At 39.8% G+C, this 114,881-nt stretch overlaps 1 protein-coding gene across 3 annotated transcripts; it reads right to left on the bottom strand.

The window, feature by feature from the left end:
• Positions 1–10,088: 10,088 nt before the first annotated feature.
• Positions 10,089–111,174, bottom strand: lyn (LYN proto-oncogene, Src family tyrosine kinase). 3 transcript variants are annotated; one of them, XM_052023974.1, is made up of 14 exons: positions 111,029–111,174; positions 107,214–107,336; positions 69,334–69,458; positions 62,521–62,575; positions 62,333–62,432; positions 54,890–54,988; positions 54,692–54,795; positions 54,425–54,574; positions 50,518–50,670; positions 35,265–35,445; positions 34,150–34,228; positions 22,931–23,084; positions 20,892–21,023; positions 10,089–12,376 (listed from the first exon to the last, which is right to left on the bottom strand). In XM_052023974.1, the coding sequence occupies exons 3-14, from the start codon at positions 69,451–69,453 to the stop codon at positions 12,174–12,176; spliced, it is 1,530 nt and encodes a 509-aa protein (XP_051879934.1). In that variant the 5' UTR covers positions 69,454–69,458; positions 107,214–107,336; positions 111,029–111,174; the 3' UTR covers positions 10,089–12,173. The 3 variants fall into 3 exon arrangements, with proteins under 3 accessions (XP_051879934.1, XP_051879933.1, XP_051879935.1); XM_052023973.1 differs by lacking the exons at positions 107,214–107,336; positions 111,029–111,174 and adding an exon at positions 87,138–87,333; XM_052023975.1 differs by lacking the exons at positions 107,214–107,336; positions 111,029–111,174 and adding an exon at positions 87,138–87,333 and having other exon boundaries at positions 69,394–69,458.
• Between the last annotated feature and the right edge of the window lie 3,707 nt (positions 111,175–114,881).

Genomic DNA, 114,881 nt, shown 5'->3' with positions numbered 1-114,881 from the left:
CCCCAATCGAGATAAAAGGGACCCTTTCCATATTCTGAACAGCAGCATGATTCCCCTGTAATCAGCTGAGAGAACCTTCACATCCTGCTACTCAAAACCACCTGCATAGATAATTAGCACATTTGTGAATGAACCTCCAATTTATTTACTGAATTGGCTCACTCCAACTGTTTTCAGTGGTGGGCGGCTTATCTGATGTATCTTGTGAGGATCTGAAATTTATTCGTGCTTTGTGTTTCGAGTGGGGACTTTGCACCTGGGGAAGACTGCTCAAGTTGCTTTGTGCTGAGCTCTTTTCTACTGGGGGGGGGGGGGGAGGGCTAGCAGATTTCCTGCACCCAGCTACACCCTACCCCACCTTGCCTTATGACATTCAGGATCTATTTCACTTAATCTAGTTTTCTCCCCATTTCCCCTGCAGCCTTTCTCTCCTCCATGGCTGCCATAGTGGTGTGTTTCTTGTGTTTGACTGACATGGAGGAATGTGCCTTTTTAAGGGCTGACTTCCTTCTCTGGTAGATCTGTAGCAAATTGCTGAGCCTGGTTCCACTGGGATCTGCACAGGTCCCAATTTAATGCATGACTCTAGGTGGGAAGCATCACTTTTAGCATGTCCAATTACATAATTTATTGCAAGGGACCTGAGTGAACATTAGCACACGTCCAGCACATCAAAAAAGGGTAAAACTTCTAGGTGAGAGTTTTAAAGCTCAGAGGTTACATGGAACCTTTTAAACTGCTACCTGGTCTACAATTGGAGAATGGTGCCCAAGTCTGGTGTCCTCCCACGAGGAGGGACATAAGGGTCATAGAAGAGGTACAGACAAGCTTTACTGGTATAATTCCAAGAGTGAGGTTATTTCGGTAGACTAGATAATTTGGGATTCTTTTCCTTGGAAGAGAGAAGGTTGAGAGGAGACTTGACAGAGATCTGAAAAAGCTTGTAAGATTTTGTGTGTGTGTGTTGGAGGGACGGGGTGAGGGACTTTTTCCATCAGCAGAGGAGCCCAGGACCTGAGGAAAGAGATTTAAAATGATTGGCGAAGGATCCAGCGGCAATGTGAGCACATGAATTTTATGCACTGAATTTGATTTGGAATGCAGTTCCTGAGGGTGTGGTGGATGCAGGTTCAGATGTAGCTTCCAATGGAGAATTTGGGGAGGGGGGGGGGAATATTCAAGCTCTTTTTTTTCATAGCTGTGGGGCAACATACTGGGCTAATGGCACTGATTGGATTGCTGTTTAAATCTTCCACTCTCTCGAAGGGGCAAATGGCTGCATCTCCCGGTAACAATTCAATGAAATGGAGATTTTCTACTGGCTTATTAGAAGGTTGGAGTAGGTCAGGGGGAAGATATTTCAAGGAAGAGTGGGTGGTGGACTGGGAGAAAATCAAAGGGGGCCAAGACTGGAAGGAAGACTGGAGGGGTTAGTTGGAGATGATGGGAAGATCATTGGTAGCGGTGAGGTTCTGGGGAGCAGGTGCAGAGTAGATTGATCATGCGAGTTGCACAGATGATGGGATGTAGGGTGGTATGGAGAAAGATCAGAGGGGCAGTGGAGGACATCAGATGGAAGAGGATTTGGATCTCATGGATTATGGCAGGACGGGTGGGGGCATCACTTCCCCTTTTTTATAAATGGAGTAACAATTATGTCTGGTTTCAGTTAGTTATCCAGACTGATACTCTTGAGGAATAGGAACATATCTTGTGAAGCAGGTAGACTGTTATGTGGCCCACTTGTTGACAGGGTTGTTACTTCTGCAGAATTCCTAAAACACTACTTAAGCAGCAGATGTGTCCAGTTTAGATCCAGGAAGCTGTATTGTTGTGTCAGAACTAGGTGTTTATTATGGATGGTGATTTCATTGGTGCTTTCCTCCAAGCTGCTGCATCACTCTGTTCTGAGGTCTTGTACACATCCACATAGGTTTCCAATATACCAAGTAGAGACCTGGGAGATTTTTCAAATCTCTGCAGATGGGGAGGTGCAGATTAAAATTCATGCAGATAACCTCTTGAATGTAGCTTCTTCATGCTAAGTGTCTGGGGGAGCAATAGTGGGCAGCACTGAATTGGTGAGGTTGTTGGGGTTTAATTACAGGATTTAACTGGAGGTGCACGCATTTGGTATGAATGTTTGGAGCCCAGAACTTGGAGCATGGTTGAGAAGACCAGTTTCCATTAGCAGAGGTGAAGAGCATTCCACTTTGTTCTGGCTTGTTCTTGTGGCTGTTCAGCAGGCTCGAGGCCCAATAATGTGGGCCTTTGATGTAAAGCAGTAGCAGGCCTTAACCCTTCAACAATTAAGGTCCATGACATTCTTAAATCAAGTAAAGCGGCATAAATGATGTTGGTCATGCATTGTACATTGATTAACATTGCTGCACAAGTCTGGGAGACATTGTGAGTATGCATCGTGTACAGAGGGAACGGCATATGAATTCATGGGAGCATGTTATGCATCACAAAGTACCCAGTTTAGTGATCGGGTTTCCAATGAAATTCATTCTTTTTTTTTAACCAAATAGCACAAAAAAAGTCTCTTTGTCATGCCACAGAATTTCTTGGCCATGCTGTTACCTCTGGCCATAATTTCAAGCTGGAGACTGTCCCCCATCAGAGGGCAGCAGTCTTTGTTGTATTCTTTTCATGAGAAGAATGGTTTGCATTTTTGAGGAGGTTTTATCATATGTCACTAGGGGGTGCACTTTTCACAGTTATCATAAAATACATGTAAAAATATTGGACAAGATGCCATTAGGTTTAATGTGGGTATTACAATTTGCTTTCAATTTTGTTTTTCTGTTTTGACAATTTAATAGCTGAATTTTATATTTCCTCCTGATGTCTGGCCTGGAAGAACAAGCAGGTTATAACTGGGGTAAAGATTTGACATTGGAACTTGACAAGTTATTGTTTTGATCTGATGATTTAATGTCTGTCTAATTGTGTTTTTTGCCAAAAGCAGCATCAAATACTCAATTTTACAATACTAAGTTATTACATAAAAATTTTCCTAACTTTTGTTGCCATGGAAAAGGTCTTCTATATTGTATTTTGCGAGTATCATCAAATCTGTGTGTGATTTGTTGGATCTAAGAGTTGCATTCTACTTGCAAAGTGTGAGATTACAGAATGAAAACATTGGTGTAGAGGTGGTGATCCTTTGTCTTTTACTTCCACTGCTGTATTTTGCTGTAAAATCCTAAAATTCAGAGGATGAAGTTATCCTGTCATCATTGGAGGTTATCTATATTTATCCCAGTTCTTTGCTGTTTGCAATTTCATATTCTTTATTACTGAAAATGAATGTCTAGAACATAGAACAGTATAGTGCAGGAACAGGCCCTTCAGTCCACCATGTCTGCACTGACCATGATGCCAATCTAAACTAATCCCAACTGCCCGGGCATGGTCTGTATCCCTCTATTCCCTGCTGGTTCATGTGCCTGTCTAAATGTCTCTTTAAAAATTGCTGTTGTTACGTACCAGCAACAAAAGAAACACACCAAGTCACATATAAGTGTTAAAACTATTTTATTAATAACTACTTATGATAATAAGAAAAATAAAAGTAAAAATGTTAGAATGTTAGAAGTAAAAATGTTAGATCTTAATAATTAACCCCAGAAACTAAACTCTGTGTGGCAAATTCCCAAACTCCAAGTCCAAAGTTCAGTAAGCCATAAGGTGAAACGTGAGCAAAGGCTTTTACAAAATCACTGTTGACTGAAGACAAGATGTAGAGAGAAAATAGAGAGTAATTACGAAATCCAAATGTTCCACGATGGAACCCATATGACACCTCAGTGTCTACTCAGCAGTGACTACTCCACTGCTTTGTTCCGAAGTATCTGCCACCCCGAAAAGCATTCGAATCATGGCTGTCCACACAAATACCTGTCTCCCACTACAGGTTAACGACAAAGTGGACTCTACTGGATTATTCCAAAAATCCATACGTGGATTGTAGTGACAGACACAGTTCTTGTTTTTCATCCATTGATACAGACACTAGCAGGAAGCTCTCTCTCTCTCTCTCTCTCTCTCTCTCTCTCTCTCTCTCTCTCTCTCTATATCTCTATCTCTATCTCTATCTCTATCTCTCTCTACCTCTCTCTCTCTCTACCTCTCTCTCTCTCTCTCTACCTCTCTCTCTCTCTCTCTACCTCTCTCTCTCTCTCTCTACCTCTCTCTCTCTCTCTCTACCTCTCTCTCTCTCTCTCTACCTCTCTCTCTCTCTCTCTACCTCTCTCTCTCTCTCTCTACCTCTCTCTCTCTCTCTCTACCTCTCTCTCTCTCTCTACCTCTCTCTCTCTCTCTACCTCTCTCTCTCTCTCTACCTCTCTCTCTCTCTCTACCTCTCTCTCTCTCTCTACCTCTCTCTCTCTCTCTACCTCTCTCTCTCTCTCTCTCTACCTCTCTCTCTCTCTACCTCTCTCTCTCTCTACCTCTCTCTCTCTCTCTCTACCTCTCTCTCTCTCTCTCTACCTCTCTCTCTCTCTCTCTACCTCTCTCTCTCTCTCTCTACCTCTCTCTCTCTCTCTCTCTCTACCTCTACCTCTCTCTCTACCTCTCTCTCTCTCTCTCTACCTCTCTCTCTCTCTCTCTACCTCTCTCTCTCTCTCTCTACCTCTCTCTCTCTCTCTCTACCTCTCTCTCTCTCTCTCTACCTCTCTCTCTCTCTCTCTACCTCTCTCTCTCTCTCTCTACCTCTCTCTCTCTCTCTCTACCTCTCTCTCTCTCTCTACCTCTCTCTCTCTCTCTACCTCTCTCTCTCTCTACCTCTCTCTCTCTCTACCTCTCTCTCTCTCTACCTCTCTCTCTCTCTACCTCTCTCTCTCTCTACCTCTCTCTCTACCTCTCTCTCTCTCTACCTCTCTCTCTCTCTACCTCTCTCTCTCTATCTCCCCCTCTGTTTCAAACAAAAACCTGTGTTTCCTTTTTAAACCCCCCTCTCACATTTAAACTTTTTGCCCTTCCCGCCATGGGAAAAGACTCTATCTACCCTCCCTATGCCTTTCATAATTTTATACACTTTTATCAGTCTCTTCTTCAGCCTCTGACTCTCCAGGGAAAACAACCCAAGTATGTCCAACCTCTTCTCATAGCTAATATACTCCAATCAAGGCAATGTCCTGGTAAACCTCTTCAGCACCCTCTCCAAAGACTCTACACTTTTCTTGCAATGTAATACTTCAAATGTGTTTTATACAGCTGCAACTTGACTTCTATACTCAATGACCCAATTGTTGAAGGCAAGCATACTGAATGCCTTCTTTAAAACCCCATTCATTTGACTGTTCAAAAGGTGTTAACACTTAGAGGAATTATTTTTAAAAATTTGGTTGCAAACAAATTGCACAGCATAGCAATTGTTGGAGGAAGTTGTGGTATGTCCTGGTTTGTTAGGTCTTAATCGTCATCTCTTCAAGTTTAACTTTTCTGCTGAAATAGCTGTGGTTAAGTTTAGCAGTGGCTTTTTTTCCCTCTGGATGGGATTGGTAGGAAGGCAGCATCAACCAATCAGCCTTCACTGCAAGAATATTCGATCCTGGCAGGAATGGGTTCAGTGCGATTTCTGTTTTTAACTTTGACTGATGCAACTGCCCCATCAGTACTGTAGTAATATTTCCCTTAAATTGTGCTGAAAATGCCACATATTCACACCCAAAGTAAATTGTAATTGCAACAACGGGTTTATGGAATTTGAGTTGGAGGTGCCGGGTGAGCAGGGTCAAGGCCTTTCTCAAGTAGATATCCCGGATCCAGTCTCAAAGACTCCCATGTAAATCTCCATGCTCGCAGCAAGCACTTGCTGTGCTCTAGTCTGCTTTTCCCAGGATTGGATAGTCCAGTGCCACAAAGCCAGGTCCACCTGAATGGCTGAGGCCCTGGTCAGTGCACAGTCTTTCGACTACAGATAGCAATCTCAATTCATGGAAAGGCTTTGGCAACCAGATGTGCCAAGCTCCCAGGCTGAACTGAATGTCGAAGCTTAAACATTTGTGAATGCCTTTGATTCATTTTTAATATTTTGACTGTCATGTTATTAAAGATTAAAAAATAAAGTGAAATTATCTAGACACAAAAAAACACATAACTTAAGAATTTACTTTTTTACAATTCCAAAAATTGCAAGTTACTCTTTCTCTTCCCCCCACCCCCAACCTTTCCCCCCACCACCACAGCTGTTCAGTTCCATTGAAATGAATGCAGTTATTGAATTGGCACCAGATCTAACCTGATGTAGGTTCAGCAGGCAGAATTCCACAGCATAATCACTGGCAAATGGCAGGATGTTGCTATCCTGCCACTGGATTCCATGAAGAATCCACCAGAGAGCAGTTGCAACAGCAATGGTGAACACCTCTCAGGATGTTTTAGGATTTCTGCACGCTTGCCTGTTTGGGCAGGACTCCCAAACATTTGGTTGTGTTGGGAAATGCTGGTATTTCTCAGTGAAATTCAGACCATTATTTCTTCTTCACAAATCATTTGTGGTTAAGCACATTACTTGGTGAAATTGTTTCAGCTAACTTTGTTCTGGGTTGAAATGTTGTAATGCATGGGTGGCAGAGCAAATTCTGGTTGTTCCATGTTGCTAACAGGGGAGAATGAAATTTGCATGCAAGTCAAATTTATTAGCAGGCTCTCACGTAATAGAGAGGAAAAATATAGAAGGCTTCAGTAGAGTATTAAAAGGCATCTTATCTCATTGGCAACCTTTACCTACATTGATTAGATACAGAAAATAAGGCACTGTATATTAGAATGAATGGAAATGGACTTAAAGGTGTAGACTGTAGACAAATAGGAAAGCAAGTGCTGGGTTTATTTAACAGCTGAATTCGTAACATGGTGAAACTTTGTTGTGGAATAATAGCTACTTTTAAAAGAATGGTTGCACATCCGAGCCTTTTGTTCTTTGTTCCACTCTAAGTATCTGTTAGATACCACTTTAAAGTTACTTTTGAAATCAGCTTCTGCTACCTTTTTTTAAAGGCAGAGTTCAGATCCCCAAATCCCTCAGTGAAAAATGGTTTCTCCAGCTACCCTGTTGCCAATGGTGATTTTGAGACTATGGCCTTTAACTATTGTCCCACTCAATAAGAAGTGTTTTTTTTCCCCTCTCTCTACCTCAACCCATCATCTTGAAAACTCTATATTAACTCATCCCTTCATTTTCCCTGCTCAAAGCAAAACTCTGTAGTTTTCCAGTCACTCATAACTGCCACTAATGCTTGATAACTGCACAATAATATAAGACTTGTACTCATCCTGGTGCCTTTGCTTCTGAAATGCTTTTCTTTGTCCTACATTACAGAACCATCCCTTGCAAAACAAAGAGAAACAAAGGACTGCAGATGCTGGAATCTAAATGAAAAACACAATGATGCTGGAGGAACTCAGCAGGCCAGGCAGCATCTGTGGAGAAAAGCAGGCGGTCAATGTTTCGGAAAGGGGGAAGCTCAATATATAGGGAGGAAAAGCAGGGCTTTTAGTATGGGATTTCCCTTTTCCTATCTTCAGTCCCGAAGAAGGGTCCTGACCTGAAACCTTGACTGCCTGCTTTTCTCCACAGATGCTGCCTGGCCTGCTGAGTTCCTCCAGCATAATGGTATTTTTCACCTTGCAAAAGAAAAGTAGCTGTGCTTCTTTGAAACAGATGGGATTAGTCCAGATCTGGCACTTTGCTTTCTGTGGGCCTGTGGAAAATATTTCTCGACACTAAACTGGAGTAGCCATATCCACGATGTGCCTACAAAAGCAGGTCAGAGGCAAGGAATCCTGCAGTGAGTAACTAATTCCCAACTCCTGAAAGATGATCAACCATCTACAAGGCTCAAGTCAGGAGTGTGATGGAAGGCTCCCCACTTGCCTGGATGAGTGCAGCTTCAAGAAGCTTAATATCGTACAGGACATAGCAGCCTGCTTCGTAGGCACCCCATCCACAATCACTCAGTCACTCCACACTCTGCCACCGAGGCATAGTAGCAGCAGTTTGTACTAGCTACAGGATGCACTGCAGCAACTCACCAAGACTTCTTACACAGTACCTTCCAAACCCATGACCTCTACAAGGTAGAAAGACAAGGGTGGCAAAAACCTGGGAACATCACCAACTGCAAGTTGCTCTCGAAACAATATGCCAGCCTGAGATGGAAATATGGTGCTACTCCTTCACCGTCACTGGGTCAAAGTCATGAAACCCCCCCCCCCCTTCCTAACAGCATTGTGGATATACCCATACTTCAAGGTCTGCAGCAGTTCAAGAAGGCAACTTGCATGCTGGCTCAACCTGTGAAGCCCACGTTCCTTGAATGAATTAAAGAAAAACTTGACCCACCACACCCAGAGTAGGTACAGTTAATGTTGGTGCTTGGGGCCAATCACCCAGATTTCTTTTCTGTAACATTTAAAACATTGCATACTGTGATGTGGAGTGCTTCTTGTAACCATCTGATATTAGATCAGTTACAAGCTATTTGTGGCCTCAAAAGTCTGGTGAAACAGTTGACAGACCTAAGAGGGAAGAGCTAAGTAATGCAACTGCAAATGGTGTGACATGTGGTGTCGCAGTCTTTCTTTAGATTCTCTGCAAAACAAAGCCTGACCACTTCAGACTACAGCTGCAAGAACATGACTAGTACTTATGGGGGGGGGGGGGCATGCAACGTGACACGACATAACATCTCTCAAAACCCACCAGTCCATTCATTGCGCAGAATTTTAAGTTGGAGGAATTCCTGCTCGCACTGAGATACACCAGCAGTAAAACTAACAATTGGCACAAGAGAGCCCAGGCGTAGGATGGGAGTGGGGGAGCAGGACCAGAAAGGAGGGAACCCAAAGTGTACGTCAGGCATTAAGGAGTCTGAAATAGTGTGGGGCCTGTGAACATTACTCATTCTTCTTGTCTTTATTTTCTGTAAACCTCCTTGTGCCTAGCAAGCCTTGCATGATGCCAGATTTCATTATGACCATGGCATGCCAAAGTGGTGGGAAACGTTAGGTAGGTAAGAACCTTACTGAAGGACCAACTTGGTGTTAAGTTCTTTCAGTCATCTACTTTCTGCAAAATACTTACAGGCTCAGGGACCCTACTTTGGAGATCGGATTTTCTCTTTGAGAATAAGGCTTTCTCACTAAAATTTTACTTAGCTCAAAAATCAAGAAGTTTATAAGTCTGTTAACAATCATTTCGAAACATAGAAAAATGGAGCAGAAGGCCCTTTATGCTTGTTCCACCCACTCTATAACGGCATGGTTGATCCGCTATCTTACTATCATATTCTCATTTTCTTTCTATGCTCCTGATTTTGTTTGTTTGCATTTAGAAATGTATCCATATCTCCGAAAAGTATTCTGTGGCTTTGTCTCTACAACACTCTAGGGTACCAAATTTCACACATTCACAATCCACTATGTGAAGAATTTTTTTCTTTGTCTTGTCTGAGACTGTGACCATACTTCTAAAAACACCCCAGTCAGGTGAAACATCCAGTCTGCCTACTCCTGTAAGGGTGTTGTAAATTTCAGTTAGATCCCTCGCGTTCAAAGCTCTTGTGATTACAAACCTAGTTGACTTAATTTATTTCCAAAGCTAGGTTATGGATTTATAATTCTTTAAACCTGTGTTTTCTGCAGCTGGAATTTAAAAAGATATTTGTAAATGAATAAAAAAGGACTAGTTTTGAATGATAGTGATGTGACTTTGCTTACTAATGCATAATGTCAATCTTGCACACAACATACTTTGCAGGCTACTTTAGCACATTGGTCACTTATGCCTGAGGCTTGAACATTGTAATAAGTGGTTATTGATTGATTCTGCAAGCAGGTGCATGTTCTCAATAGGCAGACTAATTTAAGTTCCGTCTCATTCAGCAAGACACCTCGTTGAGATTCACTTCTGGAACAAACAATTAAAAATATTATATTTAGGCATCATTATTCATCCTCTATGGGCAAGTGGAAACTTGTCCTACTTTGTTTATAAGACTTTCCAAATATATAACATTTTTGTGATAACAAAAGTTCTATTTTGTCAGGAAATTATATTTAAAATACTTGGGCAGATGCCTTTATTCTAGTCATTGTCCATGTTACATATTTATAATTTACTGTTTTTTGCACAAACAGTTTAGGACAAACGGGGAAAAAAAAACAAAGCAACTATTGCACATTTACAATACAAGATACATGAGTTAACAATTTCATTAAAAGTCTTTTACTATACAAGATACATGTAAATGGTATTTCATTTCACCTGGAGAGGAAGAGGGAACATTTTCTCTTTCTTTATATAAAAGCAGTAGCACCTTGCACTAAATTTTCCTCTGGAAATTCACTGAATTGAAAAATATACAACATTTGTTTCACAATTCATCTAATTTCACAGATATCTTTATTATGGAATATTGAACAAACTATTGGAGTGATTTTTCACTAACATTTTACAATATACTGTAAAGGATCTGAATAGATTTGTTTCTGAAATGTAGAGCTAGATTTTAAATTCCAAGAAATTATTTTTTGGAAGTTTATATATTCTGACGTTGACGAGAATGGTTAGTAGCAGAGGCAGATGGATCTAGTGAATAATACAAAATTTTAAAAAATGTGATGCATTGGCATTTAATCCTTTGTACTATAGTCAGTGTGATTTCTTTTTCCCCAAAAGTGTGTCAGGGTGTGGATTTGTTGCTATCATTGTACAAGTGTACTTTGTTCATCACACAATTAAAAACTTACATGTAGTAACCTTTCTTAAACTATTCCTTTCAATGGGTTGCATGTGGAAAAATTAGCATTTTCCTTCCAGTAAAAGCAATGATATCTCTTGACTTGTTTAAAAACAAGATCTTTTTAAACAAAGGCATGACTCAGTGCATTAATAGTTGATCACATGAAAAAATCCTCATATTTCCCTCACACTTCCTGCATGCTTATTTAGTCAATATTTGTCAGAAATTGAGACACTGATTTGAGGGTTAAATGAAAGGCTTTGATGAATATTACAGAACAGTTTGTGTAATTAAAAACAGTTTTTGATTTATTTGGATAACCAAATTATAAATGAATAGAATTACAGAAAATAACTCCTGAAGTATACCTGAATCTTCTGGGATAGTCAAAATGAATTTGAATCAAACAGCATTGTCCCTGCTTTTAATTGATTAATTCTAGATATGGTGTTAATATGATTACTATAAAACTTTACTCTATCATACCAATTTTTATTATAATATATTAATTTCCTAAATTGGAAAGGCACCCCAATTCTACACATTTATGAGCAATTTGTGTCCCAACCGAAGTTGTTGGTATAAGCTGTAGCAACTATTGTGAATGATGTACTAGCAAGCTTCCAGTGGCAGTTAAAAGTAGTCATGTGCCACATTTGGCTACAGTGCATCACTCACCTAATTAAGTCCAATTATGAGGCATAACTGCAGGGCTTCACTGTATCTGTGAAGTACCAAGAGGGCATCATAAGAGGGCAGTGTAGTGATTAGGATCACAGATCAATGATCATTCCCCTGGAGTTCACCATACACCCTATCAAACATCCAGACATCTTGCACTAGAAAATTATTTGCTACTGACATTATTCTAATAAATGAACTACAGAACACGTTGATGCAACTTCTGCTTCCATCCAGTGTTCTACCAAGCAATCAGCCTTCATACCACCGCAGAGCGTCATTGCACAGAAGGGACTGTGCAAGTGGGTGAAGTCTTGTTTCCTTGGTGCTGCCAAATGATCTAGTTGTTTATGGAGGAAAGAAAAGCTATATACATAGTGCTATTTTCAACTTCAGGATATTCCTAAACGTTAAATGAATTACTTTTTAAAGATAGTCACTGTCGCAGTAATTGCAGGAGTGAATTGTGCAGGAATGAACTTGTGCACAGCAAGTGCCCATCAAAGCAATTTGTTAATAACCAGGCTGTTGGATTTAGAGACGAGGGACAGAGGATAACTTTTCTGCTGTTCTCCAAAATAATGCCAGTGATCCTTTAAATTACCACAAGTGGCTTCCTCACATGGAATTGTGATATAGAGATTTGATGGCCATCAAATTAGAAGACTGCCTTCCACAGGTTAAGGTTGTACTAATCATTGAACCTGTTGACTTGATTTTGCATTTCAATTTCTTCTATGGTTGTTGCTGGTACTGCCCCTCTGTGGCTGTGTAAAAGTCTTCAAGCAGTCCTTTCAGGTATTCAAATGTTGGGCGATCTTCAGCACTGCTTTTCCAACAATCCTTCATGACATCATAAAGCTCTTGCGGACATTCTTCAGGACGCGGCATACGATAACCACGCCCAATAGCATTTACAACTTCTGTGTTGGACATGCCTAGGAGAGAGAAAAATAATTTTTCTTAGACAATGTCAGACTTAAATGAAAGACTACAATTAAAATAATTAAAACCATCAATAATCTTGGGTGTGCTCCCTTTTAATATTATGGCACAAAAGAAGACTAACATCCATGCAAGTGTCCAAATCAAAAACCTCACCCAGAAGTCACAGGAAAGTTGTATTGATGAATGGTTCAAATGTCACCCATGTAATAGGACTTCTGAAGTTGGGCATGTTGTTCAGAGAAAGCAGAGGGAACTTTACTTTCCAAGTATGACAGATCCAGGCTTGGATAGTTCACAAATAAAAATGTATAATATTGGCTGGATGTTTCACCTCCACCAACTTAAAAAAAACATACAATAATCTGCAACTATATATGCAATTTCAGCCAGTATCTTTACCCCAGGGTTGAAATGTTTAATACCAGAGGGCATGCATTTAAGGTGAGAGGGGGAAAGTTCAAATGAGGTGTGCGAGGAAAGTTTTTTTTTGCACGGAGAGTTTTGGGTGCCTGGAATACGCTGCCTGTGGTGGTGATGGAGGCAAATACGATAGGCGCGTTCAAGAAGCTCTTAGATTGGTACATGAATGTGAGGGAAATTGTAGGATATGGACATTGTGTAGGCAGAAGGGATTAGTTTAGTTGGTCGTTTTATTACTAATGTAATTGGTTCAGCACAACATTGTGGGCCGAAGGGCTTGTTCTTGTGCTGTACTGTTCTATGTTCCATGTTCTATGTTCTAATATGTACTCACTCCATTTTATGTTGCTGGATTTTAAAAAATAAGGCTTAAATGTAACTGCTCTTGCCTGGTGGAAACCAGGCAGTAGGACACGTCTGGGGACACACCACATCCTTGCCTGCATCAGTTTTAAATTTTAGTTGTTCAGAAGATTACTCTAAGCCAGTGACGTTATCTTTGAATGAGCACACTGGTTACATTTTCAAGGGTAGGGCAAGAAATGGAAAAGAACAGCAGTGATGTCTTCTCCACCTGGCAAACCTGCCGGGATCAAAAAAGGTGCGTCTCACAGTCCTCTGAGCCCCAAGTCCTGACTTAATCCTCTCGCACTCCAACCTTCCCTTAACTAGGACTTCCCTGTCAGGGCATATGCCTTATGAAAGTGATGAGGCTCAGTTGTTTAAAATAGGGTAAGCTGTACACCCAGAATCAGACATGTATTGAATTCAGTTTTTATTCTGAGAGCTGGCATGGACTCAAAGAGCTGAATGACCTCCTTCTATACCATAAGGAAGCACGAAAATAAAACATGATGTCCCTCATGCCCGTGGGGGAACCAGCAAATCCAAAACTATAGCAAGCTGCACAGTATGTATATTGAAGTCCTTACATATATGAGTAGTGGGCTAGAGAGTGTGGAATACATGTCATGTGATAATGGCTCAGAAGAGCAGCTGATGGAGGAGAATAAGGGCAACACAATAAAAACATCCCTTTGGTCTCTTCACTTCTTCCTTTCTCTACAGCTTAAAAATACCCTTGCTTTTCTCACTTTTCAAGTTCTAATGAAGAGTCATTGACCAAAAAGTTAACACTGATTCTCTCTCTGCCTGATCTGCATTTCCAGGAGTCTTCTGCTCTCATTTTAAATGAAAATAAAGCTTATTATCTGAGAAGCAAAAAACACCAGGTAATTTACAGAAAGAACGATCTCACTTAACAAACTAGGCAAAATTAGTAACAATCAAAACAAAATATAGATATGTAGAAATAATAAAGTTAATATCAAATATTACAGTAGAGTACTGTGATATGTTCCACAGGATGATGTGCATTATAAGTTAAAATTTAAAAAAACCTATTACTAACAATAGGAACTGGATAACTTTGAAATAATATAATTTTTGACGGAAGGAAGTAAATGGTGGAAATTTACTGAGGTGGAGTCTGTCAATATAAACTTTGTTCAGAATGTAAAGAGATTACTGCAGAAAAAGTTCCACAAAACCTTTAGAAGATCAGAACAAAACCTATGAAAATTATATTAAAAACATATTGTTATAAATAAATAATTGATTGTTGACTGCTTGATTATGTCAAATTTAGTTTTGTCCTAAATTTTGCTCTGCAGTAGGAAGGAGGACTAAAGGAAATGGTGACCTTGGATGACAGGGCCTTTTTGACCAATTTCTATTAGTTTGGTGGTTGCTGTGTGTAGGTAACTATTGTACTGTGATGCCATATGCTGACAATGTAGGCTCTCAAGTACTCCTGGTACCTACTTTGAGGTTCTTAGGTACTTCTGATGCCTGCTATGAATGCTGCATTTTATATTTGAGCAATGAAAAATGAAAAATGAAATATCTGTAAAAGCACTCTAAAGAATTTCATTTCCAGGAAGATGAAAAAATGCTGAATTCACCCAGATTCTGTTGAAGTTTTACTAAAGTAAATCATAGCACTAATACCAAGAACAGAAGGGTAAAACAGGCTGTTGGTAATCTCGGGGAAATTGATGGAGCTTTAGTTCGTTAAGGGTCGACTTTTCGTTAAATGGAAAATAACCCATGGCAATTCTGAAAATTGCTTTAATTAGTTGGCATGGAACCAGATACAATACTTCACACAAGAGAATGCAATCCCAAAACAATAAAATATAAATTTGGTATTAATCCACGGGAAGAATTGCAGCAAATCATAGGAGAAAAGAGAAAACGAGATTGGAGGTCAAGCATAAAATGTTGCACTTCTTTTTCAGTTGGAAGCTTGTTCAGTTTAGCAAGTCACCCCAGTTGTCAGGCTTAATGAAATAAAGGAACCTGTAACTTTGAGGCATTTCTCAATTCCAAACTTTACTGTTAGTTCCTCTTTCCAAATTTAAATAAAACTGGTTAAGAAAGAAGCTGACTCAAATGACCTAAAGAAATTTTGAAAGATATTCAGTTTTCCCATAGTTTTTACTTCTCACAACAAAGGAGGGGGCCATTCAGCCCTTAAGAGTCTATTCTTGTTCTTGGGATATCCCCAGGAGTCCCATTCCCCCACCTATTTCCATGGTAATCTCACATCCATGAATTCCCCTGATTCTCTGACACTCATCTACACTAGGGCTAAATTACAGGGGTCAATTAATTGACCAGCATGTCTTTGTGATAATGGCAGAAAATTGGATCACTCAGGAAAAACCCGAACAGTCACAGGGAGAATACATAAACTCCACACAGACAGCATCCAAGGTTAGGACTGAAGCTGGAACTGTGAAACAAGTTGTCTGTGACAAAGTCACACATTTTAAGAATTAAAAAACATCACTTGGTCAGAGAAAGAAACAACTAACATGGTAGCAACATGTTGGTTCATTCGGATCAACTGTCTGAGATCAAGAACTTTAATCAACATGATTCAAATTCTCTGCTCTTGGGGGCGATGGAGGACAGATCATTAGTTAAGGGGGAGATAGGTAAATATTTGTAAGTTTGAGGAATTGAGGGTTATGACGAACTTTGAGGTCAGGATTGATCAGCCATGATCATAATGAATGGCGGGGCAGGTTTGAGGGACCTGCAGCCTACTCTTGCTCCTATTTTTTGTGTTCTTGTATATGATGTAGGTAGGAAAGAAGCCATGCTGTTTGGCTCCCGTATCTCAGTTCAAATCTCTCCCCCAGCTGCTCAACGCAAGCTGAACCCAATGTTTTCCAAACCTGTACCGAAACCAAAATTTCATATCCAAACCATTGATAAAATAGTCTCATCTAAACTTTCTAACTCATTACTATCCCAACTGCCGTCCCCAGATCTGCCTGTCTGTTCTTCCTTTGCTGAACCAAGTTTCACCTTACAGATACCACAACACGTCAAACTTCTGTTATCTAGATCACACTTTTTTTTCCTCCCAAATATCACTGACCTCCATTGGAACAATCTCCTCCAATGCATCACACCCACAATCCAGCTCCTCATTAAATGAGTGTCTCTGGACTTTCTCCTTGCTCTGCAGTTCCTCCAGCCACTGTGCCTTCCTCCTTCCAAATTTCAGATGCTTTTACGTAATCTGCTTTATCTTCAGAGGTTGAGCATTCTTGGTCAAATTATGGAACATTCTCCCCATAACCTATGATCTTTTTCTTTTCCTTCAAAATTTGCTAAGAACCTACATTTTTGGCCATGCTTTTGGTTATCCCTGCTTACTCTATCGTCATCTCTATGGAGTGCTTTGAGATTTGTTTAATCAGATTAAGGTTGTGACTTAAATGAAAGTTGTTGTTCTACTTTTAAGTGCAATAGCACATTATTATGTAAAGGAGATAATGGTAATAAAACATACAAAGTCTTTAACTTAGTAACATGACAGAATCATGAGACATCAGATCTCTTGATAAAATTGATTTTGGTATTTTGGATGTGTCCTCTATTCCTGAATAGAAATACTTACATTTATAACCAGCTAATTGAATCAAGTCCAAAACTGATAATTGGTTACCATTACATTATTCAATAGATTGACATATTTAACAGCACGCACACAAGAATAATGTCCCAGAGGCACCTCTGGTATCCTTCATACAGCTTGGAAAAAGGCCCTTTAGCCCACTGAGTCTGTGCTGACAACCAAACATCTATTTACATTAATGCTATTTTTTTAAATTCTCCCCACATTCTCTTCCACTCTACCACTCATTTACACACCAATTTACAGTGGCTAACTAACCAACCATGTTTTTGGAACGTGGAAGGAAACTGAAGCACCCAGAGGAAACCTATGTGGTCACAGGGAGAAACAGTAAACTCCACACAGACATAACCTAAGGTCAAGATTGAACCCAATCACTGGTGCTGTAAGGCAGCAGTTCTATGAGCTATGAGACTGTGCTACCATAAGTATGCAAGGTATATTTTATTCAAAGTAATTATCTTATAGGAGGAACTATTAATTTCAGAAGAGTTTTGATTATATAGTAAGGATGTTAAAATCAGGCCTTCCTCTCTGTAGAGCAATGTACTGAAGTCTCCAATGCTGAGAAATCCCAGAATGACTGTATGGTAAGGAGTGAGGAAATGCTGGTTTGGTCTGATATTGGAGCCATGAATTTGAGAAACCCTGCTATAGATTGAAACATTTCGCACTCATTGCAGCTAAATTTGGCCCCAACTTGTTTGTACAATGTTGGTGGTAATGCTAGACTCCCTTAGCAGCGTGTGTGTCATGAGTTGAGGTTATACTGGGTAATGACATTGTACATTATTTTAAAGAAAAAGACACAAGTAAACTCCTTCAGAAACAAATAATTTTCTCAATAAGGTGTGACAGAGGTTTTTTTTAATAATACAGTACAAACCTAACAATATGCATGTTCCTGAAAATATACTTCAAAAATCAGTCACAAAGTAATCTGGGGTAGCAGTTAAATTAGCTGCTATAAGAGAAACAAAAATAGAGCATTCTGGAAGGGCTCAGCAGGTCAGACAGCTTCAATGGGGAGAGAAGCAGAGCTGAGGTTTTAGATCAAGGGCTCTTCATCAGAACTGGAAAAGTGAGGAAACAAACATGCTTTAAGTTGAGAGAGGGATAGCATGGAGAGGACCAAGAGAAAGTCTGTGATTGGGCTCGGATCAAAGTTGTCAAGGTAGTAATTACTTTGAAAAACATCAGTTTGAAGAAGATGAGAAAAGTAAATTGAAACATTAAGTTTCGCCACATCTGTGGAGAGAAAGAGAAAAAAATTGCTGTAATAGGCCTAGACTGAAGATGAGATGCTGTTCTACAAGCTTACATAGGGTATTGGTGGAAAAATGTAGTAAGTCAAAGACGGAAAAGTCAGAGTGGGACTGGGGTGGAGAATTAAAATGACAGATGACTCGAACCTCAGGATTACCCTTCTGGACTGATCAAAGGTATGAATATGTGTATGAGAAGCCCATCCAAATGCAGGGCATTTTCTGAAACATACCATATCAAAGTGGATTATGCTCATAACATTTTGTTATGGTGATTATATTTGGGTTCTTGAAAACATTGTTTAACTTCTTTGCTTTGTGCACTTTTCTTTTTCTATGGACCTCTCCAGGACTGTGCGTTACGGGCTGTTCATCAAAAAGTATGAAATACAAAAAGACATCGTGTTGACATTGAACAAGACCTTAACTGCCACAGAAGTATTATGCTGTTTTGGATGTTCCAAACAGGTCAGATGTAAAAGCAGTGATAAGGGATGCAGAGTATTTTCATCAAAACATTAAGAGGGTAAAATGTTACAATTACAAAGTGCAAACTGTGAATGCCCTGCTTATTGCCCTAAACATTCACATTAAAGCAGATTCTGCTCTAACTCCATCTACCAGTTTGCAGATGATACCACCGTTGTAGGCCATCTCTCAAACGGCGATGAGTCAGAGTACAGGAAGGAGATAGTGGAATGGTGTCATGACAACAACCTTTCCCTCAATGTCAACAAAACAAAAGAGCTGGTCATTGACTTCAGGAAAGGGGGCGGTGTACATGCACCTGTCTACATCAATGGTGCTGAGGTTGAGAGGGTTGACAGCTTCAAGTTCCTGGGAGTGAACATCACCAACAGCCTGTCCTGGTCAAATCACATAGAAGCCACGGCCAAGAAAGCTCACCAGTGCCTCTACTTCCTCAGGAGGCTAAAGAAATTTCATTTGTCCCCTTTGACTCTCACCAACTTTTACCGATGCACCACAGAAAGCATCCTATCTGGATGTATCACAGCTTGGTACAGCAACTGCTCTGCCCAGGACTACAAGAAACTGCAGAGAGTTGTGGGCACAGCCCAGTGCATCATGGACACCAGCCTCCCCTCCATGGACTCTGTCTTTACCTCTCTTTGCCTTGGTGAAGCAGCCAGCATAATCAAAGACCCCACCCACCCGGGTCATTCCCTCTTCTCTCCTCTTCCATCACGTAGAAGATACAGGAGCCTGAAGGTACATACCACCAGACTTAAAGACAGCTTCTACCCCACTGTGATAAGACTATTAAACAGTTCCCTAATACAATGAGATGGACTATAACTTCACGATCGACCTTGTGACCTTGCACCTTATTGCACTGCACCTTCTCTGTAGCTGTGACACTTTACTCTGTACTGTTACCATTTTTACCTGTACTACTGCAATGCACTCTGTGCTAACTCAATGTAACTGCACTGTGTAATTAATTGACCTGTATGATTGGTTTGTAAGACAAGCTTTTCACTGTACCTTGGTACAAGTGACAATAATAAACCAATACCAAATATTCGTTGCTGCTGGTTGAATCAATAGAGGTCTTCAAGATTAGGAAGGGTTACAGTAAATAGTGAGACATCATCCCAACAGATCATCATGAAGAAAAAAAATTCAGAGCAGAAGTAGGCCACTGAGACCATCAAATCTGCTCCAGCTTGCAGTCAAAGGCTGAGGCATAGAGTAGAATAGTTGGGACATAGTGTTGCAGCTGTACAAAACATTGGTTAGACCATTGTTGGAGTATTGTGTACAGTTCTGGTCGTTACACTACAGGGAGAATGTGGTAGCAATAGAGAGAGTGCAGATAGACTCACCAGGATCTTGCCTGGAATGGAAGGCTGTGGTTATAAGGGAATATTGGATAGGCTGGAATTATTTTCACTGAAATGTAGGAGGCTGAGTGTGACCTTATGATGGTTTACAAACTTATGAGGGGCATAGATATAGCAGATAGGCAGTCTTTTTCCCAGGGTAAGGGAGTCTAGAACTAGAGAACTAGAGGACTAGAGTTAAGAATAACTAGCTTTTATAGATGCGTTCTATTTTGTATTGCATTAATAACGTTGCTTTGAACTCTCTTGGAAATTCCAAACACAACTTCTAACACTCATAGCTCAAAGGTCTTCTTCCAGTTGAAAGATTGCCAACCACATAATAATTGACTGACAAACTGAACAAATCATTTTTGTTGAAAAGTAGCTTCTGTTCAGGTTTAGCAAACACAACGAAAATGGCAATGGTTGTGTCAATGGAAGGTTTGCAATGGATTTTGACTTTGCTAATTCATTTTTGATAAAATCTCCTTATGTCTTATGATGGATTAAAGGCTCTTCTACAGAATTAATATATCAGAACTGATACACTTTTGTATGCTCTAATATACTGCCGAGTAATCTCAGATTTGATTCTGTCTGTGCAGAGTTATCTGGGGTACCATAATTCAACTCAGTACCAAGGATCAAGAGCAAGGGCACAATTTGTGAAATTGCTAATGGAAAATCTTTGTTGGAAATTTTCATACGTGAATATTGCACTTGAACAGCTTAAAACAGAGCTATGGTGTTCTTTAGTCACAAGACTGTTTAAGATTTGCATAAGGGCACTACGTTGATGTACTGTGGAACTGTCAGATTGAATCTGGAATCTAAATGAGAAGAGAAAGTTGAAGGCAAAGAAGTTTTTCAAGGAAAAATTTTGAAACTGGATCTAGTCTGACTCCAGAAAATTATCATCTGGTGTCCAGCAATATTTATATCAGGGTAGTCAACAACTGCTTAGGGTAGATATTCTTACCTGGGTACGGAATTTTTCCATAAGTGACTATTTCATACAGGAGTATTCCAAATGACCATACATCTGATTTAATTGTAAAAGATCCATAGCTTATAGCTTCAGGTGCAGTCCACTTAATTGGAAATTTAGCCCCTAAAACACAACACATAACACTTTTATTATGTTGCAAGCACCTGTTCACCACCTGAAGCTCAACTTCTGCAAGAAATAGAATACTAAAGTATGATGTGGTATATTCACAGTCAGCAGTCAAGAAGGATATAAAGTGCATTCAAATTAATTTCCAACAAATGAGTATTTTGATAACAGAATACCTTTTCTTTCCAAGTATCCTCTTCAGGAATATTTTCTCAGCTATAATTAGAGTTATCTCAGGCTATTTTTCATTATTAAATCTTGGGCTCTGGGTATTGCTGACAAGGCCAATAGTTATTGGGCAACTACCTTTCTTGAAAATGTGGTGAACAATCTCCTTGAGCTGCTGCAGTCTCCATGAAGATCTTCAAGGGAGTGATGTTCAGGAACTTGACCCAGCAATGGGAAGAGAACATGTGGCATGCAGGAGGATTTAGTGGTGTTGATCTCATTTTACTCTTAATCTGTTTGCAGTTATGGGTTTGAGACGTGCTACTGATGAAGCCATTGAATTTCTGCAGTGCATCTTGTAGATGGTGACACTGGAGATGGTGCACCTCTGGTGGAGGAAATGAATGGTCAGATGGTTGATGGGTACCTATATCATCAAATGCTTTCTCCTAAATGATGTCAACTTCATGTATTAATCCTTTGCCTTCTTCTCAACAAGCAGAGCATATTTCAACATGCTCCAAGCTTGTATGTTGTGAATGGTGGAAAAAAATTTAGGGAAGTGGAGATCAGCTATTAACTTCAGACTACTCAGCTTCTGACTTGCTCTGGCAATCATAGTATGTGTATGGCTGGTCCAATTCATTTTGTAGTTCATAATAAAACTAGAACCTTATTTGATCATGGTCTTTCTGATAATTGGCCTTGCTAACTAAAGTTTTATTTTTTCACACAATTGATGATAAGATTGGTTTAGAACTGTATTTGTAGACATTTTTAAATATTCTAACCTCCTATTCTAAGTTATTAGACACTTTCATTTGCCCATAAACCACTTAAAGTAACATACTGTTTAATTTGTGTTTAACTTAATTAGCAAAGATTTCCTATCACTGGTGGTTAATTTTTCAAAATGTGATTGAGAATTGTTGGTGAAATGCTTAAAGCAGAGCTTTGTAATTATAGTCAATGCACGTAGATCCTGAGTATTCACTTGAAATGAATAAAGAAAATAAGTTACAGACTTATCAGTCATCACTCTGCACTGATATACTTCACTACTTCCTTAACTACTCATGGGCTACTGGAATGCATGGAATGACTCAAACTGAAAAATTTTCATGGACCAATAGACGTGATATGAAACAAATAGTAACAATTCTTCTGCCAATTAAAATAAGCCAACATCATCACAAGATGTTGTTTGAACAGATAAACAGTATTTCATTCCAAGGTTAAAAATTACGGTAGCAATTATTATTGCTGCAGATTGCTGGCTTTCATGATAAATAACAGACACAATTATAAACCCGAAGCTTACTTAAAGATTACATTTAAAATATTCAACTCATAAGAGTCAGGAAAGCAATGATTAGAGGAAAATTAAAGCAGCTCAGGCATTACAGATAAACAAAGATATCCATCCACTTTGCCCTTAAGATCCATAGAGCTGGCAAAAGTGAAAGCAGATCTTTAAGCTCTGAAACATGACCTTTTACACAATTTCTAACAAAATTAGAGGATGTGAACATTCAAGAAGAATTACCCTTAAATTCCCAAGACCCTACTGGAAAAATGTCAGATATTTTTCCATTTATAATTTAGTAGATAAATAATTTAGTTATGGTATTTGTCATTAACCACTTTAATTACATTATATCGTTGACAGTTTAGTGGAATTAAACATTCACAAAATTGCTATCAGTTTTGTAGCTCAGAATGTTGAAATGTACCTTCTTTGGCCGTATACTCATTATCTTCAATTATTCGTGCAAGGCCAAAATCAGCAATTTTGCACATCAGGTTGTCAGACACCAGAACATTAGCTGCTCTAAGATCTCGATGGATGTAATTTTTCCTTTCAATGTATGCCATTCCCTCTGCAATCTACAACAGAGCAAAGCATATTTTAGGAGTTGGATTGTTCAGGCAGCAGTTTCTACAAAATTCAGATAATGGCATGTAAAATATTAAACAACGCATCAGCAGACTGAAAAATAACATGGTCCTCTATGTAAATCTCACAGGAGGAACCAATTGAGCAAGAGGCAATAGATTGTAATGATGATAACTAATGGCAAATTGAGGATTAGATAACATTTCAGTGTGCTTCATGTGTTATGTTAATCCACACCCTGTTTTAAGATACACAATGAGTGAGGCAAGGAAACAGAAAACAGGAACTTCAAAATTGCATTGTACAAGAAAGAGCATTGAAAAAATGTTGTCAATGATCAAAGTTGCATCTAAAGAATGAGGAAGGTTGAGCCCATAGAAGGTAACCAGTATCCTTTTCTGTCCTATAAGCCTCAACAAATTATGCCAAAGCAGTTAAATCCAAGCGAAGCTTCTGATGTACAGGAATGATTCTTTTGCATAATTCAGTGACGGAATCAATTATTTGTGGAGATTTTCATTTAATTATGAAAGGGAAACAATTGAAGATCTAAAACAAGAACAGAAAAATGCTGGAAAAGCTCAGCAGGTCAGACAGCATCTGTGGAAAGAGAAATAGTCAATGTTGCAGCTATAGATCATTTACCTCACAGTAATGCAGAAAACAAGTGTACAAAAATTAAAGTTACAAAGTAGGTTGGATAAAGATGATTTTCTGCTTGAAGCACTGCACATTACGTTACCTATTTCAGCTACATGGACCGCCAATTTCATGTTACCACGGTGAGACAATGTGAGAGAGAAGTTGTGAGCTATGCTTAATGACCAGCAACAAATTAGCAAAGGATAGCAGGCAAAGAAACGATGACTTGACAGACATAAACAACAAGGAACAAAATGTTGGTTGAATGATCCCAACTTCACCATTGACTGGATGCCTCACAGAATTTTGAATTCCATTTTAGAACTGGGATCAAAATGCCTCTGTAACATTATTATCTTTGTCTTAGACAATCCCTTGCAATTGATGATGACTTACTTCTACTCTAGTTCTGTGATTCTGAGAAGACTAATGAGACCAATGTGGGACCCATTTGGGGCGAGAGGTACTTGATGGGAAGAGCATGTGGGTAGTTTGGGAAGTGATAAGCTTTTTTCATCACTTACACTGAGTGTGTGTGGTCCTAATAGATAGACTTTAAGTTCTTAATGGCACCCTTAATTCTCCTTCTCCATTTTGAGCAGTCAAGATCCATGGTGTACCCCGAGTTAGTGGATTTTTAAGGAAGCTCTGAAAAGATTCTTGAATCATTTCCTCCTTCTGCTTGCCACAATGGAGCTTGGAATTTAGTTGCTTTGAAATCAGATTGGAAACTTCATTACACTTGAAGGGAAAAATAACTGCCCTAACCATAATCAAAGGCCGGGTTCCAACAAAAGAATCCATGACCTAAAGAACAGATGGTGGATGGAAAGAATATAACACATCCAGCAATTTACTCATAACCACGACATATGCAGTTTCTTCAGTGTGTACAAGGTCACCTGTGGCCAAGACATCCAAGGGACCACCCACTGAGGATCAAGAAGAGAGGGGAACTTATCAAGGACAGAGAGGAAGTTAGGTCCTATTGGGAGGAACACTTCAAAGAGCTCCTCAACTACAACTTAGTCCTTGATGAGAAGGTACTCAACTCCATTCCACAATGAACTCTCTTTTCCAACCTCGCTACCACCCTGACGAACAAGCTGTCAAAAAAGGCCTTATGCCAACTGAAAAGCAAGAAGGCCCAAGGAGCAGATGGTATCCGTGCTTAAATTCTAAAACTTGGCAGAGAGGAACTTCAGTCACAAATCCATTACTTATTTCCCATGTGCAGGAAGAAGAGGACATGCCAGGGAAACTCAGAGACATTGTAACCATGACCATCTACAAGAAAGGAAACAGGTCTGATTGCAGCAAGTACATAGGAGTATGTGATTCTATTTCTCATACTTCTCAACTAAAAAGGTATGGTGTGCTGATGAATATTCTATAGGTAAAAACACTCTCTGACACGTTATCGAGCTACGTACAGTTATAACGATCCTGGATGTGATTTCTGATTTCTGTTGTTAAACATCCCAGCCAGGGGCAGTAGCAGAGTGCTATAAATATGAATGACAAAATCCATCCAGGTTCTTCAAGTCATTATTCAACAGCTCTAAACTTCTATTAGATTTGACTCGATTATAATAATTCCATGAGCTCCCTGAAATGAATAGTTTAATGATCCTATCTCTGCTGCCATAGAGAAAAATTGTTTTTGAATGTGCTGTCTTCCTGTACCTCTGGAATTCTACCCCAGTTTGAATGAACAGTTTCAGGAAAGCAATGAAAAAAATCTAGCAGATGTAACTCTTCGCAGCCCTTTCTGTGAAATTTTTTTTTTATTCATCAGTTTTTGTTTAAAAAAGGAAGAAAATAAATTGCAACATTTAAAAAAAATGTTGCAATAGTGGTTAAGTCAAATGTCGCAATGATTTTGACAAATATTGCTCTATTTCCATTTTTTATTCAAATGGATATTTGGCCACATTCAACTTTAAGACTGCATGTCCCATTTAGATTATCACATCATGGCAGGAACTATGCTTTTTTGTACTGCTTAGTACAATGTCTGGGAAATCATGCCAGTGAAACTGCAAGGTTTTTCTTTAGAAAGAGGATATTACAGTAAATGCACAGTCAAATGGAAACTCATTCAAAATCCCTGCTTCCCAAAGTTCCTTAAGCCTATTGTGCATGTCTCTGGTATTGTAATACAATCACTGTGAGGGTGTGATTAAGGAAGCTCCTGCCAATGAATCTTCCTAAGATATCCAAGGACTTCTTTGCCATGCGATAAAGGGGATTGAGCTGAGCAGATGCAGCCTCTGGAGTCCTGTACCGGCACCAATTTCAGGCGATCCACCCTCCTCCAATGTTGCAGGGTCGGAATTTATCCCTCCCTCTTCTCTGAACACCAGAATGGGGTTGACTGGGGAAAGAGTTGGGAGGGAGTGGGGGCAATGACACAGACTTATCAACTGTAGACTAGCTTATACTTTGTTTTCTTGATCAAATAGCAGGGCGAGGACAGTTGTAGTTATTCGCATGCAGTACGCTTCAGTGATATTTAGATCAGCAAGTAGCCACTGTTTTTTCCAGTTCCTCTTTTGTGCTGATGGAAATTGTGATCACCGTGTTATTTTCTGCTAACTGATGTGTCTGAACAGAAGCAGCAAAATTATTATTAGCGGCAAAATGGCTAGAAATCCTTCCTGATATACCAAAGAATTCCAAAAACACTTCTTAAAAAAAAGTCATTCTGGTCTGGTAATGGGGGCTACGACCACATTCATTACCAACTACAGTTCGAAGGTGACATAAACAAACAAATAAAATTAAAGCAGATCCCCAAAAAAGTTGTTCCCAGTTCAGATGTCCTTACAAAGTCCCCCTCATGAATTTTTGGGGACAGGTAGAGCATCAAGCAACAGCCTAATAATCATGCAAATATCTCAGGGCTTTTTATCACAATGCCTGGGTATATCCCATCCCATTGACAAGATGGACCCAACAGAGGTGGCAACACAATGGTATATAGGCAGAAGGGAGTACTCCAAGGAATCCTCCGCATTAACTCTGGACCTCTTCCAGTTTCATGACATTAGATCATTTACAATGCAGCCCTCTGCCCTCCCTTAACAAACAACTTAGTTCTTCATCAGGTATATTTGGGAGTCGTACACAGTGATTAGGGCACAGATTCTACTGTGAGTGGAGGATTTCAGTTATCCATCATCGAGTGACTGAAATGGCCAGTACTTGAGAGACATAGCTGCTAGACTGGGTCTGAGGAAGGTGATGAGTAACCAACAAGTGGGATAAACCTACATGGCTTCATCCTCACCAATCCATCCATTCATCCCTCTGGGATACCTTCACCAGAAGCACAGAACAGTTTATACAAAGAATCAGCACCACTTACCCCAGGGAATATAGGGAAGGCCAATAAATGCTGGCTTTGCTAGCAACACCAATACCCCATGGAAAAAAAAACATTGCTGCTTGAACTGCTGCAGTTCTGTGTGGTAAGGGTGTTCCCACAGTAAAATTACTGAAAGAACTCTATATATGAATTTTGGGAATTTTACTTCAAATTTTTAATGGAAGTTAGGTTCATCATTCAGATGCTTGTAGCAGCTCTGACTCAAAATCTACTGTGCTGTTTGCTAACATTATGTCTGGAGAACACCTGTAGACATTACCGTTGAATGTGATCTATAAATAATAGAATCTCTTTTTGTGATGTCAACCACCACTATGGGTTTGCATGACTGCTAATTCTTGAGAAATAATAAACTTAACATCAGCAATGGTACAAGCAGCCCAATTGGCTTCAAGTAGAACTCTGATAGACTGGGGAACTTCACACCATTAAATTGGAAGGATTCATGTTGTGAAATAGAAAAGGTAGCATATGAACTCCATGCATCATTCATTCTCTACAGTGGAAGCAAACACCAATAGATAAGTACAAAATAGAATTAGCAATGGCATGACAGTAAGATTAATTAGAATTTTCAGCCACAAAGCCACCTGTTTCTGTAACACTAGGTCTGTGATATTCCAAGAAGCCATATGTCCGACTAAAATGTTGTAATAACATTACATGAACTATCAACATGCACACCACAACCTACTGACATCTGCTTGGTCTAACCCCATTCTATTACTTATTTAATACTTCTTTCTCTCATTCCTTTTGTTTTCCCTAAATATAAATGATAATATTCTCTATACCTCAAATATTAGATTATTCCTCAAACTATGTTGCAGGAAAATAAAATTTCTAATTCACATTTCCCTCCACTTTTTAGATGACTTCCAATCTTTTTCAGCTAGTTACACACTATGTCTTGCACATGAAAGGTAGACTGCATGTGAAACTCCCAGTAAATGGCATACCAGAAGCTTATTAAAGACATCCCTACAAGTCAAGCAAGAAATCCCTGGAGTTGGTCAGCTCCGTTTGGTCATGAAAAGGACAGGCATCTGACCTGATTTAAACAAACGATTGAGTAGGTATCAAGAACTTACTATTGATTTTCTTTTTCACAATATAACTATCAGGAATAGAATATTATTTTCAATTTGTTCACTGCACTGAATCAAGAGGATGATGGAAATCTTTGGCATTTTGTGAATGTTCTAAGGAATCGTAGTTTAATTAATCCACAACAACTTACTATCCTTAATATAGAAAATCATTTTAATACTCCTACTAATATATACTCAGCAAAAAAAAAGATCCAGGAGAGATTTCAAAAAGGAAGAAACATCAGTTAAGGAAAATACTTTGTTTTACAAAGATAAAAAGTCAGAGATTTAGGGACGGAATTCCAGATTGAAAGCATAGTGACAGTGATGGAATTATGGAATGATATAGCACAGAAAACAGGCCCTTCGGCCCAACTTGTCCATGCCGACCAAGGTGCCCACCTAAGCTAGTCCCATCTGCATGCATTTGGCCCATATCTCTCAAAACCTTTCCTATCCATGTACGTATCCAAATGTCTTTTAAACGTTGTTATTGTACCTGCCTCACCTACTTTCTCTAGAAGCTCATTCCATATATGCACCACCCTCAGCATGAACAAATACCCCCTCAGGACCCTTCTAATATTTCCCTACCTCACCTTAAACCTATGTCCCCTAGTTTTTGGTTCCCTTTCCCTGGGAAAATGACTACGTGCATTCACCCTATCTATGCTCCTCATAATTTTATACACCTCTGTAAGGTCACCCCTCAGTCTCATACATTCCAAGGAATAAAGTCTCAGCCAGCCCAACCTTTCCCTATAACCCAGGCCAACAAGTTCTGGCAACATTCTCTTAAACCGAGGGTGAAAAGATGGAAAGGACTGTGGGGAATGGGTTAAAGAAGTCGGTGGATGTGAGGAACAGCAAGGAATTGAAGGGATTTAAGCAACAATAGGAATCTTAAGTTTGACATATTTAGCAGTCAGTACAAGTCAGCATAGATAGGGGTGATGGTTGAGCAAGACCTGAACATTAGGACCCATCTAGCTGAGCAGTAAGCAAGTTTACACAGGATGCAAGGCAATTGGTGATTTGCCAAATAATGATCCCAGTGCTACCAAATGATTACTTCAAAAGCTTAAACCGTGCATCTTATTTGCATCATTTATGAAAATCTAAGTGACTAGATACAATGCCTAAAGTGTAAATTGAGGGGAAGGAAGTCAATTGATTTGAATTCTGTTATGTCCTATGTTGTACCTAGCAGGCTAGAGGGATTTTTGGATCCAGTTATTTTCAATCATAGTTCCCCTCAAGAAGGTGAAATAAAAATAAAGACAGACCCCCAGGCCTGACCAGTCCTCAACTTCGAAATATCAAAAATCAAGGGATAATGAGTGCTTCACATGTTTTGTTATTTAATACATTAACGTAGCAGGGAATGAACCCTACTTATCTGATGGTCCAGCAAATCAACACTAAAGAAATATTTTTATTGGCTGATTTCTGACAAGGTTACCATTTGTTACAAAGAACCTGCTGGGAAGGTGGGAATGGTTGTGGAATCTTGTTACCGCAGAATAACGCCTTCCGCTACTTAAGGTCATAAAACAGCAACTGCCAAACCATTGGAAGGGTATTCCAAATCAATTAATTTCCACTCACAGGATGTTAGTGCCTGTTATCACCATTCCCCTTTCACAAAGGTGCTTCCAGCAATTAGTAGAATTGACCCCAGAATATTGTTATGAAACGGAAAAGGTAGAAACCTCAAGGGAAATCCTCCCTGTTCCTACTGGAATTCTGCTGCCAAAAATCTTCATCTGTACTTTCTGTCACCAGACTTGATTACTCTAATACATTAGCTATTCTATCCCTGTAAACTTCAGGTCATCAAAAGGTCTGCCACTCACGTCCTAACTCATTCTAAGGTCAGTTCAGCCAACATCCAGTGGTCCTATTCTCTGGAATTCCAATTCTAACCTCTCTACTCTCTTAAAAAGCTCTTTTATGACCAAAGTTTTGGGAATATGCTTAAAATTTCACATGGCTTGGTGACATAGCCCGGGACTTAAGTTGTACAGTTCATTCTGTAAGAATTTTGTAGTATTTCAGAGCAAGACTAATTAGATGGCTTTGAAAACCTCACCAATAATAATAAGCTGTAGATATAGATGCAGGGTTTGATCTGCAAGTAAATTTTTGGGCAATGGTTAATGTGCTTTCTTTTCATCCCCTACCAGCTAAGTAACCAAGCATCCTTATTCTCAATATTCAAAATAGTAGATTGAGAATTCATCAGTGTGTTTACAAAAGGTTTTTTGGCTGGTATGTATGCAAGGATCAGTACAACTTTATGTTCTGGGCACACTTTTAAAATTATCTTCAGTTTTATCTCTGTTTAACCTTGGTAGAAATGAAAGCTTCCTGAAAACGAAGTGCAAATAAATGAGGAAACATTGTTTTGATTCCTTTTCTAACTTAACGTCTCCAAACAATAAAAACTGCATCAAAGCAGTGGAGTCTAGATATTTTAAATAACCTAGGTGAGAATTTTAACTGCAGGTGTTCTATCAGTACAGGAAGGAATTGCTTTGAGGTTTCAACCTTTTTCCGTTTTCATAAGAATATTCTGGTATCAATTCTGCCAACTGCTGGAAGCAGACTTGTGAAAAAGAGAGGAGTGACAACAGACACACTACATCCTGTTAGTGAAATTAACTGATTCATATTACTGTTCGACCTTGTCAGATGCTGTACAAGGACGGACTATGGCTGGATAGAAAGACAATGACCCTCCCACATAATAAACAAACCAGGACCTAGAAACAGGCAGTGCAGTAATTTGTCAGATGGAGAATAACTTAAGATTCAATGGCATTACTGTCCCCAAGACCCCCACCACCAATATCCTGGGGTTGGGGGGTTGGTGGTCACCGTTTACCAGAAATTCAGCTGGACTAACCACAGTACAGGAGTGACATCTTCTGACCCCAAGATCTTTCTAACATACTCTCCACTTGCCTGAATGAGTGTCAATGACAATAACCCTCAAGAAACTTGATGCCTAACCAGAACAAAGCAGATCTCCTGAACTGAAACCCAATCAACCATCCTAGACATACATTCCCTCTGGCACCCAGTACACAGTGGCTACAGTGTGCACCATCTACAAAATGCATTTCCTCAGGCTGCTCTGACAATACCTCCCATTCCTGGGACCTCGACCACAAGGAGGACTGGGGCAACAAGTGCATGAGAACACAGTTGCGCAGCTAATAGAGCCACTGCCTCAATAGTGCCAGAGACCCGAGTTCTACCTTGACTTTGGGTGCTGTCTGCATGGAGTTGGCATGTTCCTCCTGTGACCGTATGGGGTTCCTCCAGGTGCCCTGGTTTTCGTCCCACATCACAAAGGACATGCAGGTTGGTAGGTTAATTGGCCATTGTAAGTTGCCCTAGTGTGCAAGTGAGTGGTAAAATTTAGGGCCAATTAATGTAGTATTAGTGTAAACGGATGGTTAATTGTCAGAGTGGACTCGTGGCCAAAGGGTCTATTTCATGCTGTTTCTCTTTGACTCCATGATCACCATCTACAGGTTCCACAAGTTGCACACCATCTCGAATTGGAAATATATCATTGGTCCTTCACAAGATCACAAGACAAAGGAGCAGAAGGTAGGCCATTCGGCCCATCGAGTTTGCTCCATGAGCTAAACTAAAACCATTCTTATCCAGCCCCAATTTCTGGCCTTATCCCCATATCCCTTGCTACCTTGACTAATCAGATACATATCAATCTCCTCCTTAAGCGCCCCCAATGATCAGGCCTCCACAGCTGTATGTGCCAAAGAATTCCATATAATTCACTACCCTCTGGCCTAAAGAAATTTCTCCTCATTTCTGTTTTAAACCGTACCCTCTAACTCTAAGACTGTGCCCTCTAGTCCTGGACTCACTCACCAAGGGAAACAGCTTAGCCAACATCTACTCTGTCCAGTCCTTTCAACATTTCTAAATGTTTCTATGAGGCTTCCTCTCATTCTTCTGTACTCCCAGTGAGTGTAGTCCAAGTGCCAACAATTGCTCATCATTAAGTCTAAATCCTGGAGTTTCCTACCCAACTGTACTATGGGGGGTACCCTCACCAGAAGGACTGCAATGGTCCAAGGAGACAGCTCACCACTACCTGCTCAATGATAATTAGGGATGGGAAATAATTATTGGTCTTTAATCCCAAAAATGAATTAAAAATCCCCAACAAGGAGCAAGGGTATGTAGTTTTAAAAGAAAGTATTGTTGGTGAATGGATGGCATAATGGCACAGTGAGCAGAGCTGTAGTCTCACTGCTAAAGCAATCCCTGGTTCAGTCCTGACCTCTGGCGCTGCGTGTGTGGAGTTTGCATGTTCTCCCTAGGACTGTGCGTGATTCCTCTGAGTGCTCTGGTTTCCTACCCCCATCCCAAAAAAGTCTGCAGTTTAGCAGATTAATAGTCAATGTAAAATTGCACCTGGTGGAGGTGGGTGGTAGAATTAATGGGAATGTGGGGAGAATAGATTACAGGGAAAATTAGTAGGGGAATGGGATTGCTCTGTGAACCAAGCATAGACTCAATGGACTGAATGGCCTTCATCTATATCTATAAGGAAATACGGAACAGAGCCAAGATGGCAGCACACTTTGGCCCTCAGTCTGCATGGCTTTAGCTAGCTTCAGAACCTGTGGATTGAAGGTACAATGCCGACACTATAGATTCTTCTTCTGTCACCTTAACCTTCACTGAGTGATCCTGCTGATAGTTGCCTATTCTGGCGATTGACAATTCTGCCTTTTTGAGGACTGTGCTATGGTGTTAGACAAAAGAAAATGTCTGGCACTTATGAAACCTAGTTGAATACAGGTTAGTGCCATTGACAGAGTAAAGGAAAGTAGCTGGAAAGGAAGACAACTCAGAAGATGCATTACTGCACTCTAGCTACAAAGACTTTTGCTGAACAATTCAGCAGCACATTAGTCCTGATACCTTTGGGGAGGGCTGGAATGTATAGGCGGATGGAGCAGGGTGTAGGGGGAGGTAGGGAAAGAAAACAGTGTGGCAATTTGGGAGCAGGGTACTGTGCTGGGAGAAGGATGGAAGCTCCCAGGAACACAAAGATTCTGCCAAATTTAACAGCAGGACCTCATCCTTTTCAAAATTTTGTTTCTCTGCCAAAGAAACAGGCTGGAGGGCAGGAAAGATGACAGCAGCTAGTATCATTTAGGAGATCATTCAACTGAGATGGAGTGAAAGGAAGATTATATTTTGCAGAGGGAGGTGGGGAAAGAGCTTGGGCGATTTCCATCTGTCTCTCCATAAAGTAGTTACTTACTGTAGCCAGAACTGTCATCTCCATTTAAATGGGTTCATTGAGCTCTGGGAAACTCAGCATATAGCAGTAATTTAAATTAGAAACCCAAATCTACTGGTCAGGATTTAAATATTATAATGAATTAAATTCCTTTGGCATGAAAAGCTACTGGTATGCAAATGCAGTCTGTAGTTGTAGGGGTGACAGACCTGGGCATTAATGATCAACTTTACACATTTAACCATCCATTGACTTTTTCCTGCCTGTTGTTGAGGAAGTTCATATTGATCCCATTATTTTTTGGGGTGAGAGCATGGGTATACGTCATTCTTAAATGCTGGCCTAAGCATCTTGACAAGAAAGAAAGCGAGTATGAGAAAAAGTCTTGCATTCATAATCCATGGGCCATCAAGTGAAATGCTATTTCCAAATAAGCACTTTTTTTGAATAAAAAGCTAAACATCGTCACCTGTTGTAATGAAAGAAAGAAACCAGTTTGATATTGTTTGGACACGTAGGACTTTGGTAAAAAAAAACTGAACACGTTCTATATAAAGGCACGCTGAAAATGCATTCTGTACAAATACAAAGCAAGACATCTAAAATGGGTTACATCTTATTTCCATGTAATTACTGACCTGTGCTGAGAAATCTATCATTTTTGGTAACACAAGTCTTCTCCCTTCATCAGTCTTCAGGAAATCTAGTAAACTACCTGCAATTCAAGAAATGGACTCAATGAACAAAGGTTTAAAAGCAGCAAGTAATTGTTATTTGCAAAACTCTATTCTTTAAATCCGAGCAATTAAAACATTTTAGTTTAATGAATTAAAGAAATTAATTCTGAAATAATAAAATTACATTTAATTTCTCTGGTGTTTGAATGTCATTTGTAAGAATTGCTTAAATAATAGAAATTAAAGAACACCTGGAGATTTTTGCAGTTTAAATGCAAAATGTACACATGGCCGTTATGGAATTACAAGCCATATACTTGCATTCATTTCAATTGCTGTTCTCAGAGTTAGTACTTCTTGGTGCTGAGGTGTCGCCCTCTTCTGACATCCAGGATTGATACTGCCCGATGGTATGAGAACAACATTGCATATTCTACTTGCATAGCTTGAAACTCAATGGTACAAATATTGCATTTTCCAATTTCAGGTAACCCACAGGCCTGGAATTCTGCTCCTGTGCACACACATTCACCTATTCCCTTTGTTCACCTCTCCCATCCCCCCTCCCCCATCTGGTTCCCATCTATCATTTACCAGCCTCTATCAAACTCCACCAACCCCGTCCCCCCCTGCCCTGCCCTTCGTACTTTATATACTGGCACTTTCCCCTTTCCTCTTAGTCCCGATGCAGGGGTTTCAACAAAAATTGTTGACTTCCACCTTTTGCCTCCACAGATGCTGCTCGACTCGCTCCCAGTTGCTTATTATTCATTTAAAAAAAGGGTTGAAGACAAACTGAGTGGAGGAGAGTACATGGATACGAAAGATTTGGAGGGATACGGGCCAAATTCAGACAAATGGGACTAGTTCAGGAAGACACCTTGGTTGGCATGGATGAGTTGGGTTGAAGGGCCCGTTACTGTGCTGTATAACTCTAGTCCAATTCTAAATTCCAACACGATCAGGGGAAGGGTTATTCCACAGTAAGCAGACTTCAAAGTTGGTCAATAGTGACACAAAAGTTTGGCTTACTCAATCATCCCACTATGCTTAGCTCTAGAGTCCAAACTGACCTTTTGCCCATAAATTCAGCGATAATGTAGATCGGATCTCCTTTGGTCACCACTGCATAGAGCCGCACCAGCCGATCGTGTAAGAGCTTTTTCATCAGGTTAGCTTCTTCGAGGAAGGCTTCCACAGACATGGTGCCTGGTTTCAAAGTTTTGACAGCTACCTTTGTAGAATTGTTATAGTAACCTGAAACAAAATGGAACATAAGCTCTAAAGGAAATCCAGCAATAGCAAATTAATCAACATCTTTTATTACAGTGTTACAAGCCAGCTTTTGATTATAAACACAAATTAAAATGTATTTACTTTGCTGCATTGACATCAACATGAAGCCTTCAGGTAAGCTCAGAAGATAATCAGAGCAGATAATTGTGGTCAACGCTAGGAATCAACGGGTATCACAAGCAGGTCGATGGTCTCGTATGAGTGGTCAAAGGCTGTGAATCTACAGTATTTTCATATCCTAGGTCTGATCAAATACGCTACTGGTCTCTGCTATTGCTCAGTTCACACTAACAATCAGGACTCATTCAGATACTCCACTCACCCTCACAAGCAAAGCACGGCCGCAAGAGCCAAAACTCACAGCCTGCACCCACTGCCAACTAGCCAGCAGTATTGTTTCCTTCCCTCTTGAAATCCAAGGCAGCAAACATAATTGAAGACCTCACCCTCCTGATTGTATCCCACTGACCCCTCAGAGCATCAGATGTACCAGCTGGAGATGGCCCCTCATTACTCATCATCACCACCAAACACTTATACTTGTGTCTTTTTCCTTTTAGGAAGCCAAGCAGTGGTGGAATGACAAGGCAGCAGCAATGAAGGAAGAGACACTGCATAATTAGTGGATAACAGAGTAGGGAATGCATGTGGTGATGTTGAACATGAATGGCCAGTGGCTGGGAAATTAGAGGAAGCAGCCTGCACACAGGCTCCTCTTCCTGGGGCTCAGATGGAGATTGAGTGAAATGAGCTGTGGAGGTTAATGAGTAAGCACAGTTAAAAACCAGGTGCATTAGAAGAACTGCCTAGAGATATGTTCAATGAATGAGGGTCAATGAGAAGTCCAGCACCATCTTGCCACAGGGCTTTGAAGAGAGCTTGTGACATCCTTTCTGGGATGGAATTAGTGGCCAACTCCTTTTGCACACTTGTGGTCCCAAGCATGATGCATTCTGATAGCTGATGTTGCAACATCTGTGACAGCAAGTAACAGCTACCATCCAACACTGGTACAAGATCAGCTGGCGGCCATTATGACTATGGATACCAGTGTTCTTGCAGGGTGTCACCAGCTGCCCAGCTACCTGTTTACCAGATTATTAGGGACACACTCCACGTTGGCAAGTGTCTCCATTGAGCACAAATCTATCATCTTTTCTCAGGAAGACACTGTTCATCCGCAAACCACGCCACTCCTCTCGGGCCTATGCTTTTGGTAGTCCACAGGAGGCTGTCCAAGCTATCTGCATCTTCTTCTGCAGGTTAGCACCTCCCATCAGTTTTGCTGTGGCCACCAATGAAATGCGAAAGGACATAGAAGATGGACACCAAAGAAATGCACAAAAGGGATTAGTCAGTTCTATATAGAATATGTCACAGTTTAGATCGAAATTGTTGTTTCACGGTGGCTTTTATCTTTACATTGTGGCCAAGCAGATGCTTGGAAGATTTGTATCCGTTAATGAAACAGGAATTGTAAATGTGGTTACTAGTATTAGATCCTGATGAGTTCTTCATGGACAGTGCAGTCAGAAAGGGATCATTGATTCCTTCCTCTTCCTTGTCCTGCTTGCTGTATGGGAGATTGAGCAGCAGACCACCTAGTCCTGATGACCACATGGCTGAATATTACAAAGCTCCAAGACTAGTGCAGGAAACAGAAGCATTGTTGAAGCATAATAAGGGCTTGCTCTCATATTTTGCATGGATTTCATTGTTCGCTGGCTGTGCATATGCCCATGCCCATGGGTGTACATCAGCGTTTCCAACCACATCATCAGTATTCATCAACCATCCTTTGGTTTGCCACTGTGACTCAAATGCAGCTGTAACAGTGCACTATCACTGAAGAGATGTGAAAGGCAGGCCATGGCCTTATCTCCTTCTGCTAGTACAAATATCACTAGCCTGTTGTGCCTGTGCTCACTGAAATGGCAATACAAGACGACAATCCTTGTGCACATTGCATGTTGATTCAGCATATCAACAACACATAGATTGTGAATCGTTGTTGTTTGCCTTTCTGGAAGACGTGGGGCATTTGTTACTATAATATAAACAAACAAATAATTTAATTTATTTATTAATCTTCTCTTATTTCCTGATTCATTTAGGAGAACGAATTAATGGAAGCACAGGATAATTCAACGATGAACAAAGACTTCTGTTATTCCAGCTTGTCCTAAAAGCTCACTAAAAATGTCAAGGCTAGTGCCGAGGTCTGTTTGTTTAACTTTCTCCATCTCCAAAGACTTCCTCTTAACCCAATTGGCATGACCTAGCTTTGAGCTATCGTTTTCCCCAACTCTGCTCCCCTTATGGTTTTGCCCTTTTGACCTGAAAATAGACAGTAGAAGTGGGGCCAGGTTTTATCTGCTGCACTCATGATAATTCCACAATCTAACAGGAATTTCCCAAAGTAGAAAAAATTAGCAAAGTATTAAATTAAGAAACCACCTTATTAGAACAGACATCAATATTAGGCAAACTGAAGTTCTTTAGGTAAATATGTGTTTTTCACCAGACTGAAATTAGAAATTCAATGAAGTTTTATAAGGGCTTTGACTTGTATTATACAGGTGACACCTGTGTTATGGGGGCTGAGGGGTTTGTGGGGGGGGTGGTGGTGGGTGGTGAGGGCGTGTTCCCAGAAAATAGTTTATAATCACAATTTTCTATAAAAGGGAAGCCACATCATCTACACATGCATTAAGAAACACAAGTTGAAAAGAGAATGTGAATTGATTTATTTACTTTTTTTTCTATGTAAATTCTGCGAGAGTGAAATTTATTCTGTACCTCAAATTTTTGGGTAATGATATGCGAGTTCTGTAAGGGCAAATTTCCATTAGCAGAATGATCATGATGCTGGAGTCGCTTGTACCTGGACTCACTGCATTACATCTTCTTGCTCATTTTAAGATTGTGCCCTTAGCCTGGAAAGCTCACAAATATTCAGGCCTCTGATACTATGGAACAGGTCTGAATGTATTATTCAGTGTCAGTACTCCCAATGTATTATGAGCAGCTGCACAAAGGAAGTAAACTTTTGTATTTATGCAGTAGTTTACAAACACAAGGAGGCATGAAACAATGAAGTTTAAGTAGTCAAAGGTCACATCATTCACGTTTCAGGAACAGACATATAATAAACTCTCAGTACTAATTAAACAGCAAACTTTGGACAAACATTTGCAAATAGTCTTTTTTCCCAGGGAAAGGGAATCAAAAGCTAGAGGGCATAGGTTTAAGGTGAGAGGGGAAAGATTTAAAAGGGACCTGAGGGGCAACTTCTTCACACAGAGGGTGGTGTGGATATGGAACGAGCTACCAGAGGAAGTGGTTGAGGCAAATACAATAACAACATTAAAAAGACATTTGGACAGGTACGTATATGTAGGAAAGGTTTAGAGGGATATGGGTGAAATGCAGACAAATGAGACTAGCTTAGATGGGCATCTAGGTCAGCATGGATGAGTTGGGCTGAAGGGCCTGCTTTCTGTGCTGTATTAATCAAACAAAATGGAGAAAAGGAAATATAGTAGCTTGAGGCTAGAGAATGGGTCCTAGTAAGAGAGGACCTTTGGAAATGGTGAAGTAATTGTGCTTTTCCGTGCAGAGCTGGAAGCAGCAGGAACATGGTGAGTGGGAAGCCTGCCAAGAGAGGAGCAGCTAGTGAAGGGGTGACTGAAGTCTGGGGCCACAATGGGGGCAAACAGTACAAGATTTATTTGCGCTGGAGAGTCAAATGATGAAAAAGGGGTTGGATTCTGAGGGCTTCCACGGTCTTAGGCAATTGCATGCCCTGATTTTACAATGCTCCATATGGCACAGACTCATTCACACGGCTCTTCAGGCAAAGTACACTACAAACAACCAAAGCCCTAATGGCCCCTGTTCTTCCCTCAGGATCTCACAGAGTACAAAGTCTGAGCTTCATTCTGTAAACACAAAATATTTGAACAGTGGGATTTAAGGGGTGGTAGGTTGGGCACAGAGATTGGGAGGAATATGGCATTATTGGTGGGCATTATTTTATCAAATTATTTTAAAAAATATATTCAATTTTTAAAGAGTAAAACATCCCTCTGGGTATTCTTTAGTACTTAATTGCTTGGCACAATAGAGATGGATTTATCGTATTTTATAAAATGCAGTGAGAGTAATGGATCTGTTTTTGCCTAATGAATGCTCACTCCTGCGCAGTTGACATACCAATTGAATGTGACTGTGTTTCTGGGCTGCTTTGTTAAGTTCAGATGTGACTTTTATTTTGAGCAGGCAAACAAACCCGTCACATAAATTATGTAGGTTTATGTTTGTGCTGTAGCAAGAGAGGCATCATCAAAGCACAAGACGCAATGGCCATTAATATAGTAGGGCACTCAGTATCACAACGGATCCAAACATTTTCTTCTTTTAAAAAGCAAAATACCATGGATGGTTTCTATTTATATACTCCCCAATATTGTTTTATGATTGGTCAGACCATCAACAAAAGATTGGTTATCACACCCTTAAAACCTCAATTTCAAGGCTATGAACATAATGTAACGTCAGCTGGTTGATGAAGTTAGCTTCAGTGCCAATAGGCACTGGCCATTCAGCCCCTCGAGTCCTTCTAATTTTATATCAGATCACGCCTTGATTATATGTCGACTTCATTAACCCACCTTTGATCCTTATTCCTTCACATTGTTACTTAGTAAACAGCTATGGACCTCACTCCAGAGAATTTATTTTCTTGTTAAACATTTTCCTCACCAGAGGAAATAGCTTCTCTGTATCTACCTTACTGAAACATTTTAAAGACTGCAATTTGATCACTACTGGGGGGCACAGTGGCACAGCTGCTGCCTCGCAGTGACAGCAACCTCTGGTCCTGCCTGTGTGGAGTTTGCACAATCACACTGTGACCATGTGCGTTTCCCCAGGGTGCTTTGGTTTCCTCTCACATCCCATATGACATGTGGGTTGTTAGGTTAACTGGCCACTTATAAATTGCCCCTAACATAGGGCAAGTGGTAGAATTGAAGGGGGTGTAGGGAGAACTGATAACAGGAAAAATTAGTAGGGGAATGATCCAGCAGAGACTTGATGGGCCAAACAATCTCCTTCTATTTCGTAAGGAAATATGGTGTCTTCAGTTTTGCAAAATACAAGCCAACTTTATGAGATTTATTCTTCTGATATAATCTTTAATGCTGCATTATCAGCTGAGCCAATCTGCACTTTACTTCCTTCAAGGCCAATGCAGCTTTCCTGAGATATGGCACAGAACATTGAATATAGTATTCCAGATGTGGTCTGGCCACTCTACTCAACTAAAGCATCACTTCCTTCCCTTTATATTCTGGCACAGGGAAAAGGAAATACGCCTGTCAGAATCCCAGCTCCTGGTGGCTGAAGTCTTACATAAATTAAAGTTATGCCTTCTTTCAAAGAAAATACTAATTGGTTACTTCTTATATCATATGATGCCGTTAGATTTTGTTGACACCATAGGTTTGGGAGACATTACAACACAGCATTGAAGAATACATGATTTTCAGGTTCATTGGTAGTGTTCATCTTTTCTTCTGCATTGGAGTCTTAAGCTGCCAGGAAGCATGTCATGGGGAGAAGAGGCTGAAGTGAACTATAACATGTAAATGTACTTCGGAGAATCTGGAGTAGTTTTAAATCTGTTGACTTAAAATAATTCAGTTTCTCAGATTCTTTGAACTTGGCTTGCATACACAGAGAGAGGATCTCTCAATTCCTCAGTCAAGTGGAAGCCCAAGGTGGAAAGTGTCCATAAACCTGCAACCATAGCTAATTTATGACACCAGATTGCATTTGATTAATTGACCTAATCAATTTATCACCAACCACTTCCTTGTATACTTTATCATCCACATCTACCTTCAAACCTGTTTTTTTCCCAACATGTCATTAAATAAATTATGGCAGGCACGGTAGTGTAGCGGTTAGTGTAACGCTATTACAGCGCCAGCGACCTGGGTTCAATTCCGGCCACTGTCTGTAAGGAGTTTGTACATTCTCCCTGTGTCGGCATGGGTTTCCTCCGGGTGCTCCAGTTTCCTCCCACATTCCAAAGACATATGGGTTAGGAAGATGTGGGCATGCTATGTTGGCACCAGAAGTGTGGTGACACTTGTGGGCTGCCCCCAGAACATTCTACACAAAAGATGCATTTCACTGTGTGTTTCAATGTACATGTGACTCAAAGATATCCTATCTTATCTTTAATTCCCAAGCTGTTCATATTTGCACTTTCAGATTCCCCAGCTGTATAGCCTTTGGTATTTCCTTCACCGCATCATCAATTTACTCAATTATTTTTGACATATCAACTTTTGATTTTCTCAGCTCCATTAAAACCAGTGTTTACTATCCATGTTGTTCCCCTGCATAAAGCCACTTCCTTGACTGGGACTTTGATCCTCCCTCCTAAACACTCCTCTTTTAGGTTACTGTTAACTTTTATGCCTTAAGTGACTTGGATGCTTTACAAAAACAGAAAATGCTGGAAACACTCAGCAGTTCAGGTATCACCTGTGGAAGGAGAAACAGAGTTAATGTCTCAGGTCAAAGATCTTTCGTCAGAACTGGGAAAGAGAGAAAACAAGTTAATTTTAAGTTAGAGGGAGACGGGGAGACAGAATATGAATAGGAGAACAGGAATATCTTTAATAGGGTTACTGGGTTGGCATAGTGATATGCCATTTATAAAGTCAGGATTTAGATGCTTTTCTATCTTAAAGAAGCTACATAATGCAACTTTTTGGAATTATTTTAAATTTGTTTTTATCATTATTCAATAACCATCTGTCTGTATTGGAGCTTTTAGTTCTATTATTTCCCCCACCACTTTATATTTAATTCTAACTCAAATAAGCACACAAAGCAAATAAGGGCTCATTTGCATCAACTGTTCAAAACTGACTTCAGAGTATGTTTCTGAAATCAAATGAACTTTAGCAGCAAATACATTGTGAAGCTAGCTTAAATACAATTAAGATGAAAACTTATCAACAAATCATCCTTTTAAAGATGCTGTAATTTAAACACTACCAGATAAACTGCAGGAAGAACAAAGTTCAGGAAACTATCTTGTCCTCACTAAGTCATTGTTAGATCACATCCAACCAGAACTATGTTCCTTTAATATGGAGAAGTGTCTTATGGTGTTTCGCAGAAGTACAAACAAAAGTGAATACTGGCCCCGTACAAGCAAACAAGTGCCAAATACAATGAGTCATACCTTGGTGACATGAACCAATTGTATATAATGACACCCATGTTCACTCTAGTTCTGAACCAATTTTATCCAGAGAGGGAGGGCTACCTTACTGACCTATTGGGATGGGCTGAGCTGTGGGCAAGCTTTGAACACCATCCCTGAAAGCTTTGATAGGCGACAAAGCCCACCCTCCAGCTTTGCCAGTGGTCACAGCCATCACGGTTCTTAAAACGTCGCTGAACATCTGCAACATTCATTTAACAATTCTTGTAAGTGATATAAATACTTGCAAGATTTATAAAATGAAGAAAATTGAGGATAAAAACAAAGTTAGACAAAAGTACTAAAAACACTGCTTTTTTCTCCACAGTTCCATACATTCCATTGAAATTTCAATGATCCTGCTCCAGTTCTAACCAAAGGATGCAAAAGCGTATTCCTGCCGGAACAGCCAAGATCTCCCGGTGGCCAACCATTTTAATTCCACTTTCCATTCCCACACTGACATGTCTGTCCATGACTTCCTCTACTGCCAAATTGAGGCTAAATGCAGATTAGAGGAACAACAACTCATATTCTGTTTTGGTAGTCTCCAACATGATGGCATCAACATCGATTTCTCTAACTTCCAGTAACCACTCCCCACATTTCTTCCCCCCCCCCCACCCCTTTTTGGATTTCCTTTATCGTTCAGGCCCCTTTAGTCCTTTTCTTTCCCCTCCCCCACCCTCACGACCTGCCCATCACCCACACCTTCCTCCCTCTGGTTCCCCACCTCCTTCCCTTTATTCCATGGTCTACTGTCCTCTCCTATCAGATTCCTTTGCCTTTTCCACCTAACACATCTGAGATTCTCACGTCATTCCCACTCCCCCACCTACCTACCTTTCCTCACCTTGATTCACCCATCACCCACCAGTTCCCCTTGCCCTTTTATTCTGGCTTCTGCCCTCTTTCTTTCCAATCCTGATAAGGGGTCTCAGCCAAAGACATGACTGTTCATCTCCCTCCATAGATGCTGTCTGACCTGCTGAGTTCCTCCAGCATTTTGTATCTGTTGCCCCCTAAAATGTTGAGAAATCTTGGGAAAAGTGAGCTCTGCTTTTTGGCGGCAGAGCACCTCGACAGATGCATGCCTACTATTGCCAGTTTAGCTGGAAAGCTCTTTAAAATCATGGATGATTAAAATTTGCTTGTTTTATCTCCGGAAAGAATGATGAATTTTGTGCAATTCTTTTATGGGAATGATCACTCATTCAAGCCGAATGTTTTTCATCCCTGCTCAACAATTGCTGAGCAAAAAAAAAATCAGCACAAGCCATGTCTCACTGTCCTTAGTGTTGTATCAGTCATTAATGGAACGGATCCCAGCTGCTGCTCATCGTTCTCACACAGACAAGAGTTCACACTCAAATTAAACTGCAACTGGAAATGCATGAGTGAAATCCTGATTTCAAAAAAAAATTAAATGATATAATGTTCCTTTTAAAAGTCATTAAAAGCATCATTGCCTTGATTGGAATAAAAACAAATGCATCCATTTTGATAGTTGACCACTGGCATTCTGGATATTTAATATATTTTTATTTATTCATTTTTCAGGACCTGGGCATTGCTGATAACATCAGCATTTATTACCTTTTCTTAATTACCCTCGAGAAGGTGACTGTAAGCTGCCTTCTGGAATTGTTGCAGAGGAAGGAGATTCAGAGTTTAGACCCAGTACTGATGACAGAATAGTGATATATTCTGTGTCAGGATGGTGTGTACCCTGGAGTGGAAACCAGTGATGCAGGTGCACCCATGCATTTGCTGCCCTTACCCTTCTTGATGATAGAGGTTGTGGGTTGGGAGTTGCTGTTGGAATAGCCTTGGCAAGGAACTGCAGTACATTTTATAGATGTACACACAGCAGCTATGGTGTTGGTAGTGGAGGGAATGAATGCTTAGGTTAGTAGATGGGGTGACAGTCAAATGTTTTGCTTTGCCCTGGAGGGCGTTGAGCTTAGAGAGCTGTTTTGCATGAATCCATCGCACTTATGACTTGTGCCTTGTAAGTGGTGGGAAAGGTTTAGGATATCAGGTGGGGAGTCACTTGCTACAGGTTAACCAGCCTCCAACTTTCTATTGTAGCCACAGTTTCTATGGTCCAGTTGAATTTCTGTTAATGATGGAGGAAATAGCAATGGTAACCAAGGGCGTTTGATTAGACTCTCATCATAGGTGATGCCTCTATTGCCTGGCACTAACACTCCCTGCAAGTTCTCAGCAAATGAAGCAGTCATTAGTAGACCACTAGTCACAGGCTTCCTATCTGAAAAACATCCCTCAATTTCTAGCCTCTGCCTCATATCACCAATCTAATTTTGGATCCAATTAGCCAGCTTGCCTTGACCTTCTGGACCAGCCTATCTTGCAGGATCTTGTCAAATGCCTTACTTAAGTTCATTTAGATAACATTTACTGGCCTATATTCATCAATCTAATTGGTCACTTCCTCAAAAAACTCAACCATGCAAGCTGGAGAAACTGAAAGACCTTCAGAGAGCTTTTATGAGCAACTGGAAGCCGAGTTTGGACGTGAGACCGAGAATGCAGCCAGACCTCCGAAATTTAGCATCGATTGGTGGTCGGCTGAGTTCAATAAATGGGTTACACAAAGTTATCAAGGTGCAGGTATAAAGGAATTTAAAAACAACATTACTTCCAATATGTGGCTAAGGAATGACTTAACCTGGAAGGGGTACCAGGTTGTGAATGCCATTTTGTTACGATGTGGTCAGTACCCACAAGGTGTACGCGTAGTCGTGGGGTCCTTGATGCAGTGAAAATATGTAGGAGATGTGGCTTCACCAATGAGACCATCGCACACATCTCTGGAAGGTGTTTGGAAGTCAAAGAAATGCGTATTAAACGCCACAATAAGATTGTTGATAAATTAAAGACCAAGGCAGAACAATACCAATGGAACCCCTTTGAGAGAGAAATCCCCCCTTGCAAAGCCAAGCTGACTATCCCAAATCAGTGCCTGCCTTTCTAAATGAACATAAATCCTGTCGCCTCCAATAATTTCCCCACACCTGATGTAAGGTTCACCAACTTGCAGTTACTTGGCTTATCCCTGCTGACCTTCTTAAATAAAAGAACATTAACTATCTTTCAGTCTTCTGGTACCTTAACTATGGCTAACAAAGATGCAAACAAATCTCTATCAGAGCCCCATTAATTTCTTCCCTTGTTTCCCATAGCAGTTTGGGATAGATCTCATCTGGCCCTGGGGATTTATCACTCTTATGTATTCAAAGACATATGAAACATTCATCTTCTTTATACCTACATGTTCCAGACAATCAATGTATCTCGCCCTGAACTCAGTATCATCCATATCCTTCTCCTTGGTGAATACAGACGAGAAGTATTCATTTAGGACCTTACCCACATCATTTAGGACCTCACCCACATCCCCTAGCTCCATATATAGATTACCTTTTTGGCCCCTAAAGGGACCTACTCTTTCCCTGGCTACCCTCTTGCTCCTAATAAACTTACAGAATGACTTAAGATTCTCCTTAATCTTACCTGTGAAGGATATTTTATGACCCCTCTTTGCCCTCCCAATTTCGTTCTTAAGTGTTCTCTCCTATACCCTCCAAATTCCTCAAGGGACTTGCTTGATTATAGTTGCCCATACCATTGGTTCCAACGTCAACATGAGTACCCATCACTACTACCATCCATCTGTATGCCACTATATTGTCACCTATCTGTGGGACAGGACCTGTTTAGAAACTGATGGACAACTCTGGCATATTTCCTGTAAAGGTGTGACTCTGTGAGGATGACTCTATAAAGCTGTTGCTTGACTAGTCTGTGGGATAACTCTACCAATTTAAACACTGCTCTCCACATGCCTGAGAAGAGGGCTCTGCAAGGATGATTTTGCTCTGTCTGAAATGGCATGCTTGGGTCTATATCAAGTGGTCCATCTGGTTTTATTCTCTGTTTGCAGTAATGCTGCAACCAGCTGGCTTGCTTGGCCAACAGTCAACCATTGAGATCTGGAGTCACAAATAAGCTCAACCAGTAAAGAATGGCAGACTTCTGAAAGTCATCAGTGAAACAGAACAGCTTTTATAACAATCCAATAATTTTGTCATCATTTGTACTAACAACGATATTTGTAAAATTCCAGATCATTAACCAACTTTAAATTTTACAGCTGTGATGTTGGAATTTGAACTCTAGATTGCTATGTCCAGACCTCTGGATTACTGGTCCAGTAACTTAACCCTAAGTCAAAGTCTGGTTCTACCAAGATTAATGGTTTGAGGTTCAATGGGAAAGTGAAGTTATGGATCTCCACCATAGCAAGTGTGTCAGTTCTGACAGTGTTTAAAAGTAGATGACCAAATTACCCAGTCCATGGACAATCTACTTAATGATAGACTATAACCACTCCTTTTTTTTCCTCTCTGGAAGAATTAACCAATCACATATCAAACTTACATGTCAGTACATTTCTGTGGTCCAGAAGATAAAGGACCAAAAATTGACACTGCTATCTACCCCAACCACCAACACTCCAGATGACTACTTGCAACAGTTCAGTAACCATGTAGACCAAGTATGTTAATTATGTGGAAAGAAGTCCTCTTTGCTGTTATCGCTAAATCAAACATATACTACAATTTCATTACAAGTATGATATAGATAAAATCTCTTCCCCATCGCTACTCGTCCTCAAACTTCTTTATTGAATAAATACCCACTCCCTTCCCCTGAGAAAAGGTAACAAATTTTGAAGCTATAGTTATTTGTAGATTATGATGCATATTGCCTTACAGCCTAAATTGGGATTTGTCTGGGTTGAAAGTGTTCTCTACTTGACAGAGTCAAAGGAACAGAAAACCAATTTTCCTCGTTGTGTGCAAGTCATGCAAAGAAAATCTATAATACAAAGGAATAGTCAATGGAGGTAGCAAACGGAAATGTACAAAGTCGTTGTGTGCACTACACCAGTTGTAACAACAATCCCAAAAGTAAGACCTTCATCCAGTATGCATGTCAACTTTCCTATGTAAGTTAGAGGAAACATCCTGTCCTTCAGATCACTCTGAACATTGGATTTCTGAACTTCCTGGAATATCAGTTGCTTGACCAATCATAGCATGTAGTGAAATCAACAGTGTCTACTAATACTTAGATGGGATTTCATTCTGACATGAAATCAATGAAGAAAGAGCCAGAATGTGTTGTTTGACCACTAAATATTGAACAATTAAGGCAAGTTATTGGAGAATTAAACTTAAGCCTTCATCCATATTCCATTTGAATGGATTACCTGTGTCCATGGTATTTCATCACCAATTATTACTATTTTAAAAACTTATCAAGCTACACATTTTTTAAAATCTGAAATGAATATAAAATAGAAGACTTCCCCTTTTTAGTGATTTTAATACAAATGCCATATTAACCCATGACCTAATTGTTCTGCATCTGGATAAATGACAGCAGTTTAGTCACTTTATAGTTATCAATGCAGCACTGGTGGTTTGACTGTTGTTCATTCTATATTCAGCAATCAGTACACAGCTTAACTGTGCTTCAAAAAGCTTCTTATAACCAAGAAGGTATACAATATAATTAGTGAAAGAACTGAATTGGGGCATATGTGTTTTAAAAAATGAGCACTTTTAATACATCAACTGAGACACTTTTTCATATCATATAGGATAGTTAATGTATACCTTTGAGGCAGTGACATAAACAGATTATTTCAGACAAACTTTTTTACTACCTCCCTAGTGTGCTAGTAGTAAACTAGGTTTATTCATTTTATTCCCAGTGATTTTACAGCCTATTTGAGCTCAAGATAATATTGTAAGCCATGACCAAATCCAAAAATAACATCTACTGGGCACTTTCATAGGAATTAGATTTCAGTTTATTCTGTCTCCAGATTGTTGACTCTCTTCCAGTCTTTTCAATTTTGTGGTAAGTGATAAGGAGAAATTTAGTTCTCCATATAATTACTGTTCAATAACATTGAACAGTAATTATATTTTCTCTGACTCTTCGCCATCACCGCGCCCCCCCCCACACACCCCCCCACCCCCCCGCAATCCAACATAAAGTGCCATACACAAGATATTCTAGGCACAAACTGAGAACAGTCATGAGGTTAAATATTCACAGTCATTTTCATTGTTTGCTGAAAGATTAGCTGAAACTATAACAAAAGGCCTAAAAACAAATGGGCAGCTTTTTTTTACAACACACAGTCTTGTTTGTCTATATGCTCACTCAGAGACCAAACTCTTTTAATCGTCAATGACTCCTTCATTAAAATGAGTGGAAGGGCAACCCTTCCATGAAGCATTCATTCGAAAAAGGACCTTCACCAACTTGCCTCTGCCACACAGCACCCCATGACAATCTAGATCCTGAAAATCATTTTCTATATCTCAAGTGAAACTCCTCAGTGAAGACAGACACTGAAGACAAAATTCACAACTGACTCCAGTACACCAGCACAGCGCTTGACCAAATGAGGAAAAGAGTTTCAAAACCCAGACCTCAAACTTAAAACCAAGCTCATGGTCTACCAAGGAGTAGTGATCCCCATCCTCTTGCATGCTTCAGAGACATGGTCAGTCTACAGAAGGCAGCCTGAAGCACTGGAGAAGCATCACCAACATTGTCTCTGTTAAATCCTCAAAGTTGGCAGGATAGGCAAACCATCCACTGCCAGGCTAACATCTCTACCACATTCAAACACCAGTGAGTTGAACTTTACACAAATTGTAATCCTGATGCCAGATTCCACCACCAAGCTCTCTACTCCACAATACACCACAGGAAGAGATTCCCAAGAAGATAGAGAAAATGCATTGTTAAAGTATCTTTGGAAACAAGTGTAGCATTCTCACATGGAAATGGCTTGGTCAGTCCAGGATGGTACTAAGCACCTTGAACCTTAGTGATGGGAACATGCAGAGGCTATTGGCAAAGCAGAAGGTGTATGCAACATTCTCACTCACTCCATCAAGATCCTATCACCCCAGCTGTGGCAGAGTCTCTGGATCTTACACTGGATTCTTGATCTACCTCACAACCCACAGAACTGGAGTAGAAACAGTCCATCCTTGACTTTCAGGGAATGTTTGAGCAGCAGCAGCTCTAATTAATGTGGACTACCAGGAATACCTGCAAAATAATACTGGCACTCATCTGATTGTAAAAGATTGAGATAATATAGACATAGGAAGAATCTGTGATCACCTAATCTGAGTAATTTCTCCTACCAGTAATAATTAGAACATAGAATATAGAACAGTACAGAATGGGACAGGCCATTTGGCCCATGATGTATTGCAGATGTTGAAGACAATTTATACTAAATGTCCTATTCCTTTGTGAAATTTTATTAATTTTTATTAGTAAGTGAAATTTTACTACTTAAGTAGGACATTTTGGACAAAGAGTTTATCTAAGTGGGCCCCGCCATAAAACAAAGTAATCAAGATCTGGCAACCACACAATACATCACACCATTTCCACAATGATAGTGCACAAGTCTTCTGACATAACTTCACTGCAGCAAATCAGAACAAGTTTTCCCAAAAACATTCAAGGACCTGGGTTAAGGTACATCTCCTGGCATTTACTACAAAATGTTAAATAGTAGTCTATACTTCATGTTTTATTCTGAAAAACAAAACATTTCCATCTGGATTTTCTTTAGACATTTATGGTATTAACCAAGTAGCTTTCAGTCTACATACCCATCCACACTTCTCCAAACTGTCCAGCTCCAAGCTTCTTAACTAGCTTCACAGATTCTCGTGGAATTTCCCAAGCATCTTTATCCCATGGTTTTTGTGGTTTGGGACTAAGACAGGGTGATCCAAGCTTCCGGCACAGGCCATCAGACTGCTCTGATAAGTAAAACAATTAATGATCCATCAGTTTATTCTGAAGTATTTTCTGCAAGTCATTATATGATGCCCACAACTTTGTAATGAATATAAAACATGCAATTCTTTGGGGGAAAAAAAGACTGTTTATAAGCACACATCTGGCTGCGGTAGATATTTTGGGATTGTTGGTGGGCAACCTCAGCAGGCCATAATTTTTTCTTGAGAAAGAGCAATAGCTAGATTTAAGACTTTATAAAAAAATACATGTCAAGGATGACATTGAAAAACAGTACATAGCCAACTGAATGGACATATTTAATTGTAAAAATGATTCAGACGGGGAATAAGGAAAATATTAAGCACACTAAGGGGCAAGGATCATGGATGTGAAGTACCTTCCATTTCTTAAACTTATAAATTCATAACCTTCTTGTGGATTTGTCATTTAAGCTACCATAAGCAAATCATACAAGGTATCCTCATCACCCCATGTCATGAAAACAAACTGGTAAAAGCAATGCACGTTCCCAGTCTTTAAAGTGCAAAATGAAGCAACAGCGGTAGATTTTTATGTTACTATCCAGACCTAACACTGTAGCTAGGGTTCAGTTATTCACATGGAAAACCACCTGAGTGGAAGTAATTGAATGTAATTTTCTCATCTCTTCATTAAATGCGGTAATATAATAACTGCTGTATTAAGCATTTTTGTTGTTGTAGGAAGATGAATATCATACAAGCCCTGAAGGCACATAGATGCCTGGATTAGAAAAGTAGTCTGTGGAGATCAACTGAGCAAGCAGCCAGAGCAGAATTATACACAGAAGTAACCCAATGTTTCCAAAAGATATCATACTGTTAAGTTCAGACAGTGTTCCTGTTATGCTCAATAAGTGCCATATGGAAAAGCACAGATGGATTAGGGAATGATACTAAAAATCCAATGCACCAAATTTAGATCCAAGACTTTAGTACATCTTGAATTTTTATGGAGTCTGTCCCCTTTTTGGAAACTCTGAAAGAAAATAATATAAACACCAAAGCAATGCTTAAGGTGTGGTCCGATCTAAACATTGCAGCATTCTATTAAGTTTGTTGATAAAAGGAGTATTGTTCTGAACAAATGTGTTAAAAACATTAGATACTTCAGTTGAAAAAAAATGTACCAGTTAATATCTTGGTGACTGCACTGAAAGCAAATATATTTATAAAGCTTTCAAAGTTTTTATTTCCTCAGCAGAGGCATGTGCAGGATATTAACTTTGACCAGTGATGGAGGGGCAATGTTAAGCACACAGTGTCTTTAATATACTATGGATTATTTGGGAGGTGGGAGTGAAGTACACGTCACACATGCCTGCCCCTGCCTCCTCTGCACTTGCCTCCTCCTCTTTGACATTTAAAAATTAAACCCAGAAGAGCATCATGACATGCAGTCCTGCAATTCCTAATTTTTCTGATTTCTTTGTATACATTAGACCATGCAGATGAGGATGGCAGCAGAAGAAGAGGAAAATTACCTTGCAGTATATGCCGAACCTTTGCAATTACAGAGGACATTATCAGAGGCAATATACTAAGCTGGACTGAGAACAGGTTGGAATGAGGTAGATAGACAATAATTACAGTTGGATTTGGACCTGCTTGGTGACAAGACACGAGTGATGGGCTGGGGATATGTTCAGCATACATGTGCTCTTTGAGGATAGACGTTAAACCAAAGTAGATGCATTTGAGCACTCTAGTGCATAGATCTATGAATATTAGACTGATAACTGGAAACATGGGGGATTAGGGTGAACAGGTGGAACAAAGCATACTATTTTGCCCTTTTCTCAGGCTTCACTTTGAATAGCATCTGGTTTGGATCTGCTCTTATTTGGCTGATAAGCTTTAGGAAGGGTAAAAATAATGTCTTTAAGATTAATTCCCAGCCCAAAGCATCTCCTTTCTTGCAACGTTACATCTGATTATAACTTTAGGTAGCCACAGAACTAGGTCTCAGATGGAAGGAAATAGAGTGCGTTTGAATTCAGTTTATTCCTAGTAAATAGAGAGGACTAAAAATCACATTTAAATTGTATAAGGCCAATTCTAATTAGGCACCTGGAAGTGACACTTTCCCAGAAATTAATGCACTGCTGGGAACCAGTGGACTCATGCAATTGGGGTTTTTCCCCCAAGTGGTTTCCAAATGGGACAGAGATCTTTTTCAGAAAGGATTTATTCCAAGACCAGAAAGATATCCTGGCCTTGATTTGACTGCCTTGCCTTGGGGGAGAATGTTGTGGTCATACAGGAATTTCCTGTACATCCCCTCACCAACCCCACCCTTCCCCATGCTGGCCAGGACTTTTAATATGTGCTCAGATTTTCCTGCACAGTATTTCCCTCCGTAAAATGCTATCACAGGGTTTTTCATCTCGATATTCCAGTATCTGCAGTCCTTTGTTTCTCTATTTCCCTCCATAACCTTCAGGAAGCTCAGGACCCCCCACGCAAATAAACACGAACACAGATGTCCAGTTCTTCCTGAGGTATGCTCACCGGTAATTTCCTGTCTGTGTCCCAAAGTTGAACTTGTCATGCAGTCCAGTGGCAAAGTGCTAGCTTGGATTATGTTGGGGAAAACTGTCTGCTGGACGTGTATCAGGTTAGACCTTGTGCAGATTCAGCAACCCCATCCATTTCAATGGAAAAGAATGGCTACTCTAGGAACGATTGTTTCAGATAACCAATTAAAAATGGAAATTAGATGAAAATAAATTATTTAGCTTTTTTTGGTATTTTTATTTTCTTTTATATTCCTTAAAATAATCCATATATTTTTAATAGTGCTATTAATTTTAAAGTTTTATGTTTTAATGTTATTAATACAAAATATTCACCAGTATGAATTTTGTATGACATCTTTGACAGTCTATCAAGCCTGTGAATATGGTTTAGCCAACTGAAACATTTTCTGTGGGTGGGTTTATTCAGGCCCCATGAAGTTACACCATTCAGAGTTGGAAGGCCCTACCAACCATGGTAGAACTGGCTCTGTTCAGGATCTTCTCACTAGAAATCCGCACGAGGCAAATGCAGACAAGACACACAGGAGAGCGCCAGGAAATTCCGGGCTTTTTGTTGTGCCACTCCCAGGAAATCACACGGATTTGGATCCAGCATGGAATTCTGTCCAGGGCTGGATTGTGCTGGTGGTAAGCCAGCAATTCTATAGAGAATGGTTATCCAGTTACAGTGCATGCAAGTCCATACTTTAGACATCCGCATCTGTGCGCTGCAGTGTGGAAGTACAGAATGCACCAAGGACCAATGGCGATGCATCTGATTGCCTTTCATTCAGTAATGCTCAAATTGCCAACCTTCACTGAAATGATAAGTGCTTTTCTCCAAACATTATTATAATTAAATCGGTTTAATTAGTTTACACGTTGATGTGTGACTGCTGGCGAATGGTGAACGTGAGACATTGCTTCCAGCATGATCAAGCCCATTTTGTTAAAAGCATTATAATGCCTTAGTGGAAACTGGATGGACCACAAAGTCTTTCATATGAAGAAGATGTTGTTTTATTAATTAAATTCAAGCCAAAATTAGATTCAGCAAATTAGAATAAGGTTCAGTTCAAAAAGAAAAATATTGGTAAACTAATCAACAAATTTTGGAACTTTATCTACTTAAATTATTTCAAGCCTTAGATTTGTTTTTGATGCATATGTATTAATTAGCATTTCAGATACAAGATACACAATCTGTTAACACTTACTTTGATAATGTTTAATTAGCTCATTCAGGTCAGCAAACATAATTCTAGGGGAAATGTAAAACCCTCCACTGTCCAAACATCGAATCTTGTAGTGTTTCACCACATCACCCATCTGAGGGTCAATATCTCTCATTGACAGCGAGTAGCTACCTAAGCAAACAAGATTAAAGAGTAGTAAGTAATACAAGTAAATCATGTTGTGTTAAAAACATTAAAACCTGCTTCCTCAGTGGAATGTGAAAACTGAGGGCAAAGTTAAGATCATACCTTTTGACGTTTCACTCTCTCTAATGAGGAATGAACCAGGTTTATTTCCAGGTGCTAGTAACTGTCTCTCTGAATCTTTGCGGCTGATATCCTTAAAGAACCACCTCAGAAATAACAAGAGTGCGAACATTTAATTTGCATATAACATTAAGAAAAATGAATTGCATTTTCTTGAAGTTTACAAAAGTAGCAACATACTCTTCAGTTTCCAGTGTGTTGACCGCTGCTACATAATTACTTGGAATAAACCCCTCTTTCCTAGTTACGAGAGACTTGGCTTTCCACCATTCACCATGCCTGGAAGAAAATAATGGATAAGCACAGTGTTAAGTATTAAGACAATGTACTGTCCACAGTCTTTTTGTTTCTGTACCATTTTCTGCACAAATCAATACTGATGGAGATTGACCTCCATCAATAGATAGCATTTTTCCTCAGACGTTGAAATCTAATAGTCATGTTTGGCAGCCTGACGTAAACCCTTGGCCCAACCGTCATTAACTTCACCCTCAAGTCTCGAAATGGTGAAGTAAAAATCACTGACAAGAACAAGCAGATGTCAGGATGTGTTGAACATTTCTCACAGCTGTACAGCCACATACTAGACATTTCAGGTGGTGTTTCTGGTCACTTCAATTATAAATCTACTGGCACAATTAGATAATGACCTCTGGCCAAGTAACATAGCAGGGTCATAGCAACACAAGCAAGTGGAAATCATGGGGGGTGGGGCAGGGGGTGTGTGCAGGGGATGGCATCCTAGCACCAGTGTAGGAAAGTTAGTCTGCTATATCATCATCTCCTTACACAGTGTGGAAGGAAGATCAACTGAAGGACGTGTGACTTTTGGTTAGGATGTTTATTCTAACTATCAGCATCAAGACAATGGTGGTGGTAAGATAGACAGTAACTGAAGAACACATGTGGGTAGGAGTAGGATTGGAGCAAGGGGCAAGGCAAAATCTTAAAGAGATGCCCTTGTAAAAGTAACCATGGCTCCACTCAATTCCTCCTTAGCTGTGCCGATCCAGAACTCGGCCTCACAAAAGCCTGCTTTTGCAATGAGGAACCTGCAACATTCATTTGAGCAAGTGATATTAAAACACGTTTTGTTGTCACCTTGTCAGGACAACTCCACGATTATGCAAACTACACACACACACATAGCAGACTCAGGGTTTTTGATTAAACAGCCCCACAAAAACTGTGCACAAGAATTGCCAACCCCTTGGGTAACTTCTGATAAATATCTATGATGCTGGAGGAACTCAGCAGGCCAGGCATCATCCATGGAGAAAAGCAGGCAGTCAATGTTTTGGGTCAGGACCCTTCTTCAGGACTGAAGATAGGGAAAGAGGAAGCCCAGTATATAGGAGGGCCAGCTGAGTTAAAGCCCTCAGCGTTCTAAGATACAAGATCTTTGCTGAAAACATCTGCAATCTGACAATAAAACTTATGATTGATATATTGCAAATTTTTATGGACTATTAGTAATATTGGCTGATTGTATATGTCTTAATGATATATGTATGTAAATGCATTAAAGTGCACTACATAGTCTGCACAGCCCATCGCGCCCCAACCAATTGACATGAGTTTACAGCTCACGTTCCGAGATCCCACATCTCGGGTTTGATACACCCATGCCCATTGGTGGGGCTCTTGCTAACCTTAACCAGCCACTATCCATCTGGCCTTTATCATTCCCCTTGCATCAGGGTGGGGACCCATTCAACCAGTGGGTGTAACACGTAATACTATGAAAAGTGCACCAATGAATCTTTGTGATTAAATGTTCCCCTCCTATATATTAGGCTACCCCTTTTCCCATCTTCAGTCCTGAAGAAGGGTCCTGACCCGAAACGTTGACCACCTGCTTTTCTCCACAGATGCTGTCTGGCCTGCTGAGTTCCTCCAGCATCATTGTGTTTTTCGTCTGGATTCCAGCATCTGCAGTCCTTTATTTCTCTGATAAATATCTACTTGTTTTCCTATTTTTGATGCAAATTCTAAACTTTTATTCCAAGCTATTGAAGGATTTACAAAGCTAAATACATAACTTTGATTATAATCTCTAAGGTGCATTATTTAATATTTATTTCTATGAATAGGAAAACGTTTCTACTTCCTAAAGGACATGATTCAGCACAGAATTCTTATGGCTGGAAATCAAACCCACATGATATACTAACATCTGTCAAGTCAGCTGGCGTCAGAAGGAAATGCGTTACTAGTCAGGAAATTTCTGACACCTCAGGAAAGATTGCGTGTGTGGGTGTGTGTGCATGTGCGTGTGTATATGTACACATATTCAAATACATAGTAGCACACATATCAAACACTGGAATGGATGTGGAAACAGTGAATGAGAACTAATGAGGCTTTTCCGTTCTAAAGTACCTTTAGCATAATAAAAAGTACAAAAGCACATCAAGTATGGGAGCACATACCAAATGCCACCAGGAGGATTAGGAGAAGTAACAAAATTATGGCCAGAACGATAGCCTGGGTAGAAACTGGCCGAACGAGTTTCATGCCTTCTTAAAATAACTGGCGTCAATCTTTTTTTCTTTTCCAGCTATGCATACAAGCTATGGATTCAAAGCACACTGGGTAGATTTTACGCAAGGTTTCCCCAACACTCCACCCTGCCAATACAATCAATCAGCATTTTTAAGTGTGAGTGGGAAGTTGGAGATCACTGACAAAGCCACTGCATATGTGACACTATTTCTGGTCTGGAACAAAATTAGCCTCATGTTCTAGAGAAAAGGTGCCATTTCCCTTTGTAGTTCCTGCCTTTAAGTTACTCTAATACAGCACAGTCTGAAAAAGCAAAACATCTTTTGTCTGTTCTTTCTGTATGTGGGAGGCAGGGCAAAGCTTTGTTTTTAAAGCAGAATAAACGTATTGGGAACATCATCTCTGTTTTTGATCCAAGCAAATCTGATATGAGTTATTAAACCTGCGTTGGTAAGTGATTTTTTATGGCTCAATGAAGTGGGCTATAGAGAAAGTATGTAACGACAAAACAATGCTCAAATAACTTGAGGTTACCACCTTTCTATTGATTATTTTTATAAAAGTAAATTGTGCAACTACTTTAAACCAAGTGAAACTGTGTAGTACTGAGGTATTCCAGATTCAGCATCTTTTACACTACAACATAAGAACATGAGAAAATAAGTCTAGGATTGGGACCATTCGCCCCCTCAAACCTGTCCTACCATTCAATCTGGTCATGGCTAATTTACCTCAGTCTCATCTCCTCTTCTATGCAAGTTCCCAATAGCCCTCAATTCCCCAATCTTTCAAAAAATTCTCTCTCTCTAATGGTCAAGCCTCCACAATTTTCCTGGGTAAAGAATTCCAGAGATTTATCACCCTGTGAGAAAATGTTCCTCTGCACTTTGAGTTTAAATGACCACCTCCTTATCTTGCAAGGACATTCCCCTTGTTTGAATTTTCCCACTAGTGGAAACATCTAAACACCTAGCCTGCCTTGCCCACTTAGGATCTTGCATACTTCAATGAGATCACCCCTCATTTTCTAAGCAAAGAATACAAATCCAATGTACATGACAGACAGCCAATATAGGCCCAACTGGGTAAGAACAATAGATTTCCTTCTCCAAGGGGTACCAGTGAACCAGATTTGACTGTGATGCCCGTCCTGAAACTAGGTTTTCATTTCAAACTTACTTTGCTACTCACCCATCACTCTCTCTTTTATTAATTCCAAGGAATATAAAACTGATTTCCTTAGCCATTCATGATAGGACGACATTCTTATCTCAGGATTACTTAATTAATTTGTCAGGGTCTGCTCAGTCATGGTACCAGAGGTCAGCACAGTCTTTAAACTTCAATGAGAAACAAACATTTTCCTTGTTCATTATTTGTTCTTTTCCCCAACAGCTTTGTAACCTCACCCCATTTTTGTACAATGGGTCAACTTTCATTTATTCTCTGCTGGCACTTTGGCAAAAAACTTGGACCTCCTTGCAAGTTAATGGGTTTGTGACTTCATTGTAGAAGTACAGTGCAGAGGTCAGATCCAGTGCATTTGACCTCTCACTCCACCCTTGGACTCACTACCGTGATTAGTTAACAGATGAACTTCGTTTCTTCTTAGCTTCACACCAATCGTGACAGTCATGTCATTTCTATCACAATCCCATTCATTTCAATAGGATCCAACCTTCATTAACGGTGCAAATTTAGCTGCTTTTGATCATTTTTGTTTATTTTGTTTTTTTTAAAATTAATTAACATTAGGCATTTTAAAATAATTTTATTGCAAACTTAAGTCTATTTCAACTGAACAGAAGTGTCTGTGGTCAAACAGCTATCAATCCATTCGGGGTAAGGCCCCACTTCTCCTGCCCGAGAGCAACTCCATGTTTTGTGGATTGCCCATGTCAGTGAGGCCATATGGCCACAAAAGATTAGTGAAGCCATTGGAATTGTGCAAGGGCATGTTCAATGCATGGGCAGTGCTGAGCACAATACAGGCTATAAAAGGTAAATTAGACTCCTCTGTACTTTCCAGAATAAATTTAAATAGTCTAGTATATCATCATTTGGACAGCCAACATTGTTGGTGAGATTATACTAAATTAAAATATACATAGGAAAACAGTCTAGTGCAAACAAATTGTGAAAAGCGATTATTTAACCATGAGATACAGTACACAAAAAAATACTGTAATCCATTCCTGAGCAAACAGCATAGATTGTCAGGCAGTTTGTTCAGGCTTCTGTGATATTATTGTTGGTATGAAAGACACACAGAACTGGATTGTTGTTGACTGAAGAAACAAAGGCACCAAGGTGAGCTACATTCTACACAAAACCAAATTTAGAGAGTTGTAAGGGTAATATAGGACTGTCCATCTGCACCAAACAGCAGCAAAACAGAGATATTCTGTGAAAGGAAGTAATGGAATTGGATTTATTCCTGCTTATTTTGAAAGTCTGAACTCTGACATATTCAAGTGAATTAATAAAGAATAATGGACTACGAAATGTGGAAATTCTATTCACAGCATGTTTTTATCTGTACTGGATTTTCAGTGGAATTTATTTCCTTCAATAGTCAGTCATTTAAGCTTTGTTTATTTGATGGCTTAAATGTGAATTCCTTTCAGCCACAAACTGATGGTTAATTGCTTCCCAATGTTGGAAGATAAATTCCACACAGTCCGTAATTTGTTCTCCACTTTAAAAACTGACAAGACCATCATTTAATATCCATACCTCATTACCATCAAGGTAATAGTGGCCCTTCTTAGAACCCTGCATTCCTTATGGTGAAGAAGCTCCCACAATGCTGCTATTGCTCCCATAATAAAGGCAGTGCAAAGCTTGGGAGGTGGATTTAAGGCAGTGACATTTCCCTGTCCGTTTTCCCTTTGTGCTTCTGGGTGCTAGATATTGTATGTCTAGAAAGTGCTGTCAAAGGAACATTGGCTAGTTGCTGCAACACAGACAGAATACAGTGTTGTGAGAGACACAGAATGTTAGGGGTGATGAACTGGGTGTCAATTATCTAGGTTACTTTATTCTGAAGGATGTTGAGCTTCCTTAACCCTGTTGGAGCTGTGTTCATTCACGGATATGACTTGTGCCTTGTAAATGGTAAAAAGGCTTTAGAACATCATAGACTCTGCTGATACACAGCTTCTGACTGGTCTCATAGCCTGCCTAAGTGCTGTTTGATAGTGCTGTCTATGATTCCTTCCATTTTGCTGATAACTAAAATTAAAATGGACGGTAATTAGATAAATTGGATTTGTTCTGTTTCTTGAGATCAGTATAAAGCTAGTTAAGTTTGCATTGTCAGCTAGATGCCAGTGTTGTACCTGTACCAGAACAACTTAACTGGAGGCACAACTAGTTTGGGAGCACCAAAGTTCAGTACTATAATCAGAATATTATCATGCTCATAGTATGTACTGTATACAGTACACTTGGCAGTTTCTTGGTATACTCATTGGAATAGCTAATATTTTTCCAGGGCTCTAGATGTAGACATAGTATTTCCCCTGGCTGAGGCATCTAAAAACTGTCATAAAATAAGAAATAGGCTGTTTAAAATCAGAAATGAGAAGAAATTTCACTTCCCAGAAAGTAGTGAATCTTTGGAATTCTCTAGCCAAGAGGCATATGGAAGTTGTCAGTAAATTCAAGAGATATCAATAGATGTTTAGATATTACAGAAATCAAGGAATATGGATTAGCGAAGGAAAATCTCACCAATTTAAAATAAAACAGCCTTGATCTTATTACATCTCAAAGCAGCCATTTCCTACTAACTGTTCTTTATGCTCTTATAATTAATTGAATTAGCCAAAGCTCGAGGAAGAGAACAACGGATAATTCAACTTGCTGATGTATCTTTAGCCTCGTCTGTTGTGCTCAGTCTACATTGATGGAAGAAAGGTTCACCCAGATCACTCCTCCCATTTAGTGTATAGTTGATGACAACAACCAGTTCTTCAGAATCTTTATCTGATAGATTGTGGAATCTCTTAGCTGTGCATATTTTTTGCTGTTTAGAAATAGAAACCCCCTTGGAATTTTGTTCATTTCAGCCTCTCATTCTTCCAAACACAAGAGATCCGTACACAATATTTCAGATGCAGTCTCACCATGGCTAAATATAATTGAAGCAAGATGTCACCATGCTCTAGCTCTCAGATCCTTTTTAGCATGCATGTAGTCCCAAGATGCAGTTTCACCAGGAAGGCACCTCACTTTAAGGCAGATCTAGCTGCTCTTGGGACGCACTTCTACATTCCTGATTGAAGCACGATTACTGCCTTGGCTTGTTGCCAACAGTGAAGTGAGGGATTTCCTGGATTGATTTAGCAATGAGCTGGTGGTCATAATAGGCCAAATGATCTTCCTTACAAATGAAACACAACTTCAGAACATGTAGAGCAGATTCCATATTATAGTAAAACTCCAATTACCTGGCATCTAATTGTTTAGAAATCCAGCATCTAGCTTACACATAAGTCTGCACTGAGCTGGGATGCAGAATGCAAGTAGAGTCTGCAGTGTTGGGATCAGGAACACTGGGGATCAGGAACATGGGTAGGATTGTGACTGGAGCCAGGGCTGGGGGCCACAATGCTCCTCTATTTCTTGCTCCCTTTAAATTCGCTGAGTTAATTGGAAAATTTATCATACAGCTGTTTAAAAAAAGTGAAATAAATGTGTGTTTGGGCATTAATAAGAGTAACATCCAATAGGTTGGAAAATCTACAAAGTCCCAAGGGTGCTGTATTATTGGAATTTTACTGTAATTGCTCATCACTTTAGATGTGCATGAACATGCAAGGTAGATGAGCTATTGAAACAACACAATTATTAAAATACCTCAAGAACTACTTCACTTTTAACCTTAGTGCCCTTTCCTAGAAAATGACTGCTCTAATCATAGCCAGTAACTACTTATGTTTGGAACTTGGGTAATGAGAGAATAGACTTTGTCTATTCACAATGGCAGATGATGCAGAAAGGGGCAGCATGCAAAACAAGATAACAATTTAACTATAGAGCAACAAAAATAATGCCAACAGCTCTTCATTTTCTTGCTGCAGATGAGTATAAATGGAGGAAGTAAGTACTTACTCTTCAAGCACTTTTAACTTTTCACCTTTTTTGAAATTCAAATCATCTTCATGGCTTCCATCAAATGAGTATAAGGCAATAACAACTTTGCCATCGTTCTCTGTCTCAGACACATAGAAGGTATGGTATTAATTTGATTCCATAAAGAAACAGATATCCACATTGAAATTTTTTAAATATAAATTTACCTTCAAATTTCTGAAACTTCTGCCCAGGTAAAAGATGAGTATCCTTCTTCGAATTCTGGAACAAGATATTTTTATTCAAGAGTGCCAATATTGTAAATGCCAAAATATTTAAAAAGGTGTAAGTTCATTAATTCAAACCACTTCCCCAAATCAGATCATCAACATTGGATTTTGTTCCCCACATTTCAATATACAAAACAATCAAATGATCATTAGCTTCAAAAGATCCAATAATAAGCAAAGTGCTCACAAGCTCTGCTTAGAATAAAGAAGGCATTAAATCTTGTGGCATCACAAGTGGATCACCTGAATAGCTTTATCCCTGTCATATGGAAGTGAATCATCCAAAATGCACAAGAAACAAGAGCATGCTTTTATATATCTTAAGTGTTAATGTATTAATTCCACAGCATAGAAAATACAATTCTGACTGCATTGCTTTTCAGCAAAGAATCTTCCAATTGTTGTATATTACAACCAGGTTGCATGATTATATTAAAATAAACAGAAATGCAGATAATTGAAGGAAAGTGTTTTCCCCTGTCAAAGCATACCTTACTATGGGTCAGTGATCAAGTTTTATGGTTAACACTGATGAACTAGAGCTATAATCATTTCACTGCAATAATACCAAACTCGAAAGGTTACCACTAGAAATCTCTAACGAAATTATACAGCAGTGCTTTGTACATGAATGTTAAATATTTATAAATGCAAGGTAAAGCAAAAGCTAATTAAATATAGGTGAAATTACATGATCAAGAAACAGAAGGACAAATATTCAGAAGATGTCTCATTCCTAAAACAGAAGTACTGAACAGTTGCTATGGGCTTAACCAGCACCTATTCATGTTAATATAGTCTGAAAATTATTCAGGATTGAGATCACCAAAAAACAAGTTTGTTTGGAGCATGCAAGCTTACTGCTCATTTCATGACAATTGGAAACAGAATCAGAATTATCATCACTGACTTACATGACATGAAATGTGTTATTTTGTGGCAACAGTGCAGTGCAAAGACATAAAATTACTATAAATTACAAAAGTAAATAAATGGTGCACAAAAAAAAGGAATAATGAGGTTGTGTTCATGGGTTCATGGACCAGAAATCTGATGGCAGAGGGGAAGAAGCAGTTTCTGAATTGTTGAGTGCAAGTCTTCAGGCTCCTGGACCTCCTACCTGATAATAGTAATGAGAAGAGGGCAGGTCCCAGATCGTGAGGGTCCTTAGTGATGAATGCCACCTTCTTGAGGTAACACCTCTTGAAGATATCCTCGATGGTGGAGAGGGTTGTGCCTGTGATAGAACTGGTTGAATCTATAATCCTCTGCAGCCTCTTGCGATCCTATGCATTGGAAACTCCACACCAGGCTGTGATGTAACCAGTCAGAATGCTCTCCACCGTACATGTATAGAAATTCTTAAGGGTCTGGTGACAATACTAAATCTCCTCAAACTCTGAACAAAGTAGAGCCACTGATGTGCCTTCTTCGTGATTGTGACAATGTGATGTCGACACCAAGGTATTCAAAGCTGCTCACTCTTTCCACCGCTGACCCTTCAAGGAGGACTGGTGTATGTTCTCCTGACTTCCCCATCCTGAAGTCCACAATCAATCCCTTGGTCTCGCTGATGCTGTGTGCAAGGTTTTTGTTGTGACATCACTCAACCAGCCAATCTCACTTCTGTACACCCCCTACATGCTATCCAAGATTCTACCAACAACAGTGGTATCATTGGTGAATTTATAGATGGTGTTTGAGCTTTGTTTAGCCACACAGTCATGAGTGTAGAGAGAGTAGAACAGTGGGCTAAGCATGCATCATTGAGGTGCGCCTGTGTTGATTGTCAGCGGGGAGGAGATGTTACTGATCCGCACCGACTGTGGTCTCTCGATAAGGAAGTCAAGGATCCAGTTGCAGAGGCCTAGGGTTGGAAACTTGGTGATTAGTACTGAAGGGATGATGGTGTTGAACACTGAGCTGTAATCGATAAACAGCAGCCTGATGCATGTTTTGCTGTTGTCTCAGTGCTCCAAAGCAGACTGGAGAGCCAGTGAGATTGCACCTGGTCTAGGTCTATTGCATCGGTAGGCAAATTACAGCTGGTCCATGTCCTTGCTCAGGCAGGTGTTAATTCTAGCCATGACTGACCTTTTGAAGCACTTGATTATGGTAGATGTGAGTACTACAGGGCGATAGTCATTGAGGCAGCTCACCCTGCTCTTCCTGGGCACCAGTATGATTGATGCCCTTTTGAAGCAGATGGGAACCTCCGACTGCAGCAGTGAGAGGTTGAAGATGTCCTTGAACACTCCAGCCAGTTGGTCGGCACAGATTTTCAGTACCCTGCCAGGTACATCGTCAGGGCCTGATGACTTGCGAGGGTTTACCCTCTTGAAGGATCTTCTGACATCGGCATCTGAGACAGATCTCAGGGTCACCAGATGCTGTGGGGATCGCACAGGTGTGGTGTTTTTCTCCCTTTCACAGCGTGTATAAAAGGCATTGAGCTCATCAGGGAGTGAAGCGTCACTGCCATTTATGCGGTTAGATTTCACCTTATAGGAAGTAATGGCAATGCAAACCCTGCCACAGTTGTTGTGCATCCGATTGTATCTCTACCTTCACTCAGAATTGTCTTTTCACCCTCACAGTGGCCTTCTGTAGGCTGTACCTGGACTTCTTGTAGGATTCTGGATCGTCAGTCTTCAACGCCTCAGATCTAGCCCTCAGCAGAATGCGAGTCTCTTGGTTCCTCCAGGGCTTCTGGTTTGGGAAGACTTGGAATGTTCTCAAAGGTACAGTCCCATCCATGCAGCTCTTGATGAAATTGGTGATGGCTGTGGCATATTCATTCAGACCCGTAGATGAATTCCTGATTGATGAATCGGTCCATTCCACCGATTCATAGCAGTCCTGTAAATGCTCCTCCACCTCCCTTGACCATATCTTCGCCACCTTCACCACTGGTGCTGTGGTCCTCAGTCTCTGCCTATATGCCAGGAGTAGGAGTACAGTCAGGTGATCGGACTTGCCAATGTGCAGGTGTGAGATGGCATGGTAACTGTTCTTGATGGTGGTGTAACAGTGATTGAGTGTGTTGCCTCCTCTGGTTCCACAGGTGACATGTTGGTGGTAGTTGGTCAGAGACTTCAAGCTGGCCTGGTTGAAGCCCCCACGATGATTGGGAATGCATCAGGGTGCGCTGTCTCGCGACTGTTGATCATAGGACTCAGCTCTTCCAGTGCCAACTTGGCATCTGCCGGGGGTGGAATATACACCGCTACCAGGATGATGGCGGAGAACTTCCTCGGCAGGTAGAGTGGACGACACTTGACCACCAGATGTTCCAGGTCAGGGGAGCAGGGCTGAGTTAGAACCGCCACATCTGTGCACCAAAATGAGTTAATCATGAAGCAAACGCCGCTGACTCTGTCTTCTCTCAGTGGCTCAGTACTGCACATCAGCTGACCCATTCCTGTACTAATTTACATCAGGGGTCCAAGCCTTAAAGGGCACTGAGCTACAACATTGCTGGAAATACATGTGTTGTCTGCCAAGATAGTTGCCCAGTGACACTGCATGGTAGCATGTCTCCTGCTTTTCTGACCTGGATTTGAACAACTTGATGGATGAGCCAGGAGTACAGGAGGTATGAACTCTGCACCGGGGCAGCCAGGAGAACAGATGAAGAGGTGGCAGGAAGTGGAATGAATAACCCTGTACCTGAGAACTATGCAGGAGGAAATTCCAGGACCCTGGAAGATATGTCATGGATAGTTCTCTGGCAGTGAAAACTGTACCTCACACATACAGTACAACACTCCCACTGCTCAAAGACACTGAGCCTGCAGAGGAAGCCATTTCTCCAACATCCCTTTCACACTCCTCACCATCTGAGCCTTCCAACAACTCACTTAGGGCAAAGGTCACTCCTTGCACACTGTCACAGTAAATGAACTGTGACAATCATTCAATTACAACACTTAGATATTGACTGGGACTTACTGGACAAGGCTGCCTTCAACAGGCGTCTATCCCAGTAAGCAGGAAAGAAGCCCTTCCAGTCACAAAGTTCCACCTGACTGGAGAAAAGAGTCCTCCTCCTTGTTTGTTCTGGGGTCACTTAGGACATAACACCCAAGGATGCCATGGGTTTATATGACATTCACATTTCCACAGGACCTCGAAAATGACTCCTTTCCTCAGCAGTAAATGTATTCCTCGGGTGTGCTGGGTCCTACTTCTAACAGTGCCACGCACTCTTCACTATTATTGAAGTCTCAGGAGATGCCAATATTTCCAGCAACCCATCACTCCTATTCCCCATTGAGGGACACCTTCCCACAGAGCAGGAGGAAGGTGAGGAAAACACTGTGTTCACACACCTGACACCACCAGGCTGATTGCACCACTAAGGCAGAACAGGCTAACTTTTCACCTGGCATTAACAATCTGCAGTTAGGCAATAGAAATGCACAGAGGTTGTGTATCAGTCCTATTCCAGGAGGTTCCAATGAGAATCAAGATAGCAGAACATACGTGGGAAGGCTAGTATGGGTCCACATGGAAATGCTTGTTGTATCATTTGCAAATTGCAAGAGGTGTCAAGAAAAATGAAATATTCCATCTCCAACCCAAATATGCATCTTGAAGTGTTGCAGATCACATTGGCAGGCAGCAATAGCTGATGGAAGGTAAAGTCTACTCTATGATGGTGCTGGTAGAAGCTAGGCAGAATCTTTACACCTCAGAGGAATGCAGGCCAGTTCTCATGGTAAATGTTGTGCAAGCTTGTAGGTTTAACAGTAAACAATGGTTATGGCATTCAATTGCAGGTTGACTCTAATGCAATGGAAACAGGGACTGGAAATCAAACAGTAACCTTCCTTGCATGGGACCTGGGCAATTGAATATCAAAGGCAGGTGGGATTCATTTATTACTTACCTTTCTGGGTATGGAACCAGGAGAGGAGGATCCTCAAAAGAATTGCAATTCAATCAGATTAACCTTGACAGTGCATCCCTTTACCATCTGACACCTGTTCTACCACCTCCCCCTCCCACCTTGGGCAAGGCGGGAGGGAGGGGGTGGGGAGATGGAAGGGCTTAGGCAGGAGTCCATCCTGCCCGATAACAAGATTGTTGATGGTGCAGCAGAAGACAATGATGCATCCAAACACTCTTTGGAATGTACAACAGAAATCCCCCAGAGCTGTGGAGATACCTGAATCACATCTAATGGCCTTTTCAGTGAAGGTCCTGGTGGAGCTTTGGTTGTCATTATAAAGGAGAGTAGATGCAATGACAGAGTCAGGAGCCAAGGAACCTCCATGATCGAGCCCTTTGAGAAACAGCTGCTGATTCTGAATGGAGGCCAAAATTCCTGGAAAATGGCATGCCACTGAGCCTACAGGAAGCCCACAGTCCTTGCAAATCCATGTCCCCACCAACCTGAGGGTTTCTGCTCTAGAAGAATGAGCCAGAGTCCATTTTGCCAAGATAAAGAGCATCAGTGTCCTCCCTAATGCCGTAGTGCAGAGCAAACTGGGATGGGTGGTGTGGAATGAGTTGGAGGGTAGGCTCTTCAGGATGTCAGTGATCTTGTCCTCCATGGGCAGACCAGTCCAGGCACACATACATTGTTCCTCAGAGAGCTGGAGGTAGGAGTATGACTTGGGAAGGACATCCGTGGAAACAAATCTTTCTTCCACACCCCATCCATCATGGTCCACAGACACACTAACCTGCAGCTTCAGCTCATGCAGCACATCCAGTGGAATCACTGCATGTACCCATGGGCAATGAAGTAACTGGACTTCGCTGTGTGACTCTGCGCTCATTCTATTGCATGATCACAAACTTTGCACTTCTCAATAGGATCTCTAGACTTATTTCATCTGATGGGAAGACATCAAGAAGAAGGGAACAAGGTGACATCTAGGCAAACCAGCTCATTTTGGAGGAAAATCAAGCAGCATGTTTCCTGCAGATAGGATAATAGAAATTAGAAATTATTTCCTCCAAAAGGCAATGAAAACTGAGTAAAATTGGTGCTCACAAGGGGCATTGAAGGAAATTAAACTGCAAGTGAAATGAAGATCCAATAAAAAACACATCATAACTTTGACTAGACCAGCAGACATGAGGGGCTGAATGGTGTAGTTCATTTTATCTGCAATTCTTTGATCAAGAGGCAACTACACTGGATCAAAAAGTGGGGAATGGCATGGTAAATGGTGGCAAAGTCCTGGGGCAAAGAGTGCAGCAGGGTCAATCAGAGAGAATGCCCTTTGAGATTAGGCCTTTTTTAAAATATATCGTAGTGAAAGATGCAGCAACAGATTAAAGCTCTTGCATAACATTACAGAGAAGATGGACAGATTAAAAAAAGTACAATTTGTTAATGATCTTGTACTCAAAAGGGGAGATATTGCATGGTTAGATAATTTATAACACTGGGGCCATGTAGAAATGTGCGGGCGCATTATGGATGAGACCAGAGAGGGTGATGGCACAGAAATTAGAGCAAGATGCAACAATGCAGTAGGCATGCTTTGATGAAGGGAATACCTTAATATCTGAATCAACTATTAAATATAGTAATGTTTGTATCATTAAAATGCTAAACAGCACTGATCATTAGCAATGGAAAGTTAATTGGTAAATAAAATAAAATCAACAATAAATTAAAGTCAGCAATTTTAGTTCATAGGTTTATGATTGGGAGAATGGATTTTTAAGTAGGTCAGTCATGCATGTGCCTTGCTTTGTGCAATGAGGCTTTCCCTTCACTTCTCTACTTACTGGCACTTGTGTATTGGATGTTGGATCTCTCACATAAATAGTTGGTTCAGATTTACGTACTCGATTTTTCTTCAATTCTTTTGGTTCTTCAGAGAAGCTCTTTGACTTTACACATCCCATATTTTCTGTAAAACAATACATTGGTGAGGCTCTGCAAAATTAACTGCTGTTCATGCTGCATGTTCCAAATATTCAACAGTGATTCTAACTAGGTAAAACCTTAACATCTATTTATGTTGTCATGAACATTTGGGGGTGACATTTTGGCTCTAATTGAACTATATTGAAAATAACCTAGATTGGTGTGTAAAATTTTCTACTGATATGCTATCATCCAAGATTGATGTGAGCTCACTTTTTGCATTAAGAAAGCTTTTCCAAAAATGTAGATTTACAATGTACACTTATTCAGTTTAGTGTTCATTTCTAAAGCTCATGATACCATATTAGCAAAAATTCTGATCATCAGATATTACATCCCTATTTTCCCAAATTTCAAAGTTGCTGTTGACAATAGAACAATCAAAATACTCTGCAAGTGTCTCAGCAACTGATCATGGTAGTGTAGCAGTTAGCGTGACACTATTACAGCACCAGTTACCCAGGTTCAATTCCAGCTGCTGTATGTAAGGAGTTTGTACATCCTCCCTGTGACTGCATGGGTTTCCTCTGGGTGCTCCAGTTTCCTCCCACATTCCAAAGACATACGGGTTAGGAAGTTGTGGGCATGCATTTTGGCACCGGCAGCGTGGTGACACTTGCGGGCTGCCCCTAGAACATTCTATGCAAAAAGGTGCATTTCACCGTGTTTTGATGTACGTGACTAATAAGGAAATCTTATCTTAGTCAGTCTTCTTACATCTGAGAAATAACTCTCATCTACCCTTTCTCACCCTCTTTACCACTTCCCCAACCTCTAATAGACTATTTTCCAAATGTCATTTTTAATCTTCAATCTTTCCGGTCATTCTGATCCACATTACAATAGTTTCAATGCATATTCCTCAGCAAAATGTATTGTACGAAAGACATTCAAACCAATGAAGACATATTACAAATCTATATTTTGAATTTTTACATAATACAATGAATAAAAATTCAAAAATATGGTTTTAATTACGCAGAGAATAATTGTAAAGATTGGAATACCAAACTCTCTTTAGATTTCTAGCTTAAACAATTTTACTTCAAATGAGATTAGCCTGACTGACATTTATCACAGTTAAAGTAATGATCTATATTAACCTTCTGATTAATTTTAATATCTGTCAGCTCTTCCCACACGTTGACACTTCCTGACGTTGCATTCTAATCTTTGACACTCAGAAAAGTTCTGCTAACTGAAGTTGAATTTTATTCTCACTGATGTTTGAGATTGAATTGTGATCTATCTTATGCTATATCCCCCCAATTCTAACGTAATTTTTTTTTAGACCAGTCAATGTATTCAGGGTGAAGGCAACAACTGGTATGCAAAATGTGGACTGCAGATGCTGTCTGCAGATCTCCATTCAACAGGCTTCTTGCAGATTTGGCTGAAGTGTGACAATGTGCTTCAATGAGCCCTTTGGGGAAGTCTGGAGATTAATAGCGATCTGGTCCAGGCCCATTTACAAGGGAGCCAAGCAAGGAGAAGCAACCAAAACATAGATCGGTTGAGTACTGCAAGTTTGGGGTAGTAATTTTGAGGGTGGAAGAAATGAGTGAAGACATGATGTCAAAGACGATTCTAGGAGTGAGAGAAATAAACCAAAGGGAGAAAAAGGTGGAACTGGATCCTATGGATTCTAGATTGGAGCAGCAACCAAAACACACATAACCAGGCAAAGGAAAAACTGAAGTTATGTCTGGTCACAACCCTTCCCCGCCATTGAGGATGTCTTCAAGAAATGGTACCTCAAGAAGGTGGCATCCATCATTAAGGACCCTCACCATATGGGACATGCCCTCTTCACGTTACTACCTTTGGGGAGGAGGTACAGGAGCCTGAAGACCCACACTCCACATTTCAGGAACAGCTTCGCCCTCTCTGTCATCAGATTTCTAAATGGTCCATGAACACTACCTCATTATTCCTCTTTTGCACTATTTATTTATTTTTTGTAGCTAATAGTAATTTCTATGTCTTGCACTGTACTACTGCCGCAAAACAACTAATTTCATGACATATGTCAGTGATAGGAAAACCTGATTCTGATGGTTGTAGTGAATGAGTGGGCTATGTTGGGTGGGGTGGATTTGGGGGAGAAAGGACCAAATTTGACAGGCACCCCTCCCATGCACTTCTCAAATCTTTGAAATTGTACTTCAATTGACAGCAATACTGATGTCACAGATTACTGAATTTATAACACAGTTTCACATGTGAATGCAGAATTGATGTATTCTTTAAGTAAGAGCTAGGTCTACTCACAGCAGAAGAGATCACTTTATAAAGGAGCTTGGTATTCTAGAAAGGGAATCAGAGCAATGTGATCTGTTGGATTTCAATTATCCAAGGAGAAGGGTGGAGAATCTCCCAAATTTGTTTCCCCACTTGACTGTGCAGAATGTTACATGGCTCCAGGTGGGTGGGGAGAGTATACATCATCATGCACTAAGTATTGTAGTGCTGTGGGACAGGTTGGATGGAACGGCTGGATTTTTACTGATTTGTTTTGCGCTAAGGATTTTGAAATACGTTGGTGCTGAGCATTGTGTTTTGAAAGAATATATTTGCATTGATTTTAATAATGGGGAAGTTACAGAGAGCAGGAACTGAAAATATCTACAGAAGAAAATAATGCTTGTAAAGCGTTGTGGCTAACTGTCTGTTTTAAATTAATCAAACAGAGATCTCTCTTATTTCAGAGCCCGTTAGCAGATGGTCAACTGAACAGTCACACCAGAAGGTAGGAGGAGAGACATCGGTGGAAGGAAAACCGGAAAAATAATTGCTGGGGAGGAAATAGACATCAGCTTACTCCTCCGCTCCCTGTTGGAGATGCAAAGGGACAGAGGGCAATGTGGGGAGAGGGGTTTTGGCACATAACCCGGGACTTGAAACAGGAAACTGAAAAAGATGCAGGAAGCTTTTATATTTAATGTGGGAAAAATGTGACCGAACTTGAACATCAGCCCCTAAAAATTGAAAGGCCATACGTTTCAGGAGAGATTGTGAAATTTGCTTTGACAGCCAGCAAGTGAAGTGGGTGAACCAACGTCTCAGTCCAACTTCAAAATGGTTTTTAGAAGTGAGCGTGAAGGGTGCCTTTCAAAGACATGGGCCTCTATTTTAATCCCCACCCCCACCAGACCGAGGTAACTTCAGTCTTTCCTGTGCCTGCTTATATCTGTTTTGGTTGCTGCTCCAAACCACAACCCATCACTCCCATTCCTATCCTTTTCCTCCCTTTGATTTACTTTCCATTCACTCCTAGAATCCTCTTTGCTTTCACTCATTTTTCTTGCTACCCCAAACTTACAACATTCTACCCATCTATTTTTCTGCCATTGTTCCTGGACACTCTCTCTGAGATCTGCCTGGAGTTGTCCCCCTCCAGACATCCCCAAAGGGTTCACTAGGGCACATGCCTCTGCCTCCTCCTGAACAACAATCACAAACACCCATTAACTTGCACCCTGATCATCCTGTCAAATAGAAACTCTGGGAATAATCTTTCCAATGTACTCTTTAATTCCCAACCTCCCACCCCAACCCCCAGTGCAGAATCTGTGGACCCTGCCAATTATCACCACCCCATCCACATTTCCCTCCAAAATATCTCACCACTGTGAATGAGGGCTTGCCAATATTACTGTGGATGGTTTCATCAAGACCATGAACTTGAGGGAAAGGAAGCAAAAAATGGATGGCTAATTGAACCTTCTGCTAAATGACACCTCCCTGTCTGGCTGTGACTTCCCACCACTTGTCCCATTCAAACTGTTACAGGAGTGGTTTAGAGCTTACCAAATAATAATCCAATCCCTCTGGCTCTCTCCTTTCTAGAGCACGTCATCTTCTTCCACCTCTCGTCTCATAAAATCCTTGTTTTACTACCCACACAGGTCACAAAACTTGTCCAGAAGATATATTCATTGCTTTGCTCCGTGTTATCCAATGATTTCTCATCTAAAGATTTCAAACTCTACCTCAATTTATCAAATTCTCTCCTGAGTTTTCTGCTATCCTCCCTTAAGCAGTCCTTCTATATTTAGAGCCATTTTTTTAAAACATTGACATTTTATATGGTCATACTAAGGCCAGGTCTGATCATATCCTTTTATCACCCTCTCCCCACACCCCTTTTCCCCTCCTAACCAGAATTCTTGTAGCTCCAGAGAAGGATAAAACATTTTCAGTCCCCTTAAAACTACATTTAGCTCTTCATTCACCACAGCATTACAAAACTCACAGCCTTAACTCCATATTTGTCATGTATTGCTCCTATTGTTGTCCTATTCTAACCCAAGTCAAAGTCAACTTAATTGTAACATGCACAAGTACATGTATGCACAGCAGCATCACCAGCAGATAAGCAATATTCACAAGAAAAACAAAAATTATACACTTTTTTTTTACGAGAAAACACAATTAGAACAAAGGAAAAGGGACTTCAGGCTTCTGTACCTCCTGCCCAATGGCAGCTGCAAAGAGTTGGCACGGCCTGGATAGTGGGCATCTTTAATGATGGATGTTGCCTTGAGGTAGCACCTCCTGTAGGTACTACCAATGGTGGGGAGGGGTGTGCCCATGATACATTGGGCAGAGTCCACTACTCCCTGCAGCTTCTTACATCCCTGTGCATTCGAATTGCCGCACCAGACCATGTTGTAACCCATCAGGATACTTTCAACAATAAATCCATAGAAGTTTGTTAGGTTGTTTGGTGACAAGCCAAACCTTCAGTATTTTGTCCAGTAAGGCATTCAGTTTTCCTCCATTCTTAAAGTAACATCAGCTTTAATGGATGGGGCAGTTCACAGCACCAGACCCCAGATCGCAAAGTACTCAGGTCCTGATTTCTCCTGTCAAAACTACTTATGATTTAAGGAACTGTATTCCATCTTAGAATCCAGTCTTTTTAAGACACACTTACATTCTCTACACCCTCATCAACAAGTGCACATAGCTCATGGATATTTGTTACAAAGATCTAGATATCTGATCAACTCTCTGCAGCCTCCCTCCTCTTATTTCATTGGTTTCTTTCCAATCTCCCCTCTCCAAGTGCATCTTATCCACTGGACAATCCTCCAGATCGCTCAACCCTTTTCTCTGAAAGAGAGAAAACAAAGTAGGAATAAATAAGTATTTTTTTTGGAAGGCTGTGACCAGTGGGTTGCCACAGCTGGAGTGCTGGGACACCAGCTGTTCTCAATCCACATCAATGACCTGAAGAGGTCAAGTGCAATATATCCAAGCTTGCTGAGATACAAAGCTGGGTAGCATTGGGCAGCGAGGGGGATACTAACAAGTAAATGGGCAAGTAAAAGGCAGATGGAAAATAATGTGGAAAAGTGTGAAGTCATCTGTTTGGGTAGAAAATAGCAGACATTTTTTAAAACGACAGGAGATCAAAAAGTGTTGGTGTTCAGAGGGAACTGCATGTCCCTTTTCACAAAGCATTGCAAGTGGAGCAAGTAATTAGAAAGGCAAGCAATGAGTTGACTGTTATTGCAATTTGAGTAGAAGACTCCAATTAAATACGACTCTGGTGAGACCACACCTGGAATGTGTGTACCAGTCTGGTCTCACTACACAAGGAAGCTTATATTTACAATAGAGGATATCCAACAAAGGCTCACCAGATTGATTCCCAATGTGGCATGTTTATCATACAAGAAGGAATTAAACAGATTAGGCCTATACTCTCACATTTAGGTGAATTACATGCAAGTTACAAGGATAAATGTAGAGATAATGATTTCCTGCACTAGGGTTTACATAGCCAGTGGTTACAGTCTCAAAGTAAGAGGTCAGACGGAAGATGAAGAGTGGATAAGAAATCTTTTGAATTATCTTCAAGGAGGCTGTGGAAGTTCAGTCACTCAGTATATGCAAAAAAATTCAAAGAATGTGGGATTAGTACAAGGAAGCAGTGCCAGGGTAAAAGATCAACTATGGTCTTAATGAATGGTGGAGCAGATGCCAGGGACTGAATAGCCTACTCTTGCTTTTAATTCTTATGTTCCTAAATTGTTACCCCACAACTTCCCTTCCAGCTCCCTGATTCAACTGATCATGTTGACAGTGTTCTGTTCCCTCACCACCACCACACAGGAATCTCCTCCCTCTTCAAATCGTTGTCCCTCACTTGTTCCATTTTCTAAGCTTACTTACCTGAATATTCCTGACCCAGCCATCCAATTTGGTACATCCAACCCAAAGATCAAGCAATGCATGTGTCCAAACCTTTTGACATCCCCAAGATCAATAAAATTCATATATATAGTTATTGGTTTGCCAATTCTTTATTTTATTATACAAGAATATTTTATTTTGAGAGACTATATAAAATCTTGCTGACTTACTAATATTATCTCAACACTCTCCAGTTCTCTGTACATCCAAAGTATGGCCTCATCTTCACCTTAACTTTCCCCTCCATAGTCATTTGGCTTAATCCTGTCACCCAAGTCTGTGCCTAAATTCCCTTTCCTGGTTATCCCTCCTTGCCAAAGAAATAAAATGGTTCTTAGCAAAATCACAAATGACACTGACGACTAGAGACCATGTTGATCAAGGTCTTCACATCCTCAATCCAATATTTCATCTTCCTCCAAGTAGTGATTAAATATAAAAGACACATTCACTTCAGGCACCTCAGTTGCAGGTTACAGAATATCTGTCAAACAATTTCTGAAGGTTCCATTTATCAATCCCTTTTACATCTTGAAAGATTGTAATAGCTTCTCTCTACCACTGGTTAATTCTGGGACAACTTGAGGATCTATCATTAACATCTATATTTTGTATCTCAGAACTATTCCTGGCCAATGCCATCTGAAAACATCACATTGCTTTCTATGCTTAACTCACCATCACCTCTGTCCTCTTCCCCTGTCCCAAGTTGTCAGACCCTCTTTGACATCCAATATTGGATAAACAGGAATCTCATCCACCTAAATAACTGGAAGACTAAACGACAGACTTTTGTCTCCACCACCAACACCATTCCCAAGTTCTGACAAAATCAACATCAAATCTGACAACAGACACTACCTGACCTACTGAATATTTCCATCAATTACCGTTTTATTCCATTTCCTAGCCCTAGCTCCATCCCCTTCCTTGGCAACTTCCTGAGGCAGGACTGAACTGTTCACAACTTGTGTCATAAAACCACATTTTGCTGCTTCATTTAGATTGTGAATTTTCATAACATTGACCACAGCTGCCAAAATCATTATTCAAACCTTCGCTGGCTTTACATTTGTTCCAATGCACTGTTGCTTAGCCTCCATCATTGTCCTGCCTGTAAACTTGAGGTTACACAGAATCCTGCTGCCCATGATCTGACTTATCATTAAATTCTATTCATTAATCACTCCTTTTCTTGTTGCTCTACATTGACTTACAATTAAAAGAATCCTTTGATTCTGAATATATTCATTGTTTTCAAATCCTTCCAAGGCTTAGCCTTCTCTAACTATAATTACCTCCAAACTTGCACCCCCCCCCTCCCCCTTCAATGTGGGGCTGTTAAGCATTGAAACTTTTAATTGCTCCATCATTGGCAGCTGAAATGTTAGTGGTCAAGGCTCTAATATTTGAAATTCCCCCTCTACACAGTTCCAAACAATCCCACCTCCCTAAAAATGAACCTCTTCAACTCTTGTCCTTAAACCTGTTATACCACAGGACATTTATCACAGCATGGCCTGAAATAAATAGAAGGTTTTGCTGTTGATTTTGTTACACTTCAGTCAGGCTCCGATTTCAACCTCTTGAGCAGCAGGGTGACAGGTGGTGGGATGCCATACAGGGAAGATTTAATAAGTGTGGGGCAAATCTGGGGTAACAAAGGCATTCATTGATAATATGAAAATAATTTTCAATGCTTATTGGGGTCTTCATGAAAGGAAGGACACAAGAGAATTGAGTGCATGGTGTATTCATGATTAACTCTCCCAGATACTGTCTATTGTTAGTACATTTCAATTACAAACGTAACAGCAAGCCACTATACAAGAATTACTTCACTATGTATCAAGCTGTGAAAGTATTTGCTGCCCATAGTTACTACAGGAAGTTTGTTCAAGTAAATTTATACCCCTGCAACTAGCTGTGTTAACATAATCCATCTGCTATTTGCAATCTCTGACAGCAGGAATACTACATTGTATTTCACCTCAACTAGTTCTTTAGTGAAAAAAATCTTAAATTTGCTACAATCTCCCCTCAACACAATTGCTAACTCTTGTATGCAGTGAGTAAGTATAAAACACACATTTATTTTCAGTTTCCCACATTGTAAGTTACAGAACATTTGCCAAACAAGTTATGATGATTCCATTTACCAATGTCCATAAAATTTTGAAAACTTTATTAAGAGCATGTTCAGCTGAAGGAAGGAATTCTTCTTCAGTTTAACATACTCTCTCCATAACTCATTTGCATACATTAGATTGGAGTTTGTCCTTTGGCATATTGAAATGGTGGAGATCATATTGAGAGTGATCAATTTACAATGTTGTTTTGATAATTACCATTTCAATCTCAGGACATTTTTTAAAATCTCAAGTCACTTATAGAGTTTGAAGTTTGGCTCTAGTAGAACAGACTAATGTTAAAGGATCCCACAACATACTCTCACTGGAATCAGAAAGAAAACTAAGTACAAAATTAAGTTTATTTGCAGAGCTTTCCATACTTTTAAAATGTGTTATCATTTCTCTTCTTGTGCTTTGGTTTAAAATTAGGACTGCAGGCATGCTAAACTTTACAGAAACTTCTCAAGGATGAGGAAGTCTTCTGCCAATTCCTGTAATTTCTATTTTAGATCTCAGACTGAAACGAAGTTTGTGTTTGGCATTTAATTGGCAATTTCATACTTTTTAAATAGACTGCCCATCATGCAGATTGAAAACCAAAGTTAAAAAATATATATTTTACACAAAAGTTCCAGTGATTTAACCTGAATGCTTTCATTTCTTGACCTTCATACAAGCAGGTGGAATAAAAAATTAGGTGCATCAAAATGAGGCATTGTCTGAGTCTATGTTGACTGGATATCATCCATATACAAGACCTCTAATCCTCAAAACACTGGAAGCATTCTGGTGACAGGTTAAATTAAATTAATCTCAGTGAAATAAACCACTCTCCCCAAACAAGAAGCCAGCCTTCAATATACAAAGCAAATTCCCATGGATTTTGAAGGAAATGGACAAGCAAGCAAATTTCAGTCATGATGAGGATTCAAAAGTACATTTCACTTTCCAAAATATTTGTTCAGTCCCTTCCAAGTGAAATCCAAGGTGGACAACAATGGATATTATGCACAGAAGATACCATTAAATGTAGCAGTTGAGTGACAAGTTAATCAATGGGATTGATTGATATATTATTTATTATCAATTTTTTTTCGAAGAGGCCATGGGCATTTTTAATATTGACACTGCAACACTGGAATAAGCAAAGCAGCATGGCTTTATAATTTTGTCCATACAATAGTTTCTTCCCACTGCTGAACTGATAACAGAGTCATGGAGTAGGATCTGAAGCAATGGATTTGGAGTTTTGTTCTAAATAAAGGTAGAGTATCTGAATATCTGCCTTGACTTAATCTTTAAAGGTTCTGCTGATTGCATTGGTTTCAGAGTCAGTAGTACTAAGCAAAAACATAACAGGCAAACAGCCAACCATTCTTCATAAGCAGGAAGAAGTCTCCCATCAACCCCCTCAAAAAGTGGTAAAAATTCTGAGTGTAAATGGGCATTCTAAGCTTAGAATCAATAAATAGAAAGCTCTAGGAAGAGAAATCCATATTACTGCTGTGTCTGTCTGCTTGTAACTCTAGTGATTTATTTGATCCTGATCTGAATCCATATCCCCTCCATGAGTTGACTTATCTCCTGACTCACACCAAGTTGTTTTCTCTAATCAACACAATGACTTACATTGATTCACACTCCAGTAACAACCAAGATTCAGGTTCTCATTTTTGGATTCAAATTCTGTCATGGAATCAGTATGTCAATAGCTCCTCAACAGTATATCTCACTGAAAACTATGCTTCCCCAAGTCTGGTGCACTGTTTATTTCCATTGCCTTGCTGTGCTGCCTGCATTGCAGCTGTTTTGACATCAAATTTATTCACCAGACCTCAAAAACAATCCCAATAAATTACCTGGCCATTTGTATTGTGTCCTTATGTGACATGGTATTACATTTCAGCCAAAAATGTCCCTAGCACACATCTTAGAAAGTTTTATACATTAACACTGCTCTTTCAACACATTTGACTGCACTCTTATGAGTCTGAAATAATTCTTCTTAGGTTGCTTTTGATCAGTTCTATTGATAGAGAAGGAAATGATTGGGACAAGTCAAATCAGGCATTAACTAGAAAGGCGGAATCATTATTTCTAAAAATAAAGACAGATGTTGAACTGCACTGAACCAGATTACGTTCAGCAGCTCCCATCTGATAAGACAAAGTCCACCAGGAATCATAAATCACAGCAGACAATCAGTTGTGTTCATACCAATGAGGTCTCCCCAGATGGAACTATTTTATATCCCTGCCCTTCCTTTCTTTCATTTTCTATTTTTTTTCCAATTGTTCAATCAAAATTCTCCAAATGATGTTACATTCCCTCTCTTTATGGTACTTTAGCATGGATTTGTCTGACCAAAACTGGAATGTTATTTTTGAATGAATAGTTTGCCATTTTAGCTAAATAAAATCTTCCAGCAAAATGGAAATACAGTGCCATTTCTAGGCTTTCGGAGTCTCTGAAGAAGCAAACACAAGGCTTACAACTTAAGAATGATGGATAAAAGCAGATGAATTCTGAGTAATAGATCACTAAAGGAAAAGAAGCAAATCAGATAAAGTAAAATTAAATGGAGTTGAGACGTATTGGTCAGAGAAAATTAGGGAAAGGATTATTGTGGGGTTGGAGTAATCTTGAGGTTTTGTTTTCTTTCAATATTGTGTACATAGATTATTTTGAATTGAATTAATAAACTAAAACAGTAATTTCCAGAAGACACCAAGTTTTTTTTGGAATGAGAAAAGGGCCCATGTGAATTGAGGAGGTGCTCAAATTTTACATGTGATTATTATAAACCCATGACCACCACATTTCCCATCACTTGCATCCTAGCAGAGGAGATGGCCTTTCATTAGACCACATCTCAATCAGAAAAAAATAGTTCTGACAAGATCTTCCTTACCGTATTTATCGTCATTTTGATGAATAAGCAGGTGCCTGAGGGCACGTACCACTAGACTTAAGGACAGCTTCTATCCCACTGTGATAAGACTATTGAACTGTTCCCTTATACAATGAGATGGACTATGACCTCATGATCTACCTTGTTGTGACCTTGCACCTTATTACGCTGCACTTTCTCTGTAGCTGCGACACTTTACTCTGCACTGTTATTGTTTTTACCTGTACTACATCAATGGACTCTGTACTAACTCAATGTAACTGCATCGTGTAATGAATTGACCTGTACGATTGGTATGTAAGACAAGCTTTTCACTGTACCTCGGTACAAGTGACAATAATAAACCAATACCAATAGCAAAATTGCACAGTGTAACTGGAGCTAAACCAGTTTCCTATTGATTTATCAATCCTCATTTCTTCTTCTATTCCTTCATTGTCCAGAAAGTTCAAAGTGCTGCTAACACGTTGTTGCAGCTCTATTTACTGGAAACCTAATTTTCAAAGAATAATTTATTGAAGTCCTCGATTTCTCTGTTCCACATTGTTCAGTATTTCTTTAGAGTATAACTATAGTTCTGGTATGTTGTTCCAAAAACCATTACCGCCAACCGCTATGTTATGGCCATTCCGTTTATGGAAATTCACCCTTACACAATTCACCAATCACTACCCAAAAGGCTGAGATATGGAATCAAATTTGCTCTCATGGAATTTGCATGAAAAAACAGTAAATAATTCAACATGAGATTTATTTTTTTCAACTCACATTTCTTGACGCATGTGCAGATGACGCAGTTTTGTGACACAGGAAATTACGATATGGACTGTTTCTGGGAAAGCAACCCCCTTAATGTGGGGATCACCTGTACAAAGTTATCCACATTAAACTGCATCTTGTACTGGCTGTCTACCAAACTGCTTTCTTTTCCTCCTCAAAGTCATACACAGTCCTCCTCACTTAGTCCTATTTAGTCTCCTACTTACATCAGCAGCAGCTTTTGATGTGCTTCTCCCATGTTAGAATCCAAATAATTGTGTATCAACTATTTGCTTCACATCTTCATTTCCTATCCATTAGCTAACTTTAAACCTGGATTACCTGTGGTGTCCTCTGAATGTGTAAATTCGATCCTTATTCTGCCATATTGACCCAAGACCTGAATGATAACAACTCAGTAGAGGCCTGGTAGATTGGGTTTCAATTGTGTACAAGTTGCCTTGTGGAGCAAAAGAGCTCTTTTTCACCCCACTAGGGAAACTTGGGCCACCTTTGCTCCCAACTAGCCCCTGATTGAGTCTTTCCGTAGGGCATGGGAAAGGGCCATTTGGCCCATCAAGCCACCATTACCTCTTTTACTTTATTCATCCAATTCCCAGAAATATTTATTCCCAGTTGTCACCTGATGTCAGGATTCCAATTTGTGGCTGCTGGCTGAGGCAATGGTCCCTACTGGGTGTCTGAACCCAACTATAGGATGGATGCTCAGGAGTGAAAAACCCCAAAGATCTTGTTGTTCACTCATCCAGGATGTTTGTGCACATCAATTCCCACACAAGCATAAAAAGTAAAGCCAATTTATCTCTAATTAAAGATATTAATAATCTCCAATTTAACTTCAGGCAAGTGGGGAGTAAGGAGAATTAATAATTCAAGCAATGCTACAGGAATGAGATTTGGGCTGCTTTAACTCCCAGGTCAGCTGCCAAAACAGAGCCAATGGACTGATAGACCTCCAGGTCTATCTCATGGGAGTTCCACTTTAGGGAAGTTGGGGAGGGCGGGAGACATGGTACTGCTACTCCAGAAAAGGGAAATTTGTAGAAAATCATCTGCTTGAGATTCTTCTGGAACAGATTCTCTTCCCAAAATCTGAACCTGATGGTAAAACCACAATAGTCTCCTTGCATAGGCCACCTGGTAAAAGTACACAGGTCCCAGTAGCACCAAGGCCTAATACACTATGTACAAAGGAAATGTGCCAGATTTGAGTGGGGGTCCTTACTCCCTCTTCTGTTAAAATCCCAAATGGCAAAATCATAACCATCTTCTGCCAGGTAAATAATTTGTGCATTGAACATATATTTTATCCATTTGCTCACATAACAACCAGCAGAAGGATGTGGGAAATATGATATTTACTGAGCTTTCAAACCAATTGACAGCCAGCTTTAGAGCAACATGTTGGGCATGACTGATAGGAAAGGGGCAAACCGCTTACCTCTCCAAAGAACACCCTTCCCTTTGCTTTCAGACAAAATAGCTTTCTTGGAACAGAAAAGCATAAAAGGGAGAAACAGAATTTTAGAAAGTGCACTACTTGAGTTTCAATCCAGATCAACAACTCATATTAGAAACACAATATCAAGTAAACATTTTGATTCCACTGTCAAGAGCATTCAAATCAAAGTGGAAATCTCATTTGGTGCACTAAGCAAATAACAACACCAAATAGATAATCCACCTTAACCTCTAGAGAATAGCAGCGCACTGCCCTGAAACTATAAATAAAGCCAGAATAAGGAATTGAAAGTCTGAACTGAAATGAAACATGTTCTCATCTCCATGTGATCATTTCACAATTAAAATGAAGGTCTTTCTTTGGATTAACCAAGCAAACAAATTAATTTCCTCTCATCATTCCTTCGGAAAATGATACCTACGGATAGCTAAAGCTTTCCCAAATAAGAGCTATTTCTCAGTAAAACCAAAATAGGAACAACCAATGTGACATAGTCAGCTTCCACCTCTGGTGGGATCCTCACTTGCAATGGGCATTGAGAAGAATTTGGGTGATTTCATTTATAACACTACAGAACACCACCCGTGACACAATACTCATTACAATGCAGCATAGTTTGGCAGACCCAGTAGGTAGCTTGCAATATCTGTGTTATTCATTTTTGCTATGGCCCTCAGTAAACAAAGTGAAAAGGAGGTAAATAAGTTTTAAGAAATAACTGGGAAGAAAACAGAAGTGGATTTCCTGGGCTTCAAAAAAAATGCAGACCAGGACATTGCTAGTCAAGCAGATCATTTGATCTAGAAGAAACAGAGACTCTGTCCTGAAGGCTAATCATTTTACTGGGTCTTTAAGAACATTGAGTATTTCCTAAGGGCCATGCACAGCAAACTTAGTTTTAACTGCTAGAAAAACCTGGAGAGAAAGAAAAGTAACTTTTAATATCTTTATTCCAATAGACCTCAGAAACAATGAATACATTTTTTATGGTAATGTATTATAATTTATTAAGGAGGATGCTGCTAATTTAACAGTACAGGAAGTGGTGGCAGCTTACACATGGAGATGGCTGGACATGTAGAATGATGGCAAATGGCATATATAATATATTAACATCATTTATGCAAAATACATTTGCATACTTGTGGTCTGCAAACAGCACAAGCCAGGTGTTCAAAAACATGGCTTCACAAGACAGTGGAGCACTTCCACATGATTCAAAGGGGACCAGCTAATCTGGTGCGTTGCTCTGGATTTTGCTATATAAACCCTGTTTATAGGTAGGTTCTCTGTAAAATTTCTACTCACCAACCTTACTGCTGCCCTTTTCATTCCCGCCCAATCACAATCCTAATTCAATACTCTCCACGTCCCCAACCAACTATTGATCCCCATCAACTGAAGCTCTGATGCTTTCTCCTTAAACCTGTGCGTGCGTACCCCCTCATCTCCGCAAACCACAACATCTGCAAGTCTCTCTGCTTTCTCCACAATGGCAGAGCTAAAGGAAACAAGGTTTTTGTGTGCATTTCCCATCAAGGTCTGTTCTTTTAGCCCACAGTACCTTCTGAAGTATGGGACAATTTCTAGACCAGAGTATTGAATCAAGGGAGTTATGCAAAACACTTATGAAACACTAGTAATGCCTCTGCTTGAATAATGTCTTCCCCTCTGGGCAAGTTTGAAGAGAAGGTGAAGAAGAAGAGAGTCTTTCTCAGTAAAACCAAAATAGGAACAACCAGTGTGACATAGTTAGCTTCCCCCTCTGGTGGGATCCTTACCTTCTGTGGAGAGACTAAAGAAGCTGTCATTGTCCTCAGAGTAAAGAAAGTTTAGTGGAGTAAAAACAGAAAATCCTGCAAATAAATCAGGCCGGGCAACATCTGCCAGAAGAGAAACAGGATCAACATTTCAGGCTGAAGAACCTCCGTCAGAACTAAAGAGGCTTAAACCTGAAACAGCAATCATTTTTCTCTTTCCACTGATGCCACATGAGCTTCAGTGTTTCCAGCATTTTGTTTTTATTTCAGATTTCCAGTATCTGCAAGTTTTATTACTTTCATTTGTTAAGATTTATGAAATTATTCCAAATTATGAATGATTTTAGGAGAATGTATTTCAATTGTCAGATGGATCAGTAATCAGAGGCCACGTATTTAAGGTCATCAACAAGAAACTGAATGAGACATGAAAAAATAGCGAAAACTTTCGAAAGGAAATCGGATAAATAATTGAAGGAATGAATTTACACATCATAACTAAAGAACAGGTTTGGGATCTACCAAACAGCTGGTACAGGAACAAAATGTTTGTGCCCATATTCGGTGCTTATCAGACTTTCACTGAAAATGCAATACACAAAGGTCTGCCAAATGGTACTGACATGAACGGCTAGGTAATTTGTCTCATGGTAATATTTTCAAATAGCTGATGTTCAGAAAGAACAACTCTTTGTGGGAAAGTGACATCCTCCTGATCAGATAGGCAAGCCTTTGGTTTAATACCCCTTCTAAAGTACAGTATCTCAGCAAAGCAGCAACTGTTCAATAGTGAAAGTGAACTGACTATGCTCAGACTGAATTGAATTATGCTAACGTGTGGAAAAATACACGCTTATGAATTCTATCCTAAATGGCTGAACATTTCAAATGTAAACTGGTTAACAGATCAATTGATATGAACACTGGTTATTCACATTTCTACTGTTGCTCCTCTAACTGATGTGCATTTCCTGGTCTTATTTCAGATTTCCAGGGGATGAAATTGTGGGGAGGAATGGGGAGATGCTTGATAACTTAATAGAACAAATCTAGCATTTAAGCTTCTCTGAAGGGTCATACCCATCTCCTTTAAAAATCCTTTTTTAAATTCATTAAGTAATAAGTCAACTCCTTAATTTCAATGAAACCCATTTATCTGTATTATGGAAAGTATAAATGGTAGTTTAATACAGGTGTTACAATCTAAAAAGACCCACATTAGCCAATAAGATCTGTTTTAGGATTTTATTGCAAGACTGTAGATAACTGGGAAACATACTTTGTATAAAAATAAAGTCATTATTTTCATGTTCTTTTTCTTCTGAATGGATTCAACCTCTTTTTTTATTTTCTTCAATCTCCTTACCATGAAGCATCCTCAAATGGTTAGCATATCCTTACACATTCTGTTATACCTGCCCTTTAATATGGTTCAAACCCAGTTTTAACTGACAGTGACTCTCCCAAGAATTCATTTGCCTGCCTCAAACTGTTCAAGGTTAGCCCAGAGTTCCCTTTCTGTATCACCAAACAACAGCATTGAAAATATCCATGAGCATATCTAGACAGAAAATATTCCTCTACACCCTAACCAGCTAAAGATACAGTATGACATATGGTCAATTTAATAGAATACAAGCATTTAATGAAAATGATAATTTTGACTGTTGCCTTTGCTAAATAGTGCAGTGTTAAAAACATTAGTCATGAAAGGAAAAATAGTTGTACTATTTTCAGTTTAATACCCGATTATAAAGTTATTATATTTTATCATCTCATTGGTAGCAGATATCCAAAACAACTGAAATGTTTGAAAGTTTATTGAAAATAAGCATTTAATGATTGATATATGTAACAATAGCTTGCACCTATATGGTTTTTTAACATCATAAAACATTCCAATCTGCTCCACAAGCTTACCAGGCAGAGATTAAGTAAAGATCAAATCTCAATAATCATTCTTCATCAGAAAATATGGTTCTATTTTCAGTTCCAACACCATTTTCTTTAAAAGTAGAAGTTTACAATTGCCTTGCAAACTTCTAGCTTTATGCCTTTTTTGTCCTTAAAAAAAAGAGAGCTGCAGGACAGTCAATGTTTACTGTGATCTTTTTTTAAAAAAAGGAAACCCTATTTAGTTTAAAATAAAATTTTCCAGTATTTAGTCATTGCCAGGGGAAGCACTTTAAATGATTTTTATGTCTAAGAGCTCCAAAGATAAACATTAAAAAAATTCACTTCCTCTGGTAGTATGTTAGCTTACATATTCATAATAAATTGCTCCGTGCATCATTTTAACACTACTACTAATCCTTTAACATCAAAATACTGAATGTTTTACACAAGGGATAAAGTTCAATACCTTCTTCACTTCGCTCACACAGAAACAGTTCAGAAACTGAAATTCACTTACTTCCCCGATGTACAAATGGGAATCAGATAAAGTTGGTCTTATGGCCGTACCAAGTGTCAATTTTCAACGGATTCAAGGGAAATTGTCCTCATGTAGACTTTCTATTATTTAAAAACACACACCAAAATTTGTGTGACATTGAGAAGAAACTACTTCAAAGTAACAGCTGCTTAATCCACTCCGTGGCACAGCTAAAATTGAGGAACTAACTGGTGCTTTTTTTTTCACACACTACTTCCTGGTGTTTACATAAATCAAATAAGCTCCCCAACCCAGACTGGCTACACAATTTGCATGAGTCTACAGTAAATTTCCCAGCCTACTCTTCACTAATGACACAAACGTTGACAGTTTTGGCTGAGATACAACAGGACTTCAATCCAGTTACTTGGCTAAGAAACCAGTGAGACAGTAAATAAGAGTAAGAGAATTCAGTTCAAAGCTTTTCTAAATATATTTGCCAGAAAGGCTTCTGTTGTAGTATTTTTTTTAACTTAAGTTCCAACACACTATTTGAAGTCTCAAAAGGGCAATTATTAACAGAAACCCACAACATGATTCCAATACCAAACTTTGTAGCTGGGTAGAAAGCCTATAATGCATTTTCATGTGATGTCAAAATACTGAGATAGAAGTGACTTCTGGCCTTTGTGGAATTGAATCAGGAAATCAATGGGACAAAGTAAACTTGTGATTCAGGAGTTATTCAAACTTGAAGGAAAATGCTCCATTAACACTATTTTTGTTCGGCCACATTAACGCTCAAAACTAACAGCTATACTTATTGCAGATATTTAGGAATTCTACTTGCTATGCAAGTCTACTTGATGCTCATTGGTCATCTTTATTACAACCATGGAAACGGTGACAAAAGCAGGAAAAGCAAGTTTACAGTATTCTTAAAATAGTGGAGTAGAGTTTCCGCTCAGGGTGTAATTGATAATTTGGGCACAAATTGTGCTCAAATTCATGCTCATTACAAGAAATGGAATCTTTTGTTCCAGTTTGTACTCAAACATATTTGCATATCACCAAAGACAGAATTTTTCACAAACAATGGCATCAGAACAGTGTATTAGAAAATGTATCCTTCATTGCTTTTAAAACAAAAACATTGCTTGATGTATTTAAGTGGGATAAAATGGCATTGTTTATCATAGCTGAAGACACATTTATATATATTCCTTAAAATCAATGTCTGAGCAATGGAACTAGTTACCAGTTTTGTTCTCCAGTAGCGTACACATTTTTCTTGAAAAGCTTTGAGGGAATTATTTTTTGTCCTTGTGCCTTAAAAAACTCTTGGAAGGCCTGCAAATATCTAAATTAATGGAAACTTCCCTATAAGGTTCAATTCACTTGTGGGAGATGTAGTTTTATTTGTTTTTTTTTTAAATGAGCAAATTATATTCTGTACACTGTTAGTATCATCTGCCTGAGGAAATGAATGGAAACATTGCAGTTAAATTAGAGGACAAATAAACTAGAGATCTGGAGTGATGGTCTTGCAACAGGAATTCAAATGCCAGTACAACAGCTGGAGAATATAAATTCAATTAATTAATCTGGCATATATTAAATAAAACACAAGTTTCATAATGTATTTGTTTTTCAGGATCTGGGCATTACTGGCAAAGCCAACGGTTTTACTCCATCCCCAATTACCCTTGAGAAGTTGGTGATGAGCCACCTTCTGTGACGCACTGATGATGGTTCACCCACTGTGTTGTTGGGTGGGGAGTTCCAGGATTTAGCCTCAGGAACATTGAAGGAAAACCATTACATTTCCAAGTCAGGATGTCTGCAGCTTGGAGGGGAACTTGCAGATGGTGGTGTTGCCATGCGGCTGCTGCCTTTGTCCTACTTGGAGGAGGAACTTGAGTGTTTAGGAGGACCTATTAGAGTAGACTGGATGAGTAACTGCAGTGCATTATGTAGATAGTACATTCTGCAGTCACTGTGCTCCATTGGTAGATGAAATGAATGCTAATATAGTCACTCAGGAGCCAATCAAGTAGGCTACTTTGTCCTAGGTTAAACTTCTCAAGTAGAACTCCATTCATCCAGGCACATGTAGTATGTTCAGTTATACTCCTAAATTGTGCCTTGCAGATGGTTGAAAGACTTTGGGGTGCCAGGAAGTAAATTATTAGCCAAAGGATACCCAGCCTCTGACCTGCTCTCATGGCTATGTTAGATATGTAGCTGGTCTAGTTGAGTTTCTTGTCCATAGTCCGACAGAATGTTGATGGTGGGGTAGTCATCCATCCAATGTCATGACAGGTGGTTATAATCTCCCTTGCTGGACATGGTCATTGCCTGGCATTTTCATTGTGCAGATGTTACTTTTCACTTATCAGCCAATGTTTGAATGTTGTCTGGACATGGAAAACCTACAGCACAATTCAGGCCCTTCGGCCCACAAAGCTGTGCCAAACATGTCCCTACCTTAGAGGCCCATAGCCCTCTATTCTTCTCAGCTCCACGTACCTATCCAAAATTCTCTTAGAAGACCCCATTGTATCCACCTCCACCACCGTTGCCGGTAGCTCATTCCACACATTCACCACTCTGAGTAAAAAACTTACCCCTGACATCTCCCTTATATCTACTCCCCAGCACCTTAAACCTATGTCCTCTTGTGGCAACCATTTAAGCCCTAGGAAAAAGCCTCTGACTATCTACCCGATCAATGCCTATCATCATCTTATATACCTCTATCAGGTCCCCCCCTCATCCTCCATCACTCCAAGGAAAAAAGGCCGAGTTCCTTCAACCTGCTTTCATAAGGCATGCTCCGCATTCCAGGCAGCATCCTTGTAAATCTCCTCTGCACTCTTTCTATGGCTTCCACATCCTTCCTATAGTGAGGTGACCAGAACTGAGCACAGTACTCCAAGTGGGGTCTGACCAGGGTCCTATCTAGCTGCAGCATTACTTCTCGACTCCTGAATTCAATTCCACGGTTGAAGGAGGACAATACACCATATGCCTTCTTAACCACAGAGCCAACCTGTGCAGCTGCTTTGAGCATCTTATAGACTCGGACCCCAAGATCCCTCTGATCCTCCACACTGCCTAGAGTCCTACCATTAATATTATACTCTGCCATCATATTTGACCTAACAAAATGAACCACTTCACACTTATCTGGGTGGAACTGCATCTGCCATTTCTCAGTCCAGCTTTGCATCCTATCTATGTCCCACTGTAACCTCTGACAGCCCTCCACACTATCCACAACACCTCCAACTTCTGCGTCATCCGCAAACTTACTAACCAATCCCTCCACTTACTCATCCAGGTCATTTATAAAAATCACAAAGAGCAAGGGTCCCAGAACAGATCCCTGAGGTACACCACTGGTCACTGACCTCCATGCAGAATACGAACCTTCAACAACAACACTTTGCCTTCTGTGGGCCAGGCAGTTCAGGATCCTGAATGCAATGTCCCCTTGGATCCCATGCCTCCTTGCTTTCTCAATAAGCCTTGCATGGGGTACCTTATCAAATGCCTTTCTGCAATCCATATACACTACATCTACTGCTCTCCCTTCATCGATGTGTTTAGTCACATCCTCAAAAAATTCAATCAGGCTTGTAAGGCAGGGCCTGCCCTTGACAAAGCCATGCTGACTATTCCTAATCATATTATACCTCTCCAAATGTTCATAAATCCTGCCTCTCAGGATCTTCTCCATCAACTTACCAACCACTGAAGTAATACTCACTGGTCTATAATTTCCTGGGATCTCTCTACTCCCTTTCTTGAATAAGAGAACAACATCCACAACCCTCCAATCCTCTGGAACCTCTCCCATCTCCATTGATGATGCAAAGATCATTGTCAGAGGCTCCGCAATCTCCTCCCTCGCCTCACACAGCAGCCTGGGGTACATCTCATCTGGTCCCGGCGACTTATCCAATTTGATACTTTCCAAAAGTTCCAGCACCTCCTCTTTCTTAGTATCTACTTGCTCAAGCTTTTCAGCCCGCTGCAAGTCCTCACTACAATCACCCAGATCTTTTTCCATAGTGAATACTGATGTAAAGTATTCATTAAGTACCTCTGTTATTTCTTCTGGATCCATACACACTTTCCCCACTGTTGCACTTGATAGGTCCTATTCTTTCGTATCTTATCCTCTTGCCTTTCACATACTTGTAGAATGCCTTGGGGTTTTCTTTAATCCTGCCCGCCAAGGCCTTCTCATGTCCCCTTCTGGCTCTCCTAATTTCCTTCTTAAACTCCTTCCTGTTAGCCTTATACTCTTCCAGATCTCTAACATTACCTAGCTCTCTGAACCTTTTGTAAGCTTTTCTTCTCCTTTTGACTGGATTTGTAATAGCCTTTGTACACCACGGTTCTTGTATCCTATCGTAACTTCCCTCTTTTATTGGAACATGCCTATGCAGAACTCCACACAAATATCCCCTGAATATTTGTCACATTTCTTCCGTACTTTTCCCTGAGAACATTTGTTCTCAATTGAAGCTTCCAACTTCCTGCCTGAGAGCCTCATAATTCCCTTTACTTCAAGTAAACACCTTTCTAGTCTGTCTGTTCCTATCTCTCTCCAATGCTATCGTAAAGGAGATAGTGATCATAATTCCATCTCCAAAATGCTCTCCCACTGAGAGATCTGACACCTGACCAGGTTCATTTCCCAATACCAAATCAAGCACAGCCTCTCCTCTTGTAGGCTTATCTACATATTGTGTCAAGAATCCTTCCTGAACACACTTAAACTCCACCCCATCTAAACCCCTCACTGTATGGAGATGCCAATTGATATTTGGGAAATTAAAATCTCCCATCACAACAACTGTTATTATCACACCTTTCTAGGATCTGCTTCCCTATCTTCTCCTCAATATCCCTGTTACTATGGGGTGGCCTATAAAAAACACCCAGTAAAGTTATTGACCCCTTCCTGTTCCTAACCTCCACCCACAGAGATTCCGTAGACAGTCTCTCCATGACGTCCACCTTTTCTGTAGCCATGACACTATCTCTGATCAACAGTGCCACTCCCCCACCTCTTCTGCCTCCCTCCCTGTCCTTTCTGAAACATCTAAAACCCGGCACTTGAAGTAACCATTCCTGTCCCTGAGCCATCCAAGTCTCTAATGGCCACCACATCGTAGCTCCAAGTGTTTATCCAAGCTCTAAGCTCATCTGCCTTGTTCACTATACTCCTTGCATTAAAATAGACACACCTCAAACCGGTCTGAGCATGTCCCTTCTCTATCACCTACCTATCCTTCCTCTCGTACCAACTACAAGCTTTCTCTATTTGAGAGCAAAACACCTCTTCCCCAGTCTCTCCAGTTCGGATCCCACCCCCCAACAATACTAGTTTAAACTCTCCCCACTAGCCTTATAGCAAACCTCCTCGCCAGGATATTGGTTCCCCTGGGATTCAAGTGAAACCCGTCCTTTTTGTACAGGTCATATCTGCCCCAAAAGAGGCCTCAATGATCCAGAAATCTGAATCCCTGCCCTTCACACCAATCCATCAGCCACGCATTTAACCTCCACCTTATTTTATTCCTACACTCACTGTCGCATGGCACAGGCAGTAATCCTGAAATTACTACCTTTGCGGTCCTGCTTCTGAACTTCCTTCCTAACTCCCTATAGTCTTATTTCGGAACCTCTTCCCTTTTCCTACCTATGTCATTGGTACCAATATGTACCACGACCTCTGGCTGTTCTCCTTCCATCTGCAGGATATCTTGGACGTGATCTGAAACATCCCGGACCCTGGCACCTGGGAGGCAAACTACCATCCGAATTTCCTTCCTGCGTCCACAGAATCACCTGTCTGCCCCCTTAACTATTGAGTCCCCTATCACTACTGCCCTCCTCTCTCCTTCCCTACCCTTCTGAGCCACAGGGCCGGACTCTGTGCCAGAGGCACTGCCACTGTTGCTTCCCCCAGGTAGACTGCCTCCCCCAACAGTACTCAAGCAGGAGTACTTATTGTCAAGGAGTACAGCCACAAAAACTACATCATTGCTGAAGAATTGTGAATGGAATTGATCATTGCTCAATCATTAGTGAAGATCCCCACTTCTGACATTATGATGGAGGAAGGTGATTGAAATAGCACCTTAATGTGGTTGGGTCCTGGACACAGCCCTGAGGAACTCCTGATGTGATGTTCTGGGACTAGGGTGATTAACCTCCAATTACAACCATCTTCCTTTGCACAAGATAATAATTTGAACCAGACATTCAAAGAGGAGATAAGGTCTGAGGCAGATCAGCCTTGATCATCTAGATTGGTGGAGGAGGCTTGAGGGGTCCAACAACCTACACTTGTTCCTATTCTGTTATGGTCTTCATTAGTGTGCTTTTCACAATACCCATTAGCTTCAATTTACCAGAACTCTTCGATGTCACACTCACTCAAATTTAGCCTTGATGTTAAGGATAGTCATTCTTACCTCAGTTCTGGAATCCAGCACTTGACACACGTTTTGGAGGTCTGGAGCCAAATGGTTCTGATGAAACTCAAACTCAGAGTAAACACCACTTGATCAAACTATCGATGACATCTTTCATGACTTTGCTGATGTTTGAGATCAGGCAGTAATTAGTAAATGGAATTTGTCCTACCTTTTGTGAATGGGACATATCTGAGCAATTTTCCACATTGTTGAGTAGATGGCAGAAGTGTATTGTGGCTAAAGCACAACTAGTTCTGGAGCTCAGGACTTCTGTATCACATGGGGTGGGTGGAGGGAAGGGGAATGTTGGGAAGCCCTGTAATCTTTTCTGTGTCAAGTATCCTCGGCCATTTCTTGACAACATTTTGAGTGAATTGAAGTGGTTGAAGGCTGGCTTCTGTGATGGTGGGGATCTCTGGAGGAAGCATTAATAATCATAAGCTTGATACTATCCAATAATCATAAAACCGAACAAAGGTCACATTAATTGGAAAAGTCTTTATTGGTCTATTATTACGAAATGTTCCTGGTTGGTTATTTCAGTTCCCACACTATCACATGCGAGGAGGAAGAAGCATGCGAATTCAATGGATTGCATTTACATTAAAAACTTAATTTATAAATTTTCCTCAAACTAAATTAATAAAAGTGTTAAAAAACTTGATGTATTTTTGGGGATTATTTTATTTTATGATATATTACTAATATTAGTAAAATGCAGTTGGTTGCCCTGGCTGTTTCCATCTGAGCTAAAATTTTTCAGAGAGAAGTTTCTCGAGATTTTATTAATCACTGGAGGTTGTTTGAACAAGATTTTTACCCTTGTCATGGAGCAGCAAATGTAGTGATGCCAAAAAACCCTACATCAAAATACCCTGCAGATGGATCAAGGGCTGCAAATGAATATTCAGACTCTTACAGCATCTGTGGAGAACTGAAAACTGAGTTAACATTACAGGTTGATGACCATTCATCAGAATTTGCCAGTTTTGACATTAATTGGAAAGGCTGGTAATCAGAAGCTGTTGAGTGAGTTTATTGTTGAGTCCTGAGGGATGAAATGTTCCAAGATGGAAGATGAGATATTGTTCCTTGAATTTACACTGGGTTTTATTTGAATAATGTAAGGTGCCAAAAATGGAGGTTAGAGTGGAAATGGATTGGAGAAGTAAAGTGACAAGTAACTGGATGCTCTGAGTCACACTTGTGGATTGAATGGAGATGCTTTGCATTGTGGATATCAAACCGATGTTTAGTTTCTCCAGTACAAGAGATCACATACAAGCATCAAATACAGTACATGATGTTCAAAGTGCAACAGGTGAATTGCTGCTTTCTCAGTTAGGATGCCTGGATGGTGGGAAAGAGAGAGGTAAAAGAACAGGAAGTGCATTTCCCACAGTTGGAATGAGCAGCCAGAGGAAGTGGTTGAAGCAGGTACATTAACAACATTTAAAAGGCACTTGGACAGGCATATGGATAGGAAAGGTTCAGAGTGATATGGGCCAAACGTGGGCAATGGGATTAGCTTCGATGGGAATCTTGATCAGCATGGACCATTTGGGCCAAGTGGCCTGTTACCATGCTGTACAAGTTGCATGGGACAGTGTCACCAGGAGTGGATACTAGAGGAGATGGAAGAGTAAGTCAGGGAGTTGTCCATAGTAAGTGAAGTCTGCTGGGGTGAACACTTAGGGGGAAGAATGCTTGAGAGCAGAAGTGCAGGAAATTGAACATTAAGTAAGGAATAAGGAAGACATCCAGGAAATACTAGGAAAGAATACAACAGATAAAATGGAGAAGAAGAAACTGAGAGAATGGAATAAAGCCCTTGCAGGAAGTAGAGTGGGAGGAGGACGTGTAATCAAGATAGCTGTGGGAGCCTGTGGGGTTGTAATAGATATTGGTCGCCAACTCAAACTGAGATGGAGATAGACAAGTCTAGAAAGGGAAGGGTCCGAGGTGGACCTTGTGAAAATAAGAAAATGATGAAAGTTATACTTTCAGCAAAAGTTATACAGAAAAAATAAGCAAGGGGTCCTGAGTCAGACTAGAATAAGAGTATCCAACAAAGAGACAGGCATAGGGTGAACCCATCAGTACACATCTGATTTGGCAGAAGTGAATAGAATTAAAGGAAAAACTGTTCAATATGAGAATTAAAAGGAGGGTGGGGGAAGGGGGGGGAGGAGATGGATGGACTATCACAGACCACCTTAGTGCAGACTTACACTTTGTTCTCTCCACAACCCCAAATTACCATCCACCTTCCAAGCAATTTGAAACATGATCAATTTCCAAGTCATCAACCTGAAACGTTAACTCTATTCTCTCTCTACAGATGCTATCTGACCTGCTGAGTGTTTACAGCCTTTTCTTTTTGGTGAATAGCTTAATTGTTCCCCTTGTGGTCGAGTATCTCAGAAAGCTTACATATTAACCCAAGCTTCAGTTCATGAGAAGGTGGCAGGTCTGTGGAGTCTGGCTTTTACAGAGGCCACTAACTTTTTAATGTTAAATGTGGAAGAGTAGCCTTCAGAAGCTCTTAAAAAAACAAAACAATCAGATTAGTTAAGTAACTAATTAGTTCAACTAAGGTATCATAACGAGAATAAATATCAAACCATCAAAAATTATTCTCCAGATCAAATTAAGACAGTATGCAATAGTTATATGAATATTACTTCCCACCATGATCACTGCTTCAATTTCAGGGTAATAAATCCTCAGTCTGGAAGAATATGTTAATATTGACAATAATATTCCAGTCCAATATTATTCCTTGAGTTTGGGGTCTTTAAAGAAATATTTTGAAATATTTCTCTAAAGACAGTGTAAAATTTGGATAACACCTGAGGCCAACAAGTTCAGCTTAAAAAATAAAAGGCGAGAAACTGCATTAGTCTTTTAATAACATTAAAACAGCATTGTGGGGACTCTCCATCTGTTTGTGAAAATCAGCTGAAGAGTGAGAATTTCAATTGAGGTTTGTGGAGCAGCATTTTCAGGTTCCCTTGCGTAATGCCTTTGTGTCCTATTGATCTATTGCAAGTTCTTGCAGTACCAGCATTTAGGCTAGTGACTGTGATCTTTACAGTCAACACTTGGAGATATTTCACAATATATAACCTTTCGACAATCTTCAAGGCATAGGTCAGGAGCTTGATGGAATACTCTCCATTTGTCTGGATGAGTGATAAATCCATGGCTTTAGCTGCTCCCTTAAGCAGTTCCCACATGTCTTGCATGCTGGATTCAACTAATTGCCCAGCATCTACTTTTAGCATTGGCTGGGGTTTTTCACAATGCATCCTCTGTAGCAAATGAACTGGAATTTATAAACTCACATGTATCCTTTTTCAAAATTATTGACCTCATTTTGTCAAGCAATGATAGATCAAGCAGCTGGTTATTTTATAAGCCTCATGACTGAGCAAAGGCATCAATTAAGATTTTTAAAGCTTCTCCCATCATGCTTCTATCACATAAAAAAAAAACAATAAAAATTGAGGATAACAAATGCAACATTCAATCTCATGCTTTATCGCTAACCAGGAAAACCAAGCAACTACTTTCCATTTCCCAGTTCAAACCAAAACTTATCTTGTTGAAATTTACTCTGATTCTAATTGCCACATTATCTCATTTAGTCTTACCTTAGAGATAATCCCTTGGTTTTACCCAACCCTCCCCACCTTCTTTGCTGCCTAAACTAGTTTATTTTCTCTGCTTCTAGTTCTGATGAAGGGTCTCAGATCTGGAATATTAACTCTGTTTCTCTTTCCACAGAAGCTGTCTGACTTGCTGGGCATTTCCAACATTTTCTGTTTTCATTAATTTTGACTCCAGGATGTGGGATCACACCAGAATACACTTCCACTGCTGACTTTGAATGTAGCAATCATGCCAATCCAGAATTAGAGGCAATAATCAGTGAAGAATTCAATTCAATTTACCAAAATGTCACCTGAATTCTAATCTAGTTCTTCTCTCGAGTTTAACTTTGTAGCAGGAGTGCCGTGAAGTTGACACAGTCAGAAATCCCAAGGTATAAGACCCAAATAGAGCCTACAGCATAGCAGCAAGGTGTATAAAATGGGAAGAAGAGATTTTTTGCTTTGTCTAGCTGTTCAGTTATAAAGAAAATTTTATAGTCTATCTGTTTGAGAACATCTCACTGAGCGATCAGTTATAATGATACTTTATGCGTTCTAATACAATGTAGGACAAACCCCTAAAGGCAGACAGATGTTGAAATTTGTGAATATTCTTCATCTTTTTCTAGGTGCTGGCTTTTCTGGCAAGGCAGGCATTTACTGTCCATCTCTAAATGCCTTTGAGAAGGTGATGGCAAGCCACCACCTTTTACCACTGCAGTCTTACTGTTGTTGGGTATTGTTGGGTCAGGAGATCCAAGATTTAGATCCAGTAACAATAAAAAAAGAAGGGAGATATTTACAAGTCAGGGTGTTGTGCAATTTGGAGATGAACCTTTGCTCTTGTGCATAGAGAGGTTGACAATTTGGATGGTACTGTCAGAGTAGCCTATGCAAGTAGCTGCAGTACATTTTGCAGACAGCATATATAGAGTGCTGGTGGTGGAAGATATATGGTGGTGGATATGGTACAAATTAAGCCAGTGCTTTGTCCTGGATGGTGTCAAGTTTCTTCACTGTTGTTGAATTTGCACTCATCCAGACAAACGGAGAGAATTCCATCAAGCTCCTGACCTATGCCTTGAAGATTGTTGTAAGGTTATATATTGTGAAATATCTCCAAGTGTTGACTGCAAAGATCACAGTCGCCGGCCTAAATGCTGGTACTGCAAGAACTTGCAATGGATCAATAGGACACAAAGGCATTACACAAGGGAACCTGAAAATGCTGCTCCACAAACCTCAATTGAAATTCTCACTCTTCAGTTGATTTTCACAAACAGAGATGGAGAGTCCCCACAATGCTGTTTTAATGTTATTAAAAGACTAATGCAGTTTCTAGCCTTTTATTTTTTAAGCTGAACCCGTTGGCTTCAGGTGTTATCCAAATTTTACACTGTCTTCAGAGAAATATTTCAAAATATTTCTTTAAAGACCCCAAACTCAAGGAATAATATTGGACTGGAATATTATTGTCAATATTAACATATTCTTCCAGACTGACAATGTAGCTTGCAACTCAATTTGATATAGCAGTGACTTGCATGAAGTGACTCATACACACCAGGTCTTCTTCACACTGAACCAAATTCAAGGAAATGTTAAAAAATGAGCCAAAAGGAAACATTAACTCTGAAAAGATTTTAAAAACCTGCAGATGCTGGAAATCTAAATGCAATAGAAATTTCTGAAACACTCAGAATGTCAGACAGCATCTGTGGAGAGAGAAACAGAGTTAGTGTTTCAGGTTGATGGCACTTTGTAACAGCTGGGAAGGAGATAATTATGGAAGTTAAATTGCAGAAAAGTGACCTACTTTCCCATGACCACCCAACACACCATCTTTTCTGCAACTTAAAGCTACCTTTTTTACCTTCCTTTCTCTGTTCTGCCAAAGGGACTTTGACCTGAAAACATTAACTGTTTCTCTCTCCACAGATGCTGTCTGACCTGCTGGGTGTTTCTAGCATTTTGTTTTTAACCCTGAGAAGATATTCAATCATATTTAATTGCTTGGACAAAAATTGTTCACTTATATTGTTTATCAGAACTAAATCTGACAACACAATGTAATGGACTGATAATGCTTGCAAGATTACATTCATACAGCTGGGAATAGAATGGGTTAATTATTATACAGTTTCCTGGTGCTGAAGTTCAGTATCTCATCTTAGCCAGCTAATGATATCAGCACTTGTAGAAAGTTAGCCTTACCAGCAGAAAGAATGGTAAGATCCAACAATAAGTTAATCAGAATTGTTCTGGATTTTTAAAAATTCAATGCCCAATGCAAAGTTACAATTGTAAAAAGAAAATGCATTGAGAATTCATTGCACAGATGGGATTTCCGTGTCACTAAATAACTTTTCAAAATTTGTGGCTTGATATCAAATTCCACCAGTCACCAATCCTACTGTGCATTCTCTACTCGAGAGTAAAAGTAATCATGTCATTATTTGCACAGCAGTCAGCTAAAAAACTTGCATCATTCCCAAAAAGAAGTTAATTTTATTAATCCTACGACAGAGCTAATTTTTTATTGAAAGATTAGATTAACAATTTAGGTTAACAATTTAACATGCACCAAAATAGCAGTTTCAAGTAAAGCACAACTTGTCAAAGAAGAGTTCCATGACAACCTCCAGGCCCTAATCCATGACAAGCCCCAAGCTTCCAACTCCTATGACCATCCAGACCCAACCAGCTCCTTGACGTGTCTGACATTATCATTCACGTACTCAGTAATGGTCCATCGCAACAAGATGTGAGCAAGAGGGAATTTAGTATCAAAGCCGCAATCTCAGACACTGGTGAATATTTAAGCAGTGGGCTCATGGACAAAACAGCTACTGGTGCACTGTGCAACCATGGACTAACATGCCGCTGTAGGCACTGAAGAATTCTTTATTCAATTATCAAAAATAAAACCACCACATAGCTTACGCACACGTGCACATAAGGCTTGGTGGCTCCTCCCAGCGACCCTTGTGAAATTATTTATTCTAGTGGCATTAATTTAGCATCATGTTTCTCTAGGGAAATAGATCCTTGTCTCAGGAGATAGCCAGGAATAGTCATATTCTCCAATATCTTCATCTTAAAGTTCACCAAAAAACTGTTAGTCATTTTTTGTTTTAGGGGAATTGTAACGTCTTGGTTTACATGAGTTTTGAAGTTAGGAGGACAGTGGTGGTGAGAGGACGGGGGGTTGAAAGAAAGAGGACATGGGTGTTAGATGATGTTAAGTCTAGGAAAATTGAATTTTAAGTTGGGACTCAGCTCCAATCTGTCAGTTTAATTGATCTTTATGGAGATCTACTCCCAAGACATGGGTTGCCACTTTAATTATATTGATAAGTCTGCATGTCTCTAATTTTACCTGTTTTGTTGGTTTTACAGTGGACCTGATTTCCCAGGCCTTAGGAAGACCCAGCAGCTGCATAAAGACAAGAAGAGCTTCATGGGCAAGTCCCTTCACAGTCCTGCTTGTGGGCTGGGAAGCACAGGGCCTTCAGCCAACCACAAGCTCCCACAGCAAAGGATCAGCCCACGACATTCAATATCACACTGGGTTTCAGAATAAGAAATAAACACGATATTTGAAATCCAACATCCTGCCTGACACCTAGGATTGTAGATTAGAAATAGCCTGGGAATGGACATCCCACAATCAAGGCCTGGGATGGGGAACTGGTGTACATAGAAAATAACTAGGACCTGCTTTGCTGACCCATATGCCTCCCACCCGCCCAGGATCAGAAGAGGACACAGGGACCACTAGGACCAGAAGAGGACACAGGGACCACTAGGACCAGACTTTGTACACACGCTGGCGGGCAGGAATTGGTCATCAGTCCTGAAACCTGCCCCCAAGTGCTCAGACTGACTGGACGCAAGGCCTACCAATCAGGTCAACAACCAGATAGGGACAGTGTGAAGTTAAATCTTTACACCACATAGCGAAACCCCACCTTTCAGATATTGTTTAAAACATCCTCTCTCCTACCTATGCATTGAATACAAGTTCAAGTTCATGGGGATACATACCCAGGGTACAAATGCCATGAAAATTAGCTTTTGGCAGCAGCAGTACAGTACCTTAACAACATGACAAACAAAGTAATGTAAACTTACATTAACATAATTATACACAACTTACACATTGAAATAAAAGTAAAATAGACATTACAACAAAATAAGCAAAAATAAACATAATGACATCCCAATCATAATCCATGGCTTTATTTCTATGGCATTTAACTTCTATAGAGTAAAAGCAGAATAAGAGACAATTTTAAGATCTGGCTAATTTTGTCACTTTCAAATCCTTGTTTTATCTTCTGTTCTGTGGTTCTTTGCTTAAGCTATTAATGATCACATTAAAATCGTCAAAAGGTTTACAAAATTAATCAAATAATATGAAGAGGCAGGGAAGCTTGGGTTAACTTTTAAGATGGGTTTGTGATGTTATTAACATAGCACTGATTTTCTATTCTCTATTTCTGGCAAATTTGTAAATTGCTTTAAAAGAATACATGTAAAAGGAAATCCTGCCTCTATGTTCAGAGTGTTCCAAACACACAACAATAAGGAAATCATACTGTTCACTACCACCTCTTTTCTCAAAGGCTTACTAAACAGAAGAAATGCAATGGAACAACAATGTACTTGCAATTTTGGAAAAGTTTTGATAAGGCTCCATGTCAATGAATAATGATTACGAGTCACTGAATTGAAGGTGAAATATAGATGGATAACATTAGCATTCCAGAGGAAATTTTACAAATCAATATCTTAAATACACGTTAAATGGACCAAAACCATACCACACAGATCATGAGAAAGAAGAAGCCCCTGTCACAGAAAAATCTGTGAAATACCAATGTAATCGTAAAAGGCCTCTTAGAAACAGTTACTTTTGCAGAAGGATTAAATACAAAGGCACAAATCAGGTCATCTAGATTAGGATGTGAACCAGCCACCAGGGAGTCATTACTGCCTAGGGAATATGTCAAAAACAAGCAAAAGAAAGGACCCCAAGATTTTATGAAGAAAAGTTAAAGTTTGACAGTCCTGATACAGGGTTTTGACCCAAAATGTCGACAGTACCTTTCCTCCCACAGATACTGCTCAACCCGTTGAGTTCCTCCAGCAGATTGTTTGTTGCTTAAAGTTTGACGTGTTTTTCTTAGTAATACTGATTACATGAGATATACAGATCAAACAGACCATTCAGCCTAACCAGTCCTTGCTGGTATCTGTACTCCTTGAGCCATCTCCCAACTTTTCTCACCTATCAGTGTAACCTTCTATTTCCTTTTGTCTCATGTTTGTCCACCTCCCATTAAGTGGATTGTTAATATTCACTTTAATTACTCCCTATATAAGCAAGTCCCACATTCACTTTATACTTTGGGTAAAGAAATTTATTCAAATTCCTTATTGAGTTCATCGGTAAACATCTTGATGGTTTATGTTTCTTTTATATATTCATGCTCTTCCCTACATTCTCGCTGTATGTATTCTATCAAAGTTTTCATCACCTTAAAGACCTCTATTAGGTCACTCCCTTGGCCTTTTGTTTAAGACTTCAGTGCTTCCATAACCTTTCTATAATATAACAACCAGAACTACATGCAGAATTCCAATCATAGTCTAAGCAAGGTTTGATAAAGACTTAGCATAACTTGACTACTTTTCAATTCTATCCTAAAAATAAACCTTGCACGCTAGGTTTTGTGGTCTTTCTAATCTGTGGCACAAATTTTTTGATTGTTACATTTATACTCTCAGATCTCCAGTTCCTCTATCTCATTTAAATCCACACTTTCCAAATAAAGTGACCTCTTATTCTTCCTACCAAAAGGTATCACCACAAGTTTATCTATGTTGAACTTCATTTGCCTATTATTTATCCTTCCATGAGTTTAATGACCTCCTGTAATTTGTTGCATTCCTCAGTATTGTCTTTCCTCCTGAATTGTTATACTCAAATTTTGAAATAGTGTTTCGATTTCTCCACCCACCTTCCTCCACTTCGAGCAGCTATCCTTCAGTCCCACCCTCTGCTCTCTGTCCTGAAGCCAGCAAACAATTAATTTGGCTAATTGTCCCCTTGCCTTATTCATTTGTCTTATGGTTTAAAGCCTTGGAACGTCCAGATAGATCACATCTTCTGCATTACCACTGGCAACTCTCTTTTCTACCATTTAAAGCAAGATTTTTCCCTTTTGAAATCCACATTAACTGTTCATCATTATACTTTTTGCTTTTAGATGTTATTCTATTCTCTCCTTTAATGGGGACTCCATTATTTTTCCTACCACTAACATTAAGCTCTCTGGTCTATAATCCTAAAGGTATGTTCTATCTCTTCCTTAAGCATAGTTTCTTCCATTCTGCCAGCACTACATCTTTTTCCACCAAATTATTATATCATGCTGTAATATTTCTGCTATTCCTTTCCTAGGTTATTTTAAAATATGTGGAAGTAATCCACGCAGATCAGGGGTTTTATCCTCCAAGTCTGATTAGCTTATTTAATATATCCTTTTTTCCCCAAACTTTAAATTCACCTACTTCATTGCTGATCTCATCATCAATGTCATGTCCAGCTATTTCATCTTCCTGGCAAATACCAAAGCAAAGTAATGATTTTATATTTCAGTGTAATCAATGGATTTTTCTTGACTATTCCTTAATGGCCTTATTTAATCCCAGTCTTCCTTTCTTTTTCAACGCGTCTACAAAATATTTTACTGTTATCTTAAGTGCATTGTTAATTTAATTCCATTGTTCCTCTTTGCTTTATGATTTCTCTTCTAATCCTTTCATATTCACTTTTTTCCTCCACTTCTCTATGTATTTCCTTGCTGTTAATTGTTCTCTTATGCCCTGGTTCATTCGTGCACTCTCATAGAATGTTGGTTTGCTCTTGCCTTTTAGTGGAATATTTTTCCTGCAGTAAATGAAAATTGAAAAAAATGGAGTGTCTATGTTCTGTCTGCAGGGGTGAGGCTGAGCTTCCAGTTGCTTACCACTTTAATTCTCTATCCCACTCTCCCACTGGCATAAGACCTGTTGCCTTTTGCACAATTATATTAAGGAACAGCACCTCACCTTCCAAGGGGCACATTGCTGCATTCTGGACTCAATATCTAATTCTACTACTTCAATTATTTCACTCTCTCTATATGTATCAGAATAGATTATCCATCTGTGAAATTGCTCAGTTTTTCCTCTCTATTGACACTCCTTTTTCTGCTGGGCACACACTGCGGCCTTGTACTTTGCAACACATACATTCCTTTGTGTTCGCAATCTCTAAGTGTGCTCACTTAATAGCTTTTATGAACAAAGGACCGTGTTCTCTTTACCCTATCCCATTAACTTGACAATTTCATTCACAGCAACCCCTGGATTCACCTGATCAGAGATTTTGCCTTTGTTCTATTGTTACTTCCCCCACCTTCCCTGCAACAATTAATTCCCAGTTCTGATGAAGGGTCTTCATCCTGAAACATCAACTCTCTTTATTGCTTTGTCAATATTGTTGCCCATTCTATCTTCCCAAGTTCTATGTTCACCCCTCAAAAATAGTTTTCTCTCCAGTTTATTAATTTGACTGTTATCATAACTGTGCTTCTCTGTTATCAGTTTAGAGCACATTTTTGTAATGGTTATTGTTACCCATTACTAAATCCAACGGCAAATTCATCTATGCTCAGCCTTTTCCATATTGGGTTAGAAAGGATATACATTGTAGTACTGCTGCCTCACAGTGCCAGAGACTTGAGTCCAGTGCTGACATCAGGAATGTCTGTGTGGAGTTCACTTCCTCCTTGAGACTCTGTAGGTTTCTGTCAGCTGCTCCAGTTTCCTCCTACCTCCTAGTAGTAGTAATTTGGCTACTGTAAACTGCCCTTAGTGCAAATAAGTGGCAAAAAGAACCAAAGATGTTGATGGGTGTGTGAGAGAGAAAATTTTGCCAAGCTACAAGAGAATAGGGAAGGGAAATGATACTGTTGGAGGTTGTTCTTCTGGGAGCTGGCATAATGGGCTGAATGGCCTCTTTGTGTCTTAATGAGCAAGTACCTCCCTTTTCTGTCCAACCAAGAGGTAGTTGAGATCCATGATTACTTTTGTTTTTTCCTCCTAATTTCTTCCTCCAAATCTCTTCCACTCTTCGGAGATCTGTAGACACCCCCCCGCGCACCCCCCCCCCCGCCCCCCCCCCAGTCAACATGATTGATCTTTATTTTTTCCCCTCTCTATCCATATCTATTCCATTTTTGTCTTTCAAAAAGCTGTGGCCTTTTCTTTTCTACTGACATTACCTTATCCCTAATTAGTATTAATTCCCAATACTGATTTTTTTGTTTGTAGCCATGTCTCAGTCATCCCTTCATTCCATCTCCTGTTTTTACTTAGTGAAGCTGTTTAGACAGTTTAGCTCATCTTAAATAGGCTTGCCTCTCACTCCCTAGCTAACCATCTTATTCTATAATACTATTTATTCCCTTGGTGTAAATGTCAGCCCTTCCTTTATTCTTTATTTTTTCCTCTTATTCTGGTTTTATTTAATTTTGGGTTGCTGTCTCCTGCTCCACTCTTATTGCTAGTTTAATGCATTTGCTACTTCTTACTTGTCCCTTCAACTAGGAAACAGGCTCTATCCTGATTCAGGTGGAGCTCTTCCCATCAAAAAGCTCCTTCCTGTCCAAGAACTGATTCTGAAATCGAACCCTCCTTTCCTACACCAGACTTTCAGCTATGGGTTTATTCTCCTGATCTGTCAACCTCTATGCCAATTTGCAGATGACTTGGGCAGAGATAATCATCCTCTGAGGTTCTTTATAAGCCTAACTGTAATATTTGTTCTGACATGCACTGTGTTAAGTGGATTCACTCCCACCCTTTTCAAATTCCTTTCAACTTCTGAGATATCCCTCAATAGGCAAGCAAGACAACGTTCAGGACTTTTGATCTTGGTCACAGAGAAGGTTATTTGTTCTTTGAACTATTTGCCACCCACATTCTGAGCCATTGTGCCTTAAACACGGTAGCATAGTGGTTAGCGTAATGCTATTACAGCACCAGTGACCTGGGCTCAATTCCCACCACTGCTTGTAAGGAGTTTGTACGTTCTCTCCGTATCTGTGTGGGTTTCCTCCGGGTGCTCCAGTTTCCTCCCACATTCCAAAGACGTACATGTTAGGAGTTGTGGGCATGCTATGTTGGCACCGGAAGAGTGGCAACACTTGCAGGCTGCCCCCAGCACGTTCTTAGTAGGCAAAAAGACGTATTTCACTGTGTGCTTCGATGTACATGTGACTAATAAATATCTTATCTTGTATCTTAAATTGCATTGTGGCTCTCCACCCTGCAGTCTTTCTCTTTGTCCTTAGAGGTACAAAGTCCATCATATCTACTGGGCAGGATCAGTGTTTGCATGAACTCTCTTCGTCTCACATAAGCCCCCACTAATTTGAATAAGACAATTTCAGTTAAATTTTCAAGGTTACGAAAGCAGCTAAAAACTGATATAAATAGTTATTTGCTATGTTGAACAGAACAATTAAATGTTCTGCCAACAGGAAGTCTGCAGAACTCGAACCCACAAAGGACAGAATAATGAAAATAGGAAAACCACTGCAGCAGACATTATAAATGTCTTTGATCCTCTAATCTATTGAAGAAAAGACCATTTGTTTTGTGATTAAACTCCCGTTCCTTAACATTACTTATTTAGAACTTGGAACTTACTTGAAAACAGTAACAAATTTCAGCTTTGCTGAATAGCACAGAAGCTTCTCTCAACTAGCTATACAATAAAGCTTGTTGTGGGTTATTATGTGAAATAGAATAGAAATAAGACATACAACATCTGTACATAAAACTTGAATCCCAAAGAAATCATAGAAAATATATAACATAGAAGCAGCCCATTCAGCCCTTCATACCTGTAGCAGTGGAAAAAGAGCCCCAGAGCTTGATTCTGCCTTCCAGCACTAGGTCTGTAGCCCAGTAGGTCACAGCTCTTCACAGTCATAAACCAATATCAAATTACTGCAGATGCTGGAAAGCTGAAATAAAAACAAAGTGCCAGAACTACTCAACAGATCAGAGAGCTCTGTGGAAACAAGATAGAATTAACATTTCATATTGATGACAATTCACCAAAACTAAGAAAACAGAAATAAAATGTGTTCCAAGCTGCAGTAAAGTGGATAGTGAAGAGCACAAAAGAGAAAGTTTGAGTAGAGTGGAGACTAAGAAAGAGAATGAGACAGGTGGTGGCTTTGCCAGAAGAAGAGGGTGCTAAAGGCTGATAAATAACTTTTTTTTCTACAGAAGATGTGAATAGGAGGAGATGAATGAATTTATAATTATGTCTAGATTGGAGAGAAGAAACCTTGGATAAAAAGGCTGCAATGGCTGATTAACCGAAATTAGTGAATTCAATGTTGGGTCCTGATGGCTACAATGTACCTTTTGGAGGATAATGTGTTCATTTACCTTGCATTGTAGAAGGCCAGAGGCAGTTGTCAGATTGGGGGCAGAGATTGTGATGGAGAGTTAAGGTGACAGGTAAGGAAAACTCATGATTTTCCTTGCAGATTGAAAGGAGGCGTTCTACAAAATGATCACCCAATTTCCATTTGGGTTCCAGCTGGCACTACCACCACATTTGTCATCCTCTCTCCTGGCCTCCACCTTACTACAGACCTTCCCTTTAGTTCCTCCCACCCCTCCCTCTGCAGTCAAAACTTGTTTTATCTTTAACTTTTCCCAGTTCTGATGAAATGTCTTCACTCTGAAATGTTAACTGTTTCTCTCCACAGATGCTGCCTGACCTGTTGAGTACTACCAAGATTTTTTTCTTTTTATTCCAAAACATTAAAGCTTTGTTTGCAAACATCACTCTTACTTCGCCTTGGACTTTTTTTTGATTTTCAAATTGAGATGATCAAAGAAAAAAGGCAGAGTCCAGATATTTATTTCATGTTTGTTGGGTTCACAGAAAATCCTGCAGCACCAAACATACAGCTAAAAATAACATGCAAGTGTTCTTAATAAATATAAAGTAAGCTTACAGTTAAATATATATCTTTTGCCTATTTTATGCCTCTCCACAATTAGATCTAGGTAAAAACCATGATGGCTGGTTTATGTCAATTTTAAGACAAAATCAGCAGTTTAAAAAGAGGAAATATTAAAAGTTTATTAAGAAGTGCCGTAAGCAACATTTGAGCAAATTGCCATAGCAACATAACCCAAGGAAGAATTTAGAAACAATTCTATCTTTGAGCAATTGAATTGGTGCCAATACCATCAAGTTCCAATGACAGCGGGAGAACTGTTTGAGAAGTTAGGTGGAAAAGGACGGCTGGAGGATGCACCAGGTACTGAAAGTGTACTGCAGGTAATAGCTTGTGGCCATTGACATGTATCATTAAGTTGATTCAGTGGTGGATGGAAGATATGGAATATTTCTGGGATTATTGAAAATCTGAGACACTGTTGGCAACCTCCCAGGTTTCCTGCTAAACTGACTGGATTTTGTCATTCCAGCGATCCCTGGCCCATGAAGTCTTGGGACTTAGTAAAGCTTTTCACTGGAACTCTTCATTATACTTCATTGGCTATAATGAAAGAGCACAAACCATATATGATCTCTCCCTATTCAAAATTTATTTGTATTCAAGAGGTATGTGGCATTACTTCCACCTTACAGTGGTAGTGACCTGGCCTCTTGAACCGATGCACTCCTGTGGTGATGGAATTATGGAATTCATAGTGCAGCTGTAGAGGAAGTTCCTTGATTTTGAACCAGCAATGAAGGATTGGCAATAAATTTCCAGGTCAGGGTGGCATTTAAAGAGAAAATTTGGAATTGATGGTCCTCCCATATGCTGGCCACCCTGGTGAGGCAACAGGGTAATGGAGTGCTGTTGAAGAAGCCTTGGTCATTTGCCACAGTACATTTTGCAGATAGTACACTCTGTAGTCACAGTGTGCAGCAGCAGAGGTAAATATCTTAGGTGGTGGATGCATAGCATTAAGCATTCTGCTTGATTGGTTTGCCTCGGATGATGTTAGAGGTGCATTGATCCAGGCAATCACAGAATATTCCATCATACTCCTGAAATGCCACAGGGTAGAAAGGCTTTGGGGAACCAAGAAGGGAAGCATTCTCCACATATCCCAGCCTTCAGTTTTCTCCCTTAGCAACAGCATGTTGCTGACCAATGATAATGCACTTGATAAGTGGCAATCTGTCTGAAATCATGTTGATTTTCTCTTGTTGGAATGACACACAAGACAGAAAACTTGTTTTGCCCACATCAGCACAAATTTATGTATCGTCAATGTCTTTCTGAATGCAGGGGCAATGACGTCAATTCCTGAGTTGTAAATTAAACTGCATCCTAACATCTGCCTTAATGGGTGAAAGTTCATGCATGGGCCCATTTAGCAAGCTGGAAGTTCCACACGACAGAGTGAGTCATTAGGTTGAAAATTGAACAATTCTCCACAAGGACCATGTGATGATCACTTGCAATAACACAGTCAGACAGATGTGCATGTGACATGTAGATTGGCAAGGACAAAACAAGGAGCTTTTTCCATTTCTGTTGATCTTCTTAAATTACCACAGTCCTAGTCTGACAATTATGCCCTTCACAATGGTTGGAGCTGTTGCCACCTAGCCACTTTAGTATATTGAAGGCCAATATCAAGAATGCATTCTGTGCTCAGTGTGTCTTCCAAGTGGTGACCAACATGGAGGAGCACTGAATCATCACCTGAAGGAAGGCCAATAAGTTGTAGTCAGCACAAGGTTTTCACATCAACCAGTGACCCTATATCATGTGGTTTGTGTCATTGTTGGGGAATCTTGATGCTATCTCTTCCCAATTGTTTGCCATGGTGCTATTATCTCCTATGGACTGGTTCTCTGCTGCTGTGGGGAATCTCAGTTGTTGATTGAAAGCTATGACTCAACATACATGAATATCAAGCTTTTGTCAGGCTGCTCTTTCAATTTTGTTTCAATTTCTGTTTTCCTCCTCAACAAAGTCAACCAGATTAGTCAGATATGATCCAACTTTCATAGGTCCATGCTAATGCTTTGATTGACTTACACTTGTTTTGTTACTGATGAGAAATATCAATAAACTTTCCACAACAGATGGGGCCTTGAGTTACTGAGTTTTCCTTTCCACTTTTCTCAACTAACAATATACACTCGAAATTCTTCAATGGAGCAGGCACAATTACTGAACCAAGAGTAGTCTTTGGAAAAAATAGAGCAGGGCTGTGGATCTAATCAAATAGTTGAAAAAGAGCTGACTGCCTTTTTCTTCTGTTGGAAAATTGTATGGTACTAATATTTGGAAAATCGTGTTTCCTCCTTCTGTGAAAGTAGATAAGGGAGTCATCTAATGAATCTGGCATGTATTATTTTTTCAAGATAACCTCCCTAGTATCTGTTATTAAAGACATGACATCTTCTATAACCATCTTGTTTCTCAGTATTGTTATACAAATTGTTGCTCAGCTCTGGTATCCATTAAAAGCTGTGTTTTAGCTTCCATTTTGCAACTCTTACTACATTGATTATAATACATGCCATTTATCCCTCTTCCACTTTCTTTTCCTATGTTTCCACTTCTTGCACTTATGTAAGCCTTTTCTTTGATCTTAATGCTGTATATTGTATAATTTGTTGACTAATACACAAGTGCAACTTTTCTTTTTAGAAGTTACGTACCTTACCAAATATGTCTTTGAATATATGTCATGGTTTGTTGAAGGTTTCCCCATCAACAGTTCAATCTAGCTCAATGTAGTCAGTTCATCACTCATCTCTTCAATGTATGTCTGACTTGATCTTAAAATCTTGGTCTTTGTTCTTCCTTCTCCTTCATACAAAATGAAATCATATTATGGTCACTGGAGTTTACATTCATATTACTAATTATTAACAAATTTGGTATAGGTAAGATGGGTGGTTTTTCCATTTCTGGTGAGTTGTCAATCTTTGGCACAGATTGTCAGTACATGCAGAAAATATAAATTCACTGTAATCACGTAAAGAGATAATTTATCCCCTCCACCACACCCCCCCCACCCAAAACATCACTTCAGTTACAAAGTCCTTCATCATAACTGGGTCGAAATCCTGGAACTCCCTTTATTGTACCATTATGTGTGTACCCTACCGTGACTTTCTCAGGGCAAGTGTGAATGAAAAATAAATGGTAGCAGTACACATATCCCACAAATGAATAGAAGAGTTCCCGGCAATGGGCTAATAGCACAATATACAATGGTGCTTTGGGCGATATACCCTCTTGGTCACTGTAGTTTATTGTTAGTTATTTTGATTTCTATAGCATTGCAAACAGAATGTTTTAAATTCTACATCATTTCCAAACGCCCTGCCCAACTCTCACCCCCACCCCTGCATACCTTCTGCTGTGGCTTTTAGCCCCCTCTTTTGTCTCTCTCAGGAAAGTTTGTAGCTGCCGGTCAGCTGGAGGACTTGGGGATTGACGTTCCGTTTCACCATGTTTGCTTAATGGGTGAAACTGTGTAAACTTGATCATAAGGATAAAGACACCTCAAAATTAGAAGGTTGTGTGTTCAAACCACACCCTAGAGGTTGATGTTTCAATACAGTACAGAGGGAGTACCATGCTGTTGGTGATGCTTTCCTTCAAAAGGAATCATTGCCCACGCAGATAGGGTGCACAAGACCCCAAGACGACATTTGAGACAAAAAGAGTCAGGGCATCAGCAGCAACAACAAAAACAAAACTAGTTTCAGTTTTGTTTCTGGAACTTTCTGTGCACTAACTGGCTGCCACATTTTTCCTGCAAACTAACAGCGACCACTTTTTAAAAGCTCTTTACTTTTTTAAAAATTCCTTTGGGCTATTAAAGATGTACGAAGAGCTTTTTTTAAAAAAAAATAAATTACATGAGAATTCTCTCTTTTATCTGGGAAATAAAATTCCAAAGATGTTCTGGTTAAGTTGTGGGCATGCTAGGTTGACACTGGAAGCGTAGCGGCTCTTGCGGGCTGCCCCCAGAACACTCTACGCAAAAGATGCATTTCGCTGTGTTTCGATGTACATGTGATTAATAAAAATATCTTATTTTATTAATGGACTGGACAATTCAGCATACATGGTCTAACTTATGGAGTTTATTACTAAAAGCCAAAACTGCAGTCAATTCTTTAATGCTCAGACTGAGGGTGAGAATTTTCAGCCTTTTTTTAAGATTGATCAGTAACTACACTCATTTGCAGTACAAAGAGATAGTACTTGGACGTCAATTATCCCAGCCCCAGAACATCCGCTCAGGAGTTTCTCAGTGCAGTGTCCTATGCCTAACTACCTTCAGCTATTTCATCAATGGCTTTCTTTCCTTCAGAAGGTCAAAAGCGGACATGTTTGCTGATGATTGCACAATGTTCACATTCATTCACAACTCTTCAGCAGATGTGGCATCCATGTCTACATACAGCAAGTCCTAGACAACATTCAAGCATGGACTGATAAGTGATGATGCTGTGCTCTGGGAGTTCCTTCACAACTACGGCAACAATTCAAGAGGGTGGCTCATCACCAACTTCAAGAGCAGTTAGAGATGGCTAATAGAAGCTGTTCTTGCTTGTGACAACCACATCCTGTAAAATGTATGAGTAACTTAAACAAGTACAGCGACAACAAATGAAAGAAGTCACTATCATCAAGGACCTCCTGCCAAATATGATGGCAGTTGCTGAACACTTCTGGGCAACTTAGATTGTTTATGCACACTGTGTGATAGTGATCAAGTTACACCCACACTATTTTGTATCATCAGCACCATTTTAATGTCGTGTAATGCTTTGCTAAACTGAATTAATGGGTGTTTAAATTTTAATTTTCCCTTAAACTACCAGTTGATTTAATCATATGAAATTCAGAGCTTTCCCAAAATCAGCAATTTCTCAGTGTTCCTTTAACATCAATGTCCCTCACAATCATCAGATCCTTTACCCTCAGAATCAGAGAAGATTGTGAAATGGTACAGGATTAATGACTTTGTTGCGAAGGATCTCAAGGAAATGGCTATCATTGCATGGTTGAAACTCAAATTCAGTTTGTACTTGAGAAATTTGGGTCTGAAACCAATGTTCTAAACTTAAATAAAGGCAATTACAATGGTACAAGGAAATCGGACTAGGAAACTAGATTAAAGGGTAGGACAGAGATCAGCAGGGGCAGATATAAATAGTGGTATTTCATAAATCTAGCAGAAGTATATTTCAGTGAGGAAGTGAAGTTCTACAACAGTTTGCACCATTTGTGGCCAATCAAAGATCATATCAACTTGAAAGAAAGGCCATACATGTTGCATAGATTCATGGTAGGGCAGTGGTTTGGAATTTTTGTTTAGAAATCAGCAAAGGATGACTGAAAAATATAAAAATGTGATAATTATAGAGTATGAGGGTAAACTAACAAATAATAGAAAAACAGACAGATATATAAAAGAGCAGCTAAAATCCTTGGTTCTTTAGAGGATGAGACTGGTAAATTAGTAATTGGTAATCGAGAAACAACAGATTCTAAATAATTATTTTGGGTTGTTGTTCCACAGTAGAAGATACTGAAAACATCCCAATAATAATAGATAACTAATGGGCTCCTAGAGGAAAAGGAACTTAAAATAGTCTCTGTCATTAGAAAGAAAGTACTAGGCACACTAATGGGGCTAAAGGCTAACAAATCCTCTGGATTCGGTGGCCTACCTCCTAGGGTTTTGTAAGAAATAGCAGCAGAGATAATGGATGCATTGTAGGATTCAGAAAGCAGGAAACCATAGGCCAGCTAGCCTAACATTTGTCAATGGAAAAATACTGGAATCCACTATTAAGGAGATAACAGAAAGACATTTTAAAAATTATAAGACAATCAAACAGAGTCAATATGATTTTATGCGAAGAAAAATCATATTTGACAAGTTCACTGAAGCTCTTTAAGGATATAACAAACAGGGTGGATAAAAGGAAACCAGTAGATGTAATGTATTTGGGTTTCCAGAAAGCTTTCAGTAAGGTGCTACATAAAAGTCTATTCCATAAGACAAGAACAGACAGGACAGAGATAATGCATTGCATGGATGGGGAAGTGAACAGAAAACAAAAATTTGAGATAAATGAGTCATTTTTGGATTGGTAATCTATAATTAGTGGGACACTACAGAGATCAATCTGGGGCTGCACTATTTATAATCTATGTTAATGACTTAGATGAAGGGACTGAGTGTACTGTAGCCAAATGTGCTGATGGCAGAAAATTGATTTAATTGTGAGGAGGACACAAGGTGTTTGCAAAGATACAAGTGAGTGGACAAGAGGTTAGCAGGAAAGGTGTAATGTGGGAAAATGGGAAAAAAATGGCAGAATGAAAAATATCAAATAATTTAAATTAAGTGAGACTACAAAATGTTACGGTATAAAGTGATTTGGGGATCATAGTACATAAAATAATAAGCATGAAGGTACAACAAGTAATTACGAAGTCTAATGGAATGTTAGCCTTTATTCCAAAGTGTATGGAGTTTTG

Source organism: Pristis pectinata, chromosome 9 (genome assembly GCF_009764475.1).
Source record: "Pristis pectinata isolate sPriPec2 chromosome 9, sPriPec2.1.pri, whole genome shotgun sequence".
Taxonomy (NCBI): Eukaryota; Metazoa; Chordata; class Chondrichthyes; order Rhinopristiformes; family Pristidae; genus Pristis; species Pristis pectinata.
The sequence above is the reverse complement of the archived record's forward strand: the minus strand, read 5'-3'. Positions and strand labels throughout refer to the sequence as shown.

What these genes read in the sequence shown, in the direction of transcription:
- lyn (XM_052023974.1), bottom strand. Translation starts at nt 69,453, where the DNA reads ATGGGATGTGTAAAGTCAAAGAGCTTCTCTGAAGAACCAAAAGAATTG. An exon ending in GCTAATTAAACATTATCAAA is followed by an intron (nt 50,671 to 54,424) that starts GTAAGTGTTAAC and finishes TTTACTTATCAG; the next exon opens with AGCAGTCTGATGGCCTGTGC. An exon ending in TGGAAAAATTCCGTACCCAG is followed by an intron (nt 12,377 to 20,891) that starts GTAAGAATATCT and finishes TCTCTCTCCTAG; the next exon opens with GCATGTCCAACACAGAAGTT.